This window comes from Mesoplodon densirostris, chromosome 7 (genome assembly GCF_025265405.1).
Source record: "Mesoplodon densirostris isolate mMesDen1 chromosome 7, mMesDen1 primary haplotype, whole genome shotgun sequence".
In the NCBI taxonomy this organism is placed as follows: Eukaryota; Metazoa; Chordata; class Mammalia; order Artiodactyla; family Ziphiidae; genus Mesoplodon; species Mesoplodon densirostris.
In genome coordinates, this window is record NC_082667.1 from 116,106,261 (window position 1) to 116,248,310 (window position 142,050).

The window sequence follows — 142,050 nt, forward strand, 5'->3', positions numbered from 1 at the left end:
TTGCTTCCATGACATGGCTATTGTAAATAGTGCTGCAGTAAACATTGGGGTGCATGTGTCTTTTTGAATTATGGTTTTATCTAGGTATATGCCCAGTAGTGAGTGGGACTGCTGGGTCATATGGTAATTTTTAGTTTTTTAAGGAACCTCCATACTGTTCTCCATAGTGGCTGTATCAATTTACATTCCCACCAACAGTGCAAGAGGGTTCCCTCTTCTCCACACCCTCTCCAGCATTTGTTGTTTGTAGATTTTCTGATGATGCCCATTCTAACTGGTGTGAGGTGATATCTCATTGTGGTTTTGATTTGCATTTCTCTGATAATTAGTGATGTTGAGCAGCTTTTCATGTGCCTCTTGGCCATCTGTATGTCCTCTTTGGAGAAATGTCTACTTAGGTCTTCTGCCCATTTTCTGATTGGGTTGTTTGTTTTTTTAATATTGAGCTGCATGAGCTGTTTATATATTTTGGAGATTAATCCTTTGTCCGTTGATTCGCTTGCAAATATTTTCTCCCATTCTGAGGGTTGTCTTTTCGTCTTGTTTGTAGTTTCCTTTGCTTTACAAAAGCTTTTAAGTTTCATTAGGTCCCATTTGTTTATTTTTCTTTTTATTTCCATTACTCTAGGAGGTGGATCAAAAAAGATCTTGCTGTGAGTTTTGTCAAAGAGTGTTCTTCCTATGTTTTCCTTTAAGAGTTTTATAGTGTCTCTAATCCATTTTGAGGGTTTTTTTGTGTGTGTGTATGGTGTTAGGGAGTGTTCTAATTTCATTCTTTTACATGTAGCTGTCCAGTTTCCAAGCATCACTTATTGAAGAGACTGTCTTTTCTCCATTGTATATCCTTGCCTCCTTTGTCATAGATTAGTTGACCATGGGTACCTGGGTTTATCTCTGGGCTTTCTATCCTATTCCATTGATCTGTATTCCTGTTTTTGTGCCAATACCATATTGTCTGGTTCTAATTCTGTAAAAAAAAAAATGCCATTGGTAATTTGATAGGGATTGCACTGAATCTGTAGATTGCATGGGGTAGTATAGTCATTTTCACAATATTGATTCTTCCAATCCAAGAACATGGTGTATCTCTCCACCTGTTGTTATCATCTTTAATTTCAACAGTGTCTTATAGTTTTCTGCATACAGGTCTTTTGTCTCCCTAGGTAGGTTTATTCCTAGGTATTTTATTCTTTTTGTTGCAATGGTAAATGGGAGTGTTTCCTTAATTTCTCTTTCAGTTTTTTCATCATTAGTGTATAGGAATGCAAGAGATTTCTGTGCATTAATTTTGTATCCTGCAACTTTACCAAATTCATTGATTAGCTCTAGTAGTTTTCTAGTGGCATCTTTAGAATTCTCTGTGTATAGTATCATGTCATCTGCAAACAGTGACCGTTTTACTTCTTCTTTTCCAATTTGTATTCCTTTTATTTCTTTTTCTCCTCTGATTGCCATGGCTAGGACTTCCAAAACTATGTTGAATAATAGTGGCAAGAGTGGACATCCTTGTCTTGTTCCTGATCTTAGAGGGAATGCTTTCAGTTTTTCACCATTGAGAATGATGTTTGCTGTGGGTTTGTCGTATATGGCCTTTATTATGTTGAGGTAGGTTCCCTCTATGCCCACTTTCTGGAGAGTTTTTATTGTAAATGGGTGTTGAATTTTGTCAAAAAGCTTTTTCTGCATCTATTGAGATGATCATACGGTTTTTATTCTTCAGTTTGTTAATACGGTGTATCACATTGATTGATCTGCGTATATTGAAGAATCCTTGCCTCCCTGGGATAAATCCCACTTGATCATGGTGTATGATCCTTTTAATGTGTTGTTGGATTCTGTTTGCTAGTAGTTTGTTGAGGATTTTTGCATCTATATTCATCAGTGATATTGTCTGTAATTTTCTTTTTTTGTAGTATCTTTGTCTGGTTTTGGTATCAGCGTGATGGTGGTCTCATAGAATGAGTTTGGGAGTGTTCCTTCCTCTGCAATTTTTTGGAAGAGTTTGAGAAGGATTGGTGTTAGCTCTTCTCTAAATGTTTGATAGAATTCACCTGTGAAGCCATCTGGTCCTGGACTTTTGTTTGTTGGAAGATTTCTAACCACAGTTTCACTTTCATTACTTGTGATTGGTCTGTTCATATTTTCTGTTTCTTCCTGGTTCAGTCTTAGAAGGTTATACCTTTCTAAGAATTTGTCCACCTCTTCTAGGTTGTCCATTTTATTGGCATAGTGTTGCTTGTAGTAGTCTCTTAGGATGCTTTGTGTTTCTGCTGTGTCTGTTGTAACTTCTCCTTTTTCATGTCTAATTTTATTGATTTGAGTCCTCTCCCTCTTTTTCTTGATGAGTCTAGCTAATGGTTTATCGATTTTGTTTATCTTCTCAAAGAACCAGATTTTAGTTTCATTGATCGTTGCTATTGTTTTCTTTGTTTCTATTTCATTTATTTCTGCTCTGATCTGTATGATTTCTTTCCTTCTGCTAACTTTGTGTCTTGTTTGTTCTTCTTTCTCTAGTTCCTTTAGGTGTAAGGTTAGATTGTTTATTTGAGATTTTTCTTCTTTCTTGAGGTAGGCTTGTATAGCTATAAACTTCCCTCTTAGAACTGCTTTTGCTGCATCCCATAGGTTTTGGATCATCGTGTTTTCATTGTAATTTGTCTCTAGGTATTTTTTGATTTCCTCTTTGATTTCTTCAGTGATCTCTTGGTTATTTAGTAACATGTTGTTTAGCCTCCATGTGTTTGTGTTTTTTACGTTTTTTTCCCTGTAATTGATTTCTAATCTCATAGCATTGTGTCAGAAAAGATGCTTGATATGATTTCAGTTTTCTTAAATTTACTGAGGCTTGATTTGTGACCCAAGATGTGATCTATCCTGGAGAATGTTCCATATGCACTTGAGAAGAAAGTGTAATCTGCTGTTTTTGGATGGAATGTCCTATAAATATCAATTAAATCTATCTGGTCTGTTGTGTCATTTAAAGCTTGTGTTTCCTTGTTAATTTTCTGTTTGGATGATCTGTCCATTGGTGTTAAGTGAGGTGTTAAAGTCCCCCACTATTATTGCATTACTGTTGATTTCCTCTTTTATAGCTGTTAACAGTTGCCTTGTGTATTGAGGTGCTCCTATGTTGGGTGCATATATATTTATAATTGTTATATCTTCTTCCTGGATTGATCCCTTGATCATTATGTAGTGTCTTTCCTTGTCTCTTATAACATTCTTTATTTTAAAGTCTATTTTATCTGATATGAGTATTGCTACTCAGGCTTTCTTTTGATTTCCATTTGCATGGAATATCTTTTTGCATCCCCTCACTTTAAGTTTGTATGTGTCTCTAGGCCTGAAGTGGGTCTCTTGTAGACAGCATATATATGGGTCTTGTTTTTGTATCCATTCAGCGAGCCTGTGTCTTTTGGTTGGAGCATTCAATCCATTCACGTTTAAGGTAATTATCGATATGTATGTTCCTATGATCATTTTCTTAATTGTCTTGGGTTTGTTTTTGTAGGTCCTTTTCTTCTCTTGTGTTTTCCACTTAGAGAAGTTCCTTTAGCATTTGTTTTAGAGCTGGTTTGGTGGTGCTGAATTCTCTTAGCTTTTGCTTGTCTGTAAAGCTTTTGATTTCTCCATCAAATCTGAATGAGATCCTTGCCAGGTAGAGTAATCTTGGTTGTAAGTTCTTCCCTTAATCACTTAAATATATCATGCCACTCCCTTCTGGCTTGTAGAGTTTCTGCTGAGAAATCAGCTGTTAACCTTATGGGAGTTCCCTTGTATGTTATTTGTCATTTTTCCCTGCTGCTTTCATTAATTTTTCTTTGTCTTTAATTTTTGCCAATTTGATTACCATGTGTCTTGGCATGTTTCTCCTTGTGTTTATCCTGTATGGGACTCTCTGCGTTTCGTGGACTTGGGTGGCTATTTCCCATGTTTCCCATGTTAGGGAAATTCTCAACTGTAATCTCCTCAGATATTTTCTCAGGTTCTTTCTCTCTCTCTTCTCCTTCTGGGACTCCTATAATGCGAATGTTGTTGCATTTAATGTTGTCCCAGAGGTCTCTTAGGCTGTCTTCATTTCTTTTCATTCTTTTTTCTTTATCTGTTCTGTGGCAGTGAATTCCACCATTCTGTCTTCCAGGTCACTTATCCGTTCTTCTTCCTCAGTTATTCCGCTATTGATTCCTTCTGGTATATTTTTCATTTCAGTATTGTGTTGTTGTTCTCTGTTTGTTTGCTCTTTAATTCTTCTGGATCTTTGTTAGACATTTCTTGCATCTTCTTGATCTTTGCCTCCATTCTTTTTCCGAGGTCCTGGATCATCTTCACTGTCATTATTCTGAATTCTTTTTCTGGAAGGTTGCCTATCTCCACTTCATTTAGTTGTTTTTCTGGGGTTTTATCTTGTTCCTTCATCTGGTACATAGCCTTCTGCCTTTTCATCTTGTCTATCTTTCTGTGAATGTGGTTTTTGTTCCACAGGCTGCAGGATTGTAGTTCTTCTTCCTTCTGCTGTCTGCCCTCTGGTGGATGAGGCTATCTAAGAGGCTTGTTGTGCACGTTTCCTGATTGGAGGGACTGGTGGTAGGTAGAGCTGGTTGTTGCTTTGGTGGGCAGAGCTCAGTAAAACTTTAATCCACTTGTCTGCTGATGGGTGGGACTGGGTTTCCTCCCTGTTGGTAGTTTGGCCTGAGGCGACCCAACACTGGAGCCTTTGGTGGGGCTAATGGCAGACTCTGGGAGGGCTCATGCCAAGGAGTACTTCCCAGAACTTCTGCTGCCAGTGTCCTTGTCCTCACGGTGACACACAGCCACCCCCGCCTCTGCAGGAGACCCTCCAACACTAGCAGGTAGGTCTGGTTCAGTCTCCTATAGGGTCACTGCTCCTTCCCTTGCGTCCTGATGAGCACACTGCTTTGTGTGTGCCCTCCAAGAGTGGAGTCTCTGTTTCCCCCAGTCCTGTCGAAGTCCTGCAATCAAATCCCCCTAGCCTTCAAAGTCTGATTCTCCAGGAATTCCTCCTCCCATTGCCGGACCCCCAGATTGGGAAGCCTGATGTGGGGCTCAGAACCTTCACTCCAGTGGGTGTACTTCTGTGGTATAAGTGTTCTCCAGTTTGTGAGTCACCCACCCAGCAGTTATGGGATTTGATTTTATTGTGATTGTGCCCCTCCTACCGTCTCATTGTGGCTTCTCCTTTGTCTTGGATGTGGGGTATCTTTTTTGGTGAGTTCCAGTGTCTTCCTGTTGATGATTGTTCAGCAGTTAGTTGTGATTCTGGTGTTCTTGCAAGAGGGAGTGAGACCACGTCCTTCTACTCCGCCATCTTGAACCAATCTCTAGTGCCTGCTTTCTTGTGTAGATTTTTGCCATGGCCACTGAGCACTCACTCTCATTCTGAAGATCTAGGAAATGGAGGGATTTTCATTCTGTTTTTCAATGTGTTTCAGAATGTCACCAAACATGTACATGACGTCGTCTTTTCGTGTAGAGAGAGCAGTTTTCTAAATCAAAAGAATAGAGCAAAGGTAATTGGGTTAAATTAAAACCCAAAGATCAGGGAAAAGATAACATGGGCTGACTTGATCTTTTCAAATTTGTTGAAGTCTCACAGGTGTCCTGAATAAACTTGTAGATGCACTTATAGTCTCTTGACTCAATTTCTCTTCTGTGAAACGAATAATAAGATTAAATGAGGGAATTCCCTGGCAGTTCAGTGGTTAAGACTCTGCTGCGCTTCCACTGCAGGGGGCGTGGGTTTGATCCCTGGTCGAGAAACTAAGATCCCACATGCCACGGAGCAACTAAGCCCTTGCACCACAACTACTGAGCCCACGTGCCACAACTACTGAAGCCCGTGCGCTTCGAGTGCATGCTCTGCAACAAAGAGAAGCCACCACGATGAGAAGCCCGCACACCGCAACAAAGAGTAGCCCCCACTTGCTGCTACTAGAGAAAGCCCACACACAGCAACGAAGACCCAACACAACCAAAAATAAATAAATAAATGTTAAAAAAAAAATACCAAAGCCTAGCTCTCACCCACACCCACACCCCCGCCAGACACTCTGATTTAATCTGGTACAGGGTGTGACCAAGCATTGGGATATGTGTAGTAAAGTTTGGAAATCACTGGCATAGACCATTCAGTGTGTTTAAAATTGATCCTGGCTGAAAATCTAGGACTGATGGTCAGGAACATTTTTGAAAAAGGAGATACTTAGGAGTCAGTTATTCTATTTGGATCGGGTTATAAGAAAATTGGTAGAGAGTGTTGGCAGGCATGGTGATGCGAGCTTTGACTAATATATAGTAGGATCCCATCCCCAGCCAATTCTCTTCCCAGTGGGCTAAGGGATAGGTCTTTTTATCCTAGTGGGCTACATTTGGCTCTAGGGAAAGGTTTTATTCTACTAAAGTTTGACCTAACGGGTGGGCATTGTTTTAGTGGCAGTGTTGGTTTACCATAGCAGGGGATTGGTGTTAGAGCTATCTGAATCCTCATCCCTCTCTCCCCACCCTTCCGGCCATTTCTTGCTTCAGGTTTTAATTATGTAGACATCACTGCTCCTCATGTGAGAGTTGCAGTATTCATGAGATGTCTTGGGTTACAGCTGGGTCAGAGGTAATCAATATACCTATTCGGAACCCCTGACCCAGGTTCCATGGATTAAAGTCTGGGTTTGGGACCTAGAGATGGCAGAGTGGAAATCTGTGGACCATCAGTTCTCCTACATTAATGGTTCATAAAGCATGGATAAGCATTAATTCTGAAAGAGATATTTAATAGGGTCTCCCGAGTACCTGATGACCAGGGTACACCAAGTCCCTTACACTAAGAGACTGACTTAAAAGACCTTTAATGGTCCCTTCTCATATCTTAAATTCTTCGGAGACAGGTGGACCTCTCTGGCCAACAACTTAACTTCTTTTTGCTCTTCCAAACTTCGTGAAAGACTGTTGTGTTTCTGTGTCCCACTTCTGCCTCCTTGCACCCCTTTTCCTCTTGGACTGCAGCCAGCTGATGGTGGCAGCATTGTAGCATGGCATGGCTGAGAATGGACTGTGGTGTCAGAAACTCTGGTTTCTCTGTCCACTGTGTCATCTGGGGAAATTATTTAATCTCTGAGATATCTCCGTTTCCTCATCTGTAAAGGAGGGTTGATGTGAGGATTACATGAGGGAGTGCATATTAAATGTATAAAATCTGTCTGGCTCATCGAGTGCTCTAGATGCTTTTAGCCATTTTCTTCTGACTGAATAACTCAAGGGCAAGGATGGTGTATTACTCCTCCAAGCTGCATTTTGCTCATCCCTGTAGAGTAGTAATATATCAGGGAGCATCAGTCGGGAGATTGACAGCACACCAGTAAGTTGAACAGGGAAAGTTTAATGTGAAGAATCATTAACAAGTGTAAACGAGTGCAGCAGACTCTAAGGAATACGGGAATAACAGAGGTAGGGAGCAGCCACTACTCTAGGAACAACTTTGTAAGGGTGGCCCCTTACACAGGGCTAAGATTCAGAGCTCATTCTGGAGGGTAGTGGCTGTTGCCCAGTATATGGCACAGAAAGTTCCTGAGACGCTGCAGGGTGGGGCACATAAACCGAAAACCACCCATGGGATTCCAGTGATGCTCCCAGGAGGCTGGTGAACCTCTCACAGGGCACAGCTCCAGCATCACAAGGCGAGGCAAAGAAGGGTGGATTTGGAGCTGAGGGGCAATGAATGGATAGCTGGCCTAAGTAAATAGGAAGGATAGAACTTACCTTGCAGGGTTGGGTTGAGGACTAAATGCAGTATTATGATAGTAACTGGTTATGATTACATGCCAGTGACCTGGGAAGTGCCTTTTTCCTTAGTAGGTGTTTATTTATGGAAATAGCATGGTGTGGTGCAAACACGGATTTTAGAAATACTAGTGTGACCTTGGGTAAGGAGAGGCTTCTATACTCAGTTTCTTCATTTATTTGATTAGATAAAAGTTTTACAAGTAAATATATAATAAAGTAAAATACGTGACTAGCACATGGTCGAGTCTCAGTAGGTGTTAGATCTTTGTTCCTTTTCCTTCTTTGACTTACCCCACACACTTCAGGAATCTCCTAGATGCTTATGCTTCAGAAAAGCACTTGTGCTTTGGATGATGGTCGTGATAGAGTCAGGTTCACTTTTGCCTATCATTCCCCATAATTCAACAAATTCAGATCTAGTTAAAATCTTTGAAGTATTTGCTATGTAAAAATTCTTTTGTTTTTGTCGGGATGGGAGTAGGATTCAAAGATAAGACCTTATCTTTTATCATCCCTACCTCCCATTCTTGTCCACAACACTTGTTAAGCACTTGAGGTGAACAAGATGCTGTGTAGACACCGACCTTCTTTTTATAGCATGTGATTGAATGGGATTGGGTTGAATGGGACCATTTGGTTCAATTGGATTTGCAGGTATACGTTAACTTCTTTTTCTTCCCCAAGTCCTCCAGGGTGCTCTTTGGAAAGTGCTTTTGATACTGCACAAGACTCTCAGAAACCTCTTTTCCTTTCAAAAATAGAAACTTATGTCAGTTTTCCATATCTCTACGGGAAAGGTTTAATTCAGAAAAAGATAACTACTTTTACCTCAATTTCCTAAATTCGTTTACAGAAAAGCAGCTTGGGAATTTAGGCAGCAGATAGCCCAGCCGTTGGAACGTGGAGATGGAGTCCGGGACCAGGAGTTCATCTGTCCGGTCAGCTCTGTTCTGGCCACAGCGAGCGCTCTGAGGCTCAGCCAGCCTCTTGGGAGTTTGCGCTGTGCCTTTCAGGAAGGATGAGGCGAACAGTGCAATCTGTAAACAGGGCGAGTTTGAAAAGGCCCCTTCCCTCCTCATGACGAGTCAGTAGCCTTCTTTTCATACACAATTAATGGTTAAGAGTAGGACTCGGCTAAGGGGGTCTGGGTTTCAGAAACATGCTCAACTGTTTATTAACCATATACTATAGGAAGGTTATTAAACCCTCTTTCTCATGGTTTTCGTTCATCGGAAAAGCCGGGATGATGAGTACCTGTTTCTTACCATTGCTGGTAGAATTAAATGAGACCATTCACATCAGAGACTTAGCGAATTGCACTGCGTGTAGAAAGTACTCTATTTCTGTTTTTTGTTTGTTTTATTGTGTTTAATTTTTGGCTGCGTTGGGCCTTCGTTGCCGGGCACGGGCTTTATCTAGTTGCGGCGAGCGGGGGCTACTCTTCGTTGCGGTGCGTGGGCTTCTCATTGCGGTGGCTTCTCTTGTTGCGGAACACGGGCTCTAGGCTCAGGGGCTTCAGTGGTTGTGGCTCATGGGCTCTAGAGCGCAGGCTCAGTAGTTGTGGCGCACGGGCTTAGTTGCTCCGAGGCACGTGGGATCTTCCCGGACCAGGGCTCGAACCCGTGTCCCCTGCATTGGCAGGCGGATTTTTAACCACTGCGCCACCAGGGAAGCCCCTGTAACTTTCTTATTATTTAATGAGGTCCAATTTGGGAGGAGCAGGCAAAGAACATTTTGGAAACAGGAAATATCATGCACATACCACATGCATCTTTAGGAACTGAGATCTTTCTTAGATCCAGACTCAACTGAAGGCTTCGGAATGCCTGTCTCACCACTAGAAGATATCTTTTGTTGTGTTTTTTAAAAATAGCTATTTTTTAAATCAGTACTGATAATAATTTTCATTTATTGGATAGACACTGTGTCAGATACAGTGAAAAGCTTGTTATTTGTATTTATCTCTCTTAATCCTCACACAATCCAGTAATATTCTGTTATTTTTGTGACTACTTAAAGAATTTAAAGTCTGAAGCCAGAGGCTAACTTCAAGGGTCACAAAATTAGTACAGTAAGTCCCCTACATACAAATGTGTTCTGTTCCAAGAGCGTGTTCCTAAGTCCAATTTGTTCGTAAGTCCAACAAAGTTAGCCTAGGTATCCAACTAACACAGTCGGCTATATAGTACTGTACTGTAATAGGTTTATACTACTTTTCACACAAATAATACATAAAAAACAAACACAACAGTGAAAACATTTTTAATCTTAACAGTACAGTACCTTGAAAAGTACCATAGTACAGTACAACAGCTAGCATACATGGGCACGTTTTCCACCTTTAAAAGTTCACAACTTGAAGGTTCGTATGTAGGGGACTTAGTGTAATTGAGAGAACCAGCTTTTGAAGTCAGGTTTGTCTGATCTCTGTGTCTGCCCTTTTAACCCATTGCTGTCAATCTAAATCATGAAGATACTGATACTATCGGGCTATGTAGAGCTGTTTCAGAAGAAAGGTGAAATCTGTGCATTTTATAGCAGAAGAAGCAAAGCCTCCAAAAAGTCAGTATGACTTGTCCAAAGTCACAGAGTAAGTGAATGGAGAAGGCAAGACAAGGGCTCGGGCCCACCAGCCCTTTTGTTTACTGTCTTAATGGAGGACAGGACAGTCAGTGCAAGGATTTTTACAGATACCTGTGCTGTACCCAGTACTCCTAAGAGTTGGAGGGACATGAAGGTAGTTGCCTACAATCTTCTTAGGGAGATAAAACCAACAGAATGAACAACAGAATCTACAATTAAGGTCTAAATCCTGTACCACAGTTAGAAGCTCAGAGGTGGAGGATGTAGCCAGCTTCTCCTGGGTGCTTTTTCATACCTTTATTTTAGTCTTCCATTTTTTTCAGCCCTGTAAGAGAGGAAATACCTATTTTTGGCTTTTTCAGATGAACAAACTGCATCTGAGAAGGGGGTGGCAGCGCAACTTGGAGCCACAGAACCAGAAAGCAGCAAAGCATAGCTTTGAATGCAGATCTGACCCCCGAAGTCCGAGATCTTTCCCTGGAGTAACAGAAGGGGAGGTGGGTGGGTGGTCCACAGCAAGGTCATCATTTCAGAGGAGGTGGGACTTGACCAGACAAGCGGGGGCGGGTAGGACTGGGGCAGTGCTTGCGTCCCAGGGCGTCGCCAGCACACCTTACTGTGGCGCTGAAATCCCTCTAGGTAACTGAGGTGGGACAGTTACCAAACCTAGGTGCCTCCTAAACACCATGAGGCTGCTGTTCTCTCAACTGGTTGCAGGTAGAAACAATCCTACAAAGACCTTTCTTTTTTTTTTTTTTTTTTTTTGCGGTACGCGGGCCTCTCACTGTTGTGGCCTCTCCCGTTGCGGAGCACAGGCTCCAGACATGCAGGCTCAGTGGCCATGGCTCACGGGCCCAGCCGCTCCGCAGCACGTGGGATCTTCCTGGACCGGGGCACGAACCCACGTCCCCTGCATCGGCAGGCGGACTCTCAACCACTGCACCACCAGGGAAGCCCAGAAAGACCTTTCTTGATGAACCTGTAGGGCTTGGCAATCATAGAGTGAGACTTTTTGCCAACAGATGCCCAAGAAGTATTAGCTCCCAGCCTGAGTCTGGTGAGCAGGACACAGGTGGCGTTGATGAATTATAGTTATTATTCCCCTTCAGCATGTTATCCTGTGCAGCTGCAGCAGGCAGACAAAACTCTGCCCTTTAGGGACATCCAAAGAGTGAGAATGCGTAAACCAACACTTTGCTACTCAAAGTGTGGTCCATGGAATAGCAACATGGACATCGCCTGGGAGTTTGATAGAAAGGCCAACTCTTGGGCCCTCCATCCCTCCCACAGATACTACATCAGAATCTGTGGTTTAACAAGATCCTCAACTGATTAAAGTTCGAGAAACACCGAGCCAACCGTCACCATTGTTTTTGTTGTTTTGGGCCCAGGTTTGGGGTTCCTCTGCTTCTCCTCTCAAAAGATGACGGTGGTACTCAGAATTCTCACAGTCAGACTTGGGGTGTCATGGGATTTCAGGTCAGGTGATCTGGATTCCCAGCTCAACCTTCCTTGCCGTGGGGACCCTCCACCTTTCCAGGGCTCAGCATGCTTACGTTAGTCGTAACAAGGCCTATGGATATGATTGTTGTGGAAATCAAATGAATTAATGTGAGTGAAAGTGCTTTGTAAGCTGTGAATGACTCTCACAGTATTCATTAATATCCTTGCTGAATAGAATACGCCTCATCTGAAAGAACATTCATCTGGGGGCTGTTTCAGTACTAGAGCTACATTCCAGTGGATGGACAGGGAAAAAAAAACCAATTTTTGGAGGTGCTGCTTAGAGTTTGAAAACTCAGATGCCTGTGCTTTGTCATGAATGTAAGTGTTTTACCTGTTAAGGGTCTGACCTGCAGGTATCACGGTCTGCTGCCTTGGAAGTCGGGGAGGCTGCCCTGAAGAGGCTGTTGCCATTTTCTGTTAAAGATTGTGGTCTCCAGTGCCGCCTTCCTCCTTTCCTCTGTTGCTGAGGCTCAGGCAGTAAGAGCAGCTGTCATCCTTTGAAAGGTGCAAGGCTCTATTCTGAGCCAGGCACTTGTGTTTTGATTTAGTATCACCTCCTTGATACAGGTTGACCTAATAGGCAACACCTGGGAAATAACTGGTGGCAGCGAAGGGAGCAAAGTCTCTCAGGGGCATCATCCTGTGTTTTGTCAGATTTGGGGATGGAGAGGAAATAACGCTCGTCGCCCCAGCGGCCCTGTCCTCCAGGACGGCATGAATAATTGAGAGCTGGCAAGCTGACTGTGCACCAAAGAGTTGCATTATGTAAAGCGGCAGGCGGCGGGGTGTGCGTGCGCGTGTCTGCGTGCGTGTGTGCGAGTGTGTCTGCGCGCCAGAGGGGTGCTTGTCTGAGTGTGTCTGTGCGCTATGCGCGTGCGTGCAGGAGCTCGGGAACAGCTGTCTGGGAGGGAGTCCGAGGGAGAGAGAGAAAAGGAGTGAGGGCCGGGAGAGAGGGGCTCGGCGTGGCCGCACGACCACACCAAGCACCGGCCGCAGGGGAGGTGGGGGGAAGAAATTCAAGGGGAGTCACGCTTACAATTCCAGAGCGTTTCGAAACAGCAGAGAAAGGAAGCTCACCCAGCTTGTGAGAGCCCTGCCCCCGCCGTTAGCCACAGGGCTGTGGGATGGTCATGGAGGTGCGTGCCCTCCGGCATCCTCAGGGCCCCCCGCTCCCCGCCCCCTCCCCCCACTGCCCAGTGCATGAATGAATGAGCTCTGCCCTGCGCTCCACTACCTTCCCAATGGCTGCCAGGTTAGTGCTCACTCGTGCTGACGCTTGTGTGTGTGTATATGTCAGTCCATCTTTGTTTTCTCCAGGCATTTTTTTGGAAGGGGCGCCTATGCAGGGGTCGGGTGGGGGACCTTGTCTTATCTGGCTGTGTGCTTTTTCCAGCTGGCGCAGGCGGCTGGAGCTGCGGAGAACACAAACCTTTCCCGGCTCAGTAAATCCGGAGTCCATGTTGTTTGCTTCTGTTCTGTGTTGGGGGATCTGAAAGCAGCCAGCGTGACATCATGCTGCAGAGATGCCACATTCTTTTTCCTCCCTGGCTTTTTTCTCTCCCCCTTCCTCACCTCCGTCAGAGTAACACTGCCCCCATAGTAGCACTGCCCGAGCTGAGCTTTGGAGCACTGGAGGGTGGGCCTGCTGGTGGAGGGAGGGGTTGGGTTGAGGCTGGTGGGGTCCCCTTGGCCAGCAAGACTTATTCAGGGTCCCCGAACTTGGAGAAAAGAGGGCAGAGGATTGCATTAGCGGTGCGTCACGGAGAGCTGGCCGGAGCTTCTGGGGGAGGTGTGGACAGGCCATGTGCTCCTGTTCTCCACCCACCGACTTAGCTCTGGGCTGCCCCTGGTGGGGGAGAGGTGACCAGAGCAGTGGTTAGCAAGGGAGGGGAGGCGGGCTGGAGGGTTAGAAGGCAGGCCACCCTCTCAGATGTAGACAGATCCGGCTCCTCCTGCAGGGAAGAGCCCTGGGATGGGTGGATGGGTCCAGCTAGCAGGAGGAGGGCACCAGAGGGGAAGTCAGTAGCTCCCGTCTCAGGGAAATAAAGGGATTTGTTTATTCTTTGGCTTAGCCAGCATTTGGCTCAGAGATTTGCCATGTGTTTTCAGAAAATAGGTACCCAGTGGCGGGGGGGCCTTACTCCCCCACGCCTCCTTGTATTGTTAGTTATTTGCTTAATTTAGGTAAGTGGAGGGTAGGGGAGGACTTGAAGCTCTCTCTCCCTGGGGACTCAGCCAAGCGCCCAGCCAGGGCTGGGGAAAGGGATCTTTGCCTCTTGACTTTCTCTGACACTTGTTAGCAGATCGCTTCTGTGGACACTGCCTGGCCCCTCTGCGTCCCGCCACTCCTCTCCCGGCAGCCTTAAGGTGGGCATGCTTTCCTCCTTTGCCTTGGACCGCACTCCATAGGTTAGCGAAGTTCGGGATGGGCTGGAAAGAGCTGGCTTTGGAGGAAGGGAAGAGGAAGGGACGTTCTGGGGAGCTGCCGTTGGCAGGAAAGTGTCAGTGTCAAGGCCATGGATGGTAGTACCCCGTGGGGAGAGAATGAAGGAGTGGGAGCCTCTGTCATCCTACCTGGAAGAAAACCCCTCCTCTTTCCTGGCCCTACACACGTCTTCTGCAGGCGGCAGGCAGCCTGCAGCCCATTCCTTCCACTGTGGAGTCGTCAAGCACAGGTGCCTTGTCGGTGGGACACAGGTACCCTCCTCTTCAACTTGACGGAGGTGAGGCAGACTCACAGAACAGACCTTTCAAGGTCACACATTTTGTGGGACTAGGGTTTGCTAGCTGTTTCGGTAAGGGGCCAGAGAGTGAATACTTGGGCTTTGTGGGCCAAGCCATCTCTCTTGTAATGTTTCGTACAGTGGAAGCAGTCACAGACGTATAAGGATGAACGCGTGTGGCTGTTTTCCCAATAAAACTTTATTTATGGACTCTGAAATTTCCCTTTCATATAATTTTCACATGTCACAAGACATTCTTTTCTTTTTTTTTTTCCCAACCATTTAAAAATGTAAGAACCATTTTTAGCTTGTGGGTCACACAAAAACGGGTGGTAGGCCGGATTTGGCCTGTGGGTCGTAGTTTGCTGACCCGTGAATTAGTCCTGATTTGAGCGGCCTGATAATCACCTGAGACCTCCTTAAGAAAGTGTGAAGGGCGTGAGCAGCCTTCACTGTGCACGTGTTCGCACACACGCACCCTTTTATTCCGGTGACAGATGACACAGGGCTGGATTCAGTTTTCCTAATGGCCTCAGACAGAACCTCACAGTATTGCTCTCGGCCAGCCAGGCGGAACCTCATCTTTTCTGTAAGTCAGGCAGTAAGGGTCCAAGGAGCAAATGTTTGGACTAGAAGGAGGGAAAATATTTGCTAAGGACATGACATCTCCAGAATCTCTTAAGGGCTGTGGTTTTGTATCTGGCCTGGAAATATGCATATAAACGTTCCGAATTGTAGTATCACCTGAGTTGGGCTGAGGACTGAGTGGGTTCTTCTTCGTCCCACTGGAACGTGGGTTTGTCTGGTTGGGGGAAGGAATGGTGGGGGCGGGGCGGGTCCCTTGTAAGGATGCATACATACGTTACACGTGCACGCGCTCTCCTTAGCCTGGAGGCTGTAGCCAGAGACTCATAAGAGAAGAGTGACTAATTCCAGATTCCTCTGATTCAGAATATGTCTCCAAAAATATATGTTTGCATTCTGATTTCCAGAGTACATGGAGTGATGGTTCTGCTCTATTCTGAGGTCATCAGAGCACTTCTTTTCCATCCTACAGCCATTTCTGGGCTCCACAGTTTAAGGGGGATTGAGATGAACTGGAATTCGTTCAGAGGAGAGTGAGCCCAGTGGCTAAGGGATCCATAGTCATGCTGTGTGAGGGATGGCCAGAGGGACCAGCAAGTCTGGAGAAGAAAAGACTGAGGGAGCCTGAGAGCCACGTCAAAAGCGCCATGTGGAAGAGGAGTGAGATTTATTCTACACCTGCCAAGTGGGTAGATAGATATAGGACCTTTGGTGGGAAGCCACAGGAAACAGATTGAGCTTAAAATAAGAAGAGTTGTCCTAAGGTGAAGTGAGTTACATCATCCTTTAATTATCTCTCTGTCACTTGAGGTAGACTCTAAACAAAGATTAGGTGGAGATGTAGGAGAAATGATTTTAAACTTCTAAAAATAGGTTTGAGGCATTAGATTCATTCCACCCAAAGGAATTCTAGCAGGTTTTTTTTTTTTTTTAATCATAAAGAACTTGCTGATGGTAGCAGAAGACGATCAGAAGGATCAGAGGTGGAAGCCCTGGAATTTTGTACTCTGAGTATATTTTAAATGAGGGTACAGCCTCTCTTGGGTGACATAGGTATCTGCTTGCAACCGGGCAGATTGGCCGACCCCTCTTACAGACCTCTTCGTTCTAAAATTTCTATGATTTTAACATAATGGTTATTCTTCAGCCTGTTTCTGTTTGATCTCTGGCAGAAAGTGAGTCAGAACTGGGTTTGAATCCATAGGTTCTGGAGGGGATGAACCATACACTAGGCTCAAACGGCGAGGTTGGGGAGGAGAGACGGGAGGGAAGGGTGCACCCAATGCTGCTGTTTACCCCCATCCACCTATATGCACCCTGCACACCCCTTAGCCTGCCTGCCTGGCTGGGAACTTTCTCCTGACAGCACGGCAGCGGCCTCTGGTGCCTGAGATGGCGTGCCCCTGACGAGAGGGAAAGCTGCTGATGCTGAGTTAACTAGGGGTCCAGACTGCCTAGATCTTGCTCCTGGATCCTTTGCCAGATGTAGATCTGGGTCCCTGTGTCTCAGAGAAGCCGCTGTTCTCAGTAGTTCACGGTGTGTCCTTTATATGCTCTATGTCACCCCCTCTCATGTCTCTGTCTCTGTCGGGGGCTTAAGATATATTCACACTCACTCTTCTTGCATAACGAAAGCCGAAGCTCAGGGAGGAGGGGTCTGCCCCCAGATCATACACAGCGAAGGGGCCGAGTCGGGACTGCCCAGGTCCCTTGACAGGTGTTGAGGGGAACTCTTTGACTGAATCCAAGTAGGTCTTAACCGCAGGGTTAATTACATGTCTGTCTGTCTCATAGACGGTGGGTTCCTTAGAGGTAAAGCCTGTTTCCCTAATGCCTAGAGCATTATCTGGAGCATGTTCTCTTCAGCTGTTTGTTAGATGGATGGATGGATGGACGGACTGATGGATCCTGCACAAGTTCCTTTCAGTTCTAGTAGTAACATTTCTCTTGCGTGGGATGGGGGAGGGGTCCTTGTGGTGCAAACTTAGAAGAAGCTGGACGTTCTATTCAGTTGAACTCCTCCCTGCCTTGTTCTGGTGATTTGTGGCCCCCCAGTGGATTAGAAATCTCCTTCAAGGAAGGGGCTTCCTGGAATAGCTTGGCACCTTTCCACTTTCACAAGGTCCCGTTTTCCTGAGTGTTGAGGCTTCTGAAATACTTCGGGTAGACTGTACTTAGATTTGACTGAGATTGATAGTGAGTCAAGTGTAAAAATATAAAGACCCTATTGTGTGCCCAGCATGTTTAGTACTGTGTATGTACTCCTTGCGTATCTACAAAGAACCACGACACAGTCGCTGCCCTGTGGGGCCCTCAGGATGAATACGTATCACATGGTAGGAGACACATACTAGGTGTTCAGTAAATGCTTGTTTAATGACATCCAGTCCACAAGGTCAGCTTAACTGTGTAGCTCAGAGAGAGCTGGATGCAGAATGATCACTGAGAATCGTGGAGAAGTAAGGAGCATGGCGCTTAAAATTAAGTCCCTTTGGAGCTGTTCCAACACATGTGGGGCCACCTAATGGGTGCCCTCTCCTAGGAAACCTGAAGTGGGGGTGGGGGGACGTGGCTATTGATAGGGCCTCAAAGAGGAAATTCCTGTGTCCAGTGGGAGGTGAGATTACATGACCACTAAGACCCCTTCCAGACTACAGACTGTCAGAGAGCAGTTTGGTCAACACTGCCTGTGAATCCGGCAGGACTGTTTCCCAAATGTTAGGTGTTTGTCCTGTTGTGAACAAACTCAGAGAAAGGAAATGGTACCCCACCAGTAAGTTCCTGTGTTTAATTTCAGCATCTTCAGCTTCATGTTAAGTCTTTATCCTCCTAGCCCTGTGGAAGTGGGGACTAGCTGAAGATGTGAATACCAGCAATTTGTATTCTCATCCCTTGTCTTTGCCTCGTGGACAGGACAGACTTTAGAAACAGGATGCAGTTCCTTAGCTGGAAACTGACTTCCTACTTCTAACCCCCTTTTCCCCTCCATGAGCAAATTATAGGAAGCCCTTTACTTTGGGGATGCACTGTCTAATTAGTTGGGTTTTCTGTCTGTTTGTTTTTAGCTTCCTCCAGTCATCCTAGTAAGCTAGGTTGTGAGCATCCAGTAGGCAAGGAACACAAGTATATAGAAAGATAAAGTGACTTTTCTCAAGGGCACAAAACAGCTCAGTATTTAAACTCAAACATGTACACTTACATCTAGACAAAGTGATCAGGCCAGCAAAGTCTGGAAGTGATGTCACATTTTAGTTTTCATGGATACAGAAGTCAGAACAAGAACCAATGGGCTGTTATAAGAAGGCAGATTTGAGGCAGGCTTAAGAAAGAAATATCTAACAGAGTGGCTGAACAGTGGCTTTAAAATGACTGCATTCCTTTATTCATGCAATACATATCTGTGGTCCCCAGTCACTGAGCTAGAGGCACTGGGGAACCACACAATAGACAAGGCCCCGGCCCCCATGGAGTGTTCAATCTAGTGTAAGCAACTCAACAACAAAAAATAAGACTACTTCAGCTCCTGATAAGTGCCGTGAAGGTGGGAAATGGCACGATGTGATAGTGATGGCCTGGAGACAGGGAGGCTGCATTAGATGCCGTGGCCCTTCGAGACAGGTTGCTTGGGGGAGGTGACATTTGAACTTTGATCTAAAAGTTGAAAAGGAATCAAAATTCAAAACTCTAGAGTGAGAGTTCTGTGGCAGGGGTGAACTTGGTGTGTTGGAGGAACAGAAAGGTCCCAGGAGGCCAGAATAGAGAGAGGGAGAAAGTGGTACAAGAGAAAGTTGAGGAAACAGATCCCTGAGTTTAGATCCCAGGAGCTGGATTGCTAGTCATTAAGTCCATCCCTCCAGAAGGTTAGGACAAGGACACAGGATGGATTTGGTGCGGCCTGTGAACCCTTTGCGCAAAACAGTTCACGTCTGCCTTTGACTTCTGACACTGGTTCTGTAGCGTCATCAGAGTTTTCAAAGGTTATCATCATTTGTTCCTCTTCGAAATGTCCATAGAGATAACTGGAGCCCTGGCTTCTCCCTCAGCTCTGGCAGGACCCAAACAAACTTATTTTGTTTTTGTAGGAAGGAGAAAAAGTGGGTCAGGCTGTTTTGGCATTTCAGGCATGGAGTCTTGGTTCTATTGCGGGCCCTGGTCTCCATGGAAATGAAAAATAGTGTTTGTCATGCCTGTTCCTGGATTGAATTCCAAACTCCGGGCTGAACAGAAGCTGTAGGAAAGCCAGGGAGTGGGGGAGTAGGGTGGATGGAGGCTGCAGCCATTGTGATGCGCGATCTCTCCTTGGCTTGTGTTGGAAAGGCAGACAACCTTTGCCCGCTCTCCAGCCCTGTCTTCACCCATCACCTCTCTGGACCAAGAATGCCAGTAGTAGGGTAACTGATGTTCTTCTGCCTTTCTCCTTGGCCAGACGCTTTCCAGGTACCTTGCCCTTTTATGAATTGCTCAGTTAATAAGTTCATCAACAACTGAAGTCACTGCTAAGACTTTCCCCACAAGTAATTCCTTCCAGGCTTAAGTAGCTCCCTAATGAGAATGTATCTGGTATGTACCTAGAAGGTATTAAATTAGCCAGCTGGCTGAAGATGTTTTGGAGGGGCTCTGCCACCTTTCATTCCCTTTGTAAGATTAAAAAAAAATTAGCTTTCCATAGGTACTTGAACAAGATAGGGAAGGAAGAATGGGTCCGTGGAACTTATTGGCCATAAGAAGTGCCCTGAATTATCTACACAATATCTACAGAGATGGAGACCAATGAGGGACAGAGTGCAGAGGGAGGGTGGGGCCTGGGCCATGTGGACCCTGTGAACCAACGTTTGGATGACCAGTGGCCAGATATATGAGTCTGGAGAATTGTCAGGCTTCCATTTGTAAGGTGTCTCTGCCCATGGTCTGACCTGGCAACAGTTTAGTTCCACCTTCTTGGTTCCAAATTTCAGACAGAACCTTTCCCTGAACACTGTGTATATTTCACCCAAAGTCCCAACTTGGAAAGCCCCCAGGGCATTTCAGCAAGTTACTAGAACAGAAGAGAGGGAGCGAGATGTCCATCTCTGTCTAAATCTTGCTCTTTCAGCAGTGGAGGGAGGCCTGCTCAGTGTCAGGCTCTGCAGTTGCACTCTATGAACTGTGTTAGGAAAGAAAGGCATTATCCCAGGATTCCTCTCCTTCCCTGCCCTTTGCTGAAATGCAACACGATGCTATATCCAGGCCAAAGTGTGGCATGCTGGGACCAGGCTGAGAGAGACCTGCTTTAGCATAAGTTGGGAAGAGAACCTCTATGCCATAAACAAACCAACAAAAAACCCCAGCAGCAACAAAAAGGCATCTCTTCAGAAGCTGTCTGGCCCCTTTCTTCAACCAGGTAATCACAGTTTGACACAAAAAGCACAGTTGGCTTTTTCTCCCTAAGAGAAGGAATTGGACCCAATGGCAGAGTTGTTGCCAGGTTTAGATTCTAAGTGATAGGCTCTCAAAGAGTGAGTTCTATACATGGTCACCAGGAGCTCCTCTTAGGAGGAACAATAGTACATTTTTCCATCCTTTCAAAACCCCACCCCATCCAGTATCCTAAAAAGCATGGGGGAAAAAAGCTACTGAGACTTACACTGCTGAGCTGCCTGTTAACTGCCTGTTAACCCCTTGGTGGACAGTCACATCATCTCCCTGGGCCTGTGCTTCCATCCATAACAGTAAGGGGACTCTGACTCTTTCTCTGCAACAATCATCCCTTGGGGACCTGAGACTGTGGTTTTATTTTCATGGGTAAAGGGGGCCTGACCTGGAGCTCCAGGACATCATAACAAGAACTGAAGCAGGCCTGGGAAATTTTTTTTTCTAAATGACTTGGTATTTTGCTCTCCAAGGAGGCGGGCCCAAGGGGAATTTGGGGCCCAGCTGGGATTTGTGATCTGGGCTATTTTTCCTCCTCTGGTTGGGTCTGCCCTTCCCATCTACCATGCTGTGGATTTATGGGTACAGAGATGCTAAGTGACAAGCAGGAATACAGAGAGGGATTGAAAAACAACCATCTTCAGGGAATCCTCGTCAGCTCTGAATTTGGAACCAGTTTAGGTGGACAGATCTAATGGAGGCATTTGCAGGAAGCATGTAAATTTCATGCAACTATTATGCAAATACACCTATGGCCATCCTGTCTCAGACACTGGAACATGTGCTATGGGAAAATTCAAAGTGGAGCTGGCTAATTTGCATGGATATTTGCAGTGCTATTATAAAGAGCTGAGGAGGATTACTGATGAAACTTCAGCATTGGCATGGGGATGGGGGGGCATAGCTAGATAACAGAATAGTCAGCTGTTAGGAATTAGGAAGCACTCAATATTGGAATCAGCTTTAACTAGATGCTACTAAAGGCAGGGAGGGGAGCGGTGTTTGTAATATGGCTGTGGGCGTGGGATCTAATGCTAAGTGTCAGGCTCCTGCACCAAAAGAAGGTGTGCTGAGTCGTAGTATTACCTTGAGAACCACACCTTCAAGCCCAGCAACCCTGGGGTCTCTTCCATCGGCACTTCCTCTGACAAGCTCAACTGACTTTCTGTTACCTCAAGTCCACCCACCCGGCGGACACTGAACAGCTGATGCACTCAAGAGAGTTATAAGCAGGTTTCTGTCATCTGGGGCAGATACGGTCACTGATCCCTTGATCCTTATATGGTTTAGTCCTTGGGAACACTGGTTCTCAAATTTTGGGGTGCATCAGAATGAGCTATGGTGCTTGTTTAAAATGCGGATTCATAAGACCATCCCCTGGAAATTGTCATTTATTGAGTGGGGGTGGGGCTGGGATTTTGCACTTCAAGAGAGCACCCCATGTAGATTTGGTCCCCCCTATGGGAAGTAATGTTTGGGAGCATTCAAAGCATGTCCATGTAACCCTCTGAGGAAAAAGGGCAAGGATAATTATTCCACTTTTTACAGAGAGGAACAAAAACCTTCTTAATAACAGCAGCTCAGAAATAGTTATTGATCATTCATTACGTATCGGGCACTGCACTGAAGATTTCACTTACGTTATTTCACTTAACACAACAATCCTCTGAGATAGGTATTAGTATCTCTCATTTGTCTGATGAGAAATATAAGGCTTAGAGGCCGGGGTCACACAGCAAGTGGCAAAGCTGGGACTCAATGCTGAGCCTGCTTACACTGCACACTGGCAATTAATCCTGACCCTGCAGAGCCCAAGCAGGCCTTCAGCAAACAAACGTTTCATTTGAAACTGGCTTTCTAAATTTCTAATTAAATGCTCTTTCTGTTAGGCTGGGGTGCGCTGGAATGTATTAGGTGGTCGTTTAAAAATTACCAGTATGGGGCACTGAAGTTGTGACAGCCGTACGTTTGACCATCCAGGTCATGGCAGAGCTGGACTCAGGGCAAACCATAGAGTGAACATGGTGTCCAGGGGTGGGAAGGAGGGGGTCTGATTGGGAATGAGCCAGGGCCGGAACCCACAGTGGCCTGAGAGCCAGAAAGGAGCCTCTGGGGGTGGGGCGACAGGTACATATCTTGCAGTCCCTGGGGCAGAAACAGTTAACTTTGCTGCAAGCAAACAAGTTAACTTAAATGAGGAACACTGGGTAACTTTGCTGCAAGCAAACAAGTTAACTTAAATGAGGAATACTGGGGGGCTTCCCTGGTGGTGCAGTGGTTAAGAATCCACCTGCCAATGCAGGTGACATGGGTTCGAGTCCTGGTCCGGGAAGATCCCACATGCCACGGAGCAACTAAGCCCGCAAGCCACAGCTACTGAGTCCACGTGCCTAGAGCCCGCGAGCCACAACTACTGAGCCCTGCATGCCACAACTACTGAAGCCTGTGCTCCACAGCAAGAGAAGCCACCGCAATGAGAAGCCCGTGCACGGCAACGAAGAGTAGCCCCCGCTCGCCGCAACTAGAGAAAGCCCACGCACAGCAACAAAGACCCGACACAGAGCCAAAGATAAATAAATAAATAAATAAAATTTATTTTTAAAAAAATGAAGAGCACTGGGACACCAGCTGACTATCCTGCTCTGCTCGGGGGTCTGAAACTGTGTGGGTGGCTGATCAGGGAGCTGGCTTGCAGGACTACACGGGCAGAAGGATGGGAACAGAAGGCCAAGCAGACCGGGGCCGTGGCTCCCATGTCTCGAGTGGGGGTGGGAGATGCGGCCAGGAGGGTCGCCACAGAGAGCCCAAGAGCCTTGCTCCTCTTTCCATGTGCCCCTGTTGCTCAGCGACTTCAGCCAGACCTAACTATGGGAAGTAGGATCAAACTGTAGCATGAGGTACTGTGGTCAGACTTAAGGAAGCACTGTTTGTTAACAAAGTAACCAGGGGAGGAGTGACATAGTCTTTAATGGAGGTTTTAAAATAGGAGAGATGGGGGACTTCCCTGGCGGTCCAGTGGTTAAGACTTCGCCTTCCACTGCAGGGGGTGCGGGTTTGATCCCTGATCGGGAAGCTAAGATCCTACGTGCCTCATGGCCAAAAAACCCAAAAACATAAAACAGAAGCAACACTGTAACAAATTCAATAAAGACTTTAAAAATGGTCCGTATTGGACTTCCCTGGTGGCGCAGTGGTCAAGAATCTGCCTGCCAATGCAGGGGACACGGGTTCCAGCCCTGGTCTGGGAAGATCCCACATGCCGCGGAGCAACTAAGCCTGTGTGCCACAACTACTGAGCCTGCACTCTAGAGCCCGCGGGCCACAACTACTGAGCCCGTGAGCCACAACTACTGAAGCCCACGCCTAGAGTCCATGCTCTGCAACAAGAGAAGCCACTGCAATGAGAAGCCCGCGCACCACAGTGAAGAGTAGCCCCTGCTCACCGCAACTAGAGAAAGCCTGCACGCAGCAACGAAGACCAAACACAGCCAAAAACAAATAAATTTATAAAAAAAAAAAGGTCCGTATCAAAAAAAAATAGTAATAAAATAAAATAGGAGAGACGGGAAGTGAGTGAATGACCTCTGGGCCCCCTGCCATGGGTTAAATGTGTTGGGGGGGTCTCAGCTGACCCGTTACTGGGGAGAGTTGATGAGGACAAGTATCTCTTAAGCATTCGCTCAAGTATGTTATGCTTCAAAACACACAGTTCCTTGTACCGCTCTGTGTACTCCATGCTATTTCAGGCCTTCATACCTTTGTTCACGCTGTTGTTTTGGTTTTTGTGGGTTGTCTTTCTGTTTTTCAGGAACATTCTCTTCCCTCCTACTACCACGGCCTTCACCTGGCTCACTCTGACACAGTTTTCAGGACCCAGCTTAAGTCTCAAGGGCCGTATCTTCAAGGAAGCCTTTCTTGACCTCTGACTGAGATTCCTTTCCTCTCTCCTGTCGCACCACTTGTGGCTTATATTAAAATGAGAGGAATACGTGTCTAGCTCTTCCGGATGATGATGTCCCAAGCACAAGGATCCTTTTGACTCATCAGTATGAACTTGAACGCCTAGTATTATGCCAGGTGCTCAGTAAATGTTTGTGGAACAGAAGTTCCAGATGTGAAGTCCTATCCCCTTGGCCAGGCACTTAACCTTTAACCTCTATTTCTCAGGTTTCTTATATGTGAAGTTAAGAGTTGGCTATGTTAATTCTGAAATATGAAAGGGGGGGGGGTGTCTTACTCCAATAGCCCTTCCAAAATCCGTGTCTTCCTTTCTTTCTACAACAAACCTAAGGTCATTTTTAGCTTTAAAATCCAAGGATTTTGAAATATAATGTAATACTATTGTTAATAAGGGTGACAGGATCAGATTAATGGCACACATCGTAGAGTTTGTTGGAAAAACAGTGTTACAGGTTATGAGATTCATAAGAATTGGTTTTATTTGCTCAGCAGGACATCCGAATCTGTAGGATGATGGAGTGCCTTTTAAAAGAGTTTTAGGGGGAATTCCCTGGCGGTCCAGTGGTTAGTACTCGGCACTTTTACTGCCGAGGGCTGGGTTCCATCCCTGGTTGGGGAACTAAGATCCCACAAGCCGCACAGCGTGGCCAAAGGAAAAAATAATAAATAAAAAAGCTTAGTAAAAGTAGAAGAGTTTTAGGAATCGAACGAGTCTAGCTGTGATTTTGCCGAGTTAGGACTGTAGCAGCTCCTAACATTTCTTCCTGTTTAGCGAAGGATCAGAGGGGAGGTGGAGCATGGGGTGGGGCGTGAGGACAATACTTGGGCTTAGTCTTGAGTGTGAGTGTTGGGTGGGAAAGACTGACACAACGTGGAAGAGTGAGGGAGCGTGGCAGGGGATCCGTGAATAGGCCTTGATGGCTGAGGCCGAGTGTGTCCTGGGAGGAGTAGCCAAGCCGGAGCTTTCAAAGGCAGCTTGGAGTTGACGGTTGGGGGACTTCTGTACCATAGTTTGGAGTTCAGATTTTATTCCAGGGAGATAGAAAAGCATAGAGGGCTTTAACCAGGGGCAGAGGAGAGCCAAAAATGACCCATTTACTTTTTGTGGAAAGTTCATTTTGACAGTGAAATAGAGAATGGATTGAAGGCTAGAGGCAGAAAGTTGATTCCTTCTTTCTTTCCATCCGTTCAGCTCCCCGTCGATCCTGTTCATCTGTCCTGTCTCGTCACCCAGCAAATAAACATTACTGAGCGCTTGGTTCTGGGAACAAGCTCTATAATCAGATAGGCCTACGTTTGTTTGATTAGGCCTCTCCAGCCACTTAGCCATGTGTGTGACTCTGGGCAAACTACTTAATATGTCAGTTGTTCAATTTAGCACCTGAAACACAGGACTGGTAATATCCATTAATACTTCACCGGTTGGTTGGGAAGATTAAATGAGAGAATGCCTTCATAAATGCTTGCCACTGTGCCAGGAATTCATAAGCGCTGCTAAACTTTTAGCTATTTGTATTAATATTAGCAGGTTGGAGGTGCAGATTTGGGAGCTGTCGTGATCCTGGGGGTTGTTAAAGCCGTGGGTGTGCACTAGAATGAGACTCGCTTCAGGCGTTAGCTGAGCTCATACTACTTACAGAGCGTCCCGTTGAGCAGGGAGGGAGGCTCAGAGGTGTGCGCCCAGGAACGTGCAGGTCTTCACTTTAACACCAGTGAAGTGTTAACACCAAAGTGTTAAATGCTTTGGTCAGTTCAGTGGTGGAGATTTACAAAAGCTTTTTGGAGAAGGTGGGGTTTGAAATGGGTCTTAAAGGATGAACAGGACTCCACTGGGTACATATGAAGGGAGAGAGCGCTTCACGCACAAGTGGTGAGCCGTTGGGGAGGTAGGGGGCGGGGGAAGAAGAATGTGTATTAAGAAGACCAGGGGCGGGCTTCCCTGGTGGCGCAGTGGTTGAGAGTCCGCCTGCCGATGCAGGGGACACGGGTTTGTGCCCCGGTCCGGGAAGATCCCACATGCCGCAGAGCGGCTGGGCCTGTGAGCCATGGCCGCTGGGCCTGCGCGTCCAGAGCCTGTGCTCTGCAACGGGAGAGGCCACAACAGTGAGAGGCCCACGTACCGCAAAAAAAAAAAAAGAAAAAAATAAAAAAAAAAGAAGAAAACCAGGGGAAGATAAGTAGGACGAGAAGATGGCACCCTTTGAGCGAATACAAGGAGAAAGTATTGAGATCTAAGGAAGTGTCAAATTATTTTCAGTAGAGAGCTTTGAATTCTATTCTGAGGATTTTGGACTTTAATAGGAAGGCTAGTAGGGGGCAGAAAGATAGTATCAGGCTTTTATTTAGAAAGATTCAAGGACAAAGGTGTGAATGGGCACGAAAGAGGAAAGTAGAGGAGAAAACTACTTAGAAGTTATTAGAAAAGTCTAGGCCGGAGGCATTGAGAGCTTGAACTCCAGCCCTGGGGGTGGAAGGGAAGGATGGGTTATGGGAGCTTTAGGGAAATGGAATTAATGGGATTCAGTGGCTCACTTTTTGTGGGGTGAGATGCAAGAGATGGGCTTGCAGCTTGAGAGACTAGGAAATGAAGATGCCATCGAGGGTGGGCGGTAGTGGGAGGCGGCTTGGGAGGAAAGACGGCAAGCTCAGTTTTGAGCATCTGAGGTGCTTGTGAGACATCTGTTTGGAGGAAATGTCACGGTGGCAACAGGTTGCTGGGCTGAAGCTGTACCTCTGCTTCCAGGCATAGTTGAAGTCATGGAAAACAGGAAATGGCTCAGGTGGTGAAGGGCCCACCTTTGGGGAAGGACTAAATTTCAGGTGGAGGAGCAAGGGAGGAGGCAGGTGCTGAGACAGGCAGAGGAATAGAAGAGAGAGGTGTGCGTCCTCAGGGAGGAGGGGAGAGATTTTCAAGAGCGACACAAATCAACAGCCTTGTAAGCCCAGAGAGTTAAATGGCACGTGATAGTATAAGTTGTCTGTTGACTGAAGTGCTGAAAGCAGAGTTTTTGGTACCCGTCGGGTGGCATATGGAGGGTCCGCTGATGTGGGGTCACTGGGGGGGAGGACATCTCCTAGACACGTCGACCACGAGCGCCCGAGATTCATGTGGTTTTGGATAGTTGGGGTGAGTTTCCTCCCGGTTGGAGTTTTTTGCCTACCCCTTGCTCGAATCTTTCCTCAACAGGCAGTTTTCTCAGGGATTCAGTTTGAGGAAGGATAAAGGGAGCTCCTTTCTACTCCTGGGTCTGGAATCACCATGCGTGAGGATGTCCCTTATCTCGGGAAAAGACAGGAGCGCAGCTGTGGGTTCGCGTGTCCGAGACGGGCGTGCACTTGGTGTCATCCGCACTCTCGCTCTCGCTTCTCTGAGCAAACTCGTTGAGGTGAGGGGCAGAGGTCCTGGCTGTTCTTCCAGTGAAGCAGTGCCAGGAGCCGGTTTCAGCCCTGGAGTGTTTGGCCGTGGGTTGCGATTGGCCCGAGAGAAGGGGGGGGCTGCCCCCAGAGAGGTGAGCGCCTGATTCTGCTCCTCGGACCACCCCGAGGCCCCCAGCCCCCACCCCAGGACGGGTCCCAGGAGCCACTTGCTGCTATTCTAGGGCCCAGCTCTTCCAACCGAGGGAGAAGAAGGTAATTTCCTTTGTCCAGGGTTTGGCTGGAGATGGTAGTGGATGAGTTCAGAAGTCGGAGAGGATGAGGATGTTGGCGGTGGGGTGAGAACTTGAAGAGCGGCTTTCTGAATCACAGTGGTTGTTGGTATTATAACTGAGTTTCCAAATTCAAATCCTGTTTGGGGATAAAGCAAAACATTCGGCCTTACTGTCCCCGTACGCCCTCTGGTCACATTTGGCTTCCTTTATTCTGGTCTCCTTTTGTTTCTTCTCTCCATCCGTTTCCTTCCAAAAGTCAGAGCCCTGCCCTTGCCCCGCTGCTGCCCTCCTCCCGCACTTGCTAGTTTGGGCCTTTGGACTTCCTTCCTTTTCTCTCTGCCAAGGATCCCCAGGTGGAAGGTTCTGCTGCAAGGGGCGTGGTTTGCATTGCAGATGGGTCCAATGGGACATCTGAGGTTGCAGCTGGATCTTCATGCAAATGGCAGCGTTCCCCGCCCTGCACTCCACTCGCTGAGGGAAGGTGGGGATGCAGCTTCCCAGGGTGCTTCCTGGGGCCTTGACTGCCTCGCATCCATCCAGCTGTGCCCAGAGCCCCGAGCCTGCTCTGACTGCCCTGTGCCAGGCCTTGGGCTTTTCCCCCCCTCCCCTCGTGCTGCTTTGGCTGTCCAGTCTCACGTGGGCTTTCCTTCCCGTTTCCCATCTCTTTCCTACATAACCTTTCCTTCCCCCATCTCTTTCCTTCCTCCATTCTCTCAGAGCAAAGCAAACACCTGTTAGAACTTCACTGCACTTAATTTTCTTCTCCTCTTCCTTTCTTCATCTCCTCTAGTCCATTAAGAACACAAGCTAAATATTTACACAGTTTATAAGCCCTGACGTGAGGGGATTTGGTATGGCGGGATGTACAAGGTACCTTCTGCAAGTGAATTCTAAGCCCTCTGTGATCAGAGGACACTTGATTCTCTTTGCCACACACTGGTCTTCATTTTAAAGATAGGAATTATGGCACTTGTCATTACTACCTTGGTGGAATGATTTAAGGACCCAGTGAAATAATATGTTGTGAATGCTTTGGAAAGTGGGATTCTTTTTGTTATTTTTATGGGCAAATATCTCCAGAACCAAACGTAGAAACTGGATTTTGCAGCATGTATAACATGAGCTGATGGTACTGATATGATCTCTGATGAGCCTTTCAGATCTTAAACTCCGTGTTCCCTAGACAGTTCTTGACATCTAATGGGGGGGGGGGTGTCCTAACTGTATCTGATGGATGGATGGACAGACAGATGGTCGGATGGATGGCTGGGTGAACGAATCTCCATGTCTAATTGCCCTACTTACCCCTTCCTATTGCTATTTCCATTTCACGTGGACACCACCGCCCCCTCCTGGCCAGCAGCAGTATTATGGTGCAGCAAGTCCATAGCTGGGCCCTTTGCTCCCTATTTCTCCCCAGCCCCGAACCCTGGCTCCCCGAGCTGGCTCGTTGGGACCCATCTTTGGCCTTCAGTCACTGACTGCTTGTCTCTCCTCCCCGTCCCTCTCCACCCCGCCCCCTCTCTCCGTCTGCCCCTGCAGCACTGCCAGTAACTCCAACCGCAGCACGCCGGCCTGCTCCCCCATCCTCCGGAAGCGGTCTCGCTCGCCACCCCCTCAGAACCCGGACGGAGACAGCATGGTGGAGAAGGGCTCAGACCACTCCTCGGACAAGTCCCCGTCCACGCCGGAGCAGGGCGTGCAGCGCAGCTGCCCCTCGCAGTCCGGCCGCAGCGGTGGTAAGAACTCCAAGGTGAGCCGGACCCCGCCGGGGACTCTGTCCTTGCTCGTTAGCCGGCTGCAGGGAAGCTGGCGCCGGGGGGACGGTGAGGCAGAGAACCCCATCATCCAGGGACCTGACGTGATTGGCCGGCCCCTAGTGTCCCAGAGATAGCCTTGATTCAGTGAGGCGAGGCGGGGCCGGCAGGGGAGAGAGACCCTAGTTAAATTTTATCATCTCAGCTAAGCGCTCCGAGAGGGCCCCGGGAGCTGGAAAAATGACTCCGCAATGACCGTTCTCTCTCTTTAGGGGCTAGGGAGCCTCACGGGCCTTGAGACTTGGAGGAGAGGTGCTCTGGGGGTCAGGAGGGGTCATCTGTTTAGCCCTGCTCCCTTTTCCAAATTTGGGGTAGAAGGGAACATTATTTGGGACAACTGTACTGCCAGGAAGGGAGTCCTCAGGGAAGGTTGCGGAATGCCGTTTTCACCTCCGCCCTGGCCACCACCCTGCCCGACCTTTGGGAACAACCTACTTGGTACTCATCCGGCCAAGAGGGCGGTGACAGGGCTCTCCATCCCTCCCAAGTGGTCAGAGTTGCCACCTGAGCCCCGGCCCTTTGCCTAAGGAGGGGCATAAAATAAGCCCCGGGGGGCCTGGGCTACTTATGGTCCCCAGAGACTTTCTTCTCCCCCACCCCCTTAGTCCTTTGGGAAGCAGGAGATGTCTTTGCCTAGATGCTCCTTCAAAAGCTTCTCTTACCTGCTGGACTCACAGGCCCCAGGAAGGGGAGGGGACCCCGGGAGGCTCGGGAGCTGGCTTCCCACCTGAATTTGTCGTTTGATTTCTTGTTCTTCCTCTTCTCCCCCCACCCCCATCTCCCAAATACCTTCTTTGCATGCATGGTCTTAGTCTCACAAGCGCCTCTCAAAAGTAAGCCATCTTTTGTCTCTGTCTTTGGTCTCCCCTCCGGTGTTGAATTGTCTGTAGTGCTCCGCATCCCTCCCTCTTCCCTCGCCCATCTTGGCCCATGCGTCTTGCTTGGCCCCTTTCCCAGAAGGGCCGGCCCCACTGCCCCTGGCAGGCTGGCTGAGGTCACTGAGCGGACCATTCCCACTGCACCCGGAGTCGGAGACCAGACCCGCCCCCCACCCCCGTGTCTCTGCCTGCGCCCCAAACACTGCCTCGGCTGGGCGTCTGTTCCCTACTTTCCTGGTGCCATCTAGAAGCAGAGTCCTGCCAGGGCTTAGTTTCATTCCTCTGGGGAAGGGAGCCCCCCCCCACCCCACGCAATCTGGTGGGGCTGCAGGTCCTGATACCCCCTTGTACCTGCTCTGGTGGGCGATTCCTGATTCCCCAGGCGAGCTGATTGAGGGTCACGAATTCCCTTACACGAGTTCCCTGGTGCAGTAGAGCCACCGCAGGAGCTCACCCTGGCCCGCTCCTTCCCTCCGCTTGCCCGCTGAGAGCTGCTCAGCCTGAGCGCCCCTTAATGCTTCCACCCACCATCCAGCCTGGGGCTCCTGGTGTTCTTAGGATCCTGGCTGGTGATCAGAGGAGAAGTCTTCTCTCAGAGGGCGTGGCACCAGCCCCGGGAGGTCATGGACGTTGAGAGTTGTCCCTGCTCAGGCCCTGCACAGATGCAACCAGGTCAGGGAGAGTCTGCCCAGGACCCCAGAATTTCAAAGGCCTGAGGAGAACTTGGAGGGAATGGAGGGTGAATAATAGGTGTTTTACAACAGCGGGGCTCAGGAAATGATACCCACGGGGGAAGGGGGTGGCTACAGCCTGAAGAAGAGAGAGCTGAGGGATGACTTAGTCATAGCCTCAAGCCTCTGTAAGGGCTTTGGGGAGGAGCAGGGTTCAACAGCTGTTCTGGTTACTGAGGGATGAACCAGTGGCTACAGGGCTAATCCTACAGTCTGTGACCTTCAGGCTAAAAACTCATCTTAGCTCTGAGGATTTTAAACCACCAGCTGCTGGCTGTGGGCAGGGCAGGAGGAACTCTGCCTGCCCCGAGGAGGCCCCCAGGAGTCCCCTGTGGGTTCGGGGGGCTCGGCAGGTGCAGGCCTTTTGGGGACGGGGTTTGGAGGTGACCTCTGTCAGCCCCTCCTGAGCCCCTCACGCCTCTGGCTGGGGAGAGGGCAGATGCAGTGGGACAGGGCATCCAGTTATTCCATTTCTCTGCCTCTGCCCACAGTGTTTACACACTTTTCCATCCTAAGGTCAAGCTCTAAGCTTCCTTACCCTCTTACCCCCTGTGCCTAGCAAGGCACTCAGTGAGCAGAGAGCAATACTTATTTATGGTCGACAGCACTTAAATCAGCACTTAACGGAGCGCCTCTTTGGGTCAGGTGATGGGTTGAGGGGAGTAGCCAATGATGAGGATTTTTAAAAACTCCTCAATGGTAAGTCTTCCTTAAGAAAGGGTATGAAGACCAGGTTCCCACCCCCAGGCAGTGTCTAGTCTGGGAAGGGAGATAAGAAACACAGATTATCCTGATTATTTGTGCCCAGATTATCCACAAACCTAACCTGACCTTCAGAACCACATGAGTAGCTGGGATGCTCGATGAAGTCGGAGGCAGGAGAGCTCCCGTCTGAGGCGGGGAGCGGGTGCAGGGAACCAGGCTGGAACTCCCAGCGGGATTGTGGAGGGGCAGAACAAGACATCAGGAAGAGACCAAGAGCTGAGCGAGAGCCCAGAGTGCACCTCAGCCCCTTTCCTGAGAGCTGAAGAGGGAGGTGACTGGTGGGGTCCAGCTTTTCTTTCCCCGCGAAGAGCTTGGGTGAGGCGGTGCCTGAACCCATCAGCCACAGACCGAGGTCCCATCCTCTCCCCAGCTGTGACCATCGTCACTAACCGACAGCACAGCAGTTAACAAGGACTGACTTGTGGCGGGGAGGGCGGCCTACCACCCCAGGCGGACGTGGTGGCAGCCGTGTTTGGTCTGGGAAGTGGGCGTGCGGGACAGAGAAGACACACGGGGACCAGTGTAGGAATGAGGCTCTGCGTTGTCAGGGCCCGGAGCAGGGAGCGAGGGAGAGCTGCAGGGGTGAGGTGAGGAGAGGGAGGGGGGTCTTGTGGTGGGGATACCCCTCCCCTGGTGGAGCCTTTTCTCAGGTTGACCGAATGCAACCACAGCGAGGGGTCTGGTGGCCAGAGCTCCTGCCACTATTCTCACAGCCAGGCCACCTTGCTCCCTGCGTCCTGTGCACTAGAGGAGGTGACCTCCTATTTTTCAGGCCACTTCTCCCTGAAGCCGGGCCTCGCTCACAGTGTCTGCCTGCCCTTCTCTTGCGCCCCTATTTCCTCGTGTGTTAGTACACTGAGGTTGGACGAGGTAGCCGGCGAGGCCCCGCTCCTGTGACTCTGCAGCTGTCCTGCTGAGGCGGGCCCTGCCCGGGGCAGCCCTGCCCAGAGCCCTGGGCTAGACGTCAAGGCCCAGGTCTATTCCAGGACCCCTTAGTTTGTGCCACCGCCCAGCTTCCGCTCTGTAGTGCTGGCTTGTGGCCGCCAGGGGGAGCCCGCAGCCGTTTCCTGCTCCGCCAGCTCCGGAACCGGGCGCTGCGGTGCCGGGAGCCCATTGTGCCTCCCCGCGCTGGGTGTGCGGTGTCGCGGACTCTGTGGCTCTGGAACGCCTTTTCCCCTTTGACTCTGTCCCTGTTGTTCAATCCTAATTTTTGTGGTTTCCTTTCCAGTATGACAGACTTAACCTGATCAAAGTAAGAAATTGTTCTTTCCCCCCAACTCCTCTAACTAGTGCTCCTCCTTCCCTCCTCTGCCCACACCCCGTCCTCCAGACTCCCGGGCCTTTGCACTGGGGGGATGTGTAAGGAACTTGTCTGTTTCCAGGGGCCTTGGAGTCCCTAAGGTGCTCGCTCCTCACACCTCTGGCGAGGAGTTTAGAAACCTGCTCAGCTCAGCCCTGTCCCAGCAGCTCTGCCTTCGGGCGGTTTTCCTGACTCCGCCCTCCCGCTTTGCCCAGATCCACTTATCACCTGTCAGAAAGCCCTCGCCCCACTCCCTCGTTCTGTTCTTCCCTTGCCTCTGGCCCTCTGTGCACAGGAGGACATTTTCGAGAACCCACCGGGGCAGAGACTTCATGCGTGCCACTGGACACCCCTCTCACCCTCCGGGGCCACCGCTCCCTGGCCTCCCTGCCCTGTGAGCTGGGCCCTCCCGGTCCAGCAGCTCCTCCAGGACTCAGTCCTGGAAAGCAGAGCCATGGAGATCAAACTGAGTTTAGGGAGACTCACACCCACATGGCTGTTCCCAGGGGCTGCCGTGGATTTGGCCGGAGGGGTGGACACCCTCAGTGGTGATGGGTAACAAGCTGCCCACAGAGCGCTGGATCGGGGCAGAGTCTCAGGCTGAGGGACAGAAGTCCTCCTCGCTCTGTGTGTCTGACGTTGCAGTACTTGTGAACACGTATTTACACAAGCAAGTAACACACACAAAGGTATCACACAGCTAGTGAGAGATGGGCCCAGGTTCCCTGGTGCAGGCTCTTTGTCATTCTGAAGCTCTTTTTCCAAACAGATTCAGAAGGGCCATGCATTTGTGGGGCAGTGCACGAAACTCTCCTTCTTCCATTCACCCGAGTTAGGAGGGGGGGCCTAAGTAAAGGATCAAATTCCTGCCGCCCCCTTTCCTCCGAGGGTCTCACGTGGAGGCCAGGACGGTGAGGTGAGCAGCTGGGGGCGGGTACAGAGAGTTTTCTCAGCCGTGAAGCAGGTGTCTGATGACCTGGCTTTGGTTTGATGAAACGCAGGCAAACTGCGGGCGCTTGAGGCTGGCAGCTTCTAGAGCGTGCTTTTCCACTATTGAGAGAGGTGTTTTCATGGATACCTGCACAGCCTCGTGCCCTGTGATCTCAGAATGAGGACCCAAGAATTAAGATGTTCTAAGGTGCAGCCTCCTTGCCCCATCCACTGTCCTCCAGAATGGCTAGAGGCTAATTTTCAGTCCACGATTCCCATTCTCCCTCAGTGGTGGAATAGTTGGCTTTGAATATTTGGATTTGGCCCCTTACCTGCTAGGCCCTCTGGCTTGGAGGAGAAGATGAGGCTGTGGTGGGAATACGTGACTTCCGGATGGGGCCAGTGGTGACAGCCTTTGTTGGGAAACGACCAAAGAGAGCATCTTGCAGAGGAGGATTGAGCGCCTGCCTTGCCATGTGCCCCCTGGCCAGTGAGATAGGGTGTGAGGTAGAAACAAAGCCACTCAGGCCACCCATGCCTGCCCAGAGTGAAGGTGAAGGTCTCCACAGAGTTCTTCCGGTGGGATGGGAGAGCCAGCGAGGGGGGCGATCGCGCGCCCAGGCCTTCACCACTGCAGTCACCCTCACCCTCCGCCCCCCGCCGCCTCTCCAGACACCGCACAGCAGACCTCCTGAGACCACGCCTGCCTTCTTCCCTTAGGAGTAGGGACCCTGTAAGACCAGGTGGGCGGGATAAAGGTTGCTAAGTGTGCCCACGATCCACACCTCTGCGTGTGCAGCCATAGCTCGGAGAGCCTGCCGTTGGGTTCTAGACCACCCCAGTGAAGCAAATGTTACAATAAAGCAAGTCACGTGGATATTTTGATTTCCCAGTGCATATGAAAGTTATGTTTACACTGTACTGTAGTCTGTCGAGTATACAATAGCATTATGTCTAAAAAAAAGCAGTGTACACTTAAATTATAATTAACAATACAATTTTAAATTAACTGAAAAATAATGAATGCTCTTGGGAAAATGGTGTCAATGGACTTGCTTGACACACGATTGCCACAAACCTTCGGTTTGTAAAAAATGCAATATCTGTGAAGCGTAGTAAAATGAGGTGTCCCTATCTATAGTTAAGACGTGGACCCGTAGGCAAAGCTTCCTTCTACCCAGTGACTCTCCTCCTGAATTATACACCCTTGGCAAGCATTTTAAAACTGAAAATACCCCAGCCCCTGTCTACCCAATCTAAACCTGTTGGGTCAGCCCCTGAAGGGATGGGGCAGGGGTGTGCATGTGCGTGTGTGTGTGCGTGTGTGTGTCTGTCTCTATCTGCTTGTCTTTCTGTCTGTCTTCCAAGTGGGATGTGTATGTATAAAGGACTCCTGGCCAGTGAGATGGGAGATAGACTAGGCCATCCCTCCTCTTAGCCATCCCTCCTCTTTCCCTGAAAAACTTTGTTACCTTGGCTCAGGGCTGGGAATGGAGAGCACCTGAATTCTGGAGTCGGGACGGACCAGGGTTCGTTGGTATTGAATTTTAACCCCATGGAGTCGGGAAGGACCTTTAGCAATTACGTGCTTCAGCCTTGCTCCCCACACACAGCCCCCAACCACTCCTTGGCCGCTGTCACTTACGTGATCAGCCAGTTGGGCAGAAGGAGGAATTTACTGAGTTGGAGGGAAGTTTCTAGGCAGTCCCTTGACCCCCCGACACCAGAGGGTCCCACCCTGCCTTGCAGGGGAGCCGACTTGGGTGGATGGCTCTGTTGGTCTCCGTGGGTACTTTGCTTCTGATCAGGGCCCATTGGGGCCTGGGTCTCGGATGCCTGCAGTGCATTCCTCGCCCCCATCAGAAGAACCTTGTGATGGGGTCTGCTCCCTTCCGGCCGAGCTCTAGCTGGTGCTGCGCTGCCTGCCATCCCAGCCGCGGGGGCTTCCAGCATGGACCGCTCCCTGGGCCTCCTTTCGGGAGCTGTCTTGAGAAAGGAGGACCCCCACCCCGAGCAACAACACGGGGAGCCTTCAGCTGCCTTGGGATTCCTCCTCCCCGCCCGCCCTCCGCTGTCTGTGTAACCTTCCCTCTGGAGCCAGGAATGCTCTGGCCATTCCCGCCGTCTCTCCCTGACTAACGTTGCTTCTCTTTTACTTTGTTTTTTACAGAAAAGCCAGAGTTGGTATAATGTAAGTATCCCTTTTCTCTGCTTGTTGGGTTCGTGTAAGGCAGGTGGGGGGTGGCCGTGCTCGGGGCATGGAGGCATGGGGGGCACAGCGTGGCTTCCCTGTGGGCTCGGGCAAACTTAGGGGCCTAGAAAGGTGGGCTTGTCCCCTGACCAGACCCCCTCCCTCAAAAACCAGACACCATGGTTCTCTTCTGTAGCAGGACAGGACTGCTGGTGAGGGAGGGTTCGATTCCCAGAGACCAAGCAGGGACGGGCTGCCTCGTCCCCCCCCAGAATCCCCGACAAGGGCCCTCCAGCCCTGACGGACGAGACCGGGCTGGGGAGGCATCCCAAGGCCAGACAGAACTCTGGGACGGGACAATCCTGGGGCCTAAACTTAGGGCCGAGATTTCCTCCCCTTAACCAAGACATTTTGGGGAAAAAGCAGCCAGACAAGTTGCCCATTTGTAGCGAGGCTGTCTCATGTAACGGAATGTGACTTCTCCCCTGGGTCCCCTCAGTAGCCCCACGGGCACACTCCTCCCAGAACACATCCCTGGCTCTGGGGTCATCCATGCGGTGTCCAGCCAGGCGCTCCTACGTGGAAGCCGATCGTGGAGTAAGCGGTCCCTGCAGAGGCCACATCCTCTGGGTCACAGAGCTGGGGCCACAGGGTTTTGAACTTTTCCCGTGAAGAGCAGCTGGCTGAAGTCTCAGCGGCCTGCCCGGTCATGCTCCCACTTCTGCGGCTGCACAGTGGACGGACGGGCAGCCGTGGCCCGGTCTCAGGTCACTGTCTTTCATCCCTGAGCTTGCTGTTGCCCGTGCTTGACCCTGATGGTCACGTGGACGCATCCTCCCCCCTCCCCTAACACCAGGCCCTGCTGCAGCAGGTCGCGTGGACTTGGAGAAGGTGCCGGAGCGGGCGCCTGGGAGACGGCCGTTGAGGGCGCTCTGGCGAGGGAGAGGGGCCGGAGGAGTGGGGGAGGGGCTTGGGTTTAACGCAGGGACTTGGGCCGGAATCGCTGTGTGGAGGGTGCTTTCCCACAGGGCTCAGCGGTTCCCCACAGTCAAGCACATGTCTGTCAGCCCCGTGGCTTCCCACCTCCTGCTGCTCAGGGGACCAAGCAGAGGTAGGGTTGATGGATCCTAGCCTTAGCCTCACCCAGCACAGGCAAGGCAGAGGTTGGTGGGCTGTGCCGGCAGGAGGGGAGTTGAGGGCTTAGGTGGCCTGTGGGTGGGAGAAGCCGGACTTCAGCCCCTTAGCCCCCCTCGGACCCACAGTGGTCTTCACCTGGGCTTGTGGCCTCCCCGTGGCTTAGAGCTGACCTCCTGGAGGGGAGAGGAGCTCCTTCTGTGTGGGAGGATGTAGAGGGGATGGAGAATGCTTTCCTGGAAGTGGATGGGGCCTCCAGCGTCCTTTCCATCACGAAATCCTCCACCCTCCCGAGGGGTACTGTAAAATCAGTGCCTCAAAGGGGAACAGGGAACACGTGGCTGCAGACCCAGGGGACAATTAAATCGACCAGATTTGGACGGGCAGGTCCTCATCCTTGCTGCTTGTCTCCACCCTCTCCCTCTTATCTACTCCTTTCTCTCCTTTCCTCTTTCCAGCAAGCTTTTCTGTTCCGTCTCAAGTTTCCTTCCCTTGAATCCTTGCCTACCCTTTCCTCGCTGACTCCCCCCTTTTCTTTTCTCCACCTCCGTTTGCCGCTCTCCTTTCTAACTTTCCTTCTCCAGGCTGGCTTTCTCTCCCTCTCTGGTTCTAGCAGGTTTACTGCCCCCCACCCCCACCCCACTTTTCCCCTCCTTTCACTCCTAATTTCTCCCTCAGCCCCACAGAGGAGAACTGGCTTCTGAGCCCTCAGCAGAGCAACAGGCTAGAAATAGATGCCGCCGCTTGGCTGGACGGTGGTGGTAGGCCAGCTGCCACATGGGGCCAGAGGTCAGGCGTTCTGATGGCAGATAAGTGACAGAGGAGCCCGGCGTGGCCGAGCGCTGCTTCCTGGTGGATTCCACCTGCAGCGGTGACGTGCCGGAACAGCCCGCCCTCACTCGCTCCGTAAATCTCCTTATATAGTCGTCCTCCAGAGCCCACCCAGTTCCCAGGCCTTTCCTGCCCTCACGCTCCATTAATCCTAGGCTGTCTCCCTTCACCCTCCACCCCTCACCCCAGATGGATTCCAGAGACGCTGACTCTCCACCCAGCACAAATCATTAACTCACAGAGGCCAAGTGCACAAGGGGCTCTGCTGAGCAGCGTTCAGAGATCCCCTCCCGGCCTCCCGCTCTCACACTGGGGCTTCTTCTGGAAGCTCAGCCATACCAGACATGGGGCCCATCCAGAAATGTGTTCCTGCTTCCCCTGCTCCCCGATTCAGGGTTGCCAGGCACACGTGGCCCCTTGTGTCTGCCACCCGGCCCCGGGGTGCTGCCTTCTTCCTAGTCCTGCCGGACTTCCACTGTGGACATCCTGACTTGTGGTCGGGACAGGGAGCAGAATGGACCAGCGTTGGGGAGGGAGAGAAAAATGGCGGGTGGGCACCGGGAGGCAGTGGAAGAAGCTGAGCAGATGGGAGGGAAGCTGGGAGGCGAAGGGGTCTCCAGCCGGCCTGAGCCACAGATGTCAGGAGCTGTGTCTAGTGCATCTCGGCATTTTTTTAAATGTGTTTTCGCGTCCGGAGGGTCATCAGCTGCCACAGTGGGTAGAGCTCTAGAGAGGCCGGCTTCAAGCAACACCGGGACCCCCCCCCCCACCTCTTCCAAGTAAAACCCTGCTCTCGTCCTGAGGCTGATGCCCCAGCTCTGGGCTGGTCCACCCCTGGGTGTCTGTGGAGGAAGCAAGATGCTGCGTGTTCACACAAGTGGCACCCGCAGGAATGCCCACTCTGATGGTACCAGTGCGCTTCTCTGTGGGCACTGCCTGAGCGTGGCTGTGCTCCTAGGCTGGATGCTCTGGCTCCGCTGGGAAGCCAGGTCCTGGGAGTTTCCCTGCCTGAGCTCAGAACCACCTGAGTCTGTGCCCACGGGCGTGCGGTGCCCCCGTCCTGTAGGGCCTGCGCTCCTGTGGTATGCTGTGTGTGTGTGTCAGCGCTCGTGTGCAGAGGCCCCATCAGGAAACTTCAGTTCATCGCCCGCACTCCCCAGCACTGCCCGGCCTAGTCCGTTCCTGGTTTCTCAGGAGGCCCTTGCCCCGCCCCTGTTGCTGTGACCTGGTTCTCTGTTTTCCCTTCACCTGCTCGGTCCTCCTCCCTCACCTCTGCGTTGGCCTAGGGGGTTGGACTTTGACCACCAGGAAGGCTACCCCGTGTCTCCTTCTCAGCTCTGGGACAGCCCTCTCTGATCCCTCTCCTGACACCGTTGGTGGTTCTCCAGCTATTCTGCTGCCTGAGGCTCCATCGCTGGCACTGGACATCCTTCCGATAAGCAAAGGCTCTGTCGTCCCCAGCCCTAGGGACAGTTAGAAATGCCTGGCCGGATTCAGGACAGGGAGGGTCAGCACAGGCTTGCCGACTGTTGCGAGAACATCTCAGGCCCACTGGGGTAGCCTGGCTCTGATGTGAGAGGAAGCCCCCACACACACAACCCCGCCCTGTCCCTCCCCAGCCTCCCCCTCCACCTGCCTCTCTTCTACATTTTACTTTTACCTATTTAGCCAGGAAGGAACTGTCACCATGATGACAAGCCATCTTGGCCTTTATAAAGCGTGGGTCCCACGGAGGGAGGTGGCTGGACCCCAGGGACACATGGAAGGACTGAGGCAAGAGCCTCTGGTCTCCAGCCAGGGATATTCAGGTCAAGAGTGGGGTTTGAAGGCCGGACTGTCTGCCTGAGTCCCTGCCAGGCCTGATCACATCTACTGCCCCTGAACCCCCCTTTGACTACCCCAGTTTTATTAGTCAAGGCCCCCAGCTTGGGGGATACACAGGTGGAAGGATAAGCAGAAACAGGGAACCAAGGGGAGAGTTAGGGGCAGGAGGGGTGCAATCTGCCCCCCAAAGATGGCCCCACTGGACGCAGTGGGCTCTCGCATCTTGGATGAAGGCAAGTCACAGAAGTCTTTTCCCCGGTGCTCCAGGTGGACAAAGGTGCTTCCTCACCTGCCTCACCTCTTTCTTGGAGGGTCAGTCATCTCCGTGGCAACCTAGGGAAAGGAAGGTTTCTGAGGTCAGAGGATGGGAGCCGAGACCCTGGAGGCTGCCCTGAGACTTTAGGGCCCAAGCGGCCTGCTGGTCCCCGTTGGGGAAGCTGGCTGTCCAGTGGGGAAGAGGGATGGTGCCGGCCCTGGGGAATGACCAGGCAGGCCTGGCAGACATACTATTGAACAAGGGAACGAAGCTTTGTAGGAATGAAATTCGAATGGTGGGGGACAATGAGGAAAGTGGGAGTGAACGCTGAAAGGCATCGCTGAGGACACCTTGGCAGCCCGTTTTTTTTGTTTTTGTTTTTTTTCTGGGACGGCCTCTGCTTCCTCTGCCTCCATCCAGCTCCCCTCTGTTATTTACCCACGGACCCCTGTGCCCCCGACAGCCATCTTAACTTTCTCCAGGGTGGCCCCGTCTCCAGGTGAGACCACTCCCGGTCCCGCTCCTCTCCACCTTTCTCTGTTACGCTCTCTCCCACCCACCTCTCTCCTTCCTTTGCTGGGCCACCTCCCCCGTCTCCACTGCCCTTTATCCCACATCTGGCTCCTCCCTACCCAGATCTGGTTGAAAGTCCAGCGTCTCCTTTGAGGGTCTTCATTGGTTTCTTCCTAGGTGAGGCCAATGTTCCACCATGATCCATCTGTTTTTCTCCTGGACTCCTCCACCCTCTACTTCCCGCTGCTCTATCCAGGGAGGGGTACCACTTGGTCCCAGCTCCCAGTGTTTGCCATCGAGTTAATGTTTAGCCTGGGGCCAGTTCCCTCTCCCCAGGCTGGAAGTTGCCCGCTGCCCTGCCCGGTGGGGCGGCGTCGTGAGGGGGCGTAGGAGACAAAGGCTGAGAGCACTGGGACTCATCTCCCAGGGCTTATCTTTCTGGGTGTGTCCTGCCCCTGACTCACCGCATTGGACCCCAAACAGTCATCCCCTCATCTGGCCGCAGCAATACTCAAATGTTTCCAGGGAATTTCTGTAAGGATTCAACCCTCTTGGGTCCTGGCACTGTCTAGATCATGGGGTCTGGTGAGGCCCAGGAGAGAAGCATTCCGGTCACCCTGGAAAACGGAATTGCTGAGTTCTCCTGCCCCACTCCTGACGATGGGGCTGATGCAGGGCGGAGAGAAGCTCGGATATATGGCTTGGAGAGTGTTGGCAGGGACTGGGTGCTGAGGAGCCATGCCTATAGGAGTGGGGATGTGTGTGGATGTGTACACACACGATGCTGTGTAAATAGGGACAGTGTAAGAGGCGCAAAAGGAATGCATTCATGTGGTAAATAGTTTCTGAGCGGTGGAGACTTGAAACCCACCATGCCAGGTGCTGGAGAAGATAGTTGGAGGCGTTAGCTGCTTCCTGGAGAAGATGGTAGTCTGAGAGAGGAATCACCCTGCGCGATAGACGGGCGGAGGAGGTGGCCGCTTCCGGGGTGTGCACAGTGGGAAGCGAACAGGAATTCGGGGGAGGACTCAGGCTCTTCCTCCAACGCGACTTAACTGGGAGACCCCAGGTTCCTCTGAAGCACAGCTTTGGGGTTTGGGAGTCAGGAAGCTATATATACATTTTTTCCCTTTTTTTGCGGTACGCGGGCCTCTCACTGTTGTGGCCTCTCCCGTTGCGGAGCACAGGCTCCGGACGCGCAGGCTCAGCGGCCATGGCTTACGGGCCCAGCCGCTCCGCGGCACGTGGGATCTTTCCGGACCGGGGCACGAACCCACGTCCCCTGCATCGGCAGGCGGACTCTCAACCACTGCGCCACCAGGGAAGCCCAGGAATCTATACTTTTAATACGATGGTTAGATCATTTTTAAGTACGGTACAGTTTGAGCGTTACTGCATCAAATATCGATAGCTGAGACTCCTAGGACAAAGGCAATGTTCTCCCTCGTGTGCAGCCTGGAGACCCTCCTGGCAAGGCGGGCAGAACTGGGAAGGGCGAGCGAGGTGCCCCATTTGTCTCCAGAGTCTGACTTTTCCTGGGAATCCAATCTTCCCGGCCCCAGTGCTGTCTGACCTCTGCCCCCAGCTTCTCTTTCTGGAGCCCTTCTTGCCCTCATTGGCCTGGCTCTCTTTCCTCTCCAGAGGTCTCAGCTTCCTTGCAGCCTGTCTGTCTCCTTTGGAGCTGGCCCAGATCCTCTGCTCTTAGCATGGCTCCTTGGCCCTCAAGGTCTGAGAGGCTGCGTGGGTACCCTCCCAGCATCCCTGGGAAGGAAGGCGATGCCTCCCACACACCTGGGAGCTGTTGACCTCAGCTTCTCCCCACCGGCACATCTGAAACGGGATGAGTTAAACTTCCAAGTCTCCTGTTGCTGCTGCTGCTACGGGGGAGTTGGTGGATGGATGGGCCAGTGAGGGGAGAGTGCGTCTCCAAGAAGTCCCTGGCTGTTCAGATCTCACATTTCAGATTTCATCACAGCAGCAGTGCCCCTGGCACCTCCTCCCCTCCCTTCCCCGACGCGGAGCCTTGGCCAGCTACTTTCCATTGCAGGAAACATCTGCTGGGGAGGCCAGGCTAGGCCGGGGGTTACTGGAGGACGTTGGCCGGTACCATCTCCCAGATCCTGTAACTCGAAGCGTGTGTAGGGCTCCGGCCCTGCCCTGCCCGCCCACCCGCCCTGCCTCCCCCTCTCCCTCCTGCCACGGGCGATTCTAACAAAGAAGTTGTTTGCTGGTCAGCCGAGAGGAGCGCGTCTGGGAGGAAAGGGGGTGGGGGGGGGAGCAGGCCCTGGTCCCCCAGCCAGCAGTGGCCACGCTGCCTGGGTGAGGACCGTGAGTCACAGCGACCAGCGCCCGCCCAGAGCAGCGACTGCACGTTGAACAGGCTGCCTTACGGGACAGGCCAGACGGAGCTGGGGAGTTGGGCGTCTGTCCTCCCTGGAGTTTCAGACCAGCCGTGAGCCACTGTACTTACTGGGTGTGAGTAACGGTGGGGCGGGCCTCTGGCGGCCCCGTGCACCTGCCCTGTCCTCCGCGTCCTGGCCGCAGCCGGCCCCTTGGAGCGGCTCATCCACGCTGACCCGGAGGAGGGGCCCCCTCACGTCCCCTCTGGGTCCCCCGCAGCCTGGAGACCTGCCACGCTGGGAGCCGAGTGCGATGAGGCGGAGCCCGGCCCCTGGAGACTCTGGCCAGCCCGCCTGAGAACCTGCTGACCGCACCCTCCCACCCGTGAGGCTCTGCGCCGGGAACCGGGCTCTAGGGGCTCCAGGGGGGCCAGCGAGGGTCACACAGACCTGCTGCCGAGGAGCCAGGGGCCGCCTCTCTGCGTCCAGCCTGGGCGAGACTGACTGGTTGCATCCTGTGGGGACGGTGGGGGGGTCGGAGTTCGAGGACCGGGATGGAATCTCTGACGGAATCGGGGGTCCTCTGGAGCCTCCTGCTGGAGCAGGACAGCCAGCCTCTGCAGCGGCGCCTGGAGAATCTGACGGACGGACCTGCCGGCGCGGAGCTCTGCTGCCGGCCCGGGTCCGAGGAAATCCCAGCCGTGAGTGCGCATCCTCACTTCTCTGCGCTGTGTGACAGGCCTGCCGCGCCCTTGTCATTCTCCACCTGGCCCTGCTCCCTGAGAGGGCCCCGGGTTTGACAAGCCTTGCACCAGAAGTCTTTGACCATTTAAAATGAAAATAGGTGAGCCGTGCCTCCCTTTCGGAGGAGACGGCTTTAGAGCACAAGGGCACCAGGGAGAGGGGGTCACGGTCTCCCGCGTCCAGAAGGTAGATGGTGGCGGGGCCAACTAAGATCTCTGTACTTTAGACTCTAGGAGGCGAGCCTGCCTGCCTTCCACGCTGGCAGCCTGCTCGAATCAGGGCAGTGACTTGCGGGCCTGGGTTAAGGAGTTCCTACACCCCGCCGAGGCAGCCTTCGCAGAACTGGCTGACTTCTGAGGTCAGGGCTGGATGGGCCCTCCCCTCCCCATAGCCATGGCTTTGTTCCGAGGGGAGGAGAGGGCGGCTCCCTCCGTTTGCCTCTGGTTTGGAGGTTAGGGCCCGACTCCCTGCGCCTGCATCTCTGTCCATGTCTGAGTCCTCACTGGATGTGAGAGAAGCAGGGGTGACAGAGTGCTACGGAGGGAACATTTAGAAAGGGGAGGACTTCCAGGCTGCAGGCAATTGGATGCCTGATGTCCACTTTCAACTGAAGGGGGTCCGGGGCCACCTGGTAGGCTGGTCCTCAGGCTGATATTGGAACTTTGTAAATTTAAAGACTGACTTGACTGATACAGTTTTTAAAAAAATTGTGGTGTTTCCCCGGCGGTCCAGTGGTTAGGGCTGTGTGCTTTCACTCTGCCAAGGCCTGGGTTCGATCCCTGGTTGGGGAACTAAGATCCCGTAAGCTGCATGGCGCGGCCGAAAAAAAAAAAAAAAAAGTATGGTAAAATACACGTAACATAAAATTTACCATCTTAGATATTTCTAAAGATATATTTCAGTAGTGTTACGTATGTTCACATTGTTGTACACCCAATTTCCAGAACTTGCAAAACTGAAACTATACCCCCGCCCCAAAAAAGCCCCAGTTGCAGGCATGGAAGGCTAGTGGGGACCTCCCGCGTAAGTGAACACCTCATCCACAAGAGGGTGCGCTCGGCTGGGGCATCCCTGTTGTTTCCTTCTTGGCACAAGGATCCTGAGGCAGTGCAGAGGGATGGCTCAGACCCAGAGCTGTGGACCACACTGCCCGCCCTGGTTCATATTCCACACTCGCATTTAGTAACCACGTGCCTTGGGCAAGTTCCTTAACCTCTCTGTGCCTCAGCTTCCTCGCGTCTAAAACGGGACCATAAAAATGACCCTGTGGTCAGATGAGAGGATGTTGTGAAGCACTTATGATAGTGTTTGATGCAGGGTCATATCTCACTCCACGTTAGCTCTGCAAGGTCGGTTAGACATAATTAGGAACTTCCTGACAGGTGCTCAGGCAAGGGTTTTCAGTGTGTGGACTCTGTTCTGTGAGGCCAGGGGGCCACCGAGATTGGATACCTCAGTATCAGTTTGACGGGTCCGAGGAATGTTGTCTTCTGAGGTCTTTTCTAGCCGTAGAAGTTACGGGATGGGCTGGCTTCCAGACATTCCCTCCCAGTGACCCTGATACTTGGCTCAAACATACGGTCGGTGAGTTCTGAAGTTTGGGATTCTACAGCATATCTATTGCTTTGGGGAAAGTAGCAGAGGGTCCACCTGCACATACAAAACTCATTTTATAAATAAATAAGCCAAAACAAGAGTTTAGATTTCAAATTAACTATGGACAAAGTAGTTGAAAGCACTCCTCTTCTTTCTCTCTTACCTGGAAAACCTCCCCCAAACTGAAGTCATGCTGTTTTCTGTCCTCCAACTTCCTGAAATCCTCCTGTTCCCTCTGGCACAGGGAGTCACTGAGCTCAGGTAGTCAGTGCCTGCTGCCAGGGTGGTCAGGCCGCAGCCTCAGCTCTCTCACGGGCCGTTAGCTTTGCAGAAAGCCAAGAAGCGAGCAGTGCAGAGTTCAGTCCATTGTCGCCACAGCTGTATGCCAGTGGATTCCCAGGGAAGTGGGCGAGAAAGCGGAAATGGCCAAGACCCATCTGTCAGCAATAGCAGGACGGTTTGTCTACCTGCGTGTGTTCCTGGCATAAGTAGGTCAACAAGTCACCTGGGTGGAGTGCAGATGTCTCTGTCATGAGGCCTGGCCCTTCCCGGGTTGTGCGCTTGTCTTCGTGTATCATCCTTGGGTGCCTTTCACCTACGGGCACACGATTGATTGTAAGCTTGGAAAGAGCAGGCTTCCTGTCTGTTCAACTGGCTCATGGAATTTCCAAGAAGGATTCATTAAAGCAGTTGATGGGTTTGAGTTTTCACTGAGGCACCAAAATGCTAGGTGGGTTCAAGGGTGTCTGGCAGCACAGGTGATGGTGGGAGGTGAGCACAGAACCAGGGATCGAGACTTCTGCCACCTGACCAGCCAGAGGACTTTGGGCAGGGACTGCTCTCCGGGCTTAGTTTCCTCATTGGTAACGTAAGGTTTGGATTAGATAGTCTTCTAAGGGATGGTGAGGGAGTGAAGTTTGGGTACCTCAAGTGGCCAGATATGGTTTTTTTTTGTTTTTATTTTTGGCTGCTTTGGGTCTTTGTTGCTGCGCGTGGGCTTTCTCTAGTTGCGGCAAGCGGGGGCTACTCTTCGTTGTGGTGCACGTGCTTCTCATTGCAGTGGCTTCTCTTGCTGCAGAGCACGGGCTCTAGGGCGTGCGGGCTTCAGTAGTTGTGGTGCATGGGCTTAGTTGCTCCGCGGCACGTGGGATCTTCCCAGACCAGGGCTCAAACCCGTGTCCCCTGCCTTGGCAGGCGGATTCTTAAACACTGCGCCACCAGGGAAGCCCACAAGATATGCTTTTAAATTCCCTACTTGTGTGCTTTTTTTTTTTTTTTTTTTAGTACTAGTTTTACGGGGTTTTTTTTTAGTCCACTCTTTGTAAAGGTGTAATTCCTCGCTCCCCCACCACCAGTTTTATTGAGCTATAATTGACATAACATTGTACTAGTCTTATGTTTCATGATTTCTTTTTTCCAATCATGAAGTTCAGACACAGCCAAGTGCTAACTGTGTTACTCATGATGACAACTTCTTCTGAGGGCTGCACTGGGCACCGTCATATCCTGGGTCCTGCCGGGGGGTGGGGGTGGGGGTCCCCTTGGTCCCCTTGGGCCTGCTTCACTGTCAACGGTGGTGCTTCCTGCTGTCAGAGGCAGAACAGCAATAGCCCAGAGCTGTCCCTCCTTCCTTTGTCCACTTGGGATGTTGTATGGGCCCTGCTTAGTATGTTTGACATTTTCTCACTGATGGACACTGGGTATAAAGTCTTCTGCAGCATCAAATTCTCTCCACCGTGTTTTTCCTTACCAAGCCCCCTTTGCCTAACTCCTGGGGTCTCTGGCGCAATAGAGCCTCAGCTTTGCCTTGAAACACGCAAGCAGGTGCTCCTCCCGCACCTCCCCAGCCCACAAACCTGGGAACATCCTGCTAACCTTGGCCATTGTCACGCAGGTGTTAAGCCCCACTTACAAGCAGAGAAATGAAGACTTCAGGAAGCTCTTTAAGCAACTTCCAGACACGGAGCGCCTCATCGTTGGTGAGCTGGGTGACCTGCATGTGGGGGCAGGAAGGCAATCAGGCTGCTTCTGAGTACAGGTTCCCCAAGTAAGAGCATCTGTCTGAGAATAGGGAGCGAGGATGTCCAGGGAGCTGGCTCCAGCAGGGGGGACTCAGGGCTGAGCCCCATTTGCGTGATGGCCTCCAGAGAGCCTGGCCTGGGAGGCGTCGCTGCCACTCTTGTCCCTGCAGATGGCCCGGCGGAGGAGGGGCTGGGGAAGTTGTGGAGGAGGAGGGGCGTTGGTTGAATTGTATCGGCCTTTCGTCCTCTAACGTAGTTCACATCCTTCCCATGCCCGATCAGGAGATGCTAGGGACTCCCTTGGCCGCTAGACTAGTGTTTCACACACCTAGTCCATGGTGGGCAGTTGGGCTTCCCGGGGCTGTTGGGGGATGGCTTGCCTGATTGTACTGGTTTGCTGAGAACGCTCCCTGTCCCTGAGCTCCGTCCCCCATTCTACCACAGATTACTCCTGTGCACTCCAAAGAGACATTCTTCTTCAGGGCCGACTCTACCTCTCTGAAAACTGGATCTGCTTCTACAGCAACATCTTCCGCTGGGAAACTCTGGTAAAGACCTGGGGCTTGCTCCCTGAGGCTGTCCCCCTGGGTTGTGGCTGAGGAAGCTGCCCTCACTTTTGTCCTTTGGTTGACTTCATACTCTGCCCAGGCCTTTGCGTAATTCACAAAAGCACGTACCTGAATCTTGAAGGACAGATCTCTCTACCATGCCTTCCCCTCCCTCCCCCTTGGGTGAGCATTTGATTTGGGGGAAGTGCAGGTAACTATATGGCAGGAGGCACCACGGAGGCAGAAGAGAAGGGTAAAACGGGCACTGGCCTTGGGACTCAGGAGAACGGGCTTGTACTTTCTGGGTTCTGCATCCAATTAGCTGTGTGATTTTAGGCTAGTCCTTTATTCTTTATTTGCCTTGTTTCCTAATCTTATAAAAGAAAGTGAGAAAAGACAGACTAGATGACTCTAAGGTCCCATCCAGTGCCAGTGTCCTGTGTTTCTGTAAGTGGCGAATCGTGATGGGACCTCTGCACATTTATCAGGCTGTGTAGAAATGAGAAAGCAAAGCTCCTTGGACCAAGAATCGAGAGAACCTTGGGCGAGGCTCGCCGTGTGGCCTCTGAAATAAGGGGTCAAACCAGGTGATCTCTAAGGAGGCCCCTTCCAGGTTTAGAAGTATGCAGCCTGTGATCTGATTTCCTCTGGCTGAACTGGTGCCGTGTGAACACTCTTTGCCTGACTCTATTAATATGTCTCTTCTTGCTTGTTATCCATTCTCTGTTTCTGTGTGGATGCCAGCTGACCGTTCGTTTGAAAGACATCTGCTCCATGACTAAAGAAAAAACAGCCCGCCTCATTCCCAACGCCATCCAAGTTTGCACTGACTCGGAAAAGGTAAGTGGAGTCTGATCTTGGACTTTCTGCTCCCCCAAACCCCAGTCCCCCGACTCCTGGATTTCTGCCCTTCAGTTGCACTAATATGGAGGCCAGTAGGATTGGGGTGAGAGGTGGTAAGGTGATGCAGATTACGGGAGCCACCTCCGTGGTGGGCAGGGTGCTTGGGGTCCAAGCAGGGGGCGAGGTGGAGTGGCAGAGCATTGGACTTGGAGCCCCAACACCTGAATTAGAGTCCTGTGGCTGTACGTACATTATGTAACCTCTCTGAGCCCCAGTTTGTAAATGTAAAACGGAGCCAGCAACGCCTATTTAACAGTCTGAAATGACCTCACACACTTGAAAACACTAAATTGCAAAGTGCTATAAAAATGTAAGCTGTATCATCATATATCAGGACAGCTCATCAAGAGGAATGAGGAGTCAGATAGGAAACAGACTGTCCATATCGTCAGCACGGGGAAAATGTGATAGATAACATTTAGAGCGGAGGAAACACTGTGATCTTTGACCTTTAACCAGAGCCTGAAAACTGATAGCTTCGGGGCTAGGGCTGGACTGAACACAGGTCTACAGTGCCCTTGAACTCAGGCACTTCAGAGGCAAGAACCCTGAGACTTAGGGGTCCGATAGTCTTTGCTTTGAATTCTGTTTCTGGCATGAAGCAGCTCTGTGATTACAGAGGTCACCTAACCTCCCCAGCCGGTTTCTCTTTATTAAGTATTAGCAGTTATGTTTATTTTCCAAAGCTTCTGTGTAGTTTAAATGAAGGAGCATTTGTGAAGCACCTAGAACGTGTTCAGTAAAATCTGGTTTTCTGTCGCTTTCTTCCCACACATTATGAAAGGTCCCCACGAACGTGTAAGCTCCATAAGAGCTTTCTGTTTCGTTTGTTACTGTGCCCAAAACATGTAGAAGAGTGTGTGCACATGTATTAGTGTGTGTACATGTAGTGTACACACTAATATTCAAGTATTTGCTGAATTGATGAATCAAAGGGTGAGTGGGTTAGTGGGTTTGCCTTCTCCTTCCCTTGGGCTGGTTCCCAGCTCACCACTCACCCAGTCTGTGTATGTAGGCGCAGGAAATTTTTTATGGAGGTGAAAACTTCAAACCAGAAAGAGAACCACTGACGAAAGTGTGGGTGAACGTTGAAGGACATGGAAACAGTGCGGACTCAGAGGTCCCAGGTCCCTGGTCCCTGGTGTGCCGACCCCGTTCACTACAGAGCCCCTGTGCTGGGATCACAGGTGACTGAGTGTCCGCAGTATTTGAGGATGGACTCAGGAGCCTTTCTTAAAGGAAGGAGCACCGTGTCTCCATTCACTATATTGTAAGTCTTAACAGACGTTTCTTGCCATTTTCTCTTTCAATCCAGCACTTTTTCACTTCATTTGGGGCCCGGGATAGGACGTATATGATGATGTTCCGGCTCTGGCAGAATGCTCTCCTGGAAAAGGTGAGTCCTGCCCAGCTCCCTCAGCCTCAGGATGCACACCCACCTAGAATGTTCTTTCCCCTTGGGTGGGGGTCCATTGGAGTGATTGCTCTTGCTGTGACATTGGCCTGCTCCAAAGAAGGCCATGCCTCTCCTGGTTCTGGAAGTCCTCCAGGCTCGCGGTAACATATCCTCCACGGCTGGTGACCCAGGTGCTGAGAGTAGCACATCCTCTTATGTGAACAGCTTCACTGCTGCCTGGAGCAAGGCCCTGTTGACAGGGCAATGCGTTCCCACTGTTTTAAAATGCACCGGGGTTTGTTTTAATCAGGTGCGGTAAGACGCCCAGACACAAATGACTGTCATGAAGGAAGAGGTTTTTATACTCACAGATCCCTAGAAGCAGAGGCCCAGCATGCCAGGCAGGGCCACACGGGGAAGCTCGAGGTCAGTCAGGAGGCAGAGAGAGCGAGGGGGAAGCAGGGGCAAGAGCCTTCATTGCAGGTTTTCATGGGAAAGGATGAGTGCGGCAGGGTGAGCTGGCCAAGCAGCTCACTGGACTGGCTAGTTTGAATGTTTCACTGGGCTTCAGGGTAGAGAGACCGTCTCCAGAGAGACTGCCCCGGGGTAATTAGCACAACAGAGTATTGGCCTGGCATGTAAGAGCTAGAAAAACAAGGTCTTTTGGTGTGTGGGCTTTGGCTTGGCCGGTTTACATAGGGAAGGTGGTCTCCCTGGCAGGGTGACTTCTATCTCTAGGAATTAGCTAACCCTGCAAGGGGCAGGCCTTCCCCAGTCAGCAAGGCCTCAGATGCTAGAGCATCAAAAATACGGAAAATAGGACTGGGAGTTTGGGATTAGCAGATGCAAAGTCTTGTATATAGAATGGATAAACAACAAGGTCCTACTGTATAGCACAGGGAACTATATTCAATATCCTGTGATGAACCATGCGGAAAAGAATATGAAAAAGAAAGCATATATATGTATATATGTATATAACTGAATCTATATACATATGTATATGTATAACTGAATCACTTTGCTGTACAGCAGAAATGAACACAACATTGTGAGCCAACTATACTTCAATAGAATAAGTTTTAAAGAAATGCAGAAAATAGGAAGATAGAGTTAACACAGCCACCGATTGATCACCTGGATGAAGGGGACACTGTGGGAGATGCAGATGGAGACGTGGCTGTGCAGCCTGTGCACGCAGATGCCGGGGCCGTTGAGAAACAGCCTCCCAGCCAGGGAAGGAGACCTGGGGGAACAATTATGTAATATAATTATATAATATTGTAATTACAATTATATATATGACTTGTATGTATTTAAATTTATGTGTGTATCTACCTTGACTCTGGCCCAAACTTATTACTGTCTAAAGAAAATTAAATAGATTTGTTATTTAGAGTTTCTTCTAACCTGAAAGTCTGTAGCCTTCGTATAAATCCTGGTAACTTATTCTGAGTTGATCGTCTACCTTTATCAGCCATGGATAATGGTAAAATGAGAAATGTGTTTGAGTCTCCATTGGCAGGTCTGAATTTTGAGCTCACAACCACTGTCATTTCTAACTAAGACAGAGGGTCGTCCATATGGTTCACAAAAACTCTCACAAAATCACATCAGAATTCTGCCTGATGATCAGGGTCTGCTTGTTGTACTTGGCCTGGCTGTGGTCAGACAAGCTGAGCCTGGTGGGCTGGTCAGGGAAGGCTGCGTGGAGCAGGTGAATTGTGGAGAAGAGGAGGGCGTGGATTGGCAGAGACGCGGATGTGTCCCGGGCAGGGTGGATGGTGTATGTAAAGGCCGCTGGGAGGAGGGAGGAGGTCCAGGTACAGAAGCAGGTGCCTCCCTCTGGCACTGGGGTGGGGGAGGGGGTGGCCAGCACAGAGAGCTGCCACCCCAGACCCTTCCGGCTCACAGGGAGCCCCGACTATGCCATTCCAGGCAGTTCTCCTTAGCCAGAGACCTGGCTCATGGCATCCTGCCAGCTGCCTGCTTCTTAAACCATACCTCGAAAGGATGGGGTCAGAGAAAGCTCAAACTCCTTATCAAATCCGTTGGTGGGAACATTCTTTAAGTTTGATTTTCTTTTTTTATATAAATTTCTTTCTTTCTTTCTTTTTGGCTGCATTGGGTCTTTGTTGCTGCATGCGGGTTTTCTCTAGTTGCGGCGAGCGGGGGCTACTCTTCGTTGAGGTGCGAGGGCTTCTCACTGCGGCAGCTTCTCTTTGTTGCGGAGCACAGGGTCTAGGCAGGTGGGCTTCAGTAGTTGTGGCACGTGGTCTCAGTAGTTGTGGCTCGCGGGCTCTAGAGTGCAGGCTCAGTAGTTGTGGTGCACGGGCTTAGTTGCTCCGCAGTATGTGGGATCTTCTCGGACCAGGGCTCGAACCCGTGTCCCCTGTATTGGCAGGCGGATTCTTCACCACTGCACCACCGCAAGTCCCTGCTTCCGTTTTTCTTAATGCCTCTCTTTTTCACATACTTATCCCTCCCACCTTCTCTCCCTCCTCCCAACCTAGGACTCATCCATGGTCTCCACCTTTGACCTTCATTCTTTGACATTCCGTTGCCTCTTTTCCAAAACTCTGAACCTCAATGAGAGCTAACTTTTCTTAGGACAGTGCTTTTGAGGAGGACATGTAGACACCCAGTGAAATGAGAAAAACTGTTTATGGAACTAATACATGGAACTGTAGGCAGACTGATTGTAATTAAGAATAAAGAAGGAAGTATTCAAGTAGTGAAGAGAGGGCTGGATGCAGTGACCTTTGAGCCCCCTGAAACTCTGAGAATGTAGACTTCTTTCCAAGCACAGGAACCGCCCAACTGTGGGATGGGCCCCTTTTGAGGTCACACCTCATTCTTGGACCTGATCCATCTTGGATCAGGTCCGTCAGGACCTGTGTGACACTGTTAGTATAAGGCGGTTTCTGCAGCGTGGGCGAGACTGGCCCCAGGGCCTCTGGCGCTCATTCTGAGTCCAGGTCAGAAGCTCTGTGATCACTTTGGCCCCAGAGGAGTTTGGGTTTGTGCCGCTTAAGGCCGGACCTCACCCACAGGAGCGAGAGGCGGGCGGTTGCCATCCTCAAGGGCCTGTTGGTCCCACTGTGCAAACCTGAGTCGAGGGAACAGGCCAAGCTCCTGGCTTTACTAAAAGCCATATTCTTAGGGGGAAGACGGGCGTCTTGCTGAGATCAGAGAGGAGGGAAGAGCAGGGGGTGGGGTTGTTGTGGAGGCGCTGCCCTCTACTTAGTCCAGCCCAGGAGGGTGGAGTTTGGCTTCTCCTACCCTTGGGGGAGTCCAGCTCAACTCAGTGCCTCTGTGGAGAGTGGGGTCCTGAGGAAGGGAGGGTCAGAGCCCATCTGCTGTCCCCTGCAGCCCCTGTGCCCCAAGGAGCTCTGGCACTTCGTTCACCAGTGCTACGGGAACGAGCTGGGCCTTACCAGTGATGACGAGGACTACGTGCCCCCGGATGACGACTTCAACACGATGGGGTGAGCGCGGCAGAGGGCAGGCTGCCCGGGGACGCCTCTCCAGAGGGGTGAGGGCGGCTGGGGAATGGCATCTAAGTAAGGCCCTGGCAGAGTGAGGGAGGCCCCGGGAGGCCCTTCCCAGGCGGAGGGAGCAGAAGCGGCAGCTGGGCCAGCAGGCAAAGGGCAGGTGGCAAAGGGCAGGTGGGAAGCGGGGAGGTCAGGGAGGTCGGGCTGGACTCTGAGGGCCGCTGGGTCAGTGTGATGATTGGCTTTTCCTCAGAGGGGGATGAGAAGCCAGAGAAGGCTTTGAATAGATAATTGATGAGGTCTGACATAACATTTTAACATCACTCTGGCTCCTGGGTTGAAGATAGAGTGAAGGGGAGCCAGGGCAGACTGGCTGAGAGGCTGCCAGATAATTTAGATCATTTAGATGAGAGGTGATGGTGGTTTGGACCAGGAAGGTAGCGGTAGAAACAGCAGTAAGTGGTTAGTTTCTGAATATATTTGGAAGATAGAACCAGACACATTTTGAAGGATTTGCTGATGGGTCAGAAAGGATCCAAAGGTGACTTTAAGGATTTACCAGCAGGAAGGATGGGATTGTTCTGAACTGAGACGGAGGATACTATAAGCAGAGCAGATGTGGGGGAAGGTCAGGAGCTTGATTTTAGGCGAGTTGAGTTTGAGATGACTGTTAGCCACGTGGAGAGGTCACTCTGTGTGTGTGAGTGTGGAGTTCACCGGGAGGTCTGGGCTAGGGACAAAACCTCGGGGCGGGGGGGTGGGTGGGGGGTGGTGGTTACTAGTGGCTGAGACCACCAGGTGACTGAATTAACATGAGAAGAAGCTCAGGGGCTGGGCCTGGGAACACTCAACAAGAGAAAGAGGCAGCAAAAGAAATCACAAAAGAACATTCAGTGAGGGGGGAGGAACGCTAGGACAGTTTTTGTATCCTGGAAGCCAAGGGAAGGACGCTGTGAGGAGAAGGGGCTATCGCTGCACCACGTGCTGCTGGCAGGCTAAGACAGATGGGACTGCAGAGTGACACAATATGCTTGAGGTTGGAAGGTAGAGGCTTGGTGGTCACGTGAGAGGCAAGAGGAATAGACAGCAAGGAAAGAATGTCAAGCGTGTGGTGCGTAGCCCAGGGCTCAAGTACCACTTGTGACACTTAATAGTAGTTATCACTTAGCCTCTGTGAGTATCTACTTGATTATCTCTGAAACGCAGGGAATGATTTGCTCAGAGATGTTATGCATCCAGATGAGGTAACACATAAAGTATAAGTTAGATGCTGATGACGACGGTGATGATGATTTCTCCCTTGGGGGAGGCTCCGACGGCATCCCTGGAGTGTCCGCAGAAGGGCACCTGCCTTTATCTCAAGGAGGGTTTTTCCTCGGGTGTGCAATGCAGAGAAGTTTGCTAGCTATGATCCAGAATCTGGGCAGGTACCCGCGAAGGGCACTCATGTCCAGAGTCCTGTCCCGGTCACTGTGGGAAATCAGATGTATGCTCGGAGCCCAGATGTTTGATTCACATGGTCAGGTTGGGGTGGGATGGGAAGCCAATGGAAAAAGAAAGTAAGACAGACAGTTTTCGTATTTAGGGAGGGATAAATCTAAGGAGGGTGCCTAGAAAAGGTGAGTTTGGGGACAGAATTTTACCACGGGGAGGGGGCGTCAGGTGGGAAGGAGGTGTTAGGAGAGCAGTTCGGGGGCAGCGAGAGGTTTGAGGAAGGTCATGTGCAAAGGAGAGAAGCAGGAAAGCCCATAGTTTTGGATGGATCGATGGGTGTGAGTTTCTTGTGAGTCTGCCGTCTTGGCCCCTGAGGCTAACGTGGGTTCACACCGTCTCTTTTCAGCTACTGTGAGGAGATCCCTGTAGAGGAGAATGAAGTGAATGACAGCTCATCCAAAAGCAGCATAGAGACCAAGCCGGATGCCAGTCCACAGCTGCCCAAGAAGTCCATCACCAACAGCACGCTCACATCCACGGGGAGCAGCGAAGCGCCCGTCTCGGTACGGGCGGGGAGCCCCTTGCTTCCACCCAGCCCAGGGGCAGTGTTTCCCAGCCTTGTTAACTCCACGGGACCCCAACCTGGGGAGCAGGCAGAGGGGAGGTTGGTCCCACTGTGGTCGGTTTATGCAGGGAGGCATCCTGGGGCAGAAGGACTCTCTCCATTCAAATGAGTGTAGAATCCAGAGCTGGGTTCTTGGTGCTTCGGGTTCCAGGTTTTGTTTGGCTTCGGAGCAGATGAGAACCATTTCAATCCACTGTGTGAGCTTTGCTCTTGGTGGGCTGCCCACTGGTGGAGAACTATTCCAGGTCTTTTTTTTTCACTGCCTCGATCTAAAGTCAAAGTTGTACATGAAGAGAGGACTGCGGAACTGCTATCGGTTCATTCATTCCGTAAATCGTGAGGGAGCTCCTAGTGTAGACACTCCAGTTTATTTTCCTGCTGTGCTAGACTTTGCAGAAGAGACAGAAATGTGTAAGAAGGACTCTGTCCTCCGGGACTTGGTTATAGAGGGAATAGAAGCTTGGTGAGGGAAGTGTCTGGGTGTGAGCTGGCAGGTAGAAGAAAGGGTTCCCAGAAAGGGGAGCCTTGTATTCCAGTGGCTTAGGGGTCAGACCACTTGGCCTTAGAATAAAAGCATCATCCATTTGATGCCTAGTCTCCATTTTCTGTCTCTGAGGTTGACTTGAAAATGTAAAGAGTTGTACCCATTCCCTCCCAGGGCTAATGGGAGAATGAATCAAAAACTGCTTAGGGGGCCTCCCTGGTGGCACAGTGGTTGAGAGTCCGCCTGCCGATGCAGGAGATGCGGGTTCGTGCCCCGGTCTGGGAGGATCCCATATGCCGCGGAGCGGCTGGGCCCGTGAGCCATGGCCGCTGGACCTGCGCGTCCGGAGCCTGTGCTCCGCAACGGGAGAGGCCACAACAGTGAGAGGCCCGCATACCGAAAAAAAACAAAAAACAAAAAACAAAAAACTGCTTAGGAAGCCTTCTGAGCCTCTCAGAAAACAGGGCACTGGTTGGAGGCAGGGCCACATTGTTACAGGACGGTGGAGGCCTGGCCCCAGGAGAGGAGCTGGACTACGGAGCTGCCTCTGCCCACGTGTAGGGCTTGGTGTCAGGAGAAGGGCAGGGCCCTGTGCTGTGTCCCGTCCTCCCCGGCAGAGCTGGGGAGACCCCTGACCCCCACAGCCCAGCCCCCGAGCAGCTGCGTTCTGAGCGTGCGGGCTCCCGCGGCCAGCTCTCTCACCTCCTCTTGGAGGGGAGACCAGGCTGACCGCCCTGTCCCCACCCCAGTTTGACGGCCTGCCCCTGGAGGAGGAGGTGCTGGAGGGCGACGGGTCCCTGGAGAAGGAGCTCGCCATCGACAGCATCATCGGGGAGAAAATTGAGATCATCGCGCCCGTGAACTCCCCTTCGCTGGACTTCAACGACAACGAGGACATCCCCACCGAGCTCAGTGACTCTTCCGACACCCACGATGAAGGTGGGTGTCTGACGGCGGGGGCAGAAGGGCACTTCCTGTCTCCAAACAGTTTGAAGGCTTAACGGACGTTCCCACGTGGAGACTGGAGTCAGTCTGGTTCCTGGCGGAAGGGTGGGTGGGTAAAGCAGAAGGTGCACTCGTTATTAGCAAACATCCCTTTTCAAGGCACTCACCGTAGTATCCTTGTCGTTTCATATTTGTCTTTTTCTTTTTTTTTCAGTTTTTTTTTAAAACATCTTTCTTGGAGTATGATTGCTTTACAGTGTTGTGTTAGGTTGTCTGCCATTTAGTCTGTCACTCCATGTGCCCCCCATTGGCACCGGCGTGCCCTGCAGCTCTGCCCCTCACAGTGTTTACACGTATACGCCACAAGCAAAGTGCCAGGCCGCTGGCCCTGGAAACACATTTTAGCAGACGCTTGGCTTTGGTGGCTCCAGCCTGGGGATTTCGGACCTAGACTGCTGCCTGGTCAGACAGACTGAGGAGACTACCCTTCTCTCTCATACGTCTAAGTGGGTAGCTTCTTGCTTCCCTCCTGCGTAGGGTTGGTGTCTAGCCCTCCCTCGGGAACACGCTGCCTCTGACATTCCAGGGCGAGAGGCCAGATCCTCAGTGTTCACGAGTATGGTTGATGGCTTACTTCCTTTGAGTTGGTGGTGGGTTCTGACTTGCGAGGCTGTGCAGACAGTGCTCACTTACCCACCTGTGGACGGTCTCCTGTGAGTCACCTGTAGGGGTATTCTCACCTGTGGTGGCCTTGCCCACTGCCATCTGGGGTGCAGGGTCGGTGCAAAGGACTGCGCAGGTGGGCACCGCCTAAGAACCGGCGTGCCGTCATGTAAACTGAGAAGTGAGAATCCCCCGAGCTGTGCGCCACAGTCCTGATCCTGCAGTCATGGGCACGGACGCTCCAGGATGCTCGTGAATTCCTCTCTGGCCTTCTCAGGGTCACAGGGATGCCAGAAATGGCAGCGTTGTTCTTGAGATCAGACAACAGCCCCTGCAGGTGCAGTAATTAGGGCCTTTGGGGTGCCGAGGGCTCAAGAGGAATGCTGGGGTTTGAGCAACTCACCTGTACTCGGAAACTCTCTCCTGTAGAAAATGAAATTTTTTGAAGGGGGTACAATACAGTTTGCCTTATGGAAGGAGAGCAGACTTTGCGCAGAGATCACGGCCCTGCAGACCAGACCAGCCTCAGAAGCTTTTGTAAAATCAGATTCATCAGTGTCCCTGGACACACCAGTGTCATGGGTTGCGATGACATTTGCTGTCAATTGTGGTTTAACTTACAGACTCTTGATAACTGATCCTCTGGGTTCCGGCAAGCCCAGGAAGTAGTCATTTATTTAGACTTTGGTCTCAGATCACTTTAATTAGGAAGGCTTGAGAGTGTAAAGGCAAATAGCACATTCCCAAACTCTTAGTAAAGCTAGAGTCCGTAACGTGCACGCCCGCTGAGGAAGGCGGCCGACTGACGCAAAGCCACGGACGGCGGAGGCCAGGGCCTTGCTGCCCCACTCCGCGGCCTCCTTTGAGCCTTGGTGGCCGTTCCCACATTAGCCACAGAGACATAAGTGCTCTGGGGGGTGTCCCTCACCTTCCCTGTCTCCCTCCTCATCCTCTCTGCAGGGGAGGTCCAGGCCTTCTACGAGGACCTGAGTGGCCGGCAGTACGTGAATGAAGTCTTCAACTTCAGCGTGGACAAGCTGTACGACCTCCTGTTCACCGACTCGCCCTTCCAGCGGGACTTCATGGAGCAGCGACGCTTCTCAGGTCCGTCCCTCCCGGGGCCGGGGCCCCCCACCCCTTCCCTCTCTGTCCACCCTCCTTTCCTCTCCTCCCAAGCGCCCTCCTTTTCCAGGCCGCCTGATGGCCCGGGGCACCCCCTCTCTGGCCTCACGCGGTGCCGGAGCTCCTGGGGGCCCTGCCGGCTACTCCTCCCCGCGTCACCGCGGCTGTACGCTCGCCCGCGGTGCCCAGACCCTCGGTGCCGGGCCCCAAAGGCTTGGCGGCGAACAGGATCCGCCAGGGCTCACTGTCTAGTAGAGAGTAGCAGCCCCCACGTCCTTTCGGCACCTGCTGTCCGCCAGGCACATTACACTGTCTCGTTCAGTCCTCCGGTCTGCCCTGTGTGCCAGGATTGTGATCCCCACGGTACCAGTGAGGACGCTGAAACTCAGACCATTATTAGACGCCCAAGGTCATGCAGCTAATAGGAAGGGGCCCAGCTGGGATTCAAACCTCAGGCTCTCAGAGTTGATGCTTTGCACCTGTGTGCTCCTTGCCCCTGCTCGGCCGCACCGCAGGGACCGGCAGGGCTGCTCAGGGTCCGGGTCTGTGGAAGAGCCCTTGGGCATTGGCGAAGCCCTCTGCCAGGAGGAGGGGTGAGCCAAGGGCACGGGGAGGTCGTGCCTCGGAGCAGAGGACTTGGTCCCAAGGATCCCAGGCCCTCGTCACAGTGACTCTGGTGTTGCCAGCTCCCCCGTAGGTGGCCCCAGAACCTCCTGCCCGAGCCCCAGAACAATCAGCATTCTGGAGCCTTGTGTAGGATTTCGGCCGTGCTACAATGAGCTTCTTTCTGCTTTGACGCCCCCTCCTCTCACCCTCCACCCCCGGCCCTCAGGCTCCCGTTGGCTTCCTTTTGGGGGCCAGTCGGCAGTCAGTACAGTCAAGAGAAGGTCACTGGAGGGGACGTTCAGCTGTGGGGAAGGCACGCCTCGCTCCCTCCCTCATCCCACGGCTCCTCTCTCCCCTCAGATATCATCTTCCATCCGTGGAAGAAGGAAGACAATGGAAACCAGAGCCGAGTGATCCTTTACACCATCACCCTTACCAACCCTCTGGCTCCCAAAACTGCCACTGTCAGGGAGACACAGGTGAGCCCCGGGCAGAGGCCAGTAAGGGCGGGCTGGAGAAGCCTCTGTTCTGTCGTGGAGGATTCAGGAGAGACGTCAGGAAGGGGTATCTGGGTGACAGTGTTGTTTAGCCCTGAAACGGCGGCGTTTGACATGCTTAGATGCTGCCATTTCCCGTGGTTCTGGGTCCCCGTTCAGAAGTTGGGGGTGGGCTGGGGAGATTGGGAAGGAGGTGCTTTTCCCGTCTTGCTGCTCATCAGCCTCGTCCCACGACCCTTTCCTCCCCACAGACCATGTACAAGGCGAGCCAGGAGAGCGAGTGCTACGTGGTCGACGCCGAGGTCCTCACGCACGACGTGCCGTATCACGACTACTTCTACACCATCAACCGCTACACTCTCACCCGCGTGGCCCGGAACAAGAGTCGACTCAGGTGCTGTCTCTGTGGCTGAGCGGGTGCAGAGCACGTTCCTTGTGCACCCGGGGGGCTTGCAGCAGAAAGCGTGGATGCGCTCCTGGGGAGGGGGGGAGGCCGAGTGTACCGGCTGCTGCCACAGCCTTTATTCTGTCCTCTCTCCGGAGCCTCGGAGACCCCACCCCCTCCTCTCCGTCCTGACGGTTCATGCTTCCCTCCACCACGTGTTCCCTTTACCCCTCTGTGTGTCTCTTTAGTAAAACTTCCACAACCACTGCTTTTTAGTGGTTGTCTGCAGTTTATAAATTACTGTGTAGGTACTTCACCTCCAAGAGCTGGGTTCTTTAGAATAACCCAAAGGAGGTGGGTTTCTCCTCACTTTTCAGATAAGAAAGCTGAGGGTCATACAAGTTAAGTAACTTTTCCAAGAGTCAAAAGTGCTGAAACCCAGGTCTTAGAAAAGCAGATCTCTGTCCGTCACACCCTGCTGGGTGCTGGGCGTGTTGCGAGTTCCCACGCATGTCTCCCTGAGGATGGCATCTCCAGCCATCCTGGCCAGCAGGAGTCCCAGTCCACACACCACTGTATTCCCAGCACCCAGCACGGGGCCTGCACACAGCAGAGTCAGAAAAGGTTGATTGAATGATTAGTTAGATGCTGCTTATGGGTCGAGTCCTGTCCTGGGCACTGTGACGTGCATTCAAGGAAGGAAGAAATTTAGACCCTAACATTCTACGAAGCTTGTAGTCTGACTGAAAAGCCAAGAGACACAGCCATTTGAAAATGACCGATCGTGTACCTGTACCTTAGACCCAGTTCTTCTGGTTATATGGAGCAGAAATTCACTCCTGTGCAAATAAAATATAAGTTTGGTGAAAGGCTGCGAGAGGTCTCTGGGGAATCAGGAAGAGCTGAATACCCACACCTTGAAAAGGGACGAAGCTTGCTCATCTTTTTTTTTTTTTTTTTTTTTTTTGCGGTACACGGGCCTCTCACTATTGTGGCCTCTCCCGCTGCGGAGCACAGGCTCCGGACACGCAGGCTCAGCGGCCATGGCACACGGGCCCAGCCGCTCTGCGGCACGTGGGATCTTCCCGGACCGGGGCACGAACCCATGTCCCCTGCATCGGCAGGCGGACTCTCAACCACTGTGCCACCAGGGAAGCGCCGCCTTCTCATCTTTGAAACATTTTTTTTGGTTTCAGTGCTTCTCTCTGAGCAACTCCTCGTCCCTGCCCCGCCCACACTCCCTCCTTCCCTCTCTCCCTTCCTTCCTTTTTTCCTCCCGCCCCCGACTCCCTCCCTTCTCTCTCTTCTCCCCCCTGCCCCACTGTCCCTCCCCTGCAACATCTGTGTTCCTCGCTTCCAGCTTCCTTGGAGGGTCTTCCAATTGGATGTCCCTTCTGTCCAGCTCACACAGACGTAGTTGGTTGACCCCAGACAGACCTTTACAGAGAGGTGCCCACCTTCAATCCAGGGAAGAGTTGCTGGGTGGGGGTGACGTGGCTGTGGACACACACTCGTCGGGCCGGGGCTGGGGGTGAGGTCCCTTCTTCCTCCTGAGGGCAGAGCAGGGAGCCTTGAACGTGGGGAGCGTAGACTGGGAGCATCTAGTGACCGACGCCAGTGCACCTTCAGGAGGGGCAGAGCAGCGTGACTGTGCAGGAGCAGAAGGTGATGCTGCAGGGACGGGACGGCAGAGGCGCCCACGATGGGGACAGAGTGCTGGGGACAGAGCAGGAGCTGGCGAGGCCCCGGGGAGGGTGGAGAGGCAGGGGCCAGGCCAGGAGCTGGTGACGCTCTTCAAGGTGGAAGCCGTGAAGCCCGAGAGCCTGCCCTGGGCTAAAAGTCTCTGGAGAAGGAGAGAAGGGCCCTGGGGCCGGCAGGCTGCCCGCCATCCGGAGCCCTCCTGGGATGAGGCCGAGTGGCGTCAGGAGCGAGCTCTGGGCTTGGAGTCGGAGCCCTTCTTGTTAGTCTTTGGTCTGCTTACAAATTCTTTTTTTTTTTTTTTTTTTTTTAAGAACTGCCTTTTTTTAAAAGCTTATTTATTTATTTTGGGCTGTGTTGGGTCTTCGTTTCTGTGCGAGGGCTTTCTCTAGTTGCGGTGAGCGGGGGCCACTCTTCATTGCGGTGCGCGGGCCTCTCACTGTCCCAGCCTCTCTTGTCGCGGGGCACAGGCTCCAGACGCGCAGGCTCAGTAGTTGTGGCTCATGGGCCTAGTTACTCCGCTGGTATGTGGGATCTTCCCAGACCAGGGCTCGAACCCGTGTCCCCTGCATTGGCAGGCAGATTCTCAACCACTGCGCCACCAGGGAAGCCCCTGCTTAGAAATTCTAAGACTCAGTTTTCTCTTCTATGAAATGAGGGTAAATCCACTAGCTTCACCTACCTCAAGGGGTGGCCAGGGAGATCAGGTGATGTGGATGTGAAGGGGCTTTTTTAACTCGTAAAGGGCAGCACCAATGTGAAGCTGCTTCGGCCTTAAACCTGAAGTTTCCTTTTCCCAGCAGAGGAAGGTCCGCCCAGCAAACGGCTGATCGTGTCTGTGGCTTGTTTCTCAGGGTCTCCACAGAGCTGCGCTATCGAAAACAGCCCTGGGGACTGGTGAAAACCTTCATCGAGAAGAACTTCTGGAGTGGGCTGGAGGACTACTTCCGCCACTTGGGTGAGCACCGTCACTGGTGCTGGGTGAACCGTTCCGCTGTCACCGTCCAGGGAGTGAGAGGCATGGGGCACGGGGAGAGGCGGGGGCAGTGAGCGGGCTTCATGGGGTCCCTGAGTCTGCCCCAGAAACGGATACAGAGTTCAGCACGTATGTGAATGTATGCACGTTCAAGAGGCTCTGACTGTAACCTTTATGAGGTCGTCATCATGAAGGGATCCATGACCACCCCCCCTCAAAAGGAGCCTGAGGTCCAGGCTCACTGGTGGTGATTCTGTTATGAGAGGGAAGTAGCCCGTGGAGGCGTCCACTGGGAAACGTGCCGTGCCCCAGATTGCAAACGTGAGGGTGCATGTTGGGAGCCTTTGTCTCTACATGCTGTTGAACGACTCAGAGAGGGCTTTGGGCTGGGCTGGGTCCCAGGAGTATTTCCTGGGGCTCATGGGCATCCCTTGAGGGACCCCCGCCCTCCCAGGCAACATCCCAGAGTACAGTAGGGGAAAATGGTCCCCTTAGAGAAGGTTCGGCTAGGAGTAGACAGCTGCTTCTGGAGGCCGGTGTGCTGGGTTGGAGGTAGGGGCAGATGTCCTCTGATGTGGCCTTTTGACCCTGACAGAGAGCGAGCTGACCAAAACGGAGAGCACCTACCTGGCTGAGCTGCACAGACAGTCTCCCAAGGAGAAGGCCAGTAAGGCCCCGTCGGTGCGGAGGAGGAAGCGTCCCCATGCCCACCTGCGGGTGCCCCACCTGGAAGAGGTGATGAGCCCTGTGACCACACCCACCGATGAAGATGTGGGCCACAGGATCAAGCACGTGGCAGGTGTGCGCGGGTGGGGGCCGAGGAGGCGTGGCTCAGGGCTGTGGGCGGGAGCTGCGTGCCTATGCGGGGCACACAGGCGTGCTCATTTTGCAGCCTGGGGTGGACTGTGTATAACTGGCTCACGACTCATTACATCTGAGGCTCCGGATGCTCTGCCGTTTCCCTTTGCCCTTAAGCTCCTCGGCCCCTGCTGAACCCCCCTGTGTGCTCTGCTGAGCAGAAGTTGCCTTTGGGTTTCTGCCTCCGGGTTCCCTGAGCTCCGTGGCTCCCTGCATGCCTCGGCTCAAGCCTGCAGCTTCCGAGCTCTTGGGACATGCCCCAGGGAGAAGCCGAAGCTCAGGCCCCAGGGTCACCGCATGACACAAAGGTCAGGGAGTGCAAGGCAGCCCCCTCCTTGGCCCCCTGCCAGGCAGTGGGGCTCCCTCCTCCCATCCAGCCACTCACAACCTCCTGTCTTTGCAGCAAGGGGTTTTCAGGCTGTGCTCTGCACTTCCCCGGATGTTCATGAGATTTGGATGGGGAAGGGGAGTGGGAGGGGGAGGGTGCCAGCCTTCCTTGTCCCTCCCCTGGCTTCAGCCAGAGCACTCCCACGTTGTTCATGAGTTTTACATACAGGACTCCTGGCTAACTTTGCATTCGAATAAACTGACCCTCAGTGGATTACGTGACTTGCTCAACGTCACATGGCCAGTTATAGATAAAGCCAGAGCTGAAAGCTGTCTCTGGTCCCAGCCCAGTGCTGTTTCCCTTCCACGGCTGCAGGTCGCTTTGTCCTGCATCTGCATGTCCTAGCTACAGAGGTCAGGTGACTTTCTCATTTGTTCGGTCACTTTCCTGTCCCCCTTGCCCTCGAGGAGCTTCCCTTCCCTGAGGGCCGGGTCCACATCTCACATCGTTGCTGCGACAGCGTCACGGGCAGTTCTGTGCGTGACCAGCATCACGTCGGTCATTGGTGGACTGGCGGGCCATGTGGTGATGGCCTCTTTCCTTCTCCCCACAGGTTCCACACAGACACGGCACATCCCCGAGGACAGCCCCAATGGTTTCCATCTGCAGAGTGTGTCCAAGCTACTGCTGGTTATCAGCTGTGTGTAAGGGACTCCGGCTCTCCTACCCCACCCTGCCCCTGCCACCTTCCTTTCTCACCTGCCACCTCCTCCCCGTCTGTCTTCCTCAGGCATCCAGACACCCTCGCTGCTGTGCTGGTGTTTGCTTTCTCGTCTAGTCCCTCTCCAGATCGGTTGCTCTGTCTGTCCTTCCTTGCCTCTTTGCTGCTCTTTCTCTGTTTTACTCAGCACTTGCTGTATGCTAGGCCTTCAGGATTCACAAGAAAATGCTGCATGCAGCATCCATGCCCTTCAGGAGCTCAATTTCAAGTGGGTCAAACAGACAGGAAGTTCACAGTTGCTACACTGTTGAATAAATGCTAACATAGAGATGCCACAGAGCATTTTAGGAGCCCATTCATTTGTTTGTGACAGACGTTCTGGGTGTCTGCTCTGTGCCAGGCGTCGGGACTGTGCACTTACGGGGCCCACCCTTTGGCAGGGTGGCCAGACGCAATCGATGACTAGAGTCCAGGAAGAGTGTATGCTTATTTTAATATAAACAACGTATAATCACTGCCATAATGCTGTAAAGCTGGGGGCTCAGTAACTTGCACAGAAAGATGCTGGGCCAGGGAGCAAGTTCGTTGAAAAACATGAGGGTGTAAGATGGGAAGACACAGCTTTCTGAAGTGTGAGCCCACAGCCTGCTCAGGCCTTGTGTAACCCTTGAGCAGGAACAGCTTGGACAGCTAAGTACAGACAGCTCCTCCGCTTGGCTGGGCCCACTCCCTCCTGCCTGGGCTGTGCTGTGAGACGTGGCGGCTGCTCAGGAGCTGCCCAGACGCTGGCTCTACCAGGTGTGCCCCAGACATTAGACTGCGCGTAGCTCTGTCCTGCTTCTGTGACTCCCACCCCACCCCCAGCCCTTCCTGCCTTCACTAAAGCATTTTTCAGGATTGCAGAAGCAGGGGCACAGCTCTGCCCACAGGAATCTGGGAAGGAAGCCCTGCACTGACATGGTTGGATTTACACTTAAAAAAAAAAAAATCAGTCGGATGGCAGTATGGTGCACGGGCTAGACAAGAACGGACTGGAGGCAGTGGGGGCCAACAGGAGTAAACGGCAGTGATCTCGGTGGGAGGGGCTGTCACACTGAGATGAGGGCCTCCTGGGGCTGAGAGGGCCCAGAAGGTGAAGGCTCGTTACACCTGGTTATGTAGCGAAGGAAGAGACCTTCCTGATCTGCGTGCCTGTAGATGGTTGTGTCATGGACAGAAACCTGGAGCTTAGAGGAAAGTTGTCACAGAAGATGCTGTCAGTTCCCGATGTCTCTGAGCTGCCATAGATTGTTCAGGCGGATGTAATAGATAGATATTTCTTGATGTGGACCTGGAGCTTAGGAGGGAAGTTTAGGCTGCAGTTGCAGATTTGTCGGTAGCGTTAAAGCCGTGGTGGGAATGAGATGATCATCGGAGGAGAGTATGGAGCGTGAGAAAGGAAATGGGCTGAGGACAGACCTGGGGACCACGTAGGGAGAGGGGCCTTCGAGGGTCACGAGGGGGGCTCTTTTGCTAACCTTACCTGAATGTGTAACATAAAAGTAGATGCAAAAGTCTTCTGACTATGGCATAAGAAGCCAACATATTTTTACAAAATTAAATACAAGGACAACTGTAAAACCAGTAGAATTCACGTTTAGCAGCATCATTTTAATGTGATTCATGCCATTGTTAAAACGAAATCTCTGATGTTGGTTTTGGTCAACAGAAAACTCTAACCTTGGGTTAGTTCTGTTTACGCTCTCTCTGTGTTTTGTCATTATTTAGTAGAGAAGGCCAGTGGCCTGAGTAAATTTTATAGCATATTAACAAATGCTGGTGCTTTGTTAGTTTAGGATAATTAGGCCTCGTCATTCAACCCTAGAAGGTCCAGGCGGTGGGTCTGCTCCCAGCCTGTGAGTGGAACCTTCTGGTACAGTGCAGGTTGCCCTGCGTCTTAGAGGCCCCGGCTGCCATAAGCCTGCCCTGTGGTGACCCCAGCCTCCTACCTCTTCTCTGTTTAGACCACCCCCAAGCCTTCACTCGGGAAGCGGGCAAGGGTGTCCCTTGACCTCCGCTGAGCACAGACAGGACTGTAAACACAAACCCAAATGCAAGTACTAAGGTTGCGTGCAGCACACTCTGAGGAGGTGGCATTCAGGTGGTCCAGGCGTACGGATGCGATTAGAGGTGATATCACTGAAATTCAATACAACATTAAGAATTTCTCGTGGAAATCTCAGGAGAGCCCCAAGAACACAGCTGAGTAGCCCCAGGGATTTGCAGCTGCTGCTTTAAGGAATGCCGCCTTCCCTAGTGCTGGAAGCCCAGGTGAGAAACACAGTAACACATACCACACACACCACACACCACACACCACATGCAGCACACACTTGGAAAGGTCAGAGGCGTAGTGTAGGTTTTCTTTCTTTGTTGGTCTTTTTTCCATCTATTTGTTTTATCTTCCCATTTTTGTCATTCTTTTTCCTGTGTGTCTGTACTTCCACCTTTCACATACATTCCTTCCATGCACATAACAGCCTCAGCAGGGTAGGTATTATTGTCCTGTTGAAGGAACTGGCTTTCAGTGAAGCCAGGAAACTTGATTGAAAGTTGAGATGTTGAAGCAGTGAGCCAGGCTTTGTGCCCAGTTCTGCGTGTCTGCGTGCTCTCTTTCCCAGAGCTTTCGTCTCTCCATCCCATGAACCTCTGTTATAAAATGATCTTCAGGCCACTGAGGCCAAGAGAAGAGAATTCCCACAGGCCTCAGTGACTCTTCGTCACTCCCCACTGGGCCCCCCGGCCCCTGGTTTCCCTGCCACCTCCCTGACTCCGAACACTTCCAGCCCATCCCTGAGAAGCCTTGGCTGGTCCTCGTGCCCCGTGCAGGGCTGTGGCAGGTGCGCGGAGGAGACGGCGGCTCTCGGGCAGTTGTGCTAACATCTGGGAGGCGTGTCAGGGGCAGAGCTGGGAATCCCACTGGAATTCCTCCCCCAGTTTTGGTTTGTAGGAGGAACCTTGTCTCGACTGATCACCCTTGAAGTGCTAAGAGTCTGTGTACAGTTGCTCCCCGCACCCCCCTTCCTTCCTGCTAGATGTCCCCATCCTGCTGTGTCTCTGCTCCTGGCATTTCTTTGTCATGGACGCTCACTTTCTCTCTGCCTCGGGTTGAGCGGGCTTTCCCCTTCCCCACACGAGCCTGTTTCTAACCTCTGCCTCCTCCCTGTTTTTCTTCCTTGCTCCCACTGGGATCTGTTTCAGGTGCTGGCTCTATGATTGCTTCTTTTTTTTTTTTTTCTTTTTACATCTTTATTGGAGTATAATTGCTTTACAATGGTGTGTTAGTTTCTGCTGTATAATAAAGTGAATCAGCCATATATATACATATATCCCCATATCTCCTCCCTCTTGCATCTCCCTCCCACCCTCCCTGTCCCACCCCTCTAGGTGGTCACAAAGCACTGAGCTGATCTCCCTGTGCTATGCGCCTGCTTCCCACTAGCTATCTATTTTACGTTTGGTAGTGTATATATGTCCATGCCACTCTCTCACTTTGTCACATTGCTTCTTTTACCCCATCATCTCTTTTCCTCTCCATCTTACCTCGCTTCCCCCAGCACCCAGGTTCTGGGTGGCTTGTATGTCTCTCCTTTCTGTTGCGTTCACCCCACACACCTCTCCACGGCCCTTTCCTCTCTCTCTCTCTCTCTCCCCCCTCCCCCCTCCCCTCCTGCCCCCCCACTTGCTGCATCCCTCCGGCTCCCTTAATCACTCACTCACTGCGACGCATCAGGTGACCCCGTGGTCAAGGACAGCGGCCCCTGGGGTGGGGCGTGCCTTGGTCTGAGAAGGGAGGGTGCTCCCCCAGATGCCATCTCATGGCCATTGCTTTCTTCCTTGTCTTCTTCTTAGTCTGGTGCTCCTGGTCGTCCTCAACATGATGCTCTTCTACAAACTCTGGATGTTGGAATATACCACCCAGACCCTCACTGCCTGGCAGGGTCTGAGGCTCCAGGAAAGGTAACCCTGGCCTCTCCCCCTTTCCCCCACCTTCACCCCAGCCAGTACCGTGTCCCAGCTCCTGCTACCCAGTCTCTTTGGGACGGCCCTGCTGCCCTTGGCGGGGGGATAACCCTCTGGGATGAGTGCCTAGGCAGGCTCTGAAAACCGTCCCTGTGGTTTCAGTCTGCTTCTGATTTGGGGCACAGGGGAAACAGGGCACTGAGCAAAGGACAGAGCCCTCTGATGTGGCTCTCTGTCCTTTAGGGGTCTGGGTGCATAGGACAGTCGACAGGCCATAACTCCAGCTGCTGGGGTCCCCCTTCTTCTACCCCACAGGTTACCCCAGTCTCAGACAGAGTGGGCCCAGCTCTTAGAGTCCCAGCAAAAGTACCACGATACCGAGCTCCAAAAATGGAGGGAGATCATCAAATCCTCGGTGATGCTTCTTGACCAGGTGAGACGCCCCCACCGTCCCTCCTTGCCCTGGTCTTACGGAGATGGGACTTGTGCCCTGTGCTCTGAGGAGAGCACCATCTCCATCACCGTGCGCCAGATGCCCTCCTCCCATTCGTTCTTCCCCCCAGGCCATCCATTGTTCTAATTTTAAAGCCACCCTTGACTGAGCTGTGGGAGACACCCGTGTATTCCCCCAAATTATATCAGTGAAATCACACACTGGATTTGCAGTAGGAAAACTGTAGGTTAGATGGAAGGAGAGCTAATTTTTCTTCTTGGTAACCCATAGCCATCTGACAGCCCTTGAAAGAGATAACCCCCTTTTTGCAGAGATTTATCTTCCCAGAGGGCGTGTCTTTCTAACTCCTTTCGATGTGTACTCCCCTCCCCCACCTCTTGCCCTCAAAACATGCACACAACACCCAACGCCCAGACCGTGACCCCTCCTCAGGGGCTGTGCTGAGAGTCTGGGAAGATGGCTGGTTCTGTGTCTCCTTTTCATAAATGTCTTCTTCCTGGTACAGTTTTCTTTCTGAAAAACTAGATGCGTCTTTTTAAGAAAGTCGTTCTGGGGCAAAATCAATAGTTAGCTTCATTTTATCAGACTGAGGTGGAATCCTAATCTTGCCACTGACTAGTTTTGTGACCTCAAGCAAGGGATTTAGTATTAGGGACCTTCAGTTCCTTCATTTATGAAATTGGAATTATAATCATTGCTTCGTGAAATTGCTGTCACATTTGATCTGATGGCCCATGGGAGGCACTCGTTAATATTCAACTTTATTTCCCCTTCATGGTTTGGTTTCTTAGCTCTAAATTAAGGAGAGAGAATTTTAATGCAGCTATCATGATCCAGTTTAATGGGTTTAGAGTGTCACGCATAACATTAGAGCCACGTTTAAGGAGGACATTTTTTTTTTAACCAAAGGAGGGCAGACAACACAGCAAGGAGTTTGGAAGCTCTGGCCTATCAGGAAGGCTTGACAGAAGCAAAGATGTGCTCAGGAGCAGGGAAGACGGGTGGGTGAGCAGCACAGGACAGCCTTCAGACGTTGGGGTCTAACATCTAGAAGAAGGGTTGAACCTCCAGGGGACTGAACTAGGGCCAGAAGTTATAGGGAATAGGATTTTTGAGTCATCAACGAAAAGCACACTCCTTACGGGTAGAGCAGTCCAGCAATGGAACGGGCTATTTTGAAGGACGGAAAGTGCTCAGAGGATGATGCGATGATGTGGGGTGAGGGACTTATGAATTAAAGGCAGGGGGCAGTTGGACTGGCTGACCCGGTCCCCTTCCAGCTGTGGAATTCTATTCAGGGTGGGTCTCCTTCAGAAGGAGCTTGGGGCAGGCAGACCTGTAGCCTCGTAGACTCGACTCTACAAGCATTAAGATCGGTGTCTCGTTCTGTTCCCTTGATTTTGTTTTTCATTTTTCTTTTCCCCCTTTTTTTGGGGTTGGGGGTGGGGGGGCATGCCACGCTGCGTGACTTGTGGAATCTTACTTCCCCGACCAGGGATTGAACCCAGGTCCTGCCAGGGAAAGCGCCATAGTCCTAACCACTGGACCGCCAGGGAATACCCATCGTTCTGTCCCCTTTAAAAGAACACTAGTGGGCCCCTCATCCCTCCTGATATCGAAGAACTAAAGAGAAGAAAGTGACGGGTTAGGCCGAGAGGTCAGAGGTTCTCAAAATCTGTAACTGTTTACCTGTGAAATGTTAACCATCCTGTGTTAACAAGGCAGCTTACCTAGAACCAGGGTAGGATTCTACCGCTGGAATGGCCCCATGTAAACTCCATCCCGTGACGTGGGATGTATCTGTTTCTTAAAAGAAGGTTAAGAAATTCGGTTAAGATTCAGTTAATTCAGTGATATGGGTACAGCTAGGAGCCTACTCAGTTTTCTGCTTGGCACCTGGGGTGTATAAGGTAAGAATAAGACAGTGCAGTCCCAACACAGCTGAAACAAAGCCGTTAAAGATGACTGCAGTGCAGAGCCCCAGTGAGGGGTCCGTGAAAGGCCAGGAGAGAGAGAGATGGCTGTGAGCCAGAGAACGTTTGGATTTGCTCTGGGCCTTGACAGTAGATGGGTGAGGTTGAATGGGCAAGAGAGAAGAGTCCGAGCTGGGGGAACAGTGTGGCAAAGGTACCGAGAGAGGAGGACAGTGTATTCAGGATCACTGGGAAACCAAGCCGAGTGAGTAGAAGACCCATCAGTGGCATCGGATGTGGGTCCTGGTAGCAATGGAACCTTCGAGAGAATTCTTAATTCCGTGAAACAAGGACCACAAATCATTGAGACACAGCACCCCTTACCCCAGGGGTTCCCAGTGCTCGATCGGCTGTCCCCCTTCAGCCTGAGACTGTGTCCCTTGAGGACCACCCTTGTTGCAGGAGCCTGCTGCCTTCAGCTCCCCGGCCTGGCGGGGGACCTGCCATACGTGGGTGTGGTGGGTGCCGCTGAATGGAGACGCCCACTGAGGGCACAAACCCGGGCTGGGGTGGGCTTCCCTGTCTTACAGATGAAGGACTCACTCATCAATCTTCAGAACGGCATCAGGGCCCGTGACTACACATCAGAAAGTGAAGAGAAGAGGAACCGCTATCACTGACAAGGCAGGAGCAGGGGCAGCTGCAGGAGGCCTGTGCAATACGTGTACATAGACCATATAAATATATATGTATAAATAGAGAGAGAATATAAATATATATATTATATACAGATTTTAAAAAGAGATGATGCCTATGTACCAGGGAGAAGGAGCGGGCCCGCCCCCTGTGCTGGCCGGCGGAGGGGCCAGGAGGGCAGGGACCACCTCTCAGCACCGACCTCCCCTGATCCTCCTCCTCTCCGTCCTCTCGTCCCCAACCCTTTCCCTCGCTGGCCATTCTTGGCTCTGAGAAGGGAGACGTGGAGCCAAAGTTATGCCTGTGAAGACCCTGGAGTCGTGAAAAGAAGTCTCAAGGGGGCATTGCTTAAGGTGCTTCATTCCCTAATCCCCTTTTGATTTGTTTCCAAAATAAACGAGAATCTTTTTTTTCCCCACCCAACACTTCCCCAAGTGTTCTCTTGGGAACAAGGAGGCATCAAAAGCAGGGCGCAAGCTAAACTCTACCATATGAGGCCGCCCCCTGTATGTGGACCGCGCACCACGAGTCAGGTGCCGAGGACCGCGGGACAGCTGGGGAGGCTGCTCTGGAGGGTTTGGGCTTTGTAGCCACAGGCTCCTGAGGGCTTGTGTTCTGAAGGGCATTCTCCTCCATCACCCCCTGTACCTTCCTCTACCCTGCGTGGGGTGTGGACCCAATAAGGGCTGGGGATTTCTTCCTTTCCCACCCTCCCCCCCCACCCCTTCTCTCTGGTCTTTTCCCAGGCTGGATCTGGGTGAAGTGTCACTTTTTAGTGCCTAAAGCCCTATTTTTCCTCTGTGCCCTAAGAGCACATTGTTTATTCGTCAGGGTGGGAGCATTTTTGATCTTGTTAAACCTCTTTTAGCTATTGTAAGCAAGTCAGGTCTGTGGCTCTAACCCCTTCCCTTTGAGCTGTCATTTGATATCTAGGATGAATCAGGGTGTGTTCTAGGGCCTCCAGGGTTTGAGAGAGTGAATGCACTAGCCACGTAAGAATTGTAGGGTCTAACCACAGAACTACTATGAGTCACGAGCACCTACATCCAAGCACCCTTTGGCGGCCAGCCTCATTTCCTCTCAGCAAGGAACCAGCTTAGTCAAGGGAGACAACTGTCTGAGACACTTTGTGCATGAAAGAAGACCTAAGCCTTGGAGGGAATGGATTTGGCAAAGGTGCGTAGGTTTGGGCAGGAAAAAGCCAGATCGAGTCTACCCCACAGAGGGCCATTCCAAACCCTGTTTCTGAGAGTTGGGAGTGGAAGTTCTGGCAGAGGGGGCAACCAGCACCTTCTCTAGCCTCTGGCCCCGGAGAGGTATGAGACCACTAAGGAGTAGAAAGAAGACTGTGGGTTAGGAAAGTGAGTCACCTAGGGCCTTTGGGGGGTTGGCTCACAGAACTGATGGCCCGTCTGGGCATGCTTACCATCCTTCACACACTAACTACTATCTCTCCCTGTGATGACCCAAGGAATCCTGCCAGCCCCAGGCAGAGCTTGTAGAGATTCTCGATCAGGAAAGGATTATACCAGTTTGGCAAGGAGAGCTCTTCCAGACTGCTTGTTCTCGTGGACCCCTTGGTGGAAAGGGCAGAGGAAAGAAAGGTAGATCTGATCACTGATCGAGCCCCAAAGAAGAGCACGTTGTATTCTCTTGGACTGGCCTGGGCATCCCACTTCAGCGATTAAAGGAAGTTTTTGACTCTTCAGTCTGTCTGAGAAGAGGGCCTCATTATTGCCCTAAGGGCAGGATGAGAAGACAGAAAGATACACACTCAGGCCATCCCCGCCAGGGGGAGTAGGATGAGATGGATGATTCCATAATGGTCATCTAGAATCGTTGATATCCCTTCTTCAGAAAAGGAGATGTGAGCAAATGGAGTTGCATATAATCCTTGTGAAGTGTGCATATGCCCACAGGCCAGCGGCTCAAGATCATTTCTATCCCTGTCCGGGACTTTGAATGGGAGACCCTGGTGAGGGTCAGGGTTCGTGGGCCCTGAGCCAAAGAAGGAGAAACAGTGCAGGCTGCTAGGAATTTTCAGGTTGGAGAAGCCAGAAGTCAAAATTATTCCCCAAAACTTTTGAAAGGAAAGGACAAATGATAAATGCTCTAATTTATTCCATACATAATTATTTATTTAAATTATTCAATTATTAAAGGTACCATATTGGGACCTTTGGGATGACTTTAAAAGGACTCTGCTGGGAATAAAGTGGTATAGTGGGCCTGGCTACGCGGAATTGTTCGGCTTTTGCTTCACCTCTCGGGCCCCTCTAGGAGGAGTAGGTGACAGGGAGGGATGTCCAAGGAACCCTCCTGATTTCTGGGGTTTTGAACCCGGGAGACAGTGTGTGCACGTGGGGAGCATCTCTTGGCCTGCCTCATGTCTAAGAATCACGGATCGTTTGTGGGAGCTTTCTCGTCGAGTAATTTTTGGATTTTCAAACCAGGAGAAAACCAACAGTTGTGTTCACTCCCAAACAAAAGCTTTTCCCCTTTATTCAGGAGCCTGTCAAAGAGAAGGGGCCTCTGCCCTAGCAGCTCAGTCTGGGAGTGAAACACATAAATAACATTGTAACTCATGGCTGGCAGCCCTGGCTTGTAAGGGAGCATTGAAACCATCATTTCTTATGTTATTTCTTCCAGCCAGGGCATTGTTTTGTTTTGTTTTCTTGGTGGTTGTTGTTTGGTTTTTTTCACGTAAGAACTCAGTCATGTAGGAGTCTTTCTGCGAGGACTCATGTGGTGAGTTTGAGAGCTTGCATTCAGTGTCAAAGATTTTGCCATTTCTAGACAGGTGAGAACAGCAGCGGGTCTGCACTCTACTCCTGCGGACTGGGGGGGAATTGACGGGACTGGTGTCGGAGAGGCCAGTCATGTCTGTAACTCTCTCCTTTCCCCCATCCCCCTCCCTGGGACAAAGGGATAACATTCCAGGACAGCAAGATCAGCAACTTAGAGTTCTCTGGAAGGGCAGTGAGCTGAGGGGTTCAGGGGACCTGGACCTGAGTCCTGGCTCTGCTGTTGGGCAGGTCACACCCCCACACACACACACAACCCTGGTCTCTGAGCCTCTGGAGCCTCATCTGTAACAGCAGGGGCTTGAGCTAGACTGTCCCTAAGGTGGATTCTAGCTTTGACATGATCTTGGAGACTGGGTCAGAGACTGGCGAGGTTGGGCTTTCTCAAACTTGGAAGGTGCCCTGCCGGGAGAGGACAAGCCTTCTGGACTAGAGCCTGCCTGGAGTTTAGATGAGTCGTAGGGCAGGGTCTGGGTTCCCAGGAAATCCAGGGTAGTTAAGTCTTCTTTACGTGCTAGGAGGGGCAGGGAGGTCCAATGAGAGGCGGATGGGGGAGGGAGAGGGAGAAAGATGAAGCTTGCTGTATTGCTTGGTGTTAACCTAGGAGGGTGTTTCTTCCTGTGTTGGCCTAGTCTTACTCTGGGAAGGGTCCTTTTGGACTTTCTCTAAGCTGGGAAGAGGAGGATGGTGGCAAGAAGCACACCGTCTTGGATTAAGCTCATCTTCCGTCCCTGGGCTGTGAAGCCTCCATGCATCTATCCATCCTCCCTCCTCCTGGCTAGAGCAAACGGTGGAGAGAAGTCATTCCTGCTTCTACCGCCTCTCTTTTGTCTCCAGCTTTGTTGGGGTTTGGACTAAGTGTGAAGCTTTGGCTAAAATCCTTGGGTTGCCTTAGAGCGCTGACGCTAAGAACTTGGGATTACAAGGAAGGGGGAGGACCAAGAAAGCACAAGAGGAATGCTTTGATAGAAGTGGATTCTCTCCATTGCCCTGTCTGTGACCCAAGCTTGACCATGTCCATATGTTTGCAGGCAGCATGTCTAGGGTGAAATCTTGGAGGAAGGATTAGGGAGAGAATCTTTCAGGACTGTGTGGTCTCAGAAGAATCCTTTCTGCGCCATACCATGCTGCGTCTTTAGCTCTTCAGGGCAGCCAAGGCCAGCCCTTCCTCCCTAGGGGCCCCCAGGAGAACTAGCGCTCTCCTCTCTTCCCCCAGGTGGTAGGGCACCCCCTGACTCCACCTGCCCACTCCAGTAGGAAGCTTGAGAACCTCTCTTCCTGACTCTCTCCTCCTCCGACCTTCGTCTCTAGGCTGTGGGACAATCATCCCATCCACCACTTAACATCCTCGACCCTCATCCCCCAGCTTCCAGCAGGCTGGCCCCACTCCCCTCCACCTCTAGGTTTTCTTCCAGAAGATGCATTTTTGGGTCCGAGAGGAGCACTTTCTGGAAGGCCACCTTTTAACGGCCTTGCTTGCCTGACGTGCAGCAGGACCTTGCCCACGGCGCAGAGAGCTGCCCCCGCCTCCCCACCTCTCTGCCCGCCTTGTTACCTCACTCCTGCTCCAGCCGTGGCTGCGATGGACCCAGCCAGCTCCCTGTTTTGGCGTTGCGGGGGAAGCTCAGGGGTCTGGGCCATCGTTTTCTGTTGCGACTTGAGGTCCTCAGCAGGCCTGGAAGCCTGGACTGGAGCCTTGGCTGCTGGCGAGAAGCACCTTGCCTGCCAAGAGGAGTTGATGCCAGACGATGTACCCGACATGTGAAGGCATTAAAGAACATTGTCACCTCTGCCCCTTGGCCCTCCTTGCTTCTCTCAACAGGATGAGACGCTGCAGAAGCAAAAAATGGTGGCCTCTGCTCCAGGCAAGACAGCTGGTTTTGTCTGGGGAGTTGGCCCTGGGCTTGGGTGGCACGCACTGAGATGGCATAGTAAAAGCAAGCATTTCTGCCAACAACAGTGTGTGGCTCCCCACATTTCTCTCTCCTGCACTCTAGGGCCAGACCACTCTCTGCATGGACCAGATCATCTTCCCAAACCCATGGTGCTTTCCCCCCGACTCAACCTAGACTCCAAGGTGGGGAGGGATGGGTCCGAGGCCATTGCGGCCCCTGGAGAATCCTGACATGGGGGTGGGGGTGGGGTGAGGCAGAGGGAGCATCCCCAACCCCTGCCCTGGGCCATATATGGGAAAGAACACAGGTTGATTGCAGTTGAGTTGTCTGGCTGTCTGTATTTGGAGCTATAACTGTACTTTGCCTGGCGCTGTGCGCAAGGTCTAAAAACTTAACTGCTAGTACCTAGAGACAAACAAGGCTTCCCAGTCAAATCTTAATGTAAAGTAGCTAGAGCCATGGAAGTACAGTATGAATTAAAAGAAAAAAAAGTATTGAACTACATATAATAAACGGTGTGTGTGTTCATTGCTTGATTCGTTAGTCCTCATCGTCCCAGATGTTTTTGGTCTTCCCAGGTGTGATCACAGCAAGCCCTGAAGGCATGTGTTCACAGGCACACACAGACACACATGCACAGCCAGCCATCTAGGACCTCCTTCCCAGGGGAGGGCGGCAACCTGATGAAGTGGAATGGATAAGAAGTTTAGGAATCAGGTCTGAGTCCAGATTGCAGCATCACTGTTTACCAGCTGTGTCCTTGGGCCCCGACCATTACTGCCAGCCTCAGTTTATTTTAGAGATAACATAAAATATATGTGTGTATATGTGTGTGTGTCTGTGTTTCTTAGTATAGTGGCTAGTATATGAAGATAATTTTATGTCATTATTAATCATTGTTAATGATTTTATATCATTATTAATCATTATTAATCAGTAGTATTGTTCTTCTAGGAGTGTATGGTAGACTGAATCCCAGTGACAATTTCTTGTGTAACTTTTCCCTTTTGGGGCCTTGGCACTTCTAGGAAGACACACATTGGGGGACAGCGTTGCTTTATTAATGTGAGCCAACCTGGTAAGGGAGGGGAGCCCCTCACCAACTTGTTTGATGTCATTCAGGTGAGAACACGCTGGCTCTTGGATTCCTTTGTATTTGGGTAGGGAAGGAAAGAAGGGAGACAGTATGTTTACTTCTAGACTATTAAATGTATTTTCCATTCTCTGGGCGTATATCCAGTGATTGTGAGTTCAGGAATGGATGTGGGCTGGGGAGGTAGGTAGAAGCCATAGTATGTGTAGCAGACACACACAGTGGAGCAAAACCAGAGCAAGCAGCGTTTAGAGACACTTTATTGACAGGAACAGGGAGTTTACTGAAAAACACCACATACAGGCATTAGGTTGTTGAGAGCTTGAGTGGTCAGGAACAACATTTCTAAAGTTCAGAAAAAGATTGGCTGTGGAAAATCAAGAAAAAGCCACATGAAGGTGACAACATGGTGACAAGTTCCATGGCTGTACGAGTTTGCTGATTGTGTTTGGTGCCTCACAAACCTACAAGTGCTCGTCCCTCAGTGCCTCCCTCCCTGTCACTCTGCCCAAAAAAGAGTAATACCAGCTTTGAGGCTTAGCTGGCCTATGATGGGGGTTGAGTCTGAGCTACCGCTCGGACTCACTTCAAGTGTGCGTCTACTGGGTCCAACTACAGCCTCAAGGAAGGGGAGGGGCGCCAAACAGGAGTCGTCTGCCACGGTAGAGTGTTAGAGACTAGGAAAGGCTTGGATGATGATATTTTTAAAACCTAAGAGCGCAGGGCACACTCAGGGTCTAGACTGGTGCCTGACGCAGAGAGGGTGCTGAAATGCAGAATGAATGGATGATCGCAGTAATGATGCACCAAGTACTACACAGATACATTTGCCGTGACTAGGAGGACTCACTGGGCTGAGGGCTTTTCATTTACAAAAGGATAGGAGAGGAAGGTGTTTTTTGTTTTATTTTTCCATTTCCGCTTGCGAAAGGGAGCCAAGATCTATTCTGAAATGGGTCTAGCTCCTCGCTGCTTCTTCCTGCCGAGATGCAGTTACACGGCCTTTTCTCTCTGATTTATGTCAGGTGGGTTCACAGATTCTGAGATGGGTGTATTTTCCTTTTTGATCCCATAGTTTTGGGGGGGATAAAAGGAGCTACTATCTCTTCTCTTAACCATTCATAGCTCTATACATATTTCCAGCATATTCCTGCTCTGAAAAATTCCTTTCCTACTAACATTTCTAGTTTGACATCTAAGGAGAAACCAGAAACTCAGAGAGTCAGAAATCCGGGTATGTGGGTGTTTGGGGGTGGTGACTCTAAAGGACAGGGCTTTTAGATGGACTGGAAATAAAGGCTGGTGTTGGGACAGGTGCTGACCGTCAAGGTATTTCCATATAAGAGTTGGGGCTGCGATGCAAGGCTGAGCTGATGGCAAAGGTCAGTAGGGCAAGGTGCTCACAGGGCCAGCAGAGTTGAGCAATGAAGGTCATGGCTGTTAAGCCCCAGGGGAGGGAAAACCAGACCCAGCCGAGCTGGCCTTGAGTGAATTGTATTATTAAGCATCAGTCAGGGGAAATATCCAGCACCAAGACAACAGGTGGGGTTCCTAGAGTGATGATAGCCCTTGAGAACATATCTAAGCCCTTTAGTAAGAACAGCATGCCAGATAAAGCTTCCAGAGCAGTGCACATTTATCTGGGTCCTTTGTAGGAATATGCGGAGGAACAGGGAATGAGTGAGGATCTGAAGTAGGCTGGTGATCACAGTACCTTGTGGATTTATAGTCATCAAGTCTCCCAGGAAGGAGTTTAATTGCAATTCAGGAGAAATAATGAGGTACAAACCAACGAGAGAGGGAAAACGAACATGAGAGTAAGACTCCATTTTTAGCATGGACCAAGAAGCAAAGTGGTACAGGAGCAGTCAAGTGGGATTAGGGGTGAGCGAAGATGTTTAACATCTCAGGACAAGCAAGAGAGACAAAGATTAGATGGAAGTAAAAAAAATAAAAAAGAGAGGAAAGGAAGCAGCTATGGTCTCAGTGGAAAGAGAGCTGGGCTAGGGCTCAGAAGACCTGAATTCCAGCTCTCTGTTTACCAGCTATATGAACTTATGATTTGGTAAAGCTTCTTAGCCTCAGACAGCATGTTTCTTCATTTGTTAACGTATTAGCAATATCCACCTCACAGCTAGTTGTGGAGAAGAAATAAGATAATTAAAATGCTTGGTAAATCATATAGCTTAATAAAGAAAGCATTAAAGATGAGAAGAGTTGAGAAGTTAGGAGGAGGAAAAGACTAAAGAAGATTACTTGTAAAGGATAAGAAAAAGAGGTACCATTCAGCTTCATTAAAAATCACTCAGGAAATACCTGAGTTGGGCTTTTAAAAAGGGAGAAAAAGCAAACGTGCCTTCTAGATCACAAGTTAGATGCGTGGTCTACTGAAGCAAGAGGGAAGTGGAGTGGTAGAAAGTCGTTTCTGCAGCCGGCTTGTCATCCACCATCCACATGACTGGGAAAAGCTCACAGTAATCCAGGCCTGTTTTCCTCACAGGAAAGTAAGGAAAATCTATACTCTGTCCCCTATTTCAGAGAGACTGTGTGGGAAATGACCAGTGATAAACGCCTTGAATTTATTGAAAGTATTTTCTTTGATAAAATCAGACTCTCGAATATGTGAACAAGGACTAATTCAAGTGCTTTCCCAGGGATGGCAGAGATGAACTGAGTTTGTCAGGTGAGGCCCAAAGCCAAGAGAGTGGGATCTTTCCCCATATATCCCCCTGGATCTGAGGGACATCTTATTCATCGAATCCCAGTCACTTTCATCTTCTCACATCCCATAAAGCATCCTTGCCCCTCTTATCACAAGGTGCGGAAGGACATCACACTTACACCAGTTACTCAAAGTGAAACATGAGATGTTGACTAAAATGTTTCCAGTGTTCATCTGCTCTCCTATCATCTAGGGAAAAAAAAAAAACCTGGACATTATGAATTCACAGGTGAAATATTTGGAAGCCACCTAGCCTGTCCCTCCTCTATCACGCCACTCATTTGCCATCATCTATCTCAGGCTAAAAACATGTGTCAGTTAAATGCCATTCCTGGATGCGTTCCCCTTCTGGAAGACATCTCAGATTCACAAACATTTTCACTAAAGAGATTCTTCAAATCTACCTCACATCCTTCTCTCTGCCTTTTTGGCCAATTTCTAGTTGCCTGAATCAGAGCTAACCTTAGCCAGGCAATCCACTGAGTTCTGTGCCATGGCCAAACTCAATTTCGAAGTCTTTTCAAGAACAAAATTATCCCATCTCGGGAAGTGTAAACTGGACCGTGCCTTAGGCTTCTATCTGCTCCAGTTTATCCTTTGAAGTCTCTTATCAGTGGAGTCCTGTCTTGGGTCTCCATTGCCTCCTGTATGAGTCATCATACTGACCCACAGAAATTTTGAGAGGAAGGACTTGGGAATTGCAGTCCCAGTGCCCACAGGAAAACAATGCCACCCAGCCATCTCCGGTGGTGTGCTCACCTGGCAAGGCACACACACGTTGCGCCAGGAGGATCATGAACATGTTGTATGACTTCCTAAGTCCCCTGCCCTCGGCTTCTTGAAGGACTGACACTAACCCAGGCCTTTGAGACCTCTTGGGATCTAGCCCTGGAGCACCATAGTCCAGAGAATATTTTAGTCCATGCTTAATGAACTTTCTATCACTGGAGGGCCTAGAAAGGCATGCTTTGCTCTGATGCTCCAGCCAAGTGGGCCAGGAACTTAGAAAAACTGACTTCAAGGAATCCCACTTCATGACACTCTTTTGCTTTAACCCAGACTAATCACTCCAGCTTCCTTCCGTTAAGCCCTCCATTCACTTGCGGCAATGGAGAATGAGCGGGCTCCAGCACGTGTTCAAAGCCGGGTGGAGCACAGGGGAGGGGTCCGGTTGGCATGGGAGCTGCTTGCTTGAAAGCAAGGGCAGGCTGAGGTTGAGTCGTGTAGAAATGTTGGCTCCTTGGTTCTGGCAAAGTCTTGTGTGTGGAGGTCTGATGGAGTTAACAAGTCAGAGGTGACAGTTCAGAGGTGAGTGGATGTATGATGGATGAACTGAAGGATGGACGCGTGAAGAGAAGTGATGTGGCCCCTGGGGCACCCTCCTGACGCTGTTGACATCACTGAACATGGGGTAGCCAGTGCTCCAGTGTTCAGGCCACCTACCAGTGATAAAACAGCTCACTGAGAATTGCCAGCCCAGTCCAGCCCAGCCAAAGGCTCTCTGACCTCATCCACGATCCTTACATAGGAGGGAGAATGGGGAATTATTTTTTGTCACCGTGGGTAAGGAGTTCAAGTTGCCCCAACACTCAGGCTGAAGCAACTCACCTTCTGAAGGACTTGAACCTCGCACAGAGCTTTATTACTACTTGGGCATCAACTTAAAGAAATACCCTGAGGGTGGGGACTCTGGGTAGGGTAGAAATCAAAGGGACCAAATCTAAAGTCATTTTGGTTTGTGGGTGTCAAGGTCACTTGTACAACCTGCCTCCTTATCTACCTGCCCCTCCCTTCCCTGTACGTCACCTCCGGTTGCCCCCTTCTATTCCTCCACTGGTACTGCAGAGTTCTCTTTGTTCTCCGATGGGATAGCCAGGTAGTCAGACCTGTTGGAGGAGAGACGGGGGGAAGAAAATCAGTGCATTTATACCCAGAGGTGCGAACACAGGAAAAGGGAAGGAGCAAGGGCTACAGGAACAAGGATGTCTCTAGAACACCTCTGCATTTCCTTCTCACCATGTTACCCAAGAGAAAATGAGAATGGCCCTTTCAGCAGACTAGAATAATAAATACATTTGTTTTTTCCTTCCACCAGCAACGTATGAGTCTTCTCATTTATCCACATTGTTCTCAGGACTTAGTACTGTTAGATTAAATCAGCCAAACTGTTGGATGGGAAATTACATTTTATAGATCTTTTAATTTTCCTTTCCCTGATTACTGGTGAAGTTGAACATCTTTTCATAAGTTTATAAGCAATTTGGGTTTGTACTTCTGCAATATGACTTCATTTGCTTTACCAGTTTTTCTTCTGAGACATTTGTCTTTTTCTTTGATTATTCCATGTCTTGAAAATATCTTTCTTTTTTCTTTTAAAATTTATTTATTTTATTTTTGGCTGTGTCGGGTCTTCGTTGCTGTGCATGGGCTTTCTCTAGTTGCAGCGAGCGGGGGCTACTCTTCGTTGCAGTGCACAGGCTTCTCATTGTGGTGGCTTCTCTTGTTGGTGGAGCATGGGCTCTAGGTGCGTGGGCTTCAGTAGTTGTGGCATGCGGGCTCAGTAGTTGTGGTTTGTGGGCTCTAGAGCACAGGCTCAGTAGTTGTGGCACACGGGCTTAGTTGCTCTGTGGCAGGTGGGATCTTCCAGGACCAGGGCTCGAATCCATGTCCCCTGCATTGGCAGGCGGATTCTTAACCACTGCACCACTAGGGAAGTCCCATATCATAAAATCTTTACTCTAATAGCTGTATAAGAAATCTTTATATCTGACAGGAAAACTCCTACCAGCCACCTCCCCCAAACTTATTGTTCTTTGAAATAGGCAAACTATGGCCCATGAGCTAATAAAGGCTGTTACTTGTTTAAAGGGTTGCACACAAACAAAACTAAAGAACAATAGGGGACAGAGACCCTCTGTAGCCTGAAAAGCCTAAAATATTTACTATCTGACCATCCTCTGGCTTAGACTAGTTTTAGCCTCTGGGCTTCTGTATGACTTTTAAGATCTGCTTATCAAGTTCCTTGAACAATCCATTGGGTATTTTGATGGGAATCTTACTGAATTTGCAGATTAATTTGGAAGAGAACTGCCATGTTTGTAACAGTGAGGTTTTAGTCTTCATTTATTTAACTCAAATCTTTCAGTAAAATTTTGTAATTTTCTCCTTAAATATCTTACACGTTTTTATCAGATTTATTCCCAGGTACTGGAGAGTATTTGTTGCTATTGTAATTGAATTTTTAAAAATGTTTTAAATATTGAGATGTTTCTCTAAATTTTTGTGGCTGGAATATAGGTGCTTTTATATTTATATTTATAAATATTTTGATTTGTATCAACAATCTTATGAAATGTTCTTACTAGTTCTAATAGTTTGTCTATAGATTCCCTTGGATTTTCTATATAGGTAATCATATTGGCTGTGAATGATAACTTAGTTTCTTTCTTTACAATTCTTACTCTTTTTTTCTTTTTCTTTTTTTTTTTGTATTTACTTAGTGCACCACCTAGGATCTCCAGTATAGAATAGAAGCAGGTATCCTTGACATGTTTCTAATATTATAGGCAGTTCTTCTAAAGTTGCAACATAGATGATATTTGCTGTAGGTTATATTAGTTGCTGCCAGTAATCAGTTTAAAGATGGTTGGTGTTTAGGTTTAGATTTATATGTATTTATCTTGCTCAGGACATATTGTGCTACCTGAATCTGAAGAGTCATACCTTTCCTTAGCCACTGTATCTCTGAATATTGTCTCTCCTCCATTTTCTCTCTTCTATTCTAATCGATCTTCTCAATTTTTGTCTTCCTATTTCTTTGTGATATTCCATCTTTTTATATCTCCGTGCTTCATTCTGTGAAACTTCCTTATGTTTATCTTCTGGTTACCAGTATCTAATCTCTGGGGAACCAATCCACTGAGATTTGAATATTATTGACTGTATTTTTCATTTCCAGGTTTTTCTTTATTCCTGTTCAAATCTGCCTGTTCTTTTTTCTTAATAACTTATTGTATTCTTATGTTTTGTTTCCTCCTCTTGTTTTAACTCTTTTAAGCAAATTTATTTTCTATATTTTACCAGGTCCTTCTTGTGTCTGAAGCTCCTGGGATTTCATCCTGCCATTTGTTACTTCTCTTGCTCATGCTGGATTATTTCCTGCTGTGTCTTTTAGTTTTGGATGAGACTGTGGAAATCAGATTTAGCAATGCTTTATCTGGGGAGCACTGTTAAGCCTCAGCTAAAAGTGGGTCCCTTCAGAATAGTTTTTCATTTGCTTCTACATGGTTATCACTGTCTGGGGACTAATTTTTTTTTATTGACTTTTTCAGCTTAGAGGTTCCTGGATCATGTGGGTAGCATAAATTTAAATCCCAAACATTGTGAGAGCAGGCTTGTGGTTACCAGTTCTCAAGAATCTTTTATGTTTCTACTTGGAGGCAGGCCAAGTAGATATGTTTCCTTGGCTTTTCTCTGGGCTGGTGGACTGATGATTATTTACTGATCTATCTTTTGCACGAGCTGTAGCCCTCTGAGGATCCTGGTTCTGCTGGTGACCTCAGTTCCAACTCTGTTTCTTGTGCAAGGCCAGCTGTGGGTACTTCCTGTCCAAGTGTGGGCACTTCCTGTCCAAGTGTGGCCACTTCCTATGCTCAAGCACTGAAATCTGATCACCCAGGTCACCAGGAAAGACAACTTCCCCAGCATATCCTTTCTTTCCTTCTATCTGGTCAGTTATAATTTTTTACTTTCCTGAGATCATAGATACCATGAAAAATGATACTTTATCAAGCATTTCTAGGTGATAATAGCCTAGGGTTTTTAGCTTATTGCCTCCACTGTGTAAATCTGTGAGGGTTATTTTCTATCTTTCCTCTCCCCGAATAACAAGCCAACATGGCCCCTTAGACTCTCAGACCCCATCATCTGTTACGTGTGCTCGAGTGACTAGGGCCTTGGCGAAAACGTCCAAGGTACAGTCTGGACGTTGAAGCAGAAGAGCCCCCCTCTGGGTTTTCAATCACAGCCAAGCTCCAGGGGGAAGAACATGTTTGGAGCTCCTTAGCCAATAGACGGCAGAGCCCAGGTGGCCTGATGAGCTCTGTGGTTTACAGCAAACAGCTGAATGTGTCAGGAACAGCAAGGGCACCAGACAGGCTTCAGTTCAAATCCCAACCTCTCCTCTCATTATCTGTGTGGCCCCAGCAAGCCACGTAAGCTCTATGAACCGCTTCAGCATCTATAAAACGGTCATAATAATGCTAATGTCATGGGATTGTGGTGGCAGCTGATGGGCTTTACATAGTGGTTAAGAGTGCAGGGCACGAGTTAGCAGGCATGAAGTCAAACCTTGCTTTGCCTCTTATAATGGTCTTGGGCAAACTTTCCCAGGCTCAGCTTTCGCATCTGTAAAATGGGTATATTCACGCTGCCTACCTCAAACGTTGTTGTGAGGAAAGTGGAGGACTGTGTAAATTGCTCACCACCTCACTTATGAGAGCAAGCGCTCGGAAGGTGTGAGCTATCATTATTTTGGCATCTTTGGACTTACGCATTTTCTTGGGCTGCCTCTTCGGCCTTTGAGACCTTCCTGTAGCAATATATCATCTCGATGAGCAGCCACAGAGTGAGGAAGACCAGGAGGATGTACATCATGATTTCTGAGACCACAGAGGTGAAGTCCTCTCCAGCTGCAAGGGGGAGAGTGAGGCTCACAATATGCACGTCCAACAAACCCAGAGCTGTCACTGAGGTCTGAGATACATGAGGCCTATTTTTGGGTATGTCTTAAATAAGCACTGGGTCTAAAGGAACGCAAGAGGGTACCAATGAGATTTAATATCCCCTAATTCTCCTGCCTGTCAGCTTTCTCACTGACTTTCTTCAGATGCTCTGGAGGGAGGCATGAGGGAGAATGATGGGTGGAGGAAGAAGTCATAGAGCACTGGAAGGAATCCTGGAGCTGTGTGAGATACATGCAGCTGGGTCCCAGGCTTCCTACTTCCTGGTGTGTGAACAGTCATTTCCCTGACCTGAGACTCAGTTTCTTAATTTGTAAAGTGAGGATAATAATTCATACCATACATTACCTAATGTATTTAAGGATACCTTGTGAGATGTAAAAGTCTGCACAGATGTGAGGCACATGTCTTAGTTCAGCCGACTCTGTCCTCTGAGCTTAGGGTGGTGGAGTGTGGTATCCCCGGGAAGAGGGCGTCAGAAAACATGGACAGGGCCATGTGGACAGTGCTGTCAGCCCACCCAGTGACCTGAGCATGTTTTCTGCAAGTCTGGATGAGAAGCAAGGACGTTCCCAGCTCGGCTTCCCTCCAGGTCATTCCAAACCCAAACAGAAATGAGGGTTGGAGAATTCCACATATTAACCAGGCTGTCTTCAGAGTTCTACTTCCGGAACACAGATGAAAACCTTCCAGTATTCCACACCACCCTCAGCATAGAGACCTGACTCTCTTAACAGGGCACAGGAGGCCACTTGCTGTGCAGCCTTCCTCACCTCATTTCCATTCGGTTGGCCAGCAAAACCTCTCTACTCTACTCGCTGTGGTCTTTTGGAATCTGTGGATGTTTCTTCTTTCTCTTCCCTCTTCCTAGATTGTATCTCACACCCCAGTGCTACCTCTGTCCCAACATCGCCTCCTGCTTTTCAATCTCCCAACCATTTTTCTAGACTCCACTGAAGTCACCTCCTCCGTGAAGCCTTCCTCAACTTCTCGTGCAGTTATTATTCACGTTCTTCTCCAGGCACTTTTCCATCCATCTATTATAACACTTCCCAGATTGTACTGTGATGCATTTATCTCTCTTCTCTACTGACTGTGTGCTTACTAAGAACATATTTATTTCTGAATTATCAGCCTGTTGCCTAATCCTAGAATACTTGAAGTGTTCAATAAGTATTTGTGGAATGAATGAATATAAATAAATATTGATCTTCCTTGTTTCCTAACCAACAAAAATGACAAATAAAACATGATAGGGAATTCCCTGGCAGTCCAGTGGTTAGGACTTGGCACTTCCACAGCCGTGGCCCAGGTTCAATCCCAGGTTGGGGAACTAAGATCCCACAAGCCGTGTGGTATGGCCAAAAAAAAAAAAAAATTTTTTTTTCATTTAAAAAAAATAAATAAATGAAACATAATACATGGCAAATGTCCCAACATATATTCCTTCCTAGTGGCAAGGAAGGCTGCAGCCACATGTCCCTTTGCTAGCTCTCAGCAGCAAATTAGGTTCATGGTTATTCATAGGGCATAAGTCATCCCCAAGGCCTTGCTCATTAAAAGCACAATATAGGCACAGCCATGACCTTCACCTCAGAGAAGCAGTCCAAGGGCTCCAGGATCACCCAGGTTTCCTAACTGGAGCTGGAGGTCACAGATGCAGCTTGAGGCACAGGAGAATGCCAGACACATCAAATGTCTTTTCACGGGCTGACAACGGCCTGGTTTGCGATGTGCTCAACTTCAAGCACCCTATTTCTTTTTTTTTTTTTTTTTTTTTTGCGGTACGCGGGCCTCTGACTGGTGTGGCCTCTCCCATTGCGGAGCACAGGCTCCGGACGCGCAGGCTCAGCAGCCATGGCTCATGGGCCCAGCCGCTCCGCGGCATGTGGGATCTTCCCGGACTGGGGCACGAACCCATGTCCCCTGCATCGGCAGGCGGACTCTCAACCACTGTGCCACCAGGGAAGCCCCCCCTGTTTCTTTTTAAATGCAGTAGCCAGCAGTAGTACCACGGGAAGCTGTCCTCAGTAGCTTTATTTACCTCTAGGTGAAGAGAACTCAGATTTCTGTCTTAGAGCCAGGAGGTGAGAGCCTACGCCAGGATCAGTCCAGCTTGAGCAAAGAGAATCAGGGAGATTCTCTGGGACCACAGGGATGGAGCAGACGTGGGGAATGTGCCATGGTGGAGCTTGCAGCAGTATGAGAGCTGTGACTATCTGGGGGTGGGGATGCAGAGGGCTGCCAAAGGGGTCACGGGGCGGGGGGAAGAGAGAAAAAGAAAAAGTGGCAGGGAGTGGGCGGTGGTGGAGGGAAGAGATGCAGTGGAAACACAGGTAATAGAGGCAAATATCTGGACCGCAGTCCTGCTTCTGGCGCCAATGTGCTTCATGCTGCACTCACACCGCAGCAGTGGTATGGAGCCGTCTGCACTGAAGGAAAGCCCCCTGAGTGATTCCGATGCCAGCTCTTTGTTCAGACCCCTGGACTGAAAGAGAGCCAAGCTTCCTTCCAGCCCTAACGTCCCGAGGGGCTCTGTGGCTCTGATGACAAACTTGTTTTCCCTCTATTCTTACCCAAGTCTCACTCTGGTGCCCGGCAGGCAGGCGGACTGGCTCCGCTTTGCCACCCTTTCCACTGGCTGCGCAAAGGTCTCTGGAGGCAAAAGCCTTTGAGAGCACAAGGTGGAGACAGAGGCAGCTTCCTAGGGCCTGGCTGTCACCAGCCGACAGTCCCGAGGGTGAACAGCAGAGGGCGCCAGGCTCCCTTCCCCCTGGGGGCACAGGTGTGTAAACAGAAGAGGATAATGGTACTTCTGAACAGAAAAATACCTTAGAGAGCTCCCAGTCCAACCCCTTCGACTCACACAAGAGGAGACGGGCTCAAAGAGGGGAAGAGGCTCATCAGGTCTGAGCCAAGTGGCCTGAGAGTCCCTGTGCACCATCTGGATTGACCTTCCTTCCGTTTGAGTCTTGTCTGAATCATGACATCGCTCACTCTGCTCACTCTGTTTGCTTAATGAATTTTATCACCACAACACGATAAAAAAATAAATACACTTGTGGTCTGAAAGTCGGGATTCCTGGCATCCTTTTCTAGGAAGAGCCTGGCTTTAATTTGACCTCTCCTTTCTTTCCTGCCCCACACCTTTTGCCTGTTCACTGACCTGCATCTTGGGGCAGCCAGGATGCTGAGAACGTGCTGGAAATAGATTGTCTAGGAAGGGCTAAGTAAAATGGAGTCATCATTTAGCCTGGGTGAGAAAACACAAAGGGAGATGCATGTATCGCTCTTCTGCCACATGAAGGAACATTTGCAAGGGGTGAGGAACCACAGTGCTCTGAACAATGAGTCCATTGAAAGCAGAACAAGAACAGTCCTAAGTTCACCCTCAAGACTCTGGATTTGATCGCAACAGAAACTTATGAGTTAGTTTGATGAAAGAACCTCCCAGCCTACAAGGAACCAGCTGTGGGAAATGGGGGAAATTTAAAGATTGGAGAGCAAACCACGTTTCCCCTTCTCGTAGCTGAAAGTGAGGTTATGTGATGAGAGACGCCACGGAGGGGAGGGGCTTGCTTGTATGATTACTGTGGAGGGAGAAGACAAAGACTGTCAGGCTTTGGTTTACAGCAGTTGTTCTCAAAGTGCGGTCCCCGGCAGCAACAGCATCTCCTGACAATTTGTTAGTCATGCTCCACCTACGGAATCAGAAAGCCTGGGTTTAAGAAGTCCTGCAGGGGAATCTGAGGCTGGCTGAAGTTTGAGCACCGCTAGCTTAGAGGTTTGTATGAGTCACAGACAAGAGGGGAGACGACCTCTAGAGAATCTCAGGAGATTTCTCTGAGCCCATTGAGTCCGAGATTCAGCGCAGGCCAGAGTAGGTGTAACTGTCTTGGCAGTTTTAGGTTTCAGGGAGGCTGTCCTCTTTCTCTAAGGGTGAGAGTCCAGGGACTGGGTCAAGATTACTGCACTATCATCTCCAAGCCTTTCTGCTTTGAGGAAAGACACAGAGAGGCCAGCTCTCGGGCAGCTTGCAGAAAGCTGGCCACCCCAGGAAGACAAGCCAGTGGTGACATTTTTAGATATCACCACTCCAGATACATGGGGTTTTGCATTCTGCACGGGGCTCATTTATGTGGAAACCTGCTGTCCTCCCTCCCCCGAGAGCAGGGCACCCAAGGGGGCCTGTGCCCTAGCCTTACCCTCCTCGGTGACACGGAGGGGGATGAGCCGGGTGGTCTTCACGAAGGGGCGATGTGCCTCAAACTCAAACTCCCGGGACACGTTGCAGGTGTAGAGGCCGGAGTCATTCAGGGTGACGTTGAGCACAGTGATGGATACGTCCTGCAAGTCTTTGCTGCCGTTCCACTGCAGGCGTCCCTGGAAGGGGCTCTCCACCTCCTGGTGGCCGTTCCGATACTCATAGATCTGCAGGTAGAGAAGCAGAGGGTGTAGGAGAGAAGACAGGGTAGAGGTGGGGACAGGGTGGAGAAAAGGACCAGAATGGTGCTCAGATGTGGGCACGGGGACAGTGTTACCAGGAGCTCCCAAATGTGGGAGTGGGATGGGCGTCTCAGAGGAGGGCAGGGAAGAGAGCAAAGACAGGGAAAGACGGGCAGAGGCACCCAGGTGTCAGGGCACATGGACATGGCAGGAAGAGGTGGGCAGGGAAAAAGGGCTGGAAAGAAAGAGGACAGAGGAAGGTGAGTGACGTGTACAGGAATCAGGAGAGGGAAACTGAGAGAAAGGAAGGATTGGAAGGAGGCAGAGAGAACAAGAGAGAAAGGTGTGTCATGGGGGCAGCCGGGGAGAGACTAAGGCAGAGAGGCAGCTTCATTCGTCATGAAGACGTCTGAGAGCCCTGGCCTCCGAAAGTGTCTCTCGGAGCTGGTCCCCTTGGAGGGGGTGTGAGCAGTCGGGGCCAGGCCACAGGAAGGGGACCCGGGCTGCTTAAGTGGCCCACATGAGCAGAGAGCTGCCAGCCAATGTGCACACATCAGCTCTTCCAGTCTGGGCGAAATTAGATCTGAAATCTGGTCTCTACATTTCTCTTCTCAAACACTTCTACCTTCTGATATACCCTTTTCTTTGTTTCCTTCTACAGCTGTGCAGTCCATCTAGTTTCTGCTTGCCACGTGTGGCTACTTACGTTAAAATTTAACTCACTAGGAATGAAATAAAATGTAAAATTCAGTTTCTCAGCTGCACTAGCCAAAGTTCAAGTGTTCAATGCCACCTGTGGCTGGTGGCTACTGAATTGGACAGCACGAATATGGAACATGTTCATTCTCACCAAGATTTCTACTAGTGTTGTTCTGTATTTCCAGCACAATTTTTTAAGTTTCTTTTCCTCCATCTGAGCCACCTTCTCCTCACTTTGGGCAGGCCTGGAAGCAGAGCAGGTGGCTGGCATATGAACAGACCTGAGGCTCATGCGGACCTTTGCATCTGGTCAAGATGTCCAGGCTCCTGTAACCTATGTACTAGCCTCGGTTGCGGTCAGCCCTGAGCCAGGCACTAGGAAGCCTACTGTCCCAGGCCTGGCCCCTGAGTGCAGCAAAGCCACATCAGAATGGCACATCCAGCCTAGAGTGAGAAATGAGTCCGGCTTCAGGAGAGCTAGACAGAAGAGCAAGCAAAACTCAATTTCATCCTAATGTTGTGTCTCCATTAGGTCTTTGTGGGGAAAAACTTGCCCCCAGGAAGATGAGGCAGTGCAGTAAAAAGGGCTCTGTATCTGCTGTCAGACGACCTGGTTCAAATCTAAGCTGTCTTACTAACTTAATTCCTTTGATCCTTAGTTGCCCCATTTGTGTGTGTGTGTGTATTCTCTATCAAACACTTATACAGCACTTCCTGTATTCCAGAACTATTGTCAACACATTAAAAATTATAGCACATGAGTCCTGGTAACAGCTCTGTGAGGTAGCTATGGCTTATATCCCCATTTTAGAGATGAGGAAACTGAGGCACAGAGAGAGAGGTTAAGCAATTTGTCCAAGGACACAGAGTTAAAATAAGTTGTGGAGTCAAGAATCAATCCCAGGCAGCCTGGCTCCAAAGACAGTGACAATGTGAATAATGGTCATCCTCAAGTTGGTGTTCAAAGTATATAACAACCATTTTGGCACTGGCACCAACCAGTCAGAACTGACATTGGCCATGGCTGATCCCTTAGTTCCTACATCATGGGAGGTCTGGAGGTTCCTAGTGGGAAGGATGGTGATGAAGCCACTTGGCAGATTTGGCACAGGTAACCACAATAGGACTATTTAAACATTTTACCCACTGATGTGTGTGTACCAGTTGCACATCAGTCTTGGTCATGCCTGACATTCTTATTTCACTGAGATTGTGAGACTTAAATGAGGTAACCTATGTTATCTCATTTAATGACCCTTGGAGTTATTTCAATGTTTCTATGAATTTAATCCATCCAGCAGGATGGTGCAGAGATTCCCTGAAAACACCAGCACAGTGCCTAGTGGGGTGACTGGCACACGGTAGGCTCTAAATACTATTTAAGCCTTTCTCCTCCTTATGCTGCCTGTAACCAGGAGTGCCCAGAGCTAGCCTGGAGCCCTCCCTTTCCCAGAGGCTGGGCTAAACTAAGGCTGTCAGTTATCTGCAGAGGAGCTGTCAGTGCTTTGGAGAGAAAGAGCCAGTGTTTGTCAGCTCGTCATTCCCCAGGCTGTCGGGAGCCAGGCACACAATGGCAGAGGCCAGCGAAACAAAGGGCAGAGTCAGCAGTCAGACATACAAGGAAATCTTTACCGCCCTCGGGCCTGTAGAACCATTCCACCACCGTGGTGGCCTCAACGTCCTCCCTCTTCATGCAGGAGATGCAGCGCAGCTTCATGGGATTGCCCTGAACCGCCTCCGTCTCCGAGGGCACTTCCACACACACAGGGAAGCAGACGCCAGCTGGGGAGAGCCCGGACACCAGGGGAGGGACAGGAGGTGTTAGGGGAGAGGCAGTGGAGAACAAGGAGGGAGGGAGGGAGGAGAGACAGAGAAGGCAGAATCATGAGACAAACTGGAAAACAGCATGCACGTGTGTGTGTGTCTCCCCAGGTACACCCTCTCACAACGGGCAGGGATGAGCCAGCATTGACTGCAATCCTCCCCGGAAGCAGCAGGGATGCGGTACAGCTCGTACCTCAGCTCTGCCCTCAAGGACTTAGAGTCAAGGCGGGAAACAGGGCACCCATGCATCCATCCATCAACCACCATTCACCCCTTCGTTCCACCAACACCCACAGAAATCTACTCTATGCCAGGCCTGACGCTGAGATACAAAGATGAATAAAACACGCTTCGCGCCCTAAAGACGTTTATAGTCTAGCAGGGAACACATACTCCTGTCATTAAACCAGACCATGGTGAGTGACATACTAGAGGAGAGGCAGTTACTCCTGGCTGGGCTGGGAAGAGAGGAAGAGAAGGATGGTGAGACTTAATGCCAGAAAGGTAGATCGGACCCATGTTGTGAAGACCTCTGTATGCCCTTCACAATAGGCGGGGTCACATGTTTTAAAGCCTTAGAGAGATGTAATCATATCTGTGTTTTACGGCAGATGTAGGTAATTCTGATGCATGGTGGAGGACGGAGCAGCAAGGAGGAGAACGGTGAGCTGACCGTGGGGCTGGGGCGATGATGCTTCACCCAAGGAGGAGAGAGAGACACACAGTTAAAAATGAGGAAGGGGAAAAAGAGAAAATAATTTAAAAAATAAAAAATAAGGCTTCCCTGGTGGCACAGTGGTTGAGAGTACGCCTGCCGATGCAGGGGACACGGGTTTGTGCCCCGGTCCGGGAGGATCCCACATGCCGCGGAGCGGCTGGGCCCGTGAGCCATGGCCGCTGAGCCTGCGCGTCTGGAGCCTGTGCTCTGCAACGGGAGAGGCCACAACGGTGAGAGGCCCGCATACTGCAAAAAAATAAAATAAAATAAAAACAAAATTTAAAAAGTAAAAAAAAATGAGGAGGGGGAGTCAGATTGGGGGGCACCTTGGAGGCCACCCACAGGCCTGGACTTATAGTTCCTGCCCTCTAGAAGCTCATGGCCCATTAAAGAGGGTAAGTACATCAGACTGAAAATTCAGAATGAATCAAAAGTGGGACGTGGCTGCCAAGAAAGCAAGTGCAAACGTGGGCTGTGTTGTCAGATGTACACGGCAGAACAAAGGAGGAGCAGTTCCCCTGTGCGGTTCAGAGCAAATCTGGACCACGATGATCAGTTCAGGGTGTCACATTGTACGAAAGGAAGTTTTCAACGAGTGCATGTGCAGAGGAAAGCAAGATGGAGAAGAGTCTGGGGGCAAAGTCTGGTAAGAACAAAGCGGGGACCGGGGATGCTTAGCTTGAACACCGACACACCTGTCTTCAAATATTTGAAGGTTGGCCTGTGGAAGAGAAAATAGATTCTGTCCAACTCCAAACGTCACAAGAAAGTAAAGCTAACTCAAATGAAAAAAAATTTTTTTTTTTCTGGTGCTGTTAACAAGTGCAAAAAACTATTTGGTAAGAGAGTTTGCATGTTATACAGAAGATTCAAAAGTGAGATAAATCACCAACGATTCTTGTATCAGAACTTCTAACCCCTTCTGAGGCTACCTTCTCATTAATAATAAAAACAGAAACCCTAAAAAATGAAATAATACACATTGTAATTTAAAAACTAGCCCACAGTGAATGGTCAGTCTGTTCCTCTACTGGCAGACAGTTCTTTCTAAAAGCAGAGAAAAGCTTTATTTAGAACTTAAAATGAGACTGACTGACTAATTATGAGTCAAAAAATGAAATATTTGACTCAGAAAGCAACAAATTTAATTTTTAGACATAGAGTTTAAAAACTAGAGGCACTATGATAAAATTTAACATATCAAGGTAAAATAAATTTTATTGGCTTTAAACTCTCAACAAGCGGGGGGTGGTTTTATCAGGCAGCCTGCAAGAGGCTCTCCTGCTTCTGCATATGGGTCATCACTTTAATCGGGGGAGGGTCCATATCTAGAGCGAACTGATCAGAAACATTTTCAGAATATGAAGAGTTTGAAAGCTTGAGTATAGGCCTGGTTTAAAAACAGGGCTTTCTTGGTGGCGCAGTGGTTGAGAGTCCGCCTGCCGATACAGGGGATGTGGGTTCGTGCCCCGGTCCGGGAAGATCCCACATGCCATGGAATGGCTGGGCCCGTGAGCCATGTCTGCTGAGCCTGCGCGTCCAGAGCCTGTGCTCCGCAACGGGAGAGGCCACAACAGTGAGAGGCCCACGTACTGCAAAAAAAAAAAAAAAAAAAAAAAGCATGGTCTGTGCAAAAGTTTGGGAGTGGATAGAGGTGTAGAGTGTGCATTGAGAACCCCATGTAGCAGGGAGCCTCAGGGCACATTCATATTTAATGAGACGTGGTAAAGGTGAGTTACTTCAATGATGATGGCTTCAGAGAAGAATAGGAAAATGTACCAAGGAATGTACAGTTACACTTATAGAGGCAGAAGAAAGACGGTATTGGGCAACTGAAGACTTGGGTTTGATAGATTTTTTTTTTTTTTTTTTTTGGCCGCACTGCGCAGCTTGCAGGATCTTAGTTCCCCAAACAGAGATAGAACCCAGGTCCCTACAGTGAAAGCACAGAGTCCTAACTACTGGACCGCCAGAGAATTCCCAGTTTGATAGACTGTTTAACCTCTCGGAGACTCAGTTTATTCATCAACAAGATGCTGAAAATAATATCTATCTAATAGATTTGTCATACAAATTCTATGGGATGATTTCTACAAATGGGCTTTGTACATTCGTTAATGTTATTTTCCTTCATTTATTTGTTGACTCATTCAACGTATATCGAGTGCTTATTGTGCGCCAGGTACTGCTCTAGGCACTGAGAACACAACAGGGGACAAAACAGAAACCATCCCTGCTCTCGTGGAGCCCACATTCCAGTGGAAGGAGAGAGAAAATAAGCACCATTACACTGCAGTAAGTGCAATTATAAGAAAAAATAAAATAGAACGGAGGAGTTAGAGCGTGCGTGGAATCATCGGAGACTCACTGAGAAGGTGACATCGAGCAGGTGTTGAAGGAAAGAAAGGAGGGAGCAGCTGTATGAATATCTGTGGGAAGGTGTGTAGAGGAGATAGCAACTCGAGAGCCCTAGGGTGGGAGTGTGTTGGCAAAAGCAAAAAGCACAATAAAGTACAGGGCACAAAGTGAGAGTAGAAGGAGATGAGGCAGGAGAAATAAGCCAGAGCTGGATCATGGCTGCTCTTGCAGCCCACAATTAGATCTTTGGCTTTTGCTTTGAGTGACATGGGAGCATTGGAGGCTGCTGAGTGGAAGAATGACATGATTTATACAAAATCACCTGATCTGACTGCTATGTTGGGAATAAACTGAAGAGGTGAGGAAGGATAAGGGTGGAAGCAAAGAGAACAGTTAAGAGGCTGGTACAGTGATCAGACTGAGAGGTGGTTCAATGACTTTGCTTGGATGAAGGTAACAGTAGAGCTGCTGGGGCTTGAAAGTGTATAGTTTGCTGGACTAACATCCTTGAATAGCTGAGAGGTGATAGCCTCTAGTGAACAAGCAGATGAGTTGGTCTTAAATATAAACACGGTTCGTTCATTTAGAGTTAAAGGAGGGAAGGCAGAATACATGCAGTCAGGATGGTGAGTAGGGCACGGCAGCCTCTCTTTGTTCTGAGTTGCCCCTGAGTAATCCAAGGTATCATCAGACAGCAAGCCCCACTGATCGCCTTCTCCTTGCCAAAGTCCAGTTTGAAGTCCTAAGAAAGAACTCAGCTCATGAGGTCAATTTAATTCATGAGGTCCTGGATAGAACATTGCAAAATGGCCACAGAATCCTCTCATCCTTGTTTGCCTTCCCTTTGCAGTATGACTTGCTGTTCCTTCCACCAGAAGGTAAAGTATATTTCTCCACCCTGTAAGTCTCCAGTACACTATTGCCTCTCTTTCCAAGAAAGCCTCTAGATATCCAAGAAAAGATTTTACATATGGTAGACATTCAACCCACGTTGCTGACTGTAAATAATAAACTCTTGGAATAATCTTGGCCAAATCATTTGACCCATGGTCTCCTCTTCAATGTCTATAGTAATAATGAGGAAACCAGAGAAGGAAGAATATATTAATTATGATTATATTTAACTAAGGAATAGCATCAATCCATTATCAGGTGGATAGTAATGTGTATGTAACCAACTACTCTAATAACCCCAAATCTTTTTCTTCTTTGGTTATTGCTATATTGCTCCTCTTGACTTGGCTCTACAATGCTACGAAAATAAAGGCTTTGATTAGAATGTAAATACTTTCCAAAAAGGGGTAATAAATGATGTTATTTGTAGATATTAACACCCTGAAATGACTTGGTCTATCAGATTAGCCAGTCACTTAGCAGAGCCTTGAAAGAATGGGAAGTAAAATGGGTTACTGGGGGAAGAGAGGGAAACATTTCCCAACACAACCGACACCTGGGAGGGTAGACCTGGAGAGGAAAAACAGAGAAGATACTAGGAGGTAAAAATGAGTAAGGCCCTAGGAAAGGCAATGGCGTGGGAGAGGAGTGGAAGGGTGGCTCCAAAGAGGGATGAGAGGACAGACGCCCACCTGGCAATCCTGTATAGCAGCATGTATGTCCATAAGAGGAGCTAGAACAAGCCCTGGAAGACTGAAATCAAGAGGTAAGAGTTCTCTAGCAAGTCCTTTCCCCTCCCCTGCACTCATTTTCTCATCTCTAAATTGGAAATAATACTGCTTTCCCTGACTACCTCCATAGGATTGCTATGGGGACCAAAAGAAGAAATAGATTGAAAATTGTTGTGTAAACTGTAAAGCACAAGGCAAGTGTAGATTCTATTATTATTATTATTATTATTATTATTATATACTTTATTGAATGAAATAAGGGAATTTTGTTCAATTCACGCAGAAAATAAAAGAATGGAAAAAATTCCATTCATATTGGGAAGGGTGAACACATCTAAGTTAAGTGCTTTCCAATGCTGGAATTACATGCAAATAAAAAGATTTTGCATTTGTGAAGCAAGGCCCTCTCTCTTACATTTACTGGCAAGGTTTCCTGAACTATCTCTCTTTCCCTTCTGCAGCTTCTCAATTTGGTGAACCAACGTAGAGAAGCTGAGGATGGGCAAGGATAGGTGTAATATGCACACTTCTTCCAAATGTTTATTGTGGGGGAATTGAGGGGTGGGGAGGAGGATGGGCACTCTGCCTATTTTAGCAATATTCTGTAAATATTTCCCTACCATTCAATTGTGCAGCTAAAAGGGACGTTAGACATCATCTGCCCCAATTTCCAAACTTACGTATTTCCAAATATACGTATATGAGGAACAAAATACTCTAAGGTGATTACATAGCAAGCTAGGGGCAGAGCTAAGACTCCAATCCAGGCTTTGTAAGTCCCAGTCAAAAGGCCCTTGGCCTATAGAGTGCTCTCCCCGTCCACTAGAATTCAGGCAAATATGCTAAAAACTTAAATCAGGGTTTGGGAAGAAAGGCTCTGTAGAATCTCACCCCAACCTTCTCTACAACTTCATCTCTCATTGCTTTACTCATGCTCTTTCTTATACAGCCCAACTAACCTCTCCTAAGTCCCCTAGTCTTAGCCTCCCCCTGAGGAAATCACAGCCTTAAGTCTTCAAGGCAGGTGAGATCATTGGCAACCTATTATGTCTGCTTCATCTTCAGGTCTGGCCTACTCTACTGGGGATGGGTGGCAGTGAATCTGCCCTTGGGACTGGCATTACTCTCCCTCTTTGTCCTTCCCAGCCTGTCTCATCAGGCATTTTGTTCAACAGGAAGCTTGGCTCTGCTTCTGGTCACATGCAAAATCCAGATAATGCTGGCAGCCAGAGTTAGTCCTGGAGGCTTAATAAAGTGATACTAAGGTAAAGAGGCTGTTCCCATCAGCATATCTGCCACTGCACCAGCAGAATGAGTTCCATGCCAACCACAGAGCATAATCCTGTACCTAGTTTCAGTAAGGCAGGTGGGCATGCTCACATCTAATTATACTGGTTATTGATTTTTAACATGGAGGAATGTAGCTAAGATCATGTAAAGCAATTATCAACTGGAGAGCACCTATATTTGACCTGAGGATCTAAGTTGCCAAGACTGAAATGCCCATACCTACACAACAACCAGACACACACACACACAAATTACATCCTCATCAATCCATGCAGATGCCCATACTAACATGCTCTGACATACACTAGTATACACATTCGGACCCTGAGGCATATATCAACACACTAAAGCATTCTCTCAATCACACATTCAGACATTATCATGTAGACTCATTAACTCCCACTACACACATGCAGACACCCCACTCCAAGCCCACCTCTAACACCACTCTGCTCAGCCTTACTGTTGCAAGTATAGGGCTCCCTTATTTGGAAGGAGAAGGTCACCTCACTCCTTCACAGCAGACAAACAAGAACCTATTTATCTTTAAAGGCAAAAAAACTCAGCCCCCCAAACACCAAAGCACCTTGATTCCACATGTTCATGAAAAAGAAGAAAGATGCAATTCCCAGGTGCCTGTTTATCTAATATATCGCTGCAAATGGCTGAAGCCTGTTTTACTTATTGAAATTTAACAGATGGATCAACAACTAGTTTCACTCTCAAAATGCACGCATCCAGATTTTTTTAATATATAAAAATTAATTCAAAGACCTCATTGAGAAATGAAATGTAACTGTAACCGAGATTTTTAAATAATGAATGTGATATAATGAATAATGAATGCATTTAATAAAAATGCATGCTCTTTCAGCTACGGGAAAGGGAAAAAATACTTTGGAATTAACAGGAAACGGGAGGAAGGGTGGAAAAACCACCAAGGGAGGTTCAGGAATAAAGCAGCACGGGAGTGGGGAGGCCTTTTTCCAATCTCAAAACCCCAGCTCTCGTGGAACCCCTCTGGATCCCGTGTCTGGCGGACATGCACAGGGGGAAGTCAACCAGGGCTCCTCGTTTTCACCAACGACATCAATAAGTGTTATTCCTGTTAGCATTATTACTGTCATCTGCATCTCGCATGGCAGGGTGCTGGTACTTACCCCACAAAATGAGCAGGAGGGAAGCCAGGGGAAACAATCTGTTGAAGCCAGGCATCTTTTTCAGCGGGTGGCTTCCGGGCTAAACAGAGAGATTCCCTGGGTCAACAACTGCTCCCTCTCAGGACTTTCGAGGAAACCTTCTGGGACGAACTGCTCCAAGGAGGAGACTTTCTGACTGAAATAAGGGCCAAGTGCCGTTGACTGGGGAGGCTCTGCGGGCTTCTGGAGCCGGGCGGGGGTTTCAGCTCCAAGCCAACCTGGCGGACTGCCCCAATTCGAGGGAGTGGATCGGCAGCTTGGCGCGCCCTCCCCGGAGCCCGTTGCTGGGATCCGGATCAGCACCACGGACAGAGCCTTCCCCGCCCACCCGGAACTTCCAATTCCAGTCGCTCAGCTGCTTCCCCTGTTTGCGCCTCGGGGAAAGCTCAGCTCCGAAGTGAGGGGCAGGCAGGCTCTAGGCGGCTGCGCTGCCGGAGGGGGTCCCTGTTGATCCACCTCTCACCTCCCTACCAAGAGTTACGCTCCGAGCGGGATCCACCCAGACCCGGGAGCGCCGGCTTCGTCCGCCCTGATCGCCTTCTCCAGCTAGGCCTGCCCTCACACCCGAAACCACCGGGGCTGCCGTCTGAGCTACAGAACTCGTTCCACCTCAGTCCAGTCCACACCCGCCAAGCCTCCCCGGGGAAGTCCGGAGGGGGGCCGGGAAGGAGGCGGAAGCTTCTGTGTGGCCTGCGATCGAGAGGTGGGGTGGGTGGGCCCCGTCCCCGAGCTCTCCTGCAGATCGTGCAGGGGCCCGGACCCTGGGTGGCGCGTGACCAGCCGCCCTTCTCCAGGCGCCCCGACCGTGTGTGCTCCGTCAGTCTTGACATGCGCAGGCGGCTCTCCACCGCCACCGCCACCACTTACCCACCCCGCCCCGCCGGAGCAATACTCCCCACCCCCAAACAGGCGTGCCCCTCTCAGGGCTGAGCGCGGCTGCGGAGCGCAGGGGCGGAGCTCGGAGCGGCGCAAAGACCTCAGCCCCAGCGATTTCTCTGCTCGCCGGCTGACTCCAGGTCTGCCTTTCGCATCTCCACACCTCTCCCCAGCACCGGCACGCCTCCTCTCACCAATTCACCGCCCCCACCCCCACCCCCACCGCCCAAGCAACCCCACTCTGGCTCCTGCACAGACATGCGAGCTTCCAGCTCCGGGAAGAGGAGGGCCAAATCTCTTTCAGTGATGTCATCTTTAATGTACATGCTACATGACTCCTGGCTTCTCTCCCCCGACCCCATCCCCTCCTGGTATATCCTTTGTCTAGCCTTGATTAATTGGTGCCGGACACCCTGAACGCAGCAAAATAATCCCTGCTTAGAAGTGGGGTAAGAGGGAGGCGCACCTGTTCCCGTGTTCACCTCCTCACTGGCTGAGGAAGTGATCCAAACGTCTGTGCAACGGTGGTGTTGGGGGTGCAGCAACTCCCTCTCGCTCTGCTCACTTTTTTTTTTGTTTGTTGTTAAGTTTAAAAGCAGATAGACTGTGGTTTGGCTTCTTCCAACTATTAGCCTCACCCTAGTCCTAGCAGCTGTTTCACTGCCCCTCCCCGTCCCTGGAAGGGAAACCGGAACGTTTAAATTTAGTTATAAACTCAATTGACATAATAGATTAGGAATGCCTGGAATCGAGTGAAAGCTGAATACAAGAACCTCTCCCCCCTTCTCATTCCCTACTGCTCCATTTCCAAAACGGGAAGCTTGACACTGATATTCCAAAACAGAACGGCAGAGTAACAGCTGACTGTAAGTGAACCACATGCAGGAAATTCTCCCTCCTAACATATCACAGTGCAACAGAATGTCCTTCTTCCTGGGCAGGGAGCCACCAGGCCATACTCTGTGTTGCTTTGAAAACCAGCCCTTGAATCACAGTGTGTTAGACCTGAATGAGAAGTTAAAAGTCGACTTAATTCAACTTCCTTTCCAATTCTTGAATCCCCCAAGGACATTCCTGTTGAACAGGCTTGGCCTTTGTCAGGAATGAGAGCTCACTACTTCACAAAGTCAGTCCCTTCTAATGTTTAAGGAAGCTCTTCTTTATATTCAGTTGAATTCTGTACACGCTTCCTTCCGCCCCGAACTCCATTAAGTGGTCGGCAAAATGTTTTCCTTAAGAGAGAGCTATGCTTCCCCACATCCCACCCCAGACTTTTTTGTTTGGGGCTAAGCTTCATAAGTTTCTTCCAATGTATTTTCTGGTAGTTTCCAACCCTTAACTACCCTGGTCACTGTCTCAGGAGGATTTTTAGTGTGTCGGCATGATACATCCAGAAGAGGAACTGATGTTTTCTGTGGGGTCTGCCACCGTAGATCCAGGAGAATTATGGCCACAGGTGCCTTAGAGGGTACGTCTGTTCAGTTACATTTACAGCCATATCTCACTCATAATGAGCTATGGTCAGTTAAAATCCCTAAGTATTTTTCACTCAACTTGTTGCAGAGTTATCTTGTACTTATACAGGGAATCTTGGGGGGAAAAAAACCACCTCTGTGCTTATTGCTGTTAAAATTTATTAGTTTCGGGCTTCCCAGGTGGTGCAGTGGTTAAGAATCCATCTGCCAATGCAGGAGACACGGGTTCTAGCCCTGGTCCGGGAAGATTCCACATGCTGTGGAGCAACTAAGCCCGTGCGCCACAACTACTGAGCCTGAGTGCCTAGAGCCCGTGCTCCGCAACAAGAGAAGCCACCGCAATGAGAAGCCCGCGCACCGCAACGAAGAGTAACCCCCGCTCACCGCAGCTAGAGGAAGCCTGTGCACGGCAATGAAGACCCAACACAGTCAAAAATAAATAAATAAGTTAATTAATTAATTAATTTTTAAAAATGTATTAGTTTCAACCAATTATTCCATGCTATTAATAATTGTATTGAATCCAGATTTAATCATCTGACATCTCTCTTCTTTAGCTTTGTTTCATCTTTAGGCTTGATAATCACTTGATCCAAACATAGATTCTTTTTTTCAAATATAGATTTTTTTTTCAAATATAGATTTTTTTAAATGGATAGAAAAAAGAAGAGTTCTTTGGCACAAGTTTAGAGACCTTATTCTAGTTTGACTAATTAGACTTCTTTGGTATTATTGCTCAATCACAAATAAATACCCAAACATATCTCCCTATTTTCCATATTTGTAACATAACACATTCTGAAAATTTAAAACGAAGGGTATATGTGAGAGGAATTAGACTTATAATGATCCAGATAAGAGAGGTTTACATGTACATAGAAACAGCTTTTCAGCAATACATTCCAAAGTGGAATGAATTACCTTTTGTTATGTTCAAGCAGTTGTTATCCAAAGAATTACTGGGATGTTGTAGAAAAAAAAAATCTTCTATCGGTTAGAAATTTGGAACGGATTGTTGATAAAGTTCCAGTCATCTTTGAGATTCTATGATTTTATTGAAAGTCTCACCCAAATACATAGAGTGACTGAAATATTTTCAGTCTGATAATTCCATCAACCATTACACTACAGCCATCACCACTATGGCAGCAGGAACTGGCTTAATTTTACATAATTTTTTCTTACATCTATTTGTGCTGATTCCTAATAATCACAATGTTCTTTTTTAAAAAAAAAAAAATATATATATATATATATATATATTTTTTTTTTTCTTTTTGCGGTACGCGGGCCTCTCACTGTTGTGGCCTCTCCCGTTGCGGAGCACAGGCTCTGGACGCGCAGGCTCAGCGGCCATGGCTCACGGGCCCAGCCGCTCCGTGGCATGTGGGATCCTCCCGGACCGGGGTACGAACCCGTGTCCCCTGCATCGGCAGGTGGACTCTCAACCACTGTGCCACCAGGGAAGCCCTACCCATCCCATTTTAAATAGTCACTTTGAGGATTTTACTCCCCTGTCTCTCCTCTATTGAAAACAGGAGCATTTGGTTTCTTCAGTCGTCTGACATTTCCTGTGATATTTGGCAGTAGCTCTCAGTCACTTTCCCAAGTACCTTAAATCCCCTAAAGTACCTCTGGCCTTGTTCTGAGGGCTCTTAACTCATTTAAATTAAGTTATCCCTTCCTCCTTTCTGCCATTTTAGCTTCAATCCTTTTCTGCTGGGATTTTGTTGTTGTTGTTTGTTTAGTTTTATTTTTCTACCTTTCCCAATTTGATGATTATCTTCCCCTTACAGTTGAGGGTGAAACTGTAGTTTCTAGTCTACCAACAGTAGCCAGAGCACTCTTTGTATTCTGTGAGGCCATGTACCTTTCTTGCTTGAAGCCCTTCAATAGCATCTCATTGAATAATAAAATAATAAATAAAATCTAGACGCCTCACCATGGTCTAGCAAGGCCTGCCCTGAGCCCTGCCTATCTCTTCACACTCACGTCTGCCATTCCCTGTCTTGTCCACACTGTTCCAGTTACTCCTGACTTTTTAAATATGTGCTCAAACTTAACAAGCTCTTTCTCGTAATAGAGCCTTTGCACGAGCTGTCCCCTCTGCCCAGGCTGCTCTTCATCCTGTGGATGGTTTCTTATCATTCTGCTCTTGCCTTAAATGACTTCTTCTTAGAGTAGCACTTCCTGGACACACTCTAAACTGGTTTCCTACCTATTTCCCCCATCTGAAGCTACTCTCTATCTCATTACACTTTTTCTTGTTCTTCCCATCTTCTCTCACTATCCAAAATTATCTTATTTTAAATTTATGTACATACTTATGTTCTGTTTCCACCTCTCAGGGTGTAAGCTCTGTGAAAGCAGCCTTGTTTGTTCTTTTTGCTGCGGTATCCCTATGCCTGGATTGGTCCCAGGCAGATATTCCATCCTTTGTGAATCCTGAATGAATGAATAAATGGATGGAGGAAGGAGTGAGGATAGTGCAGAAAGAGTGAAGAGCTGAGGCCATAATCAATAGAGGGAACAGAAAAAAATAGGCAAAGGAACGGGAGACGGTCCAGAAAGACGCAGTGCCACACTAGACAAGGGAAGAGAAAATATCTAGACTTTGGGGACACTCCTCCTCAGAGGGGACTTCAGCTAATTGCGCTCAGAGATTGGGGAAGAGGAGGGGAGAGTATGGGGCCTGAGATTTTCAGAGATTTTGAGGTGGAGGGAAGGAATGACTCTGACAGAAAAAAAAAAAAAAGAATGACATCTGAGATATGCATGGAGAAGTTAGTTTTCCTGAGGCAAGAAACCCGTTTCACTAAGATTATTGGGGGGGAAATTAGTAACAGTAGTGGCAGTGACGCTGCGAGTAAAGATAAAGCATGAGATCTTTATATATATATATATATACTCACACACAAAATTGTCCACCGAGAGTAGGGACAAGGGAGCTGGGGACAAGAAAACCAGTCTGGAATCACCGTGGGGTCCTTCTTGACACAGAGATGCCAAGAGAAGCATTTCCAGATCAACACATACCTGAACTTAGAGTCAAGATGCAGAAATCACAGCCGGGTGTAGGCAAGTCAAATAAATGACCTGCTTCTGCTACTGTAAGTGAATTTTGAAAAAATAGTGCACACCCCATGGGATGAGAGGGAGGAAACCTCTTTATTTTAAACTGTGGCCAAAGAGCACATATGGGACTGAGAGATATTGGGCTCCCCCAGCTCTTTCCCTTATCCTGCCTGCCAGCTGTGTGGTTACTGTCACCAGCCAAGGGATGTTTGGAATTAGAACAGGAAACAGTGACCAGACTATGTAATCTCTTTCTGGAACTGCACATGGCAGAGAACCTGGCAGGTAAGATGGGGCCAAACAAGTTTTTTTTATATATTTCTTTCTTTTTTTTAAACGTCTTTATTGGAGTATAATTGCTTCACAATGGTGTATTAGTTTCTGCTTTATAACAAAGTGAATCAGTTATACATACACATCTGTTCCCAACTGAATCCCATCTGAATGATTAGGGAAGCCAGAACTTTCCTGACACCCAGGAGGAACCCCACCACTCAGAACACACTCTGTGTACAAAAAAGCCAGTGTCACAGTGCTTTTAGCCAATCTCCAGGAAACCCGTGGTTATACGTCAGTGAGAAAGCTGTCAATAGGTAGGTATGATAATCCAAACATTTGAGTGGGGAAAAAAGAAAACATAATTGGTGATAATGTACTTCACCTCAGAAGAAAAGTTATAATATATTTTCAGTTATTGCTGTTAGCCTGGCATAATTGTTTATGCATTTCTAGCATGCATGTGGCTGGAGCTCTCAGGTAGGTAGAAAGGAAAAGTCTTTTGGAGAAATAAATATCATTATTACCTTTGCTGCTTATCTGAATACTACTGTTGTTCTGACATTTGGGACAGGACTCAATGCTCATCAGAAACACTGTTGAAAAAGAAGAGAAAGAAACCACAACATGAGGCCCAGGTCTGCGACATAGGCCTGTGTCCCATGCCTCATTGTACTCTGAATAGTACTGACATTTTCACTTCACCTCTCTGAACCAATTCTCTCTAATTATCTGCCTCCCAGAATTACTGGGAGCACAGATGAAATTGTGTGTGTGGATGTGTTTTGGATTTTGTAAAGTCCTATAAAACCAAGAGGTGTTAGGCTCCCTTTCAGATGATTCCTTTAATCCTTACAGAGATGCGCTCAGCTGTTAACTTCAGCAGGATGAGAAATAATCAGCTTTTCATGATTATCATCACTTCTGTTATCATTATCATCAGCAGCATTATTATCTCATCATCACGGTATTTGAAGGCATGCTTTGGCCCAGAACCATGTTATGTACTTCATAAGGATTAATTCATTTACTCTGCACAACAATGTTAAGAAGTAGGTACTGTTATAATTTTTCTCTCTCTCTTTCTTTTTTTTTTTTTTTCTGGAAATAAATGCAAGAGGAGTTGACTTGCTCACTCAACTAACTGTACATGGCAGAACTACGACTCAGACCTAAGGCTCTTTGTCTACAAAGCTTTAAGGACTTAATTTCTTCCTATGACACCATCAAAAGACATGTCTATGTGCAAATCAGTCAGAAAGGTAATGACTCGCCATGCAATGGAAAGTTCCTAGATAAGTGGTGTGTAGATATGTGTATTTATATGTGAGAAAAGTAGGTATAATCCCTTTACTCACAAAACTTCTAGTATGATGAAAAACTATGGACTCTAAGTAAATAAACATGAGAAAATCCAATATATTTTGTGTTCTTTCTTTCTTTTTTTCTTTCTTTTTTTTGGGGCGGAGGTAGCTTATAATCACTCACCATTTAGAGAGCTCATGTGGATCAACATGAGTAAAAACCTCCTCATTGTTTTGTTTTTCTGTCTTCTGTTTTGTGTAAAAGGAATAACCTCTTGGCCTCATCTAACAGTTTTATTTTTAAGAGCACAACATATTTCATTGAATTCCCATGATATACCTGTGAGGTATGAGAGACTAGTCATCTCTTTTAGAGATGGCAAAAATTAATATTTAGAGAGATTAAATGATTTGTGTACTGTTACGCATCATTCGTTCATTCATTCATTCAGAAAACTTCTACTGGACACTTATTCTATGCCAGGTATTGGATTAATCTCTGGCTTTACAACAATAAGTGAAACTGTGGGCTAAGGGTTATTATGTTCATGGCCCTGGAGGATGGAGTCACAGATTATGCTCCGGAGGTGGGGAGCAGGGGGACAGCTGGGAAAGTTTTGAAAGCGGTAATATTTGAGTAGGTGAGTAGACTTTCCCAAAGAAAAGGAATGATAGAATGGGAGTTGATGGGTGTTCTGAAAGGCTTACCTTGTAGATGCGGGTGGCCATCTGCTGGTTCTTAATTTGGGGCACTTTTCACCAAATGACCCTGCCATTTTCAAGTAAGGTCGTGATTTGTGGCTAAATGGAGTAATGGAAGAGAAGGATATCTTTGGTATCAGACAGGTTTATCCTGGATACTCTGCTTGTTACCTCTGTAAACTTGGGCAAGTTATTTAATTCCTCTGAGTCTTAGTTTCTCCAGCCATAAAATGAGAATAATAATGCTACCTACCCATAGCTATTTATGGCAATTAAATGAGTTATCATATAAATCACCTGGCTCTTAGCATAAACTTAATAGATATTATTTTCTTCTCCCTTCATCATAAATAAAGACTAGACACTATTACTATCTTCTTCTTTTAAGGAAGCTAAAGTCAAGAGAAGTTAAATGACTTGGCCATTCAACTTGTATGTATGTGGCAGAACCATCAGTTTTTAAGGAAACTAAAGTCAAGAGAAGTTAAATGACTTGGCCATTCAACTTGTATGTATGTGGCAGAACCATCAGTTTTTTGTTTTCAATTCTTTGATGTTCCTCACTCACCACGCCCGTGGACTCAGATTTCCCCAACAGCCACGTATGGCCAGGTAGAGCCTAACGTACCAACTCCAGGACTTGAAGGAGGAAAGGGATGGGCCTCTAGATCCAGAATATATGAAACAGTAACATAGTTTCTAAAAGTTATTGCATTTCTGTAAGTACTTGCAAGAACGTGTGACTATGCCTAATGTTTAGGAAAGGCACAGCACTGGATTTTGTGTTTCAGAATGATTGATAAAGTCACTGAGAAAACCTGACTGGGCTGAGCAGCTGCCAACCTCCTTCATCCTTCAATAAAGCCTTCAGATTTGTTCTTTCCTGCTCCCACGCCTTGCTGGAGATGGCTCCCGCAGCTCCCAGAGTACACACTCCTACCACAGCTTTTGTCAAATTACCTTGTAACTGGTCCTTTGGGGTCTGTCTCCATCACTAGCCTGCAACCTCCCCTCTGGCACGAAGATTGGCATCCCGAACTCCAACACGAGGATATGGGAACACACTCTCCCTTGCCGTAGTGGTAAAGATGGCTCTACTTTTTAAGTAGTAGCGATAGGAACTCACTTGCCTTCTGGGTGAGTGAGAAACCTGCACGGGGGGATGGGGATGAGAAGCATAAATACAAGTGTCCTTCGGATAAGGGCTTTTTGAATTTCCCAGGGAAATTAGGAAAATTTTTACTTATCTTTGAATCTGCAGAAACTAGCAGAGTACTTGGAAAATAGTATTAAGGACACAAGCTAGAGTGAGGATAAGACATCAGTGGTGAGAACGTGGTACGTTCGCCAGTGGTTATGATACAAAGCAGATTAAGAGTAAACTATAGAAGATCAGATGAAAGGTAGTTTACATCTCAAACAGTAAAAGGAGCAAAACTTCCTAAAGCAAAGATAGGATTTCAACAGGAAGTGATTGAAAAGCAAGACATCTTGACAGGAAAACAACATGAGCAAAAGCATAGAGGCAGGAAAGTTTCAGACCTGAGATGAGGAAAGTGAACGATTTAGTTTATCTGAACATGGGACACATTTAGAGAAATGATGGTGGGTAATGCTGGAAAAGTAAGTTAATAGTCTTTAATGCTCATTAAAGTAGTCTAGACTTAGTTTGATAGGTAATTGGGAGTCACTGGAGATTTTAAAGCATGTAAGATGATATGAAATGAGTTTAGGAAAATTAATCTGGCAGAATACGAGACATGGAATGAGAAAAATAGGTGAAATGACTGGAGTAGATGTAGTAAGAGGGAAGGAGGGGCTGATGTAGGGAGTGGGAGTGGGAGAGGTCTGATCTTGGAAAAAATGTGAAGGTATAAGATATTGGATTTGGGGACTTCTCTGGCAGCACAGTGGATAAGACTCCGTGCTCCCAATGCAGGGGGCCCAGGTTCGATCCCTGGTCAGGGACTAGATCCCACCTGCATGCCGCAACAAAGAGTTGGCACACCGCAACTAAGGATCCCTCCTGCCACAACTAAGACCCGGTGCAACCAAATAAGTAAATAAATATTTTCAAAAATAATAATAAAAAAATAATAAAATCACGTTTAAAAAAAAAAAAAAGACATTGGGTTTGGCAAATGACCAGACGTGGGGAAAGGGAGGAAAAGTCACTCTAGTCAGGGTTGATGGGGAAAATTTTTATGCCATTAGAAGTTATAGAGAAGATAGCAGGAGTGATTTAGGGGAGAAAATGGCTGGATCTTGGGTCTTGTTTGGTATATTTTATGTTTCAGATACTGGTAGATCATCTGGAAATTTAAATTTAGTCCTTAGAAGAAATCACGATTTGAGAGTCATTGTCATAGAGTGATAATTGAAGTAATGATAATGGATGATATTTGAAGGAGAGACTATAAAGAGATAGGAGATCTTAATTTAGGAGGGTAGAGGAAGCAGTGGAGCCAGGAATAGAGATGGAAAAAGAGAGATCAAAGTGATAGGAGGAGATCAAAATAGTGCTGTGGTCAGGGAGTAAAGAGAGGGAAAGTTTCATGTCAAAGCGTGCTGCAGCAGCAAGTTAATTGGGGGAGAGTTGGCTGGGAGACTTGGTAATTAAGAAATCACTGATGACCTTAAGAGGAGTTTCAGTAGAGGAGAGAGAGGGGGCAACACATAATGGAAGAAGTGTTGGTACAGGGACTTCCCTGGTGACGCAGTGTTTAGGAATCTGCCTGCCAATGCAGGGGATACGGGTTTGAGCCCTGGTCCGGGAAGATCCCACATGCCGCAGAGCAACTAATCCCGTGTGCCACAACTACTGAGACCACGTGCTGCAACTACTGAAGCCTGCATGCCTAGAGCCTGTGCTCTGCAACAAGAGGAGCCACCGCAATAAGCCCGTGCACCTCAATGAAGAGTAGCCCCTGCTCACCGCAACTAGAGAAAGCCGGCGTGCAGCAATGAAGACCCAACACAGTCAAAAATAAGTAAATAAGTTAATTAATTTTAAAAAAAGAAGTGTTTGTACAAAACTAGTAGATGTGATTGGTTTCACTATCCTTTCAAAATATCTGATAGTGGGAATGAAAGAGGGATAGGAAAGTGATGAGAGGAAACTTTAGGATAAGTAAGGATTTTCTTAAGGAAGGTCATATGGGCAAAAGCTTAGAAGTCAACTCAGAGGGGAGGACTGAAGATGCAGGAGAAGTGAAAGAACTGATGCAGGTGCTTGGTACCAAGGAGGAAAGAGAGACTTGAATGGGGAGCACTAGCTGAAGGGTTAACCTCAGATTTAGAGGAGGAAGAAGAGGAGAAAGAGGAAGGAAACAGAGATGTTGAGAAAGGAAGAAATGAATTTCAAGTCACTCTAATGAGAGAAATTTTATGTTAGTGAAACAGGTAGTAAAGTCACCTGCTGGGAGTGGGAGGTTGGATAGAACTTGGGCCTTGAGGAGAATGAAAGAGATACTGAGAAGTCTCTAGGAAGTGGGATGCGTAATTAATAAAAGATGAGTGAAAGCAGATGTGAGTATCAGTAGACCTAACAAAGAATGGATTTGTGATGAATCCAGTTCCAGTGGCTTTAAGGCTTTCTCCAACAAAAACTGGCAACTATTCCTGAAGGCTAGAAGGCAATGGAACAGAAGTCCCAGGTGTTGCGGCATCTTGGAGTGGTAGTATCTTTGTGAAATGGTTAATTATATGCCAAGTCAAACAAATGGGATAAAAAAGGAAAATAAAGAATCACAGAGTGACTGGTGATGACAATAAGAATAAGAAGCAATTTTAGGGGTGGCAAGTAGTTGAGAGAGAAGGAATGGCGGGAGATAATTGCTAGAGAAGATATTTTGAGGGTTGGGATCTTCAGTGTGGAGCCACACTGAGGAATAAACAAGTCTGTATGGTGGGATTCCTGCTAAGTGACCAGGGTACATTGCAGACGGAGGACATTGCAGTTAAGGAGGTCAGGATAATGGAATTTTTTTGATGTACAAATTTGAATTATTTTTCCAACAAGTAAACATTACTGCAAAGCAATAAAATCAAAACAAATAGTTATGGAATTCGAAAGAATGAAACAGAGGAAGAGATTTCAAGTTCATATCCAGGTCAGTAAGTCAACAATTCTTTACTAAACTCACTAATGTTCAGCTGGACTGGATTGAAAGTTGGTGGATGTTTGCAGGTCTCTGGAATTTAAAAGAAAGGAAAAGAACGTGTGAGGTCAAAATATGAGAAGCTTTATCAGCATAGATTATTGACATTCACGAAGGCAACGATGGGTATAAGAAAAGAAACAACCGTTCTCAGATGGAGAAGTCACTGAGGAAGACGGACGAATTACAGGGAAGTCAGCCGAGAACTCTGAATAGGATGCAATAGTGACGTAGTAACTTGCATGAACTCCATAAAGGAAGAGCTGACTTGAGTCATGTGGATACAACTATGGTCTGAATAAGGCAGGTGGGAGCAGGGATAATAAATGCTTCTCTTCCAGGAGAATAGAAATAAGTGGAACACACAGCCTCCTTCCAAAGGATTCCAAGAGATTTAGTCCCATGAGGGCTGGGGGAGAAAGTAAGAAAAGATTCGTTTAATTGAAATGAAAGATGTAACAACCAAAATTGGGGGAAAGTTTGTTGCTAAAAGGACAAAACTGAGTTCCCATAACATCATAGTCCTTCTGCACACACAGGCACTTATGGTGCCTAAATACAACCCAAATACATAAGCAGCTGTGTGTTGCCAGCCATCCCCGAGGGCCTTCAAGGCCTTGAGGGAGGAGTCAGATTTCAGAGGGAGGAGACATACCCTTGGTCCTGTTTTTGTGTATAGTTGAAGTGGAAAGTAGTAGTAAGGAAACTACTTCTTTAAATCTCATCATGAACCATTTACTGTTTGGGTCTTAGTCCCCAGGACCGGATTGAAAGGTGAGAAGAGGATTTTAGCACTTTTTCATTTTCTTTTTTATCTTTCTTTTTCACTTTTCTTTCTTTCTCATTCTTTCCCTTCCTTCTTTCCTCCCTCCCTCCCTCCTTCTCTCTCTCTCTCCTTCTTTTTTTCCTTTTCTTTCTTTCTTTCTCTCCTTTCCTTCCCTTCCTTTCCCCTCCTTCCTCCCTCCTTTCCCCTCCTTCCTCCCTCCCTTCCTCTCCCCATCCCTCCCCCTCCCCTCCCCTCCCCTCCCCCTTCCCCTCCCTCACCTCCCCCTCCCTCCCCCTCCCTCACCTCCCCCTCCCTCCCCCTCCCTTCCCTTCCCTTCCCTTCCCTTCCCTTCCCTTCCCTTCCCTTTTCTTTCTCCTCGCTGACAGGAAGGAGGCAGGGCCACAGCTAGAACTCTTTTCCAGCCGAGATAATCTATTGATGTGGTATCGTAAGTGGAATTGAGAAGTGCCACCTTCCACTCCTCAGCTCCCAGGCTCAGCTGACTTGACAGCCCTCAGTGGGATGAAGGGCAGCATGTCCATGGCTTTCCTAGAAGTTTCTGTCCCAGCAGCACAAAATTCATTCCAACCTAGTGAAGTAAGATGAGTGTTCAGAACAGCTGCCAATGTGGGAGCTTTATTTAGACTCTCTTCAAAAGTCACCTCTGCTCTCAATTTGGCTCAGTGTCTGTTCCCAACTAGTCAAGGCTGGGGCTGAACACTCCACTTGGACGGGACCTGCCAGTTCAGGCAGAATTTGTAACAGCACCAGAGCCTCCAGTGTGACTATTCCTTAGGGGACGACCTGGCGACGCCTCGCCTGACCCAAGCACCTACTGGCCCTCGGTCTTTGCCCGGCTCTGTTTTTTGTTGTTGTTCTTTTTTTGCGGTACGCGGGCCTCTCACTGCTGTGGCCTCTCCCGTTGCGGAGCACAAGCTCCGGACGCGCAGGCTCAGCGGCCATGGCTTACGGGCCCAGCCGCTCCGCGGCATGTGGGATCTTCCCGGACCGGGGCACGAACCCATGTCCCCTGCATCGGCAGGTGGACGCTCAACCACTGTGCCACCAGGGAAGCCCCCAGCTCTGGGTTTTTATCCTCTATTCTGCCCCCCAGCAGTGGTGTCATTGCTCCTCTTGTCAACAGGAAGCAGAGATTCGAAAGTAGACCTAGGCTCAGAGACAGAGAAGAGTGACGCAGAAATGTTTGTTTTCAGATAGAACAGAGCAGGAAGAAAGGGAACACAAATTTTAAGAGTCTGGGGTCAGATACAATATAAAAGCATTTGACTCTAAGCGCATTAAAAAAAAAAAAGTAGCTTAGCATGTCCAAGGTGGAAACAACCATATCGTAGAGTGGGTTTAAAGAAACTTATTTTCCTGCTTTTTTTTACACGGAGTTACTTTATCTGTTTTGACTCTGAGATACCTATAACCCAGGAATATTTGGAAGACAAAGTATCCAGAATTAGATATTAAATCTTCTAAAAGTTCTTAGTAGTGAGCTGGTAAAAAAGGAAAAAGCCCTGATCTGTAGGATTTACACATTTCTGTGGTGTAAATACTCCTACCACGACTACTTTCAAGCTACTGATGTGACATCCTTGAATACGGAATTGGGAAGAAATGCACACATCGGTCTCATGAACGAATACAAGTCAGCAGCAGGATAGCAGTGCTTTTTCTATTCTCCTTAATTCTTTTTTTTTAATTTTAAAATTTTGTTTTGATGTCATCTTTTATTTAAAGCATATTTCACAAGCTAAAAGATACCTTGCCTGGGCCATGATTTGACACAGGATCAAACTCTTCCCTCAAAGTGGTCATTATTAAATGACTTGTAACCCTAATTGGTAGAAAATTTCTCTCAGCATCAATGATATTGCTTGTGGTGCTTTTCTTAAACTAAATCAATTGCATCCAAATTATTTCTAAACCTTACAAAATATATGAGACTCATATATTTAATATCTATTTATAGACCACAAAAATTATTCATTGGAATGCAAGGTTTAATTAAGCGGAACTTCAGGACCAATGAGAGACTGAGTATTATCTTGGTTACCAATGTGCAGTGCTCCTAATTCTAATCTGGGCTTCCCAGCCAACCTCCAGGGAGGGGCTGATGAAGATCAGGCTCCGAGGGCAAATTATGCTTCCTTTTGTGTGCTTAGATGCTCAGCTGGTTGGGAAACACTTCACATCTCAGGGCACAGGAAATCTTGGAGTGGAGGAGATGAATACTTTCCCAGTTCCAGAGTGTTCTTATTCCTGTCTGGGAGTGGCTGATGTGCTTGAGTCCCTGCTTGCAGTCACAACAGTATATAGAGAGACACTGCTTCCCCTCAATGAGTTTCTATGGCAACCTCACCCAGCAGGCAAAGAACGGCACTCTAAGCTTCAGCCGGAAGGTTAGGAGATAAAAATAAATTCTGATTAATCCAGAACCCATGTATGATTAAGACTCAGGAATTACCTGAAAACATAAAACCAGTCGGAGTGAAATTTGCATATTTTCCTTTCCTTTCTTAACCAAAAACCCACAAACAAATGAACTGATGCATTTTCTTTACCATCATGGCTCCTTGAAAAGCAGAGCTCTTTCTCTGAGGCTGGGTTTTGTTGGTAGCTTTTCTCTCTGAATTTCTTATTCCCTATATATCAGATTGCAAAGGAGTCTGTGAACTGAGAGTTGATACGGCCCAATAGGAAACTAGTGACCACAATTCATATTTCAGAGTTGATTGCCACAGCCCAGAGACTTGAAATGTAGCACCATATATCATGAGTCAGTAAAATCTCTGGATTTCTTAATTCTCTTACCTCAAAAACACACCTTCCCTGACAACCTTACAAGTGAACAGTGAGGCTCAAATGAGGTCATAGCTGTGAAACGTTTTTGAAAAAATGAAAAGGTTCTGTGCAAATGTAGGTTGTGACGACGACTGTTATTAATATGCCTTGGGCTTAGGTGGAGGGGAGAGCCAAGGGAGTAGGGAGAGCTCGGGCTATGGCGGGGAGGCGGGGCTAAGGCCCTCAGCAAGGTGTGGAATGAATCATCCGCAGACAACCAGTGCTCCCAAGGCTGAATGCTCATCCCTGCTGCACCCAAACTGCAGACTCTGTTATCATTTCAAAATGATTTCCTTCTTCTGTCTCTCCATCCACCCTCACAGAGATGTTCTCTCCTCCCACTCAGACTCCCCACACCCAGATTTGCCCCAGCCTGTCTGACCCTATTATTTTCTCCACGCTTGGGTGTCAGTGAACATATAGCCTCCTCTGCTTAAACTGTAGCCCACATCCCTGCTCAATGCATATTATTTTTCTCCTGTAAATTTCAGAGGTTTGGACTACTTACCTCTATTCTCTTTAGCTGCAGCTTCCCTTTTGGGCTTTCTTTCCATGCCCACCTCTATCTTCAACATAAGAGGATCTCTTATGTTGGATCTCTTATGTTGGAAGAGGATCTCCTAAGTCAGTTTAGCCTGCTTCAGAAGACTAAGAGGCCTTTGAAATTTTGAGGTAGGTCATTTCTAAAATGTTATTTTTCATTTTTTTAGATTCCCTATTTTTTAAGAAAAGTTTTATTTTGAAGCAATTATAGACTCATAAGAAGTTGCAAAAATAGTATAAATAGTCTTGTGCACTCTTCAGCCAGCTTCCCGTGGTGACATCTTATATAGCAGTAGTATGATATCAAAATCTGAAACTTGACATTGGTACATTAGTGTTAACTAGACTACAGACCTTATTCACTGTTGACCATTTAAAAAAATATTTATTTATTTTACTTTATTATTTTTATTTTCTTTATATTTTTGGCAGTGTCAGGTCTTAGTTGCAGCACGCAGGATCTTCACTGAGGCATGCGGGATCTTTTTCGTTGTGGTGCATGGGCTCTTTTTTGCAGCTGCAGGTTTTCTCTCTCTAGTTGTGGCACGTGGGCTCCAGAGTGCGTGGGCTCTGTAGTTTGCAGCACGTGGGCTCTAGTTGAGGCACGTGAGCACAGCAGTTGTGGCACATGGGCTTAGTTGCCCTACAGCATGTGGGATCTTAGTTCCCCGACCAGAGATCGAACCCACGTCCCCTGCATTGGAAGGAGGATTCTTTACCACTGGACCACCGGGGAAGTCCCTGTTGACCATTTTTTAAACCTGCATTCATTTATATGCTTGTGTGTATATAGTTCTATGCAATTTCATCCCATGAGTAGATTTTAAGATCCAGAACTGTTCTATCACCACAAAAGAACAGCCTCATACTACATCTTTATATGAATGCCCACCACCCACTCCACTCCACTCCCATCCCTGTCTCCTAGCAACTGTTAATCTGCTCTCCATCTCTACTTTTTTGTCATTTTTAGAATGTTCTATTAATGTAACCTTTGAGATTGACTTTTTTCAGTAAGCATAATGTCCATGAATTCTGTCCAGGTTGTTTTATGTATTAATAGTTCATTTCTTTTTATTGATAAGTACTTTTCTATTGTATGGATGGACCAGAGTTTGTTCAATCATTTATTAAAGAAAACTTTTGAGTTGTCATCAGTATTTTGTTCTTATAAATAAAGCTGTTATGAACGTTTGTGTATAGGTTTTTGTGTGAACTTAAGTTTTTATTTCTCTGGGATAAATACCCAATTCTCATACGACCCAGAAATTGCTGGGTCATATGGTAGTTGCATGTTTAATTTTATAAGAAACTGCCAGACAGTTTTCCAGAGTGGCTGACACAATTCCACTCCCTCCAGCAATCTATGAGTGATCCAATTTCTCTACATCCTTGCCATCTTTGATGTTGCCCTATTTTTTTTTAATTTTAGCTGTTCTTAAAAATGTTCTTTAAAATGTGTAGTGATATCTCACTGTGATTTTTAATTTGTTAATGGCTGTGATGTTCAACATCTTTTCATGTGCTTATTTGCCACCTATATCTTCTTTTTGGTAAAATATCTGCTCATGTCTTCTGTGCATTTTATAATTGTTCTTTTTTAAATTAATGTTGATTTTTTTTAGAGTGCCTTCTATAGTCTAGATATAAGGCCTGTGTCAGATACATGGTTTATAAATATTTTCTCCTGGTCTGTAGCTTTTATTTTCATCCTTTTAAACATTTTTCACAGGGCAAAATTTTTAATTCTGATGAGGCCCAATTTATCATTTTTTTCCTTTTATGTATTGTGCTTTTGGTATCATATCTAATAAGTCTTCACCTAGCCCAAAGATTATCTCCTATGTTCTAAAAGAATTATAGTTTCACATTACATTTAAATCTGCGATACATTTTTAATTAATTCTTGTATTCAATATGAGGTTTATGTCAAGGTTCATTTTTTTTGCCTATGTATGTCTGATTGTTCCACCACCATTTGTCAAAAAGACTATCCCTCCTCCCTGAATTACTTTTGCATCTTATCAAAAATCAATTTGGCATATTTATGCTGGTCTGTTTCTGGGTTCTTTATTCTGTTCCATTGATCTATATAATTATTCATCCACCAATCTCACACTATCTTGATTACTGTATCTAGAAAATAAGTCTTATTATCAGGCACAGTGATTCCTCCTACTTCATTTTTTTTCAAAATTATTTCAGCTATTCTACTCCTTTACTTTTTCATACAAATTTTATAATAAGTTTGTCTATGTCTACAAAAACTCTTGCTTGAATTTTGACCGGAATTGTTTTAAATCTATAGATCAATTGGGAAACAATTGACATCTTTGCTATACTGAGTCTTCCAGTCTTTAATTATGGTATGTCTCTCCATTTATTTGGATCTTCTTTGATTTCTTTCACCAGCATTTTATATTTTCAGCATACAAATCTGTATATGTTTTGTTAGGTTTAAACCTAGCTCTTTCATTTATTGAGAGTAATCGTAAATGGTATTGCATTTTTAGTTTTTGTTTTCCACATGTTTGTTGCTAGTATATAGGAATACAGTTGATTTTTGTGGTTGATTTTGTATTCTGTGAACTTACTGAACTCACCCATTGAGTTATTAACTTGTTTGTTAATTCCTTGGGATTTTCTCCATAGATAATCATGTCATCTGGACATGATTTGGACAACAAATTTGGACAACTTATTTCTTCCTTTCCACTTAGTATACCTTTTATTTCCTTTTCTTGCCTTGTTGCTTTGACGAGGACCTCCACTGCTGTGTTGAATAAGAGTAATGAGAGTGGACACACTTCCTGTGTTCCTAATCTTAGGAGGAAAACGCTCAGTCTTTCGTTGGTAAGTATGATGTTAACTTTTCTTTTTTTTTTTTTTTTTTTTTTTTTTGGCCACACCGCATGGCATGCAGAACTTCCCTAACCAAGGATCAAACCTGCACCCCCCTGCAGTGGAAGCATGGAGTCTTAACCACTGGACCACTAGGGAAGTCCTGATGTTAACTTTTGATTTTTATAGATGCTCTTTATTAAGTTGAGGAAGTTTCCCTTTGTTCCTAATCTGCTTAGAGTTTTTATCATGAATGGATTTTGAATTTTGTCAAATGCCTTTTCTGTATTAATTGGTTGATTTTCAAATATTATTCCACCTAGCTGATTTATTCCAGCCCCTACCCCATTGGTTATGGTATATAATTCTTTTTATATATTACTGGATTTGATATGCTTACATTTAAAAAAAATATTTTTGCATCTAAGTTATGAGAAATATAAGCCTGAAGTTTTATGTTTTTTTTAAATTATATTTGTCTGGTTTGGGTATTAGAGTAACATTAGCCTCACAAAATGAGTTGGGTAGTGCTTTCCTCTCTTCTAGTTTCTGAAGAAGATTGTGTAGAACTGATGTTAATTCTTTTTCAAATGTTTGGTAGAATTCTCCAGTGAAAACGTCTGGGCCTAAAGGTTTCATTTTTGGAAGCTTTCAAATTATGGATTAAATTTCTTTAATAATTACAGGTCTGTTCAAATTATCTGTTTTATGTTAGGTGAGACCTTTAACACTTTTGAAGGCTGAAATCGGGGTTTCCTAGAAAGCAGAACTGGAGACACAAGTTTATGTGCTATTACTTGGTTAGGATGCAATCCCAGGAGATGGGAGAGAGGGAAAGGAGAGTCAGGGGAAGAAGGAGAAGCAACACAAGAGCATGTTACTGAGTCGATCACCACTTGACATGGAGCAGGACAAGACGCTTTATTTCACAGGATCTCCCAAGCTACACATGACTCTTTTTCAGGAAAGTTTCTCTGGGGGAGGAAGAGAGAAGAATTTATCCACTGGAGCCCATCTTCCATTTGTCAGAGTTTATCACACGGTTAATTTCCCTCATGCTCTGAGCAGTTCATGTGTAAGTGCCCAATTGGTCCAGTGGTTTCTCACCTCCTGTCAACAGCGAATCTCCTGGACCAGAGCTAAGCGGCACCAGCTCAGGCCTGAGGCAAAGTACTCTCTCATTGTGCCGCACAAAGTTGGTCAGTTTAGTAGAGGTGGTTGTTACAGTGAGTAGACCTAGAATAAGTGATCCAGGACCTCTGAGACTGTGAAGCTGAGAGCCTATGAAATGGTACAGAAGAGGTGTCTGAGGTCATTGAAAAGCAAGAGCAAAGGGTTTAAAAATAAGCCAACTTGGGCCTCCCTGGTGGCGCAAGTGGTTAAGAGTCCGCCTGCCGATGCAGGGGATACAGGTTCGTGCCCCGGTCTGGGAGGATCCCATATGCCGCGGAGCGGCTGGGCCCGTGAGCCATGGCCGCTGGGCCTGCGCATCCGGAGCCTGTGCTCCGCAACGGGAGAGGCCACAACAGTGAGAGGCCCACATACCGCAAAAAAAAGAAAAAAAAAAAAAAAAAATAAGCCAACTGGGCTTCCCTGGTGGCACAGTGGTTGAGAGTCCGCCTGCTGATGTAGGGGGCGCGGGGTCATGCCCCGGTCTGGGAGGATCCCACATGCCGTGGAGTGGCTGGGCCCGTGAGCCATGGCCGCTGAGCCTGCGCATCTGGAGCCTGTGCTCCGCAACAGGAGAGGCCACAGCAGTGAGAGGCCCGCGTACAGCAATAAATAAATAAATAAATAAATAAATAAATAAATAAATAAAAAGCCAACCATTGGGCAATTTTCAAAAAATCTAAAAAAAAAGTCTCCTAAGGTTTGTACTTGGTCTTCACTTGAAATATAAGCAGAGTTAAGCTTTTTATTTTTATTCGTTTCTGCTTTATAACAAAGTGAATCAGTTATACATATACATCTGCTCCCATATCCCTTCCCTCTTGCATCTCCCTCCCTCCCACCAACAGAGTTAAGCTTGACTTTCTCACACAGTCTTCCTCCCTTTGGTACAGTTTTCCTTCATCTTTTGTACTCAGCGATGGAGTTTATCAATCTTCCTCTTCCCTCAGCAAGCACTCCTTCCCACCTGAATGGCCCATGTTTCTCTCCAGAAAGGAGTTCCTGTGGATATCACAGAGGCTCTGTCATAGAAGTGCCTCACGTAAAGGCAGAAGAGATGCTTCCAGACTCAAATGGATCATCTGGAGTCTTAAGTGGTTCAAGACAAATGTCTTCATTCCTGTCTTACATATGAAAAGGCAGCTTAGGCCATTCCCGGAGACAAAATATTCCTATTTCCATGGTCCTTAGCCTAGAAGCCACCTTTTGTTTCTTTTTTATTTTCCTTTGGCTGTGCCACAAGGCTTTCAGGATCTTATTTCCCCTACCAGGGACTGAACTCACGTCCTTGGCAGTGAAAACTCGGAGTCCTAATCACTGGACCGCCAGGGAATTCCAAAAAGCCACCTTAAGAGTCATTGGATTATGCCTCTGCTTTCAGGCAGGACAAGTCTCTACCATCCTAAACCAATGAGAGTTTATTAAATTTTTTAATTAAATTTTATTTTTTTACCAAACTAATAAATATATTATGTGGTTTTAAAGCCAAACAGTACTACAAGGCTTATAATAATGAGTCTCCCCTGCTTTTTCCCTCTCCATTCTTAAGTTCCATTCCCTCAGGGCAGCCACTTAAATCTCTTTTAGCCGTTTCTTCTGATATTTCCCTCCGTATAGCAAAACAATACGGTTGTGCTGCTATATCTTTACGTCTCAATTTTAGACATATATATATATATATATATATATATATATATATATATATATAAATTTCCTATTACAGTGTAAGGGTTTAACACATTCACACTCTGATTTCCCCTTCTCTGTCCTCCCTCTCTAGTTCCAGGAATGATATTCCAGACATTGAGTAATTGCTGGAGAACTTGCAGAACAATTGTTGGCTGCCTGGCTATACCAGTGCGTATCAGATGAATATCACATTGTTTGTTTGTCTAAATTAGGAAACAGCCTAGGGTAGTAGAAAAATGCTCAGATTTTGGACACAGACTGCCTGGGTTCAAATCCTACTTCTGCTACTGGTCGCTGTGCAACCTCAGGCAAATTGCTTCACTACTCTGTGCCTTTGCTGGGGACAGTAATAGTAGCTACCTTGTAAAATGTTTGTGAGGGTTAAATGAGTAAATACAGATAAAGCACTTAGAACAGTGCTCTACTAATCCATATACATGTTTGTTATTAACATTATTTTATGATTATATTATCACTACTATGTAAGACCCTCTTGCTGAGTCAAGAGAATATGATGAATTTGTTTACTTTTTTATGACCCTACACTGAATCTTCCCACTCTTCAAAAGAACTATCAATTCCCCTCTAATACTGTTTCCATATAGTCAAATAATCAGGTATTATTCCAGTTCCATCCCCCTCCCCCCCCTTTTTTCCTTCTGGTATACTCCTACTGGAATCTTTTATATCCTGGTATAATCCTACTGGATCCCTTTCCAATTTGGGCTGGCTGTCCTCTAAGCCTGTAATACAGCTGCAGACCTGGGACTTCCCTTTGCAAGTCTACTATGTTGGAAATCTTATTCCCTGATAAAGTATCTTCTTTCTTGATCTAATCCAGGACTTCTCAGTCTCTGCATTATTGACATTTTGAGCCAGATAATCTTTGTTGTAGAAGGCTATCCTGCCATTATAGGATATTTAGCTACATCCCTGGCCTCTACGCACTAGATGCCAGTAGCAGTGTCCCCTTCTACTGGTGACAACCCAGAATGTCTCCAGACATTGCTAAATGTCCCTGGAGGGCAAAATTGTACCCCGTTGAGAACTTCATGCTACTGACTCACAGCTGACAATAGCTTCCTGAGAAGGGTTGCACAGGATGTAAATTTTTTGAGGCCTTGCATGAAATCTTCTTTAATCCAACCTTATGGTCGATGGCTAATTTTACTAAGTGTAAAACTGTAGATTGAAATAACGCACCCCCATCCTCACCCTGGCTTTTCAAGCTATCACTCGACTATTTTTTAGCTTTCAGGGTTGTTGTTAAGAAGTGTGATGCCATTCAGATTCATTATTTAATTTTGGCAATTATTTTATATTTGCTGCATAACACACCATCTGTAACTTAATGGTTTAAAACAGCAAGCATTTTGTTATTTTTCATGATTCCATGGATTGACTGGGATGCATCTGTCTCGCTTGGGGCCTCACATGTTGTCTCCCTCTCAGCCAGAGAGCAGATGGTGCGGGAATAGCCAGCCTGGTTTCATCCATACATCTGCCTTGGCCAGGTGGCAGGAAGACTCAGCTAGAACATGGGGAGGGCTGAGCCTCGCATTCTGCATGTAGTCTCAGGACCTTTCTCTCTGTCCATGACCTATCCATGTGGTGTCCCTAGCAGAGTACCGAGAATTTTTACATGGAAGCCCAGGGCTTCCAAAAGCAGAAACTGGCATCTATCTTGAAGACTTAGGCCAAAAGCTCGCCCACCGTCACGTCTGTCCCATTCTATTAGTCAGAGTGAGTCACAGGGCCTCACAGTATCCATGTGGGAGAGGACCGTGCAAGGGTGTGGTTATTGGGAAGCGTGGTTCCCTGAGGTCTGTCTTTGGAGACTAGCTACCAAAGCTACCACCTTTTTATTTCCTTGTTTTCTGCAGATTTATCTTGTATAGGCTCCTGTTCTTGCTTCATGGATGCAATAGCCTCTCTTTTCTCTCTGAGAATATTAATCATAAAAGTAATATCTTTTTTGGTCTCTAGTTCCTTCGACTTCCATTTCTTCTGCTTTGGAATTTTGTTGTCAGGTGGAAGCTTTCTTCAAGTATCTCAAGATCCTTGGCTATTCTTTCCAAGCAAGGCTCTGAAAAGCTGGTTGGAATCTCAGGAATAATCGGTGTCACATCTTTGCCCTCCGTCGATGGGGATGTGACAGAGTACCAGCTCTTTTATTGTGGATATTATAGATTTCATTTTGGGATTTTTTTTTTCCTTAAGGCTCTTCAGACTCCCCAGAGAAAGATTGTCCAATCTTTCACTTGGAGAGAATTTGTTTGGCAGTGAGTATTCTTGAAGCCAAGCCACCGAAAGGGCTGGATGCCAAAGGTGATTGTCTAGATTTCCACTGAATCACCCTCTTTCCAGCACAGCGCCTCTTCCCTGTTTTCCACTGTGCTGGTATCCTGTCTGAAGACTCTTGATGTGGTTTTTCCTGAGAATACCCTAGACCTTCTGTGATGGAGGGAGTCACCTGACTTCTCCTACTTGGGGAGAGGACCTAACAGACTAACTGCCCATTATACAGACGTTCAGCTGAATCCTCCTGTTTTTAGTCCCACCTCTCTTCCTATCTTAGTATCTGGTGCCTCCAAGTATTCTTCAGCACAAATCATCTTGACTCTCATCCACACTCCCCTCCGTATACACTTAGGTTTTAGCTTTTCTAGCTTGATGAAGTCAGTTTCTATTCCTCTATTTACATTCCATTTTCCAAAACTTAGCTGGTATCACTTGTCTGTTGGTTTCTCCTCTCTGTGTTACATGTCCTTACAGGTTTAAAACATCCACTCTTATTTTAGTGGGAACCCGGGAGGGAGTATAGGTGAACACATGTTTAATTCACTATATAGAACTCAAAGACTTTAAAGCTCAGACGATGATATTTATAAATTTCCTAGGTTCAAGATCAAATGTCCTCATCAATGATAAATTCTATCTAACTTCGTCTAAGCTGATGGAATGCATGACCCAATGGTTCTCAACCCTGGCTGTATATAAGAAACGTCTATGTAGCTCTGGAAAATGCTGATTCCTAGACCCTACCCCAGATCAAATTAATCAGAATCTCTGTATGTGTGGGCACATACAGTAAATAATAGATTTTTCTGATGTAAAGCCATGGCTGAGAATTAGTAATGTGGCAGCTTGGTGGGCAGAAGGGGAGTGGTGGTGCTGGGGCACCAGTGTTTGATTCCACAGCTGATGACTCTTGCAAAATACATCTCTCTCTCTCTCTTTCTCTCTCTCTCTCTCTCACATGCACACACACTTTCTCACTGGCTTCCTATACATGGTTGTCCATGCTTAGCTTTGGGGATGAAATATTTGGGACTGTTGCTGCCTGCCCTGATTTTCACTTTTCTGTTCTATTCTGAACCACTACAGACCTAATAAACACAAGGGGGCACAGGTATCCAGAACCCTGATCTCTGTTACCTGTGGGATAAGAAGTCTCAATTCCACCTATCCTCCTCCTTTTACCTTAGTCTGTGCTAAAGGGACACCTCAGAGAGTCACAATTAGAAGCTAAAAAGACACGTTGTGGAGGCAAAGAAACAATTTAAACTGGATGATCTCTCTGGCTTTCTAGACTTCAGAAATTTGATCTTCCTCAGTCTTAGCAAAGATGTTATTAATTCGATAATGCACTTAAGATCCTTTGAAAAGTGTAATGTACTTGGAGCTGTTTTTAAAAAATCTAAAGTGTGTAATTTTGCAAGCACTCATAACAAGGTCACAAATTAAGAGTCAAGTCAGCAAGTCAGGTAAAATCTTTATAATCAAGTCTAAGAAAGAAAGTAGTAAAATATAATTTAACTAGACACAGAGACCTGATGATGGATGCCCACAATCATAATATGATTCAGTTTCATCGACTTAATTAATTTTCACTGACAATTAATTTAATTAATAATTCATTAGTTATAATTATAATATTTATTCTGATTTAATAGGATTAATTTTTAAGATTTTCACATTCTTTGGCTGCTCAGTCTATCACATTCGTTTTTTAAAATTAATTAATTAATTAATTAATTTTTGGCTGCATTGGGTCTTTGTTGCTGTGCGTGGGATGTATACCCTGAAGTGGAATTGCTGGATCATGTGGTAATTCCAGATTTAATATTTTGAGGAACCATCACACTGTTTTCTATAGTGTTTGCACCATTTAACAATCCCACCAACACTGCATGAGTGTTTCAATTGTCCCACAACCTTGCCAACACTTACTATTTTCTCTTTTTTTTTTTTTTTTTTTTGCAGTACGCGGGCCTCTCACTGCTATAGCCTCTTCTGTTGCAGAGCATAGGCTCCGGACGCTCAGAGTCAGCGGCCATGGCTCACGAGCCTAGCTGCTCTGCAGCATGTGGGACCCTCCCGGACCAGGGCATGAACCCGTGTCCCCTGCATCGGCAGGCGGACTCTAAACCACTGCACCACCAGGGAAGCCCTATTTTCTCTGTTTTTGATAGTAGCCATCCTAATGGGTGCGAGGTGATTGAAATCTTTTCTTCTGGCTGCAAATCCAGTGCGGATAATGCCACAACACAGAAACTATACCATATCATACCAACCACAGCTGCCTAAGAAAACACAGGAGAAGTCATCACAGAAATATATGGTCTTACACCTAATGGACCCTTCTGTCCCTGATCAGGATGGTTCATATAGTAACAGAGAGTATTCAGAGTACAATGCTGCTTGTGACTGAATTATATTTCCCTCCTTTACCCCCAATTCACATCTTGAAGCCCTAACCCCCAATATGATGGTTTTGAAGGTGGGGTCTATGGGAGGTAATAGGTTTAGATGAGGGTGGTGTCCTCACGTTGAGATTAGCGTCCTTATAAGAAGAAACCCCAGAACTCTTCTCACACAGAGAAGGGGTCACGTGAGCTCACAGTGTGGAGGTGGCCATTGGCAACCTGGGGAGAGAGCTCTCACTAGAAACCAACCATGCTGGCATCTTGATCTTGGACTTCTAGCCTCTAGAACTGTGAGAAAATAAACATCTTGTTTAAGTTGCTCAGTCTATGGTGTTTTACGGCAGCCCGAGCCCACTAAGACCAGTGTCTTGCCCTTTGCTTTCCACCTCAACACTATCCAGTGTCCAATTCTACCAGTGATGGTGAATGAAGCCTGCTCTCTAGTCACAAAGCCCGCCAAGTTCCAAAACCTTACTGAACACCAGAGGCTCAGAAAAAATGCTATCATCAGTGATCAATTATCTTAGACGAATAAAAGCCAGATGCAGGAAAGAAGTCCCGACGTACACAGACACAAGTCTTTAGAATGGGGTTTGGGAGTAAAGGTCCCTGAGAATTTGAGCCAACCAATGGATGCTTCCCATGTAGTTCTGCCTGGAAATAGAGGGCTTGGACATTTCATACACCTCTACCCAGTTAATCTCTGACCTTTCCTTCCCTCCCTTTTCCAGAACAGATCCTATAATAGCTTCTAGGATGTGAAGGAGATTTTAGACTGGCTTCATCATACAAATAAAGTCTTGAATTTAGCCTTGGTCTGTTTTCTTGGCAGAAAATAATTTCTGTGTTTGCCATGTAGGGAGAGATAAAAGGACGATGGGGGGCTTCCCTGGTGGCCCAGTGGTTGAGAGTCCACCTGCCGATGCAGGGGACACGGGTTCGTGCCCCGGACCGTGAAGGTCCCACGTGCCACGGAGCGGCTGGGCCCGTGAGCCATGGCCTCTAAGCCTGCGCGTCCGGAGCCTGTGCTCCGCAACGGGAGAGGCCACAACAGTGAGAGGCCCGCGTACCGCAAAAAAAAAAAAAAAAAAAAAAGGACGATGGGCAGCCAGCTGTTCTCTGAGCACCACTGGAAGCTTTCCCCATTTAGATGAGCAAAAGAGGGAGGAAATATCTTGTCTCACTGGCTCATATTGATTTCCTGGTCATGCCTGATACCTGCCTGTGGATAGACTTAATGGCTGCAGATAGATGAGTCTTGTTCAGCTAGCAGAAGGGAGGCTGAAAAAAAATCGCCTGAAAATGCATGGTTTGTGTGGGTCTAAACAAAAGTAAATGCGGCTTTTTAGCCTGCAATTCACTCTGACGCAGTCAGGCTAGGCACTGGGGAGAATTTAAATTATGGTCGCTGGACTTCTCATTGTGAATGAGAGGCTCAGGATCCTGTGTGGTGATGCACAGAAATGGGGTTCAGCTTCTGCCGTTACGTGGAGCGGGCTGGAGGTGAGGGGACACGCCACAGAGCTGCTTTGCCACTCTGACCTCTTAGGTGAGCTCCCGCTGTTCCCCTATCGGGCTCCCTTCCCTTTAATACTGGGATACTGGTCTTGGTGCAGATGGTAAAGAGGAACTATTTGGACTGTATCCTGATCACCATTCTTCATTCTGTTCCTAATGCATAATAAATGTCCTGACCACTCAATCATTGCACAGTATGCACTAGCTTGCTTTTTTTTTCTATATTCTGTCTGCCAATGAGATTACAAGCCCTTTGCACGCAGGGACCAGGTCTCATGCTCTCTCCATCTCCAGGGTTCTCTCCATAGCATCATATGCATGAGCAGGGCTAGGTGTGATCTGCTTAAGACAACATGAAAGGACAGAGGGGATGGGCATGGATCTGACACTAGGAATTGGGGAGACAGCTGAAGCTGAAGAAGCAAGTACTGTCTGGTAAGCAGAACGTGGCATATGATTAAGACAACAGCACATGCGATGGGGAGCAATTCAGTAAAGCACTTTCCATCAGGCAGGACCAACATGAACAATGTGGGAGTGTTCCTTGGACAGACAGAACACAGTGGTGGAGAAACTAGGAGTAAGCCATACTCAGGGTCTCAGCAGACAAAAGGTAGAAGCAGGGCACTTTCTCATCAGGTGGCAGGAGCCTAGCCACTGCCTGGGTGTCAAGGACAGGGTCCCAGTCCTTGAGGATTGAAGGATGGATCTACAAGAACAAGGAGAGGGTGTGGAGAAAAGGGAGCCCTCTCACACTGTTGGTGGGAATGTAAATTGGTGCAACCACTATGGAGAATAGTATGGAGGTTCCTTAAAAAACTAAAAATAGAGCTACCATATGACCCAGCAATCCCACTTCTGGGCCTATATCCAGAAAAGATGAAAACTCTAATTGGAAAAGGTACATGCACCCCAACGTTCATAGCAACACTATTTACAATAGCCAAGACATGGAAGCCACCTAAATGTCCATGAACAGACGAATGGATAAAGAAGGTGTGGTACATATATGCAGTGGAATATTACTCAGCCATAAAAAAGAGTGAAATAATGCCATTTGCAGCAATATGGATGGACCTAGAGATTATCATACTAAGTGAAGTAAGCCAGACAAAGACAAATATCACATCACTCATATGTGGAATCTAAAAAAAATGATACAAATGAACTTATTTACCAAGCAGAAATAGCTTCACAGCCATAGAAAACAAATTTATGGTTACCACAAAGGAAGGAGAGGAGGGATAAATTGGGAATTTGGGATTAACAGATACTACTATATATAAAATAAACAACAAGGACCTACTGTGTAGCACAGGGAATTATATTCAATATCTTGTAATAACTTACAATGGAAAAGAATCTGAAAAGCATATATATATGTATCTATATATATATGTATAACTGAATCACTTTGCTGTACACTTGAAACACTACAAATCAACTATAGTTCAATAAAAAAGAAAAGAACAAGGTAGAGTCCTGGATGCAGAAGACCAAGCAGCAGAGAGTCTTTGTTAGGAATGTGAACTCAGAATTTAACACTGTAGGTTTGTGTGCTATTACTATCTGTGTTACTTTTGGACATTTACTAAACTTCTAGGTGCTTATTTATTTGACATATGGGGATGATAATGACATATACCTCATAGGGTCACAGACATTAAATGACATAATCCATGTGAAACATGTCATGCCGGGGCAGTACCTGGCATATAGAAGCATTAAATAAATGTTGGATGTTATTGTTGTTTTTATTACAATTATTGTTACTATTATAAGACTGAGCCACATGAAATTGCTCTATTTGACTGTTTTTGTCAATAAAAAGGAAGATTTCTTATAATAAACCTAATACTAGTCAGGTTACACAGACAGATAATCAGGAATAAGGGTGACAGTATTATTGACCATTTAATCTATGATGCTATTTTGGTTAATCCTTTATGCAAGTCATGTGGGATTAGATCCATTTGACAGAGGAGGGGAGTAAGGCTCAGCTCTGGTCCCTGCCCAGTGGGGACCTGCTCTCTAAATCAGACATTGACCACTAGTCAAGAGAACCAACAGTGAAGAGGATTATATCAGATAATGCACTAAAGTATACTTAGGTATGGACAGAAAGAAGGAGAAATACATATTATGGGGCAGTTGGAGTCCCAGGGTAAATTCCTGTTTAAAATGAGAGAGGTATATCTTTATTATCATCATCTTCATCATCATCATCATCATCACAGGAAATGTTTATTGAGGGTTTACTTTGTTTCAGACATGTATATAAGTGCTGTGTGTTTAGCAATTCACAATCTCACAATAACCCTATGAGAAAGATAATTTGACTGTTCCCATTTTACAGATGAGAAAACTGAGGCACAGAAGGGTCACACTGCCAGTGAGGGGCAACTAAGGATTTGAATCCTGGTTCAGAATGATTCTTCCATTTGAAGGGCTCAGCAGAAGAGATGATATTTCAAAAATATTTGAAGAAGGAGCAAAGAGATGAAAGGGGTAGACAGGCAATTCCAGGCATGTGGCCTTTGACCTAAGAGATCTGGGAGTTTTGCCTTTGTTTTCAATTTATGGATACTTTGTCTACATGGCATCACCAACAAGCTTACTTAAGGGTTCAGAGGATATAAAAGGAATCAGAGGCCCCACAAGGCTTCTCCAGGAAACGCAAGCAGAGGGCTCCTTGGATCCACCTTGCAGTCCCTGACATCCCCTCCAAGAAGTGTTCTTTTCTGCAACAGGCCTATGGGCCAGCTGGCTGAGGTGTTTTCTGGGGGAGGGAGTGGGGAGCTGGGAGCTTGCATGTCACAGGCCTTAATGGATGGAAGAAGGCAAATTAGAGAATGGGGATGAGGGACGGGGGCGGGAGGTGCAGAGAGTCCTTGCAAGGCCTGACGAGGCTGTGGCTGAGTCTGAGCTCATCTGCTGAAGAGCTGGGCCTGCTGTGCAGTTTGAGGCCTGGGCATGGTGTGGGTGGGAGGGCTTACAAGTCACTCAGCCTGGCCTGTGGGAAACATCAAGAAGCACTGGTAAGAGGTCTGAGATCTGGGTTCCAGCTCCGGCTTTGCCATTCACTAGCTATGTGATTCTGGGCAAATCAGTTCATCTTTCTAGGCCCATTTCCTTTTCTGTAAAATGCAAGGTTTTTTGTTTATTTGTTCGTTTGTTTTAACATCTCCGAAGGCTTCTGTGACCCTATCATTCTGGGATTCTGTGGCTTCCATAGAGCAGGCTGGTTATACACCGATGCCAATCATGTCATGGGATGTCGGGTGTCCCAGCCATTACTGCTTTCCTCCTTACCCTCTACGCCTTGGTAAAGGCTGACTAAGGGTAATTGTGTTGACTACTAGTCACTGCGATCCTGGGCTGGCCTAGAGTATTCCATCCTCAAAACAGCCCTGAGAGACAGCCATTACTTTGTTCTATGGATAAGGCATCTGAGGCTTAATAAGTGACTTTCCCAAGAATACATAGCTAACAATCTACTTTGGGAATTCAAATTGACGCTTGCCTCTAAAATTTCGGTTGTTTGTTAATATGTTATCCTGCTTCTCTACTTTCTGTGGGTTTCTCCTGGCCACTGGGCCAGCACCGATTTTCCCTGGCCGGGGGGGGGGGGGGGGTTGGCGGGCATGGTGGTGATAGAGTAGTGTCTGAAGTGTAAGGAAGGCACTGTGTTTGGGCCTGTGAGCCATGGAGGCCCCTGGAAGGACTGTGGGCAGCACTGACCCCGTGGCTGCACTCTTTCTCAACTGCTGCCCCGAGTGGGCATGAAATGAAGCTTTGTCTGCTAAGAACTTACAAGGAATCCCAATAAGTTACTCTTATTTATTTATTTGTTTTTAACAAGATAGCATTTGCATGTCACAGCAGTTGCTATAACAGAAGAACAGTCCATTATTAAGTCCGCTCTCCTAGGTGGCTTTTTCCACCTCGTGGCCTCCCTGCCCACTTCCCCTGGGAGGCTGGCTGCAAAGCTGAGATGGGGGTAGAGGCACTTGCCGCCTTGGCAGAGCTGACTTCCAGCCAGAGAGGGTGGGCACGTTCAAGCTGGGAGGAAGCACAGCTACAATCATCAGAGTTTGTGGTTGGTGGGAGTGGAGGGAGGTCCCTTCCAAAAGCTTGCATTTTATATCCCAGTCATCTGCCTTCTGAAATCTTTAAATCATTCACTCATTCATTCACTTAAAAATGTCTCACACAGGGATCTTCCCTGGAGGTCCAGTGGTTAAGACTCCGTGCTTCCACTGCAGCGGGGTGTGGGTTCGATCCCTGGTTGGGAAACTAAGATCCTGCATGTTGCATGGTGTGGCCAAAAAAAAAAAAAAATCTCACATGTTCCTATTCTATCAGGAACTGTTCTAGGCACTGGCAATCTGGTAATGAACGAAAACAGGCACATTCCCTGCTCTCAGAAAACCAATATTACAGTGAAGGAGATAGAAACGCATCAATTAGACAAATACATATTATAATATTAGATCTTAAAGAAAATAAATTACGGGATGGGCCAAGAGGGTGATAGAAAGGTTATCAAGTAGGGTGTCAGGAGAGGTCTCCCCTAGGAAATGACAGCTGAACAGACTTGGATGTAGTCAGAGAGCAAGCTGGAGAAACAACCGCGGAAGAGTGGTCCAAGAGGGGGAACGGGAAGTGCACGGCCGGCAGGCCAGGATGAGAACAGCAAATTCCAAGGACAGCAGGAAGCCAAGGTCAGAAATATTACGGAATGAAGTTGGAGACACGTCATGGACCATGGGAAGGACTTTGGATTTTATTTTAAATATGATGGGAGTCCATTGGAACATAAAGGAAATACATGAAGAGGTTTGTGTTTGAAATAGTCTTCGTGGTTACTTAGATTGAAAGAGGTCTGGGGAAAAGCAGGGAGACCAGTTAGGAGCAAGGAGACCAATTATAACAGTCCAGGCAAGAAGTGATGGTGGGGCTTCCCTGGTGGCGCAGTGGTTGAGAGTCCGCCTGCCGATGCAGGGGAAACGGGTTCGTGCCCCGGTCTGGGAAGATCCCACATGCCGCGGAGCGGCTGGGCCTGTGAGCCATGGCCGCTGAGCCTGCGCTTCCGGAGCCTGTGCTCCGCAACGGGGGAGGCCACAACAGTGAGAGGCCCGCGTACCACAAAAAAAAAAAAAAAAAAAAAAAAAAAAAGAAGTGATGGTGGCTTAGACTAGGTGATGGTGGTCAAGGTGGACAGATATAGTAGGAGTCAGAATTTTTTAAAAGATAGAAATAGTAACATTTGCTGATAGATTGGCTGTAGGACATATGAGAAAAGAGAGGTCAAGGATGACTCCCCGTTTCTTGGACTGAGTGACCGGGCAATATATTCCACTGGGATGGGGCACACTGGGGAAAGAGCAGCTTGGGGAGGGGAGCAGAATAAAGAGGTCAGTTGGGGGCATGTTAGGATTGAGATCCCTGTTAGACATTCAAATGGAGATGTCAAGTAGCTATTCTGTACTAATGCTGGATGTTTAGGGGAGAGACTGGGATGGAGATTTAAGTTTGGGTATTATCAGTGTATCAGAGGCTTTAAAGCTGGGGGAATAAGGGAATAAGAATAGATAAAGACGGAAAGCGGTCCAAGGACTGAGCCATGGGCACTCTGATGCTCAGAAGTTGTATGAAGATGATGATCCAGAAGAGAAGACTGAAAAGAAGTAGCCAGTAGAGTAGGAGGGAATGAAGGAGCATAGCTTCCAGGAAGAAGTGCTCTATTGTGTCAAATGCTGCTACAGTAGCATAAAGAACCGAAAAATCGTCGCTGGATTTGGCAGACTGAACAAGGGTATTTTCAGAGGATGGTGAGGGAAAAAAGCCAGACTGAAGAGAGTTTAAGAGAGGAATTCTCCTTGATGGTGGTGATATTTTTAGTGGGTTGTTTCAGAGGGTTTTTTATTTCTAAATCTATCTTTCTGTAGTTCTAGGGCTTGAAAAGTAGCAGGCTAAATCATGGCCACCCAAAGAGATCAATTCCTAATCCCTGGAACTTCAAAGTATTAACTTATTTGGATAAAGGGTGGATACTATTTTATACGGTAACATGTGACTAAATTACGTATCTTGTAATGAGGAGATTATCAGGATGATCTGGGTGGGTCTTTGTAAGAGAGAACCAAAGGGAGAAGACACACACAGACCTTGGGAAGATGGAGGAAGAGATTGCAGTGATGCAGCCACAAGCCCAGGAATGCCATGTGGGCAGCCACCTGAAGCTGGAAGCACTAAGGCATAGATGCTCCCCTAGAGCCCCCAGAGAGTGTGCAGCTAAGCTGACAGGTTGATTTTTTTTTTTTTTTGCGGTACGCGGGCCTCTCACTGCTGTGGCCTCTCCCGTGGCGGAGCACAGGCTCCGGACGCATAGGCTCAGTGGCCATGGCTCACAGGCCCAGCCGCTCCGCGGCACGTGGGATCCTCCCGGACCAGGGCACGAACCCGTATCCCCTGCATTGGCAGGCAGACTCCCAACCACTGCGCCACCAGGGAAGCCCTGACAGGTTGATTCTGAACCAGTGATACTGGTTTTGGATTTATGGTCTCCAGAACTAGGAGAGAATAGATTGCTATTGTTTTAAGCTACCAAGTTTGTGGTAATTGGTTACAGCTGCCATAGCTATCATACAATGTCATACAATGAAGTCATACAAAGTCATACAATGAAGGAAAGATTCCACAAGGCCAGTTGTACCAAGACAAAGACCATCAATATGTTAGACCACTCAGAGATGAAATGGAACATCGAAAAGTGGGCAAGGATTGCAAAAGTCCCAAGAAAAACTAGGAAGAACTTCTGTTGGGGAACAGGGAGGGGCAGATGGAAAGAGGGGAGAGGGAGAGGGAGGCTGGGATGAGCTGTGAACTCCGGACTGTGGCGCCTTAGCCAGATAAGTATCTTACCCCAGTGCTTAGACAGACCTACCACTTTGATCCAAATTGGATTTTTTAATGCCTTAATTGAACTTTTCTAAAACTGAGCTTTTCTTTCTCTGGGTCTAAATTCAATTCTTGAAACCATCCCTTGGTTTAAATTAGGTGCTTTCCCAATGCTGCTTTCTTTCTGCTCAAAATTGACTTTGATCTGCAATTCTCAATTATCTTCCCAATTTGTCTGCATTTGGATCTGGCCTGATTTGACATGGCAAGCATGCCAGGCTCCCGGTCCGCCTCCCCACCTCCAGTGGACTGTGACCACTCCAATCTCTCTGAATGTGCTGACTTTTCAGTGTATTTTGGGAGGCAGGCTGGGGCAGTGGATGGAGCACGGGGCTAGGAGTCAGAAGCCTGTATGGCACAGTGGTTAAGAGAACAGGTTCTGCAGTCACCCTGTGGGGATTCAGATACCGGCTCCACCACTTAACTTCTGGGTGGCCATTGGGAGTTACTTAATCTCTCTGGGTAAGGTCAGCTATTTTCCAGTTGACCTTAGCTCTGTTCTTTGCTAGCATTAAATGACTGTCGTTGCCACCCTGAGCTTTATTTCCTTCACAAATAAAATAAAGAATTGTAAAAAAATAAACAAAACAAAACAAAATAAAATAAAAAAGGATTGGACTAGACTAGATGATCACTACATCTACTTCCAAATCCAGGATTCCATAGTTCTAGGAGGAAGCAAGGAAACAGATAACATTTGGGTTCACTTGTTTGTTTCAAAATGTATCTTCCTTTTGTTTGAAGTCTTTGCTAATCTACTTCCCCCTAAGGCAGAATTCATCCCTCCTACTGGGCCTTGTAGAATGGGGAAGCCATTAAACAGTGGACTAGAGCTTGGACTTTACAACCAGACCTGTCTGGGTTCTTCCTCTGCCATGTGCATGTCACATGCACATGGGCGGGTTACTGAGCTCTCTAAATATCAGCTTCCTGATCTGTCAACTGGGATTAGGAATTGGACATCCCTCTTAGAATTACTATGATAACTCTAATCATCAGGGAAATGCCAATCAAAACCATAATGTGGGATCCACATTATGGATCCCACATGTGAGATCACCTCACACCTCTTAGAATGGCTGTGATCAAAAAGACAAGAAATAACAAGTGTTGGCAAGGATGTGGAGAAAAGGGAACACAAATGCAATACTAGTTAGCCATAAAAAGAAGGAAATCCTGCCTTTTGCAACAACACAGATGAAACTTGAGGACATTGTGCAAAGTGAAATAAGTCAGACAAAGATACATGCCATGTGATATCACTTATATGTGGAATCTAAAAAAAACAAACTCATAGAAAAAGAGAGTAGATTGGTGGTTGCCAGGGGCAGGGAGGAGGGAGAGATGGGGGGAGTTGGTGAGGGTGATCAAAGGGTATAAACTTCCAATTACAAGATGAAGAAGTTCTGGGGGGTCTAATATACAGCGTGGTGACTATAGTTAACAATTCTGTATTGTGTACTTAAAAGTTGCTAGGAGAGTAGATCTTAAAAGTTCTCAACACACACACACACACATACACACACACACGGTAACTTTGTGAGGTGATGGGTGTGTTAACTAACTTATTGTGGTAATCGTTTTATAATATATACATATATTAAATCATCACCTTGTACACCTTATAGAATGTTATATGTCAATTATATCTCAATAGGGCTGGGGAAAAGAGGATTATTGTGATGACTGAGATAATATATGTATTGACAAAATGCCTTGCACCTAATAAACATTCAGTGATGTTGACTATTGATTTCTCTTTATTTATTTGTTTATTGAGGAATAACTTATATGTGAAGTGCACAAATCTTATACAGCTCAATAAAATTTTACATCTGTATGTATCTCAGTATATATAGCCCTTGATCAAGACACAATATTTCTAGCACAACAGAAGGCTCATTTTCCCCCTTCCTCTCAATATTTACCCTGCTCCTCCAAATAACAAATATTCTGACCTTTATCCTCATAGATTAGTTTTCCTGTTCTTGAGCCTCACCTAAATGTAATCATATAGTATGTGCTCTTTGAGGTCTGGCTTCTTTCAGTCAACATTGTATTTAGTGAGATTCATCCTTGTTGCTATAAGCAGCAGTATTTTGTTCTTCATTGCTGTGTAATATTCCAGTTATTGCATATATTGTGCATATACCATACTTTGTACTATCGATGGGTATGAGTTCTTTCTGTTTTTTCTATCATAAGTAATCTGCAATGAACGTATCTGTGCAAGGCTTTGGTGCACGTAAGCGCTCACTTCTGTTGGTTTATACCCGGAAGTGGAAGTGCTAGGTCACAGGGTGTTTGTCAGGTTAGGTTTAGTGGACAGACCAAGGAGTTCTCCAAGTGCTTGTTGAGTTTACATTCCCCACAGCAGTGTGCAAGCTTTCCAAATGCTCCACGGCCTCATCATCTCTTAGTTTTCTAAGTCCTTTTCATTTCAGTCATTCTAACTGGGATACAGTAGTATCTCAATGACCTTTTAAAGTGCATTTTCCTGATGACTAGTAATGTTGATCACTTTTTTGTACTTTTAGTCTATTTGTATTCTTTTTCATGAAGTGTCTTTTCAGGCCTTTTGTCCCTTAAAGTATGTTGCCTATTATTTTGTATCATCATCACTGTACTTTTCCATTATCTGTATAGCTAACCCACTCTCCCAATAGATTATAAACACATATCAAGGTCTATGTATCACTCACTATGAATTCTTTGTGCCTAGCAAAGGCCTCCCGCTATACATTTGCTGAATAAATTAACAAATGGCCATGACTCAGTCGATCATGATAAAATATCGCCATCTGGTGTCAGTAGCGTAAATTAGAAGTGGAGGATGCAAAGCCAGTGGGCTAGATGAATTCATTAGGCTATTTGAGCTTTCCCTTATAAATGATTTTTTTTTTTTTTTTGAGGTACGCGGGACTCTCACTGTTATGGCCTCTCCCGTTGCGGAGCACAGGCTCCGGACACGCAGGCTCAGCGGCCATGGCTCACGGGCCTAGCTGCTCCGCGGCATGTGGGATCTTCCCGGACCGGGGCACGAACCTGCGTCCCCTGCATCGGCAGGCAGACTCCCAACCACTGCGACACCAGGGAAGCCCTATATATGATTTTTTTAAATTATCTTTTACTTTGCCTCTGCATACTTGATTTAAAAAATTTTTTTCCATATGTACTTTAATTTCTTCAAATCTATTTAAATCAAAGTCCTTGGGGGACTTTTTCTTTAACTTCTTCAGTGATTACATTTTTAAAAGCTGAGTGTGGTATTCATAAATAAAACAGTCAATCAGTTATTACTATATTCTAGTCCTGTAATAGGTGCTAGCATATGCCCTAAAGTATATTCAAGAGACGAGGAGCTCATAGGCAAGTAATGGAGAAATTAAAAAATCAGAGTGAAGTATTGTTAATAAATGCTTTAAAACAGATATCATTCATTCATCATTCAATAGATACTTATTGAGCACTTACTACTATGTGCCATGCACTGTTATAAGTACTAACAACCCAGAGTTGTGTGTTCTGAAACCTGACTGCTCTAAGAAAACCTATAGTGAAAATACATATTATTTTTCAAGGATTTGGATTTAGATATGTTTTCCCTTGAACGTAAATGCCTGCAGACAGCGGGCCACGTGAGGCCCCCAGCCTTTATTAGGGTTACACATAGAACAAGATGGTCCTAGGTAAAAATACTTTTCCAAAAAGCCTACTGAGGTAGAGGGGAAGGGGCGAAGCTCATTGTTCTTCTCAATCCTTCTACTCCTCAGTCAACCCAATGCCAAGAAGAAGAGCAGTTGCAATGAATTGTTCAGGCTTAGAAACATGGTGGTGTCCCTGTGCCACAGAGAAAGTCTTCCTCACAGACCCTTTGTTAGATAGCATAGGCCTGGGAGGTGACCCCCTTCTGAGAAAGGCTACTGAGGGTGTCTTAGACTTGCTCTATTCTAAGCACCTGAGACGCGTATTCTGTCACCCTTTCCTCTAGTACTTCTTGTGAGCAGATATTTTCTGGAATTTCTTCACACTGCAGTACCCAGAGGTGAGATGCAGATGTGGGCTTTGGGATGAAGGTAGGACATGGGGTTCAGCCACATTAACTCGAGTTCTGTGATGGAGTTTGGAGCTAAGTTCTCAATTAATCATCTTACTTTCTCCTCTGCTTCTATCTCCCTTGGGGAGCTCGTGGTACATGGTAACTGGTCAAAGGAAGTATTCCTTAGTCCTCTCCCCAAAATAACATCTTCATGAAGTTGGTGAGTCAGGGACTATGTCTCCATCTTTTTATTCTCTGTTATGCCAGTTCCCAAATAGTGGCTATGACTGTATGAGTCAACTGTCATACATTCTCCTACACTTTTTCAGACATGACATTACTATTCAATAACTATTTATTGACTTCCTACTATATACCGGAAATTGTGCTTGGTGTTGGGTAAATGAAACCAAGAGAACAGTTAACAGATGATGACAATACAATGGTCAAAGGGTCATGCGAGAAGTCTATGAAGGGAAAAGAAGAGCAAACTTCTGGGAGGATGTGAACCACGAGTTGAATTTTCCAAATAAAAAGCAACCAGCAGGTAAGTGGGCCATGGACAGAGTTGGGGACGGACAGAGGAGCTGCATGAGAGTAGGGCCTTCGTGCTAGGGCATTCGTATTCCATCTTGAACATGCTGGGGAGTCACTGAGCAATTTGATGCTGAGAAATAATAGGATCCAATTTAATATTTAGGATGTTTGTGGGCAGTCACGTAGAGGACGAGTTATGGAAGGGTAACATAGGAAGCAGTGAAGTCTGTTAGAATGCTGTTGTAAAAATGCACATGATGAGGCCTGAACCACTGCAGTGGGGGGACAAGGACACATGAGAGGAAGGCACAGATGTGGGTCACTAAGGATAACTGAGAATTAGCCTCACTGGTGGGACACAGAGAGGAGGGAGATGAAAGAATCTGGGACAAATCACAGGTTTCTGTTTTAGGTGGATGGTGGCTGGTCACTTTCAGGAAGAAAAATAGATTTGGAGATGCTGGCTTTAGTGGGGACACAATTCCCTCCCCTTTCCTTACCCCAGCTTATTTTCATTTCTGAGGAGGGCTCACGGGTTTTTGGTGTAATAAGAAAAAAGGTCCATGGGCATCTTGCTGTATTTTTGTATGGAATTCCTTAGGCACCACAATCACTTTTACTGTCTGTAAATGTGCTCAAGTCAGAGTGCCAGATGTGAATAGACTGCGTCCCAGCCTGACTGCTTATGAGGGTTTCAGGTTCAAAGAACTAGCTATTCAAAAGCAGCCCAGATTTTGCACATATATCTTTTGAAAATTTGGGGAGAAGTTGAAATTGAAAACTAACATTTTGAAATCAGTGGGGGGCTTTCAAAAATCTGGGATCCCAGACATTTCCCTATTTCTTTCTACCTAACACCTGCCTTTGCAGACCTGGAGTCCCTGTGGAGGACATAAGCCTCCAGCAGGGAGAGTCGACCTCAAGTGGTAATTCCTTAAACTGCAAGGGCAGCTGCAGTTCTGCAGGCCAGAGGAACCTGCTCTTGGAGATTTAGATTCATTCGCTAGGCCCAGGACAGCTCAGAGTTTGGGCTTTGGTTTGGTGGTGTCAGGCATAGCACTCACTACCCTCAGGTTCCTTCTTCTGTTTAGAGGGAGTCTTTTAGACTCCCTGGTTAAGAGCAAGAATTGAGAGCCAGATTGGGAGACGAATTTATCAATAAATATTTGTTCTACTACTCTCTAGTTGTATAACTTAAGCAAATTACTTAACCTCTTTGAGCTATAATTGCCTTATTTGTGAAATTGGATAATCAGTAATTCTTTCTTCTTAGGTGTGGTGGGTTGATTTGGATCCCCCAAAAGGTTTGCTGAAA

General features: G+C 48.1%; 2 protein-coding genes across 6 annotated transcripts; one reads left to right on the plus strand and one right to left on the minus strand.

Annotated features, from left to right (window-relative positions):
* The first annotated feature begins 12,861 nt into the window (after positions 1-12,861).
* On the plus strand, positions 12,862-73,220 carry GRAMD1B (GRAM domain containing 1B). Of its 3 annotated transcripts, none has more exons than XM_060103185.1 (19): positions 12,862-13,019; positions 29,753-29,963; positions 36,802-36,822; positions 47,954-48,038; positions 48,525-48,628; positions 49,373-49,468; positions 50,847-50,927; positions 54,300-54,415; positions 56,262-56,418; positions 57,714-57,903; positions 59,533-59,676; positions 60,661-60,779; positions 61,049-61,191; positions 63,735-63,838; positions 64,452-64,655; positions 65,656-65,746; positions 69,655-69,762; positions 70,081-70,198; positions 72,723-73,220. In XM_060103185.1, exons 2-19 carry the CDS (start codon positions 29,850-29,852, stop codon positions 72,810-72,812), a joined length of 2,085 nt encoding a protein of 694 aa, XP_059959168.1. In that variant the 5' UTR covers positions 12,862-13,019; positions 29,753-29,849; the 3' UTR covers positions 72,813-73,220. The 3 variants fall into 3 exon arrangements, with proteins under 3 accessions (XP_059959168.1, XP_059959166.1, XP_059959167.1); XM_060103183.1 differs by having other exon boundaries at positions 12,946-13,135; XM_060103184.1 differs by lacking the exon at positions 12,862-13,019 and adding an exon at positions 14,556-14,606.
* A 5,642-nt stretch (positions 73,221-78,862) lies between these two features.
* SCN3B (sodium voltage-gated channel beta subunit 3) lies at positions 78,863-102,682 on the minus strand. Of its 3 annotated transcripts, none has more exons than XM_060104649.1 (7): positions 102,585-102,682; positions 101,204-101,282; positions 93,847-94,010; positions 91,289-91,514; positions 86,894-87,032; positions 83,149-83,228; positions 78,863-82,781 (listed from the first exon to the last, which is right to left on the minus strand). In XM_060104649.1, exons 2-6 carry the CDS (start codon positions 101,256-101,258, stop codon positions 83,165-83,167), a joined length of 648 nt encoding a protein of 215 aa, XP_059960632.1. In that variant the 5' UTR covers positions 101,259-101,282; positions 102,585-102,682; the 3' UTR covers positions 78,863-82,781; positions 83,149-83,164. The 3 variants fall into 3 exon arrangements, with proteins under 3 accessions (XP_059960632.1, XP_059960634.1, XP_059960633.1); XM_060104651.1 differs by lacking the exon at positions 102,585-102,682 and adding an exon at positions 101,714-102,059; XM_060104650.1 differs by lacking the exon at positions 102,585-102,682 and adding an exon at positions 101,706-102,059.
* Positions 102,683-142,050: the final 39,368 nt, after the last annotated feature.

Bases quoted from the DNA above. Each gene is read 5' to 3' on its own strand.
- GRAMD1B (XM_060103183.1), top strand. From the start codon at position 13,092: ATGAGCTCTGCCCTGCGCTCCACTACCTTCCCAATGGCTGCCAG. The intron at 54,416-56,261 runs GTGAGCGCGGCA...GTCTCTTTTCAG, and splicing joins GACGACTTCAACACGATGGG to CTACTGTGAGGAGATCCCTG. The intron at 69,763-70,080 runs GTAACCCTGGCC...TCTACCCCACAG, and splicing joins GGTCTGAGGCTCCAGGAAAG to GTTACCCCAGTCTCAGACAG.
- SCN3B (XM_060104649.1), bottom strand. From the start codon at position 101,258: ATGCCTGGCTTCAACAGATTGTTTCCCCTGGCTTCCCTCCTGCTCATT. The intron at 87,033-91,288 runs GTAAGGCTAGGG...TCCCCCTTGCAG, and splicing joins CCTCCGTGTCACCGAGGAGG to CTGGAGAGGACTTCACCTCT. The intron at 83,229-86,893 runs GTAAGTCCAAAG...CTCCTCCAACAG, and splicing joins GAGGCAGCCCAAGAAAATGC to GTCTGACTACCTGGCTATCC.